Here is a 121896-nt window from a genome sequence, read left to right as displayed (position 1 = left end):
CAGTTTAGCCACTAATCATGTTTGTCACAGAGTGAAAATAAGCAACTGCAGCCTATCCTTGTGTCACACTCATTTGAAAGGTCAATTCAATCACCAGTCCATCTCCATTACCTGTAGGTTCTTGCTGAAAATCGGCAGTTTCCTCTGTATTAAGTCCTGGGCTTGGATGACAAAACCTGGCTCTAGTTTATAGGAAGAGAAAGCTTGGGGGTGTTTTTCATGACTCAGCTCTAGCACAGTGCACAAGTTTGCTAATTGCTTTTTGACTGAGGATTTTGCAAGTGGGCTTTAACTTTACAAAACCCATGAATGAGCCTAATGTAGATCATTTGTGCAACCGTACTTGTAAATCTTTATGAGTCTGCGTGCTAATCTTTACCCTCTCTGACTCTCCAGTCTATGTCCCTTCCTCCTACGCCACTCCTACACTTTGAACTTCAGCTAACAACTCTTGGCAGTCTCTGGTCCTTGCAGGTCTGACTTCTGCAGCCACCCATGCAACCCTTCTGCCTCCAGAGGGGACAAAACACAGCCTGTTTCAGAGCAAGGGATCTTATTTAATGCCATTAGATCCACACCTTGGGTATAGATTGTTCTTTGCAGGATAACTGTATTCCAAAGTGTTGGTGTTACAGCTGAAATGTTGTACAACACATGATATACATAGAGGCAGGCTCAGGCCAGAACCGATGCAGCAGTGCCATCCTGTACCTGGGTTGTGATTAATTCTGCCTTTCAGCACATGAAACATCAGCTATCAATCTCTCTCCCTTATTCTTTTACTTTAAAAACAACAGAGACACTACCTGAGATATATTATGGTGCCATAAAGGATGCCACTTATTTATTTAGAATAAATTAAATGGGGTTTAATGGAGCATGTGTTGGGCTCCAAGCCAGTGAACAGGTTCTGGTGTTCTGGGCTTCAGTGCAGATGCTCTATAATCAGAGTTTTCAGATGAAAATCCGTGTCTATTCATGGGCACTTTAAAGCTTATCTTGGCTATACCCCAGCTGCTTGAACTGCGGCCCTTTGCCTGACTCTCCCATCACTTAAGATGGGAGAAAACTGGGCTCCAGCACTAGATGAGCTTTTATTCCTGCTGCACTCCAGACACAGGGCTCTCAACATTTCATTTGCAGGCCTTGCCCATGGGAGCCAGAGCTGCCTTCTGAGAAAGTGTTTCCCACACACAGGCAGCAGGCACCACGGAGGCATTGATGGAAACATCAGAACAATGTTTGACATTGCCCCAAATCAGGGCACTGCAGCCATCACCCCTATGCTGGCCATCACAAGGGTTCCTGGGGCAGGTTTCACTCAGCACTGGGTATCCCTCCCATAAATATGGATTGGGATGTCTTAAGGGATTGAAACTTAAATATCGATTTCCTGTGTCCCTCCAAGTACTCACTGTGCTCTCCAGCAATCCCATCAGCAAGCGGATGGTGCAATGGTCAGATATGAAAAGAAGCATGTATCCAAATGGAGCCAGGCCACTGGGGAGTAAAGTCACGTAGCTATGGGAAAAACATGTGTCTGTGAAGACTTCCCTTGACTCTAGCACACACATTCTGCCCGTTGTAAACTGTCTTTTTATATAACTTGACCTAACAACATCTGCAAAATTCTTGCCTTTTTGAAACTGCTATGAATAGGTCACTGTTTATTTCTGATTAAGCCTGATTCATTTATCATTCTGGTCAGGCTTTCATTCCTCTAAATAGATTTAGTCTCAAGATTCTTAGTATTGAAAATACATGTTTCATAGTAATTCTGAGGTCAAGAAAACAGTCAGCCCAAGACCGTGTGCACATTTCTACAGCTTAAAGCTTATTTTTTGCTTGCTAAAGAAAAAAAAAATAGCAGTGTGCTTGCACTAAATCACAATTTTGAAAGGAAATTTAAGGCAATCATTTCTGTAGAGGCTTTAGCAGTTGGCTGAGTATTTACATGCAAACTGTGCCTAGAGACAGTTCAATAAACCCCCTGTTCAATTTGTCATATAATTCTAACAATGACATATTGTAGAAAATGTAGAACATTAAGGGATAGCAGTTAGTAGATATTTGTGTACCTAGTAAGCTCTCAATCTCACACACATAATTTTTCACATGTTCATACACAGAAGCCAATTTTAAAACAGAATTAAGGCTAAAATACCTTTTATCAGAACCTGCGGGCTAATTAAGGTCAAATTTGCAAGAGCCCAAGGCATCCCAAAGATAATGACATCCCTGCCTATATGATAAAAGTTGGCAGGGGATAGTGAGAAGAGATGTGTGTTGGGATGCTGGTGGTGAGGACATGTGGTCCTTGGCTGCCCCCCCCATGGGACAGCCAGGAGGACATGGGAACCCCGCAGTGGGTGGAGGTAAAGGTCAGACACAAATATGTAAGCTGGATTACTTGGCCATGTAGAAAACAACTTGTTTCTTTGCAAAGTTTCCACTCGAGGCTTTGACCTGGTGGTTTCTGTGTATTTCCCAAGTTAATTTTCCTTCCTGCTGCGGCACCAGGTAACCCCAAGGGATGCCCCAGGAGGGGAGCTGCAGGTTGAGCCTGCTGTGGGATGCACGCAGGGATGAGCTAGGAGGTGCTCCAAGGGCTCAAGGGACTCCATACCCAGTCCCAGCCTGTGGCCATTTCACAGGTTTCTACTCTAGCTGGTGTAAAGCCAAGTGAGCACATCACTTCTCCAACTGGTGTTGGACTAATTTTGGCCTGACGATGGAGGTGAAAACAGAGCTTCCTCTTCTCTGCACAGCTGCGCTCTGATCTGGTTATGATTTCATCTGTATTTCTAGAAATCCAGACGTTTCCAGAAATATCTGACTATGTCATAATCTAACTAATAACTAATCTCTTCATGGCTTTTCAGCATCTCCACCAGTTCCTACCGCTCAACCTGTTTGTTAAAATTAGCAAAACATTACATAAAGGCTAAGGCAGTTTTGACCCCTTGCAGTTCTGTCATGCTGGTGTTGTGTTAAGTGAGTTCAGCTGAAGGGTGTTTTAATGAACACAAACTAAACTAACCTTCCAAGAAAGGTCTGTGGGCAAGGGTGGGAAGTTGCAAGAAACATGAGGTAGCTGCTCGGAGAATGCAGACAGATGTCGGAGACATTTCTCTATTTGTAAACAAACAAACAGCCTGACAGTCAAACCGGGCCAGTCTGGTGGAAAATATCAAAGTCATGACCTCCATCCAATGACAGAAAACAGATTACACTCACTGGTACTCGCCGTTTTCCGCATCTTTGGGTACATAGTGCTGGTTTTATGAGGCTCTCCAGGGGAGATGAACTGAAGTGACCATGCTAGGTTCCAGTGGGGTTTTGCCATTTCACCATCACCATCTGAAAGGGGACAACCGAGTCTCCATTTGGTTTTGTTTTCTTCCTGGTAAACTCCTGGCTTTAGGTCTGCTCCGTAAGTTCCTTTTGTTTATTTTTTTTTTACTTCTCCCTGCCCTTTTCCTTTCCTCTCCTATTTTACCATTTCATAGAATCCCAGACTGGTTTGTGTTGGAAGGGATCATAGAATAGTTAGGGTTGGAAAGGACCTTAAGATCATCCAGTTCCAACCCCCCTGCCATGGGCAGAGACACCTTCCACTAGAGCAGCTTGCTCCAAGCCCTGTATCCAACCTGGCCTTGAACACTGCCAGGGATGGGGCAGCCACAGCTTCAATTTCTGTTTACTTTTCCTCTGGGCAACAGAGCTGGTGCAGGGCCTGGAGCACAGTGTGATGGGGAACGGCTGAGGGACTTGGGGGATGCAGTCTGGAGAAGAGAAGGCTCAGGGGGGAGCTTGCTGCTCCCTACAACTGCCTGAGAGGAGGATGGAGCCAGGAGAGTGCTGGGCTCTGCTCCCACATAACAAGAGAGAACAAGAGGAAACGGCCTCAAGCTGCACCAGGAAAGCTTTAGATGGAGCTGAGGAACAATTCCTTCCCCAAAGGGTGCTCAGGCATTGGCACAGGCTGCCCAGGGCAGGGCTGGAGTCACCGTCCCTGCAAGTGTTCACACACCGTGTACACAAGGCCCTCAGTGCCATGGGTTAGTGGTGGCCTTGGCAGTGCTGGGGTAAGGGTTGGACTTCATGATCTTAAAGGTCTTTTCAAACCTGGTTGATTCTATGGTTCTGTGTTCAGCTCTCTAAATCCCTTAAAGCTCTACATTTTCACTTTTTAAAACTAATCCTTAATCCAGCACTGTTATTTGCACATACATTTGTTTAAGCAGTTGAGCCTAATGTACCACTTCTCATTAGCTGAATCATATTCCCCAGATGCAAATAGGCCCATAGCCTATTGCAAACATGAAAAATATTATATATGTTTTAATATAGCCTTCCATGTGGTTGAATTAGCTTATTATACATAACTCAACCAGGTGCAGTTGCCTAGTCTTGCCTTTAGTTCTGCTGAGGAATAGCCTCATTGTGCTACAGCCCCGTCCTGGTCAGTGCCACATGGATTTGCCGACAAAGAAATAAACATTTATGATAACATACTTCCCATTTTGATTTCAGATGCCTTGCTCCCTTCCAAGTGATGGTGTTCAGAGGTGAGATTTGGAAGTGGGATATATAGAGATTTTGCAAACAGAAATCCTTTTTGCACATCTGATTTTTCGTGTGTCCGGTTTTATCGTGGTGACTTAACAAAGGTGGTGTATTTGTGAATAAGTGTGCAGCCAGGACACTTTTGTTTCCCTACTCTATGTGCCTAAAAGTGGTGACTTGAAATCATATCCTAGCTTTTTCACAGTCTCACCGTGATCCCAAACTCCCCTGCCTGCTGCCTTGCTGCTCAGATGACAGTGGAGGTGCTCCAGTGGGAAAGTCTTCATTGTCACCACTGGGGACTTTCAGTCCCATTTCTCCAGCTGCCCCAGTCACCTTCCTCTGGGATAACACCACCTTCCCTGCCAGTAATCCATCCCCTGCCCTCCTTGCAGTGACTCACTGCTGTCCACAGGAAGAAACTGAATCACAATCTCAGCAACTTCTGCTGACCCCGTTTACAGCCCACAACACAAACACGGGCGGCAGACCAAAGCGGAGGTGGAAAGCCGAGCTTTTCGTGAAGCAAGCACATTGTGGGACCCTGGAAAGAAAGATCTGTTTGCGCGGTGCTCGCTCTGGCATGCCTGTGCTTGCAGGCGCTGCATTCCCGAGGGAAGCTGGGTTCCTGCGGGGACAGGAGCCAGAGCCGGGACGGGAGCCGCGTGGGAAGCCGGCTGCTCCGTTCCTTTCTTTGATAAAGTGGTGGTTTGAGTCCACCTATGAAAGAACCCCTTCTGCGGGCTTTGTTTTGGCAAGGCTGCTCTGTAAAAGTAAATTCAGCTCCTTGCTTTGTAATCTGGGGTGATTTAAAATCTCTTTGTGCTTTCTGAAGTTGGAATAATTAAAATGATGCTGGCAAACAGGAGAGGCGATATGTAGCAAAAGCCAAGTTTCAGGCTAGAGGCAATCTGCATGTGCCTGGGATCTGCCTGATGAATAAAATGAAGCTAAAGGAGGACAAGTTAGTGGGGTTATAACAGGTAAGGAGGTTTAAACCCAAATGATTGCTTTGTATGAAGAAAAAAGAGGCACCATTTTTGCTTTTTTGGGCTAGGACCCATGCAGATAAGATAGAGCCCCTTGCTCTGCAGAGGGACAGAGCTGCTGATACCCTGCTGCATCTATAGGGATGGTACGGGAGCTATATGAACAGAGTGCTGAAGCACAGCTGGCTGAAGCCAGCTTGGTCACAGATGCCCCCATTACAGACACCTCCATTGCACACACCCCCGTTACAGGCACCCCAAGTACAGACAGCCCCGTTACAGGCACCCACAGTACAGACACCCCTATTACAAGAGGAGAGCTCAACAAAGGATGCGACTGCACTCATCCCTCAAGTTCAGACCTTGCTACAAAGACAAAGCCTTGGGGGAATTCAGAGGGTACTTTTTTTGTTGTTTACTTAGCTTGTGGGAGTTTAATGTTTAATCGCTGCAGAGGAGTGAGTGGGTTAGTCATGTAATTGTTAGCCATCATTTCTGCCTTTTTTCCTTCTGTCCTTTGTTCTTCCTTATCGCGGCTTTTGCATTTTGTGGACTAAACCGGCTTCCTATCACAGCCCGCTAGTCCTTGATTTCTTAGTAAACAGCATTTTTATGGCATTAACAGGAGTGTCTTCATTTAAAAAGCTTAAATGAAGGGCATAGGAGTCCTTAACCTCAAAGGCTCCCTAACCTCAAAGGAGGCGGATGCTTCCCCAGCAGACAGGCATGGGTCCAGGCTGTGAGTACCACTGCTCCTGCAGATCAAAGAGCCATAACATGATCCCAGGCTTCTCCCAGGAGAAGCAGTGTTGAAACTCCCCTGTCTCCATTGCTAATTTCTCAAATGAAAGAGGTGCAAAATGATAAATGACCGTATAACTCTAAACAAGGGATCCATTTGCTGAGTGAATGAAACACTTTTTTATCCACTAGCCTCAAAGTGTAAAACAAGTTCCAGGCTTGGAAGTTGGTAGATAAGCATGTCACTACTTGCAACCACATAAGGCAACCCCGCAGGGCTGTTCCCTATAGGGCAGATTTGTGTCCCAGTGTGGCTTGGGGCTGCTCCCCAGGTTCACCTCTGCTCTCTCCCAACATGTGCCATGAGAAACATAGACTCATAGAATCCCAGAGTGGTTTGTGTTGGAATGGACCTCAAAGCTCATCCAGTTCCAACCCCCTGCCATGAGCAGGGACACCTTTCACTAGACCAAGTGTCCTCAATTGCTCAAAATGCCACAGAGCAGACCAATGCACCTTGTGGAATTGCCAGGAGGGATCAGGAGAAACAAAACTCCAGTCCCCTTACCATGGAAATAGGGTCTCTAGCTTTGAAATATGAAGCTACCTGCCTAACTTAGATAAATTATGGCTGGATGATCACGGTAGTTTGACAGCAAAGGTAGCATTAGGCATGAGAACATCTGTCACCATCTGTCTGCTTTAGGATGACAGATTGCAGGGAGCAGAGACGCCGACGTTGCCACTGGCTGAGCAGAGCTGCAGATGACCTGGCAATGCTGCTGTTTACACAACCCCTTGAAGCTATTGCCACAACCTGTGGAGCTGGTTTTAGCAAGAGTGGAAAATCAGCGGAGAGAAAGGCAATGCTGAAAAGCCAGACAAGCTAGAGCAGTATCTGGAGCAGTGCTGAGTGTGTTGTCAGTTAAATCATTTTTAGCAGTGGTCCAAATTCATCCATGTTCAGCTCTGGGTGTATGTTGATGGCTACAGGGCTTGGAAAAAGGGCTCCAGAGCAAAACTATCTCCTAAAACATCCTTGGTGGCCAAGAAGAAGAGGCCACAATTACCCCTGTGCCCTGTGGTAGATACTCTGCCACGTGCACAGGGGCTAATATCTCAATGCAAAACCCCATTCCCCACCTTGGAACTGGCACTGGCTCTGGGTCCACCACATCAGCAGTTCAGGGTGGCTTCTGGATAGGTACTGTTGGCAACAGGATTTTATGGATAGTGTCATAACTGCATTGTTGCCATGAAGACATAATAAAAAAGCCTTATTCTTGCACTGAATTCAATGAAAGTGTAAATCCTAGAGAGAATGAAATAAAGATACAAGTAGTTTAAATTGCCAAGATTCCAGCTGGGCAGCTTTTGATGATATTTGCAATCAGTTCACATCAGTAACTCATTGCCTGCAATGTGCAAAGACTTTGTCTTCTTATATTAAAAATTAGAGCAGTTTGAAGTTAAATGCACTTAGATTCAGTTGAGTTTGGGACCAAATTTCTGGTTGTTTTAATCCCAAAGGTCAATTTTAATCTTTCCACCAATGTCAATAAAAAGTGACATTACTGAGGCAGCAGAGATTGCAGGAGGACACAACAGGAGGTATAAAAAGCAAATCATGCTGGGCAATACTGGGAGCTCCTCAGACGCAATGAGGTAGGAAAACTGGGATTGTTCTAGAAGGATGACAGGCATCACCCAAGTAAGTTAGAGGAGTGATTAGGGATGAAATGATCTCAGTTCTTCTGCTCAGAAACCAATCTAAGGTGTTACAAATTTTTTTTGCTGGAGATGTAAAACAGCAGTCAGGGAACAACCTGGGAAGGAGACACCAATGGGCTAAAAAGCCAGAATTTGGGAATGTCACCAGAACTTCATGATTTCACACATTTTCTAAATCTGAATATCAAAAGATTTTTGCATTATTTCCAGATACTCTGAAATGGCAACCAAAGTTTCTATTTTCTTTTTGAAACGTAGGCACAGAGTTGTTATGTTTGTTATCTGTGGTTGTATAATGTAATACAGTGGATTTTACAGAGATATCCTTATCTTTTAGCAGTACTTTAATAATTGCTTTTTTATTTTGTTTTATAAGCTTAAAAGTTACAATGTTAGCTGTTAACCAAGGGTCGCCGTACACTTCAATTCTTGTCCATTTTTTAACAGCCACCAATATCATTTACCAATATATATTATATAAATATATATATTTACCAATATATCATTTAGCAATGACATTTCACCAATATCATATTCCCAGCCCTACAAATTGCTCCTGGACTACAGAAAAGAAGAAAGTGCCTTGCTTTTCAGAGTAAAAGATGTTTCAAGCATGTATCCTTAAGGCTTACACAACTGGCACATCAATCTTGAACCAGGAAAAGCTGTGTTCTCCATGCTGAAGGCAATGCTGAGTTTTGCCCCCAAAGGAGAACAGCTCCTGCTATGCCTCAACATGTCCCTGGTCTAGTGGAAGGTGTCCCTGCCTGTGGCAGGGGGTTGGAACGGAATGCATTTTCAGGTCCTTTCCAACCCAAATCATTCCAGGATTCTATGATTACTGATTTTTAGATTGTTGCTACTTGGATCTCCACCTGCAGATCCTTGGTCTAAGCCTCTGCCATTTATGTGGGCATCCTGATGGGGACTGCTCCATGCTGAAGGAGCACATCCATAAGTGGATACTGACAAGAGGGGCACAAACAGTGGGACTTTCATTGCCTGACACATTGCCTCAACCTGCCACCAGGCATGGCCAGATGGAGAAGCCCAGAGTGCCATGACCAAGGAATTCCCCAGCATGGGAAGTATTAGCCACAGTTAAGTCAGAAGGGTGTGCCAAGGGCAGGGCATTGCAACGTACTTTGGGATCTTGCTATAACTGAATGAAATCTTTCTTACTTTCACCCATCCTTGACTGTGACTGTCACTCCGAGACTCAAAGCTGTTACGGTGAAGTATAATGTTATGGCTCCAGGTAAAAGTAGAACCATCTGCTTTGCTCTGCGGTATGCTATATAATATAAATGTAAATTATCTCTGTAATATAATGCATAGTGAAGAATTAATTTAATAGTGTATCTCATTACCTCTGTCTCATATTCAGCATGCTTCAATAGGGTCTCACTTCTTCTAATAATAAACCATGTTTACACTGTTGTATACCTTCACGCATAGATCTCAGATCCTTCACAAGAGGTGTATATTGCTAAGCCCAGGCACAGACAGAAGCAAAGCACCATCCTGAGCTAAGTGGCTGCAACCACTATGCAAGCTGAAAGCCCTCCAGGCAGTTTGCATATATTTCAGGGGAGAATACGCCCTTTTCTGAAGAAGATTAAGCTCTCCTCTTTTAAGCTTTGGAATGAAAGAGATAGTCCCCAACTGAACAAAACATTTCACACTCTTTATTGCAAAGACACTGTGCTTTAAAGACGATTCACAATTTTTTTACTGTGGAATGGTTTTGGGCTAATGCAGAATAAGGGGGGAAAGGGCTTTTTGCTTTTCAGTAATAAACTTTATATCGAAAAACGATGGAAGGAAAATAAAAATTCACTGTTTGATGGAAAATGAAGAATCATCATATGTATATTAGCCTAATGCTATGCACATAAGAATGAGGAAAACAACTGCAACATAAGAATATTAAACTCCTACTGCTAACGAACTCCAAGTGTTTAAATATGACTTTCAGGGCAGTGGAGTACTTAAAAGGCTGAGAAATTACTTCATCATTGTGTATCAGCACTTAAACACAGCAATTACATCAGGGTGCTTTTCTACCTCAGTATCACATTAATAACAAGATCCAGTGACTGACAGCTGAAGCTGAATGAATTCACCCTCCATGTGAGATTAAATTTCCAGGCACTGTCAACGTAATTACATCAGAAGAGATGAAGTTTTGGCTCTCACTTTGAGGCTGCATATTGCAAATATTCTTTTGAATTAAACTCTGTGCTTATACGTGCAGGGATTTTAATGCTTCTGCTCCTCTCCTCCCTCTGGGAGGTGTGAAGAGGTTTGTCTGTGTTGCCCTCAAGACGCCCATCACACACATGGTTTCACTCTAAGGCAATAACTGTAGGGAAACCTCCTTCTGCAGCGCTTTAGCTAATCACCTGCAGGGATGGAGAGGACGGAGTTTACCCATTAGCTACTGATGGCTCAGGGATCAGTGTTACCTTCTTACGCTTCAGAAACTGTCTGTAACTGGAGAGTGTACTCCCGAGGTGGAGAAGACAGCCTCATTTCTTAGAGTCTATCCTAGCGTCTACCTAGAGTCTATCTAGAGTCATGTGTTTGAAGTCACAGCAACCAGCAACCCAGGGGTGTGAAGGGAGGTTCTTTCCCAGGCCCTATTGACAGGAACCTCGAAGGTCTTTTGTGTACCTCTACGTTATGGCAAATAATTTATTAGTTAATATTACCTAATCAATCACTGCAGAAAACTCAGACATTCATCCTCTGGGATAAACTTTAATGACTGAATAGCTTTCCTTGGTTGCTAACGCCGAAGGTGTCAGCAGAGTAATGACCTTGCCTGCTCATAGCCTCTAAGAAAAGTAGTCCCATTGAGTCAGCAACGCCCCTCTTAAAATAGTGCACAGGAGGCATACTGCATGTGGATGGAATTTGCAATATTGAAACCATAAAAAAAAGAATATAGTGAAAGCATTTTCCTCTACACTTAGTAATTCACTGGCCAGGCTTTTTCCTGTTTTCCACTGTAACATAACTATTAGTTTTAACAAAACCGTTTTGTCTAAGGCAGAATTAATTTCTTTAGAGCAATGAAGTGAGGTTTTGTTCACAGCTCTTTATTTCTGCCTATGTATAAAGTTGCTGAACTTCCTCTGCTGGGTAAAATTACCCATCATGAAAATACAACTAGAAAAGTTAAGAACTGGGATATTTTGGAATTGTTGAGTATTTCTGCTTCGTTGACATAACATGCAAGATGTGATATTATATATGGGGTATATATGTGATATGCATGTTTACATCTGTGTATTTGCATATACGTATATATATACACATATTACATATTACATATATGCATATTACATATGTATACATATTTATATATATTACATATATATACGTATGTGTATATATATACATATTACTCCTTTGGGTATTACTTTTACACACATATGTTCTACTGGGAGTTTCCATACCTTGTGAAACAAACGCTTGTTCTTAAATGTGTGTATTGCCACAGGTCACCCACCAAATGTTATTTATTATAGCCTATATTTTGAGTAACTGGAATCCCAGCAGGAATCAATGTCCAAACTCACTTACCCATTTCAGTGATGAGAATAACAAGTAGCTCCTGAGTAAATGATCGGTACAGAAGGGGCCTGCCAATATTTTTTTGCCAGGCATGAAGACTGGTGTGAGAATACCTGCCAGCTTTTGAGAACTATGAATAGAGACAACTGGAGAGGAAATGAGTGCCTGTCTCAGAGTTCTGCTGGAATACCCTGGGCTCCGAGCCAAGCTCTAAATTGCAGGCAGTGGCACTGCATGGGGCAGAAGTGCAGACTTTCTGCCTGAAAGTTTTGAGACATTGCAGGGTAGGTAAAAAATAGATTTTGTCCTTTGTAATCTTTGCACACCTACTTCATACTGCAGAAGAATGGGAAAGCAGCCACATGATCTCATGCCTTCAGAGCTGAAGTGTACCTGTTTGTCACCACAATGTCTTTCAACTGCTACATTTGCACACTTCACAGAAAGGAATACTAAAAAATATAGAATTGCTTCAAAGTCCTGCTGAAAGTAAGCTTGGCTTTAAATCGAGGCATTAGGCATGATTATATTTATTTTTCTATGCACAAAGATTGATACCCAAAGGGTTTAGGGCTGAGATGTACCCTGTTGGGCTCACCCACACTCTCTGTGCAACTCATAGGGGAAAATCCATGTTGGTGGCAGCTGACTTCTCCATCTCACATTGGTTTGTGGTTGAGCTCTTAATCTTTTGGCTCACCACATGCATAGTTCATGAGTATATTTTTGCCAACAGTGCAGCTTACAGAATCTGGCTATTTTAAAGAGTTTGTATGTCATCTTCAGCAAATATAGTCCATTCTGTAGTTAATTGTCTCCTTGCTAAATTGCAAACATGGGAAGAATTAGGCCACCCCAAAAGGAAGGTCGTACTGGTCTTCCATGATGGAAACTATGGTAAACTACAATATGTCTGCTACCTGATTCCAGCGAAATAGGTCTAAGGGAGGTGTCCCTGCCCATGGCAGGAGGTTGGAACTAGATGATCTTAAGGTTCTTTTCAACACAAACCATTCTATGATTCTATGGATATATTCCCCCTTTTAAATTAAATCATCTCCTTTTTTCCTCCTTTCCTGAGCCCTATTATCATAGCTCATGGTTATTCAGACCTTGTCTGGGAGGCTGGAGAAAGTCAAGACATAGCAGTGGTTTTCATGTGCCACCTTCTGCACATGCATCGTGAAAAGGCTTTTGATTGCACGGCTTTTGGACTGCAAAAGGGGCATCTCCTTTCTGCAGGGGGCCCTTCCCCGTGCAGTGCAAGGGCAGGCCACATCCTGCAGGCGCTCAGTGAGCTGGTTCTGTCAGAAATGTCAGCTCGGGACCTAAGCGGGGGAAGGATGCGGTGCCGGCTACTGTTAATTGTGTTACATTAACTCCAGTACAACACTGTTAAGTGAAAATCATCATAGAAATGTATGAATAATTGTGAATGGAGAGCAGATTGAAAAGCTTCTGGCTCGCGCAGCTGCGGAGCGTGTGACCTCGCCAAGGTTTGAGAGGGAAAAGTTGCCATGGGAATGGTGAGGCATTGTTTGCGGCTGACTTTGGCTTTTATTGTTGTGCCCTGATTACAGCTTTTGTTTCGTTGTGAAGTACGGCTGTGAAACGCCAGCTTGAAACAAAGATGTATTGACAGGCAACAGCCGAGTTCAAATGATTTTTATATTTAGGGATATCATGAATCAAGGAACAGTCGGAAGGGACCTTAAAGCTAATCCAGTTCCAGCCCCCTGCCACGGGCAGGGACACCTTCCACTAGAGCAGCTTGCTCCAAGCCCCTGTGTCCAACCTGGCCTTGAACACTGCCAGGGATGGGGCAGCCACAGCTTCTCTGGGCACCCTCTGCCAGTGCCTCAGCACCCATATCACTGTTTTAAACTAGGAAAAAACCCCTCTATTTCAGAAACTACTAAGAATAAACTTAGTATACGCTTAGAAGAGAAGTTAAGTTCCCATTAAAACTGGTTAAATACCATTACTGCAAATTGCTGTTTGCCGCCAGGACCACAGTGACTGACGGCAAAAAGCTCTGAGGCAGCACTAGCCAAACCTTCTGTGAGGGGAGAAGTGTAGGGGAAGAGCCTCCACTAACCCCAGCTGCTAATTCCTTTCCTGCTGGTCCCTCTCCATTAAATTAAATATGAAAATCAAAGTAATTAGTTTCAAAGCTGCGAAAGGGAGCGTGAGAGGCCATCTGACTACAGCTCCCATCAGGCATTGCGCCCCCCGCACTACATTTCCCAGAAGACAACGCGGCGCAGCAGTGCCCGGGGGCGGGGCCTCGACGCATGCGCAAGGTGGGGTGAGGCGGGGCGGGGGCTTCGGCCGTGTCGCCGCGGTCAGTGGTGGCGGCGAAGTTTGTTCGGAGGGAGAAGGGGCGGGCGGAGAAAGGGTCGGGCAGGACCGAGCCGGGCTGGGAGCACGGCAGGAGGCGGCGGGTCCCTGAGGGCCCGGCTCTCCTCACGGGGGCTCCTGGACTGCCCTGGACTCCAGTAAGTGCCTGGGCCCGGGGCGGCAGCGCTGAGGCGGGGCCGGGGGGCTGAGGCGGCGGCTCGGGGGCTGGGGCGTCCCGGCCAGGCCCTGTGGTTTGATGCGCTTCCTTCCGCGGCTGCCTGGTGTTTGACCGGGCAGGGCACTGTCCCGTTCCCTCGACGCCTCTGCCTTTGTGTAGCTCGTCGGCCGTAACCGCTTCGTGCTTTTTCTTTCCCTCCTCCCGCTCCTTTTTCTTCCTTTTCGTTTTCCCTCTACGCCGCCTTGGCGTGGGGGCTTCACCTCGGGGCAGTGTATAGGAGGCCGTGGCATAATTGCCCTGGTAATGCAGTCCGGGCTCTGTCACATCGCCAGAGGTAAGAGGATGATCTCATTATCCCTAATAAATACATATAGTATTTTCTTCTCCTCTCTTCTTCTCAACTTCGGTCTTTGAGCATGATGGGAAGGAGCGATCTTATCTGGGCAGAGCCCTGCAGTGATGGTGCCTGGGAGGGTGTGGGCTCCCCGAGCACCCTGCTTGCCAGTCCGGGCCTCTCTCGGTTGTGCTCCCGTTTGGTGTTGAAATCTCAACCTGCGGCTTCAGGGAGAGCTGAGTGTGATTGAGACAGCTAACTCTGAGTGTTGCTACTGTTTCCTCACCTCTCAAAGGCTCTGGTTCTGACGAGGGCTGCTTTGCAAAGCTGTTGCCTGTGCTGTCGATGCAAGCCTGAGCCTCAGTTGTGTTTTAGCTTAGTTGTAACGTGCGCTGGTTGTTTGCTGAAACAAAGTGTCTTTAAATGGATAACTTGACTATAAATGAATGTTAAACTGTAACTGATGTTGTTATATTAGCAGTTTTTAGCACGTGTGAAATTCCAGATAGGTAGTTAACATACTATTAACCTAATACAGACTTATATGCTGTATTGTGCAGTTCCCTTAGGTGTAACTAATGCATAACCTTCATAAAAGGCATTGTATTATTGCATAAAGTGTTTTCAAAATAACATCAAGAGGACAGCAGTTTCTCTTTGAGGAATAGGCTCCTCTTTAGAGGCCTTTCTTAAATAAAGGTCTGGTTTTCACTAATCAGTGTACTATTTCAGTTTATAAACAAGCAAATAGAACAGTTTGTCTCTAAGTGGAGAAACAGTTATTAATTTGTTAGGCTGAGCATGATGAATTAGGCATGAGCAGAATAGCGCCGCTTATCTGAGTAAAGCTGAGAGGGAGAATGACTTCTTTCTGTTTTAGATCCTTAAAAGCTAGATCTCTCCATGCTTCACCTTTTTATAAAAGCACAGTACTTTTACAGAGACAACCCTGTATATAGTAAGCTGAATAGCATCAGCTCTTTCGTTGCCTTCTGGCAAATTGCTTACTTTACTAAAAGAGGCCATAATGTCTGTAAAGATACATTTTCTGTTCTCTTCCTATTCCCCAATTTCATATATGAGGTTGGAAGACAGAGCCATGGTTGTTCACACAGCTTGGCCCTAGGAGGTGCCAGGACTAGCTTTTCACTGTTGAATCCAGCAGAGTTTGGGTTTTTTCTTTGATTTGTCCCCTTCCTTCTTATATTTGGGCTGTGTTAATTATGATGCAGCACACAGTCCTTGCTGAAATGGAACTGTGCATGGCAACATTGGCTGGTTGCTCTATCATGAGTTATTCTCTCTTAATGAATTTACTATACTGTGTTTTTAAGGATGTAGTTTTTAAATACTTTTGTATTTTAAATGGTTTTGGTTTGAAAGTACTTACATGAAGTATGATGAAGTCTTGTATCAGTTTATTTCATAACTGGGTTACAGGTGCAACTCACAAGCAAATTCAGTAGTCCTTGAGAAGGTCCAAATCCAATTGTGCATAGGAAGACTTCTTTTAAGTTTTATCACTGGTTCTTATGAGGCTCCATGTTGGATACATTTACAGGACACTTGCTGTATTCTAGTAAGTCATAACAGTGGGTTTGGAACAATTGACTTGCCTTTTAGGTCCCTTCAGTCTCGTCTCCTATTTCTTGTTGTTATTTTTACTAGAAAGAGTAACACAAGTAGCAATACATAAAACTGTTGGGTATGTAAAGCAGAGAAGTGTAGCAGAGCTGTTTTCCTGTTTGTCAAAGGAGTAAGTGTTAAAAAGTGGGCTGAAATCTCTCATGGTAGAGAGAGATTCTCAGCCTGGTTGATATTTGAAGGAGAGCCTTTTCATTCAGGGATGAATTTAAGTGCTGATGCTACAGAAAGTGATAACTGAAGAGATAATACATGGGGGATTTGTGTATCACAGATTTCACTGAATACAAAACTGGGAGACAGCAGTAAAGCAGAACTTTGCATGACCCTCTTGTGTTATTTTTGCAGTTATTAAATATTGGTGATTTTATTTTGTTAGTGTAGAAAATTTAATTTTGAGTTAGTAAATTATTTTCCTAAGCTATTTCTTGTCTTATAACTATGGTTGACTTTATGTTCCACTGTTTAGCTGTGCATTTCAAGGACAGAAATAAAGATGCACTGTGGGTCACTGATATGTATATTGCAGTGTTTAAATGTTTCAGAGGAGCAGAGGTTTTCATATAAAGTAGAAAACAGACAAATAACCATCAGTGAATGAAGCATCTTAATGCTTCGCTCATACTCTTGCTGTGTTTATTCTTCCTCAGGAGTAGTAACTGAGTGACAGGAGACAGACGTGTGGGAAATAAGGAAGGCGCGTACATGAGGAAAAGATCTGAATGGAGGAAAAGGCCTTGGTTTTTCCAGGTAGCTGTGGCTGATTTCAGATGACAAGGGAGCTATAACAGCAGAAATAATAAAGGTTGACTGAATGTCAGAGAGTTAGTGTAGAAGAGAGGAAATGCAAAAGTCAGTTTTTATTGACTGTAACAGATTAGAAAGAACTTGAGGACATTACTGAAATGTGAACAGATCTCCACTTGTAATGCAGCCTCCACTGTGGTGTTGGACATGGCCCAAACTGCCAGGCCTGCAAAATTCTTAATCTATTTTAGTAGATTTAGAATTCCATCAATGTCTTTATTACTAAATATTTCTGGTTATTTAAGCTGACAGTTATAATAGTAAATGTAGTTCCTTCAGAATGCAGCAAGGCAGCAGAATTGGGAAGTGAGTGTGTATATTAAAGTGAGAAGTTTCCTTCCATGCTGTGGTGCATGCTTTCTCCTATCCAGCTGTACGTCAGTGTTTGTCTGAACAGCAGGATACACGAGCACGTATCTTTCTTGCAAGTTTTTTTTCCCCCATGATAATTATGAACAATAGAAACATTCTTAGAAAATACTTAATGGAGTTTGGAGCCAAATGAACCTTTGTGCAGTTGCAGTGCATAATTGTGTGAAAATACAGGATAAACTCAGTGCCAAACCATGGGAATGTAAGTAACTGGCTTTAGCATAGAACACTTAAGAAGTGGAGCAAGTGCTGTATATGTTGTCAGGAAACAAACAATGCAAGAAATACAACAGTCAGTATAAGTATTCTTTTGGTTTCGAGCCTAAATGAAACAAGACATGGCTGGAAGCATTGCTCTCAATGCTTTAGAACATTACATAAGAAACATAAATATAAAAATTCTAGAGTGCTTCTCTGCCACACAGAAATAATGTAGTTGCTTTAAAATAAGTTGCCTGCTGAAGAGGTCAGAGTATGGCTCAAGTTCAGGTTTTGAAGTTACACTTTACTGCAGAGGATGACTGAAATGGAATGAGAGATACATTTGAGCTGTGTCAAAATCTGTTTTACACTGATCTCTCAAATTAGGACTTTGAAAATGCATATATCTAAGGTCATCTTGATCCATGCTGTAGCCTAACTTTGAGAAACACTGATATGTATTCGTATATGGCTCAATTCTATAAATAACACTTTCCTCAGCACTAGGTAGAACAGCAGGGTTTTGTTGCTGTTGAGGAAGGAAGCTTGGTTCATTGTCTCTGCACTAAGCAGCATTTTCTCCCTCCAGGGACTTGCAGAAGCATCTAGAATGTGTAGGTGTTTCTTTAATCTTGGAGAAGGAACTTATTAAGCTTTCTGGTGCAGAACTGTATGAGCCACTTACTTTTAACAGATGTTATCTGCACGAGTAGGGAGTTGCAGGGCTGGTAGACATTTGTGGCATTCAACAGTTTAAACAGTTTTCAGGTTTGAACATATGCCTTAGCCTTAAAAATCTGAATAGTTTCAAGTATTTTATGTAGAAGAAAGGTGGTTCAATGGTGAGGTTGCTGCTCTGGGACTTGGGAAACAGGTTCAGCTTACTGTGTTGCCAAAAGCTTCCTGTGTGGCCTGGGACAAACTGCTTCTCTGTCCCTCTGTTCTCATACTGAAACTGCAGAGCAGTTCAGTATCTGCTCTTCATCGCACAAGTGTGACAAGGAATGTCAGTCAGGTTTTGATGTGTTCAAGTGCTGTAGTAACGTGGGGCATGCAGCTCCATTGTGGTAGGAGGGAGAGGCTGTTAGAGACTGCCCAAGGCAAAAGCCAGGGCTAACCTCATGGAGGAAGAGTAGTATCAGAAAAACAGGGAGGAGAAAAGAGTTTTGACTTGAAATTTCATGGATCACTTAAAATCAGAGATAGGAAATCCTTAAAACTTTTGGTGCACTGCATTGCTCTGTTTGTTTAACAGAGGATAAAAACAGGGTTTAAATACCTGGCAAATCTTCTCTATTATGATTCTGCCACACAGGAAACAATAGCAAAGCTGTCTGTTCCTCTTTTGGCTGTTCTCTTCTTGAGAAAGTGCTTTTAATTCCATTAAAAGCTAATTCCATACTAGCTAACCATTACATCAGTTTTGTTCATTTGTTCTTCTGGGATGATAGGCAGAATCTCTTCAATTCAGTCTGATTTGTTGACTTTTCATGTGAAAGAGATTGAGAAAAGGTAACATCTTTACTTCCCCACTCCCCCAAAGGGAAAAAGAATTTGCACCCACCTCTAAAGCGTGGTGTCTTTAGTAACTTGATAGAGTTAAAAGTATTTTGGGTTTAAAAATCCTTCTGCTGGAAATATTAAATGCTATTGTCATTGCTGTAAACCGAAAACTAAAACTGAGACTAGACAGCTGTTATCAAGCTTTGCAAATGTGTTTTCATTGTTGAGAATCAACAGTCCCAGAACAGTCTCTGTCTACTGACAGATAGGTAATAAATTCATTAGTTTAGTATGAAATTGTTTTGATGTGTGTGCTCTCCATGAGTGCTTTGGTACCCACCAGATTTACATCCCATGTCCAAGAAAATGTGTTTGAGCTTGTTCAGACTAGTGACTTAATTAAGTGTTCTGCTGTTAAGCACTAAAACAGTTACATGGCAGGTTTGTTCTAGGAGTGAGCAGCCCTCTTCAACTGCACTTCAAAAGATGTTGTTAAATATATTAGTTAACTCCTTAGAGAGGTGTATAACAGATGGGAACTTAGGCTATACTAATAATTCATCTGGTGAATTATTTCTACAGCCAGTATTTCTACTGCCTGGCTGCACTAGTGCTGCAAAGTGAGGGAGCAGTGCTGCGTGGAGACCTCAGAGCTGCTTCCAGTATCTGAAGGGGCCTATAAGGATGCTGGAGAGGGACTCTTCCTTAGAAACTGTAGTGATAGAACAAGGAGTGATGGGTTCAAACTGAAGCAGGGGAAGTTCAGGTTAGATATAAGGAAGAAGCTCTTTACTGTGAAGGTGTTGACGCACTGGCAAAGATTGCCCAAAGAAGTAAATCCTTTATTCCTGGCAGTGTTCAAGGCCAGGTTGGACAAAGCCTTGGGTGACATGATCTAGTTTGGGGTGTCCCTGCCCATGGCTGGGGAGTTGGAGCTGGATGATCTTAAGCTCCTTTCCAACCCAAGCCATTCTGTGATTCTGTGTTCTTGCTTCAGAAGTGTTCCTCCGTATTCAGGACTTAAGGATTTGGTCATGTTTATTTTTCCTCATTGACCTTTTTTCCTCCTTAAATTCACTTACACTGCCTTGCCCTAATGTTCAGGTTGAGGAGCAGGCTTTTTTAGGGGGTTCTATTTGTTCCTTTCTTGGGGGAAGGCTGCAGTACTGTATGTTGAAAGCCACTCTGTTGCATACTCCTGGTAAGTTCAGGATTTCCAGGCATGTTGTTACACATACACGGGACTTGTGATTCTTGTGGAGTATTTCCGCCTTGCTGTGTATAGGTCAGGCAGCAATCCTGCTGAGCGCCAGGAGCCTGATGACTTCCTGCTAGTATTGGGATTACTCTGTAGGTGGAGCATTGTTATTCTCCATAGTCATTGTAATTTATGTTGTGAGAAACACCAGTGTCCATGTAGGACAATAGCTGTGCCCTAAACTGGTATTTGTGTCATTGAACAAGTAAGAAGCAAGGTAAAGAAGAAGGTCAGCAACTAGATATGGGCTGTACCTGATGTGAGGACAATTCCCTGTGCTCACAGCTTGCTTCCAAGGAGGAAGGCTGCTGGAAGTTAATTGCATGAGAAGTTATAGTGAAGTATGTGCTTCAAGTGTGTGCTGGCACCATGTTTCAAAACCTATCACTGCAGATAAGCTTTTATGTTATGGAATTTCTCTCTGTGTCAGGTGAGACTTTTAATAAAAATTCCAGAGTGGGATTTCATTTTCTTAATTTAAGGAATATAAAAAGGCAGAGGGGGAAGGCAGTGACCTGACAACCTTGCCATTTTGATGTGAGCTCAATTTTCTTCTCCCACCATGCAGGAGCTGGCATGTATTTTGTAAATGAGTGTTGGTTCACTTACATGAGTCAGACAAAGAATTCGTCCTAAAGAACTTTCATTAAACTTGTGCTTACTGAAGAGCTCTGAGATTGGTCCTAGTCACTGTGAATCCTGGTATGGTTGATAAATAAGCTCTGTTCTGGAGGAGGTATCTGGTCTTTGGTGTATTGGGCATTCTGGCTGTTATAGTGGCTTATGCAATGAACTGAACATGGTCTGTGTTGTAAAGTCCCACGGTATTAAAATCAAAGTGAGGTGAAATCTTCACAGCAATAATTTTTTCTTCCCAAAGTGTTAATGTAAATGAACCATTGAATTGTTTTTCTCTACATTGAATTTGCTAAATTAGATCTGTAAAATCAAATTTGATACTCAGTTACTTTGTGTGCTTTGGTTTCATTTAATCCTTATACATTCTTTAAAAAGGTCAAACCAGGTATTCATCTGATAGTGTTCTTTTTGTTATTTGATACTTTAAATGAAGTGAAAAAAATCTGTTATTTACAGGCTTTGTTGGACTCCACAGGTTTTTTTTTAAGAGTGTTTAAAATACATGCTTGCTTGCTTTGTTCTGAGCTCACTGCAGACCAAGTTGTTAAATGTGTTCAGGTGCCCTCTAATATGCTGTACTACTAGTAGACATGTGATGTGAAATCATCCTTCACAGGTATTCAGCTTTTCAGAGCTGGCTTTAGAGTGTCTTAAATATGTATGAAGATAGGCTGAGAAAGTTGGGGCTGTTCAGCCTGGAGAAGAGAAGGCTGCGTGGAGACCTCAGAGCAGCCTTCCAGTATCTGAGGGAGGGCTACAAGGATGCTGGGGATGGACTCTTCATCAGGGACTGTAGTGACAGGACAAGGGGTAATGGATTAAAACGTAAACAGGGGAAGGTTAGATTGGATATAAGGAAGAAATTCTTTACTGTGAGGGTGGTGAGGCATTGGAATGGGTTGCCCAGGGAGGTTGTGAATGCTCCATCCTTGGGGGTGTTCAGGGCCAGGTTGGATAAGGCCTTGGGTGGCATGGTTTAGTGTGAGGTGTCCCTGCCCATAGCAGGGGGTTGGAACTGGATGATCTTAAGGTCCTTTCCAACCCTAACTATTCTATGATTCTATGTACAGCTCAATGGAATTAGTCTGAGTATGATATTCATAGAATCACAGAATGGTTTGGTTTGAAAGGGACCTTAAGAACATCTGGTTCCAAGCCCCTGCCACAGGCAGGGACTCCTTCCACTAGAGCAGGTTGCTCCAAGCCCCATGCAACCTGGTCTTTAGCACTGCCAGGTATGGGGCAGCCACAGCTTCTCTGGGCACCCTGTGCCAGCATCTCAGCTCCCTCACAGGGAAGAGCTTCTTCCTTATATTCTGGCATTTAAATTTGGAACTTGCCTTTGGATCTATGTGTAAAAGGTACTACTGCAACACTCATAAGTTTCCCTCTGTTTGGCTTCTACCCAATGTTTTCAGCAGAATATTTTGGTGCTACTAAGGCAGATGATTTTTATTTTCTAATTAGTGCTTTCAGTATGAATTGAACACACTCTTATGCACATGCTGCTATTTCTTTAACAATGTAAGAATACGCTGTGAAAACTGAAGATATTTCCAGCCTGTGAATTTCCTAACCAGCTGGCCTCTTCATTTTTTTGCATACTTCACAGGAAGAAGGTCTGTGTTTGTTTGTGCTGGTGAGTCTGTAGCCAGGATTTGGAGTAAGAATCAGTAACATTGCCTCAAAAAATGGCAAACTTATTCTTTAACCAGCCTCACCTTCTTTTTGTGTTGAACTTTCTCAAGTCAAACAAGCTTCATTGGGAGTTGTAGATTTATAGTGGTAATTTTGGGGCTTCAAATTCATTGCAGTGATTTTGAGACTGTTGACCTTTCACATTGGAAGACAAGTTTGGGTTGAATTTGGAAATAGCTGGCACTGTATGGAATCTGAGTTCTCAGAGTGGTTGGCCCAGATTAAGCAGTTACCAGCAACTGAAATAAAACAGGTTTTTTTACTAATGAGTAACTAGTAATAATACTAAGTAATCCTAGTAAGTAATGTGCTTGTTCCCTGCTTAATTTTTAATACGCTTTAGTTGTAATGAATGGAATAATTTCTATAGACTAATGCATGTAAGAATTTTCAAGAACAAGGATCTAATTTGTCGTATTTGGAGTTTCACATACTGCACTTCTTTAAAAGGCTCATAATAACATTAGAAATAATTGTAACTAATAACCAACTCTGAACCTGCTTTTTTATTAAGCATTAAGTCCGTAACTGAAATTAATAAGCTTTAAAAATTGGGTTTGAGGATTGTATAAGTCGAAGTGGATGAGCATAACTGCATTTTGTTTTCCTCATCTCTGGTCGTATCTTATTTTGAGTAACTTTGGATTACCTAAACTCAATATGAAGTGGTGAAAACTGTACTTCTGACTGTTGTAAAAACTTTGCCTTATTGAACATACTCTTTCATTGTCTTTTAACTTTGTTATTTTACTTTATTGCTTTCTAGGCTAGAGTCATCACTCATAAGTTATTAATAGATACATTTTCAAGAGTGTCTTTTATAATGGCCTCAGTGCACAGGAGCCTTCCTTTGATTTGCATTAGCTCAGTGCATTTAGAGGGACAGCTACAATACGTGGTTTATCTAGGAAAGAAAACTTTAATAGATAAGGTTTTTGTTATGGCTGTCTTAAGAGATCAGTGATAGAGAGGAATTTTGCAGCCTGTGCTGTGTATTTCCTTGTTTCACCATATCCCAGAGTGTTTGGCTGCTATTGCAAATACCTAAAAATGGAGGGAAATAGTTAAATTAAGAGCATGAAACGTCACTTACAGAAATTCCTGCAGATGTTTTTGAGGAAGTACCAGTCTGCTCCATTGTGAAGCCTACGGATCACTGTTTGAAATGGGCCAGTAGATGATGGATTTGGCAACTTCAGAATGTTTTCCTTTGAATTCCAATCTTCCCGTAAAACATACTGGTATTTTCACCTGGGCAAAGGTAACTTTAGTGAAGTTTAGTCTAAGGATGAAGGGGTTGTGCATGGATTTGATGTCATTTTCTGTGGTGAGTGATTGTGGCTCTCTGAGCAGTGTCTGGAGTTGGGAAACTGTGCAAAACCTTAACTGCCAGTGCATTAGGGAAGGAGATGGTGCTTTATGTTCATGCATTCTTTGTGCACGGTAACTTCATCTCAAGTCAGTTTGAGCCAAGTGTTTCTTATTGGCATATTATTATACCAAGGGTCTTGGGTTGTTGCGGGTTTTACTGGATTCAGTGTGTAGTGATGTATCAGCTGTATGGTTTGATGCATTTCTGTTGTAAAATGTGCTTTTTAATAAAAGTTGGTTAAATGTGCATGGTGAAAGCAGCTGGGATTAATGCTGTTGAATTTAGGTAGTAGATAATATGGAACATGGCTGCCCCATCCCTGGCAGTGTTCAAGGCCAGGCTGGATGGGGCTTGGAGCAACCCGGTCAAAAGGAAGGTGTCCCTGCCTGTGGCAGGGGGTTAGAACTGGATGAGCTTTAAGGTCCTTTCCAACACAAACCATTTATTGATTATATGAATAAAATTACAGTTTTTTGACTTGAAGAAGTACACTTTAAAAAGAGGGAATAGTTGGCTTACTATGGTTTAACAAGTCTTTCAGGAAAACAGCAGATCAGATGCACTTTGAGGACAAGATGATGTCTTACTCAGACTTAAGTGCAAGATAAAGGCTGCTAGTTTGTTAGATGATTCATCAGTGCAAATGATGATTCTTCTAGGTTGTGGCCTGGCTGGAGGTTGTGTCACATACTGGGACAGGGATGCATTGTTCGATATGCCCCATAGTTTGATCAGGGATAGGAGAGGATTGTGCTATTGGTACTTATTTCATGTTGTTTAATATTGAAGGTTTAACTTCTTATGCTTAGGAATTCTCTTCCAGGTGAATACTGGCCTTTTGCAGCTGCTTTTTTCCTTCTTCTTGACCACTTTGGGATCTAAATTTGGAGATTTCCAGTTCTCATTTGTGCATGTAGTTAAAACATTGCTAATAGTTTCATATGCTTCTAGAAAATCAAAGTCATATCTTCTCTGCTTAACAGAAGCACACAGTGTCTGTTGTGCCCTCCAGAATAAAAATGATTCAGTAAAGGATCTTCGGGTAATTTTTAAACAGTCAGACATAATGGGTCAGAGCAATCCCAGGCACAGCTACAGGTTGAGCAGAGAAGAGATTCAGAGCAGCCCTATGGAGAATGACTTGGGGGTGTTGGTTGATGAAAAAATGAACATGAGCCGGCTGCAGTGTGCGCTCGCAGCCCAGAAAGCAACCGTATCCTGGGCTGCATCAAGAGGAGCGTGACCAGCAGGTTGAAGGAGGTGATCCTGCCCCTCTACTCTGCTCTCGTGAGACCTCACTTGGAGCATTGTGTGCAGTTCTGGTGTCCTCAACATAAAAAGGACATGGAACTGTTGGAACAAGTCCAGAGGAGGCCACGAGGATGATCAGGGGACTGGAGCACCTCCCGTATGGAGAGAGGCTGAGAAAGTTGGGGCTGTTCAGCCTGGAGAAGAGAAGGCTGCGTGGAGACCCCATAGCAGCCTTCCAGTATCTGAAGGGGGCCTACAAGGATGCTGGGGAGGGACTCTTCATCAGGGACTGTAGTGATAGGACAAGGGGTAACGGTTTAAGACTTAAACAGGGGAAGTTTATATTGGATATAAGGAGGAAGTTCTTTACTGTAAGGGTGGTGAGGCACTGGAATGGGTTGCCCAGGGAGGTTGTGAATGCTCCATCCTTGGCAGTGTTCAAGGCCAGGTTGGATGAGGCCTTGGGTGGCATGATTTAGTGTGGGGTGTCCCATGGCAGGGGGGTTGGAACTGGATGATCTTAAGGTCCTTTCCAACCCTAACTATTCTATGATTCTAAATTATCTTTGGTTGTCATCAGAAATGCACCCAAATCACCTCTCCAGCTCCTGGATTAGTGTTTTTCTGTCATGTTTTGAGTATTTAGCAGATTGTGGCTTTAAGGGGTTTGTGAAAGATGAGCAGAGACATTGTCTTTCAGTTTAAATTATCTGTGCAGTGTTCTGCCTCTTCTCGAAGGGTTTCAAGGGGCTGAAAATAAAGGGGTTTTAACAACTGTCCTGGAAGATTTATATGACTTGTTTTCTGAGGCTGTTCTGAGCTGCTTGTCTCAGGGTTGGATTTTTTTCCTTCCTTCTTTGTTGTCCTGAACATATACAAGAAGAAAGCTTTCATTGCTGTGCTCTTCAGGGTATCAGCAGGACAGTCTGAACTCATCCCTTACCCTTGGGAGTCAGTAAATGGAGTAAATGGCCAGTAAATGAGATGACCAACTGGAGAGTAGCTGATTTACAGCAGGAAGCTGATAGTAATTGCTTAGGCAAAAGCCAAGAGCACTCAAGAATGAAGCTGTCCCTGGAAGTGCAGGAAGGCCTGGGGATTGCTGGGATGCTGCTTGACTTCCCTTTGCAGCCATGGAACTGGTATCAATAGCAAAGCTTAAAAAGGGGGTGGGGAGGAGGGATGGGCATGACTCATGGCATCATTTTATATTTATCAAGTCGTAGTTTTATGACTGCTGTTCATCATTTCAAAGAGATGACTAAGTAGGTAATGTATGTTTCTTAATCTTCTTAGCTCATAGAAAAGGAACCCCAAAGTCACCTCCTGTGGTAGGTTAAATCCAAAGTTCAGAATGCTCATACATTAATAAAGCAGGAAGTAGAAGTGTTACTCTAAAGAAAAAATAATGATGACAAAATTATACACAAAGCTTGAGAAAAGCAAGTGTAAAATAAAACTAAAAGGTATTAAGGAGCAGTGCTCATCTTTCTTTATTGATTAAGCTTTCAGGTGGGTAGTGCAAAGCCTATTGCATGGTCTTTTATTTGTATGAAGTTCTGCTTTCTTCAGCAAGCTGGTGGTCCATGGGTTATGCTTACTTGTGGGAATTCATAGAAGCATAGGATAGTTAGGGTTGGAAAGGACTTTAAGATCATCCGATTCCAACCCCCAGCCATGGGCAAGGACACCATGTCTCTCAAGGCTCTGTCCAACCTGGCCTTGAACTCTGCTAGGGATGGAGCATTTACCACTTCTCTGGGCAACCTGTGCCAGCAACTCACCACCCTCACAGGGAAGAACTTCTTCCTTATATCCAACCTAAATCACCCTTGTTTCAGTTTGAACCCATCACCCCTTGCCCTATCACTACAGTCCCAGATGGAGAGTCCCTCTCCAGCATCTTTGTTAGGCCCTAGGTGAGCCTTAGATGTCAAAGAAGAGATTGGGCTATAGAAATATGACCTTGCATGCCACTTAATAGCCTTGTATAGACTTTGAACTTGAAGATACAGAGGCTGTAATCAGTCTGTGAAGGAGGTGAACTCAAGAACAGGTGCTGGTGTGAAACTAAAAATAGAAGTTAATGTAGAAAGCTGAAGCAGTGTGTTATAAATGGTGAAAGCGAGATGCTTGTGTGCCTCTGCAGGTTCTGCTTGTGCAGTCATGCATTCACAGCGAGAGACAGGGAGAAGGTGAACTGTGGGTTTTTAGAGTGGTGCCCAGGAGGCTGGGCAGCGTTCAGTTTGGGATAGAAATGCTGAGGAATCTTTTCTCAGAGAAAAAGAAGGGGGAAATCGGAGAGAAGCTGGGCTGGTGAGGTACGTACCTACTTATATTAATACATTGCCAATGGAAAGAGGGAGGTAACGCTTAGAGCACAACCCTCCAAGAAGGGATTTTAAGGAGCTGAGAGTTTTCTGAGTTCTTACATGGCAGTGTCAATACACACAATATTTTAGCTTCTGGTGGATTATGGTAAGAACTAAGAAGGAATAAGCCACAGGGATATTTTTCGTGAAGTAGCGCTATGTCATTGACTCACATCTCCTCCCTCCCCTGCACCCTGCACCTTGGGGAGGGAAGGTGAATGAAATGAAATTGTATGTGATCTGTTACAGGTTCGATGCCTTCAGCTTTTCTTTCTAAGAAATCATGATATTTTTATAATATTTGATTTAAAAGTGGCCAGAAGAGTTACTGCACTGTTCTGTGCTGCAGAAAATAACTACTTGTGTGTGTGATAAGAGCTGTAAAACATCCACAGGCTTGGAGATTTCAGTTTTATAATCACCTGAAATAATAATTCCATTAAAAATAAATCTCTGTGTAAGACAGGATCTGTATCCTGAAGACCCTTTCAGGTGAGTTGTTAGGTTGGTTCTGTTCCAGCCACATTTCCAACCCTGAGGAATTAACGTTGGAGTTCTGCAATTCCTTTTGTGAATCTTTAGAAGTAACGTGGTAATTCCATCGTTGCTGCTTTTTTGGTCTCCCTGGAGTTGCCAGGAAGGGCATTTATTGTAGCGGTGGTTTTGTCATGGGTGTTCAGTTGCTTTAGGAACTGGAAGAAAGGCACAAATTGATTTGTTTTATGTGTGCAATACAGCTTGTGGTTGGTTAATGAATGCTGAATGGAATTGTTATTAATTTACAGTGGAATCTTGCCAAGGTGTGATGTGGTGGAAGCAGACTTTTAAAACTGGAAAACAATTGCAGGATTTTGTTTGATTTCAATTTCATAATGAAGCTAGAGGATTTTTTCTTATCTCTTATTCTTCATGAGCATCAGTCCAGTAGAGGTCAGTAATCCCATGGGGAATTTCAGACTAATCTGAAGAAAACAGCATTATACAACTGAATTTTTTCAATTCTTGATAGTTTATCCTGTATTTTCATCAGAGGACAGAGGAACTGCAAATAGTGTCATTTTGTAGGCTAGAAATGGTTTCTATTGAAATAGAAAACCTGTATGAATTTAGGGGTGTTTTTCGTATGAAAATTTATTTATTGACCAAGAAGAGAAAGTATCTTGATTTTTGTGTTTTGTCCTATTAACTATTGGAGTAGTTTAACTTTAGTTAAGTGCATGCTTAAAATGGAGCATTATGAGTATCCTCCTTTCATTTTCTTAAGAGGTTTTTTGAAACATAGGTTCTTCTATAGGGGAAAAATGCTTTGAAAATTCAGTTGGTTTTCTTCAAGAACTCTTAATTTGTGTCTTGTTTCAAACCCAGGTTTTCCTTATTTCATTTTCTTCACATCTGCAGACAACACAGCTTGAGCCTGCTCAAACAGGAAACCAGCCACCAATATTGGCTTTTTTTAGGCACAGTGCTTTTCTGGGCTTCAGAAGCTGTTGATATTAGGCTGAAATGGTGTCCAGGCAGGGCTGTGTATACCTGGTTGAGGGACTACCGGGCACAGCTTAGACAATACTGGTGGGTGACAATTTATATATTCATTTAAATGGAAACAATGTGGGATGCCAAGTTCTGCCAGCTTAGAGGTATCATTTAGAGAACATCTACCCTTAAGTTTGCCCCTACCTACAGATGTGCTTATGGTGAGATGTTGCTTCAGTGCTCAAGTATTTGGGTTTGCTGTTACTTATAACTTGGTTACAGAACTTGGCTTAGATCTGCAACATTTAAATTGTGAGGAACATAGCAGTAAAATTTAGATTAGCTTAGAAAATTTTGTTACTTTATTGAACAGCCCTATGCTTTTGCAGATTTAAACCTAAATGCAGACCTTAAATACGGAGATAAACCTTATGGAGACAGAAAGAAAAACAAAGCAGTGAGATACTTAATGGAGTGGTTATACACAACTAGTGTCCTTGTAGCTGTATAGAAAATGTCTTGCATCTCAATACAAAATGTGTTAACTTTGTTATACACAAGAATGCATTTAACTTCAGAATTTAATAGCTTATATTAAAACCCACTCAAACCACTAATGTTTTTAATAGTCTGTCATCACCATGATAGTATGATCTCTTCAACTACAAAATTGAGGTTGGTAGACCTGGTCCCTAATGCCAAACTTGATCCCCTGATGCATCGGAGGATTAGTTTGGTGTTGGGCACAAAAAACCTTAGTTAGTTTACAGATTGAGTTAAATGACTTAAAATTGTGCAGTATGGTATCAAATTCATAATAACAGATTTTCTCAAAGTGGTTGAAGCAAAATTTGACTGGTATTCTACTTAGTCACATAAAATGACAGCTGTAAAAACAAGCATATGTCTACATGTTTGTGTATTTGGTCCCCCAAAATAAATGTATGCTTATCTGTATACCTGATTCCCCCAATCACTTTAGAAACCATATATCATGTTTTACTGTAGTATATCAATAGCTACAGATGGTTATCAGGTGTCTGCCTCACGTGTGTGTGTGTATATAACTATATTTAAACCGAATAACTTTAAGGAAATAGTAAAGGTAGACAATTTTAAGGAATATTAAAAAGAAACTTCCATCTTACACAGGGAAAGCTGGAAGCTGTTATGAAAACTGTGAAGTTCTTAAACCTTCTATGGCTCATGTTTAATATTTTTTGACCTGTAGTATTTCTGAGTTATGTGCTATATTTGTGGGGTTTGTAACAAAATGGAAAGAAGACTGAATTGTTTCTTCCCTGCCCTGAGAAAGATTGGCACCGGCCTGATTTTTATCATATTTAAATGTTGAGTTATTGCCATTTTTAGCTGAGTATGCAAATTTCCCTTTGGTCTTACATGGCTCTGAAGGTAAAATGACTGTCCTGTAAAATAAAAGGAAGCAAGAAACCATGACGCAATAGCCAGCAGCAAGACAAAGCCATAAAAGGTGAAGCAGGCGAAATGGGAGAAGGTGGTCAGCAGGATAGATTTATAGCTCTTATTTGTTTAAAGCAAAGCAACAAAAAAGGCAAATCCCTCACCAAATCCCAAAATAAAACCAAAACCAAGCCTACAACCCTCAAACTTAGTACCACATGCATATGGAGGAGTTCAGTTTTGAGCTAGCAAGTGCCTTCACATCTTTGCAGCTGCATGTACAACTTCATTGTGATTATTATTTCATGTGTGAGGATGAAAACTTGGCTGTTCTTAGACATTGTTAGCCATGAAGTTCTCTTTGTAGGAGAGGAATAAAATGTGAGCAATGTTTCTAAAAGCCTTTTTGTTGAATTTGCCTAAGCAAAATATGAGAAATCAACGCTGGCAGTAGAGCTGCTGACAAAGATCTTTTCTTGACCATGAAAGGCAGTGTGGAAGAAGGAAGTGTAAACCTAGCATTAGCTCAACTTTGCAAGTTGTGGAGGAGAATCTTTGATTACTCTGTAGTGATCTTGTAGAAGCTAGTCTTGATGCCTATCAACTACTTACCACTTGTGTCTTTGCACTTACGGTGTTAGATATCCTAAGTATATGCTTCAAAGAAGTAGGAGAGACCTATCTAAAAACTCAGTGGTGATAGCCGGGGAGGGGGGGGAAACAGCTACGCTTCGCTTAGTCTTCTGTAGAAACTTCTTTAACTACGAGTTGAAACTGCTGAAAATGTCGTGGGTAGGCATAGAACAGGCTTAAAATTAGTAAGGAGGAACTTTGCTTGACTTCTATGCTTTTTGTTCTGCAGTGTGATGTCCAGGGTCAGAAATGCCTTATGTGGATCGTCAGAATCGCATCTGTGGATTCCTGGATATTGAAGAAAATGAGAATAGTGGGAAGTTTCTGCGGCGGTACTTCATTCTGGACACACGAGAAGACAGTCTGGTGTGGTACATGGATAACCCACAGGTGAGGTGTTCTTGGCAGGAATTTCTTGTCTCTCTCCCCATTTCCATGTTTTCAGATGAACAAATTTACTTAAGAAAAATGGGATTTAATATTGGCTTATGGACCTGGAAGAAAGGGAGGAAAATGTGACATAAATGAGATACTTGTAAATCAATATTTCTTGGATGTGCAGTCTTCTAAAGAAAAAATATAGTTCATATTTCTATGTAAAACGTTACCAATTGCACTTAATAGTAAAACATTAACAGAAACTTGAACATCAGTGAATTACCTCCCGCACAAAGACAGGCTGAGAAAATTGGGGCTGTTCAGCCTGGAGAAGAAAAGCTGCTTGGAGACCTCAGAGCAGCTTCAGTGCCTGAAAGGGGCCTACAAGGATGCTGGAGAGGGCCTCTTCATCAGGGACTGTAGTGATAGGACAAGGGGTGACGGGTTTAAACTTCAACAGGGGAAGTTCAGGTTAGATATATAGAAGTTCTTTCCCATGAGGGTGGTGAGACACTGGAATGGGTTACCCAGAGAAGTGGTAAATGCTCCATCCCTGGCAGTGTTCAAGGCCAGGTTGGACAGAGCCTTGGGCAACATGGTCTAGTGTGAGGCATTCCTGCCCATGGCAGCGGGCTGGAACTGGGTGATCTTAAGGTCCTTTTCAACCCAAACCATTCTATGATTCTATGAACATCAGTGAATTCCCAATATATGGAATCTAAGTATTGACAGGAGACTTAGGGATAAGACAGGAATCTGAATTTGATCCCATATAGAAATCGGTCATTAGTTTTCATAGAATCATAGAATAGTTAGGGTTGGAAAGGACCTTAAGATCATCCAGTTCCAACCCCCCTGTCATGGGCAGGGTCACCTCACACTAAACCATGGCACCCAAGGCCTCATCCAACCTGGCCCTGAACACCGCCAAGGATGGAGCATTCACAACCTCCCTGGGCAACCCATTCCAGTGCCTCACCACCCTCTCAGTAAAGAATTTCTTCCTTAGATCCAATCTAAACTTCCCCTGTTTCAGTTTGAACTCATTACCCCTTGTCCTGTCACTACAGTCCCTGATGAAGAGTCCCTCCCCAGCATCCTTGTAGGCCCCCTTCAGATACTGGAAGGCTGCTATGAGGTCTTCACGCAACCTTCTCTTCTCCAGGCTGAACAGCCCCAACTTTCTCAGCCTATCTTCATATGGGAGGTGCTCCAGTCCCCTGATCATGATGTACTATATATTAAGTGCCTTGAGTATTCGTTACAGGTTCTCTCAGGCACTAGTTAGTGCTGTATGATACAACCAGATCACATGCTTGTTTCTCTACACATATCTTGTAATTCACCTGTAACCTTTTGAGGAACTATGCAGTTTTCCTTATGTGGGTCAGTTGTGTGTTTAACATTACTTTACCTCAACAAAACCAGTCATTGAAAAGCAATTTCTAACGATGTTCCAGTTTCATTACAGCATGAATGATAGATGAATGATAGATGGAATGTATCCATCATGATGAAGAGCATTGTTTATGTAAAAGCTACATTTACAGTGTAAATGCATCAGTGTGTTTTCTAGCACAGAGGAGAACAGATAATAGCTTAAGGTTTGGGTACAGAGACAGTGAAAGCACAGGATCTGGGTCACTCTGCCAGGAGAATACTCGTGTACCATTCTGCCAGGAAGACCAGAGTTAAAACGCAGTAGAAATCTACTGTTCAAAGGAACCAACAGCAAAAAAAGACGTTTAAACAGTGTGCAGCCCCATGAATGTGACTTGTGACTGAAGCATTCAGCAGTTCTTACTGAGGAGAAAGAAGAAAGAATTTCTGGAAAGAAGAGATCAAACACTGAGATCAAACGTTTGATCTCAGCGAATGAGACGAAGCAATTCTTCAGTTTCTCCTGTGATCTAAGCAGGGCATGTGGGCAAAAACTTGAAATGCTGTAGAAATTGAAATTCTTCAGGGTTTTAACACTAATACTTGCATTGCACACCTCATAGAGGTTTTAATTTAGGCTTTCTTATGTATTTTGTATTGTTAGCATCCACATACAAATGAAAGGGTGCCTTGCAAGAGACACGTTGAAGCTGCTTGGTGTTCTTCCACTGTTCTAGTTTTGAAGGGCAGTGGGATTTTTATAGAGCAACTATGTTGGAGACAACTCTAAATCCCTGAAGTGATGAAACTCTTCATGTAAAATGAGTCTACAGTGTGTGCAGAATTTCACTGGGCTCTTTGTTGTTGATAAAAGTGCTCTATTTGTAGCTGTGAAAATAATGGTTTTAAGCCCACCTATAACCACACTACTGTCCTACTATAAAACTGGTAAATGCTGGGGTGTAAATACATTGGATAAAGTAAAAGTTTAATTAATTTCTTTGGGAAAAATGAAAGGAATTATTTTTATAAAATTTCAGTGTTACCAGTCTATGGTAAGCCTATAATAAGAACCTACTTCTTACTGTTGAAATATGCATGGAGTGTAAACCAATATGCCTTTGTCTTTCTGACTGTAGGTAGCATTAAGGCTCCTCTTTGGGATGTACATTAGAAACTGTGGAATAGGGAAGAGCACTTCAGCTGGGGAAAGGATCAGCAAGCAGATGCAGTATCATTCTTAGGGCTTCCAGGGAGGCCTGTAGGGGCAAGAATGATATTGCAGCATAAAGAGCCATGACAGGACAAGGGGAATGGCTTTAAAGTAACAGAAAGGAGATTTAGATTAGATAATAGGAGAAGTTCTTCCCTGTGAGAGTGCTGAGTTGCTGGCACAGGGTGCCCAGGGAAGCTGTGGCTGCCCCCATCCCTGGCAGTGTTCAAGGCCAGGTTGAACAGGGCTTGGAGCAAGCTGCTCTAGTGGAAGGTGCCCCTGCCTGTGGCAGGGGTTTGGAACTGGATGAGCCCTTCAACCCAAACCATTCTAGGATTCAATGAAAAAAGTAAATGGAAAACAACACTATTTAAAGGAATAAAGAAGACTGTTCTATCAGAATTAATGAAAGTGTTAACCATGTTTTGTGTTGCTCAGTTCTTTAACTCTTGTATTTCTAAGCTACTAGCTGATTGTGAACACTAATGTGAATGTTAAGACTAATAGTATGTTTAGCAAGGATGGAAAAACAACTGAGAGCTGCTTTTTTGTACATACATACATATATATATATATATACACTGAAGCTTAACTGCAGCTTTGGGAAATGTCATGGTCTTTCCCTGCAATGACTTTAGGATTAAATGAAAAGATGTGATTTTTCAGTCCATTTGGAAAATATGTGAGACAGCCTTTGAAGTATCTGACATAATAGATGAATGTCACTTCTTGTCCCTTCCGCCTGCCCTGGTCAAAATACATAAGACTCCACCATCTGTTAAGGAAAAAGTATCCTTTCCGGATTTCCTGGATGCAGACCTGCAAGAGTCCTTTTTCCTCCAGTAAAATACATAAACCTCTGAAACAATTACTATTTGTATTGTTTCTAGCAGTCTTTCTGTTTTTAGTTGATTAACAGATGTGTGTACAATAAACAAGTAGTTCAGATCCTGTTCCAAGCATACATTGTGTATTGTCTATAAAAACACATAGGATTTTCTTTTTGTTTGGGCAATTACTTGCTTTTTATGCATAAACACTGACTGTGAGATGAGAATAAACTAGTTTCACTTTGTAACATGATTTGTTGCAGAATCTTCCCTCTGGATCTCCACCTGTGGGAGTCATTAAACTTACCTATATTTCAAAGGTAAGCTAATACATAAGACACTTGGTGCTAAATTATTAGTGAGAACTACTGAAGTCTTCAACTTTAGACAGCTTCAAATGCCTTTTACATAGCGCATGGGAAGCCTTTTGCTTGTCTGGTGCTCCTGAATTCTAGAGTAGTGTTACAGACACTTCAATGGTACCAGGTTAAAATAAGAGCTGACTAATTACCCTGTTGTCTGTGTCTGTTTTGTGGTTCCAAATGGCAGCTCTTTGTGCTGCATGGTATTAATGTTTCTGAACTGTATGTTTCAGTTCTTTTATGAGTATTTGAATTCCAATTAGTCCTGGAGAGAAGACAGGCTCTTTATGAAGTGGAAGATTAAGTCTTTGGGTGTGATAATTTGCAAGTAATAATGTTCTTTAATAGAACAGCAAGGTTTCCAACTTAGTTCATTACACTTTATGTACACTCACGCAAATATGTCTGAAAGAAAACTAAGAAAGTCTCCATTATTAAATTTGTAGTGGGAACTGTATTAACAAATAAGTGGAGAGAAATAATTGACCTTCTCTTGGTTTTCTGCTCATTTCTCATCTTTCCTTTGCTTTTTGTGTTGTCGCACTGAATCTTCCCACCTTCCATTTTATTTCTTTTTCTTGTAAAAGAAATTATTCATGCTGCTTATGTTATGAGTACAGAAATGTCTGTGGAGACCTGTTTATGTTCTTCCTGGTTTCCTTCTTCTGGGCTTACTTTGCCCCAGACCTCACTGCTGTCCCCTTCAGAAATCTGTAACCTTGTGTCTCACTTTTAATGGGAGCAGGGGTGGTCAGCTGTGCTTGTGTGCACCTTTGCCACAGCTCAAATGTGCCTCCTGGGTGGATGCTCTAACTTCCCATAGTTCTTGTAGTTATGTTGTATGTGTTTTTTCCCATTTCTGGCCCAAAAAAGGAGTTTGATATGAGAGGCTGCTTTGCCTTTTCCCTCACCCGTGATAGAAGTGCTCTATAATGTAAAAATGTCAATGCCTCTCTCAAAATCGGAGTCCTGCTTCTCTTCTACCCCAACACTGCAACATTTTAGAGACTCCTGAAGTGGCTGCTATTCTTTTCATGTTAATGAACCAAAATACAACTGGTGTCCTTGACAGTATGAAATGTCCTTGAATCTTCAGTTCAGCTGAGATGTAAAACTTCAAAATACAAGTGTTAAAAGTAAAAGTGCTATGTTTCCAGATTTCAACATTTGGTAATGAATCCTTCAACTTAAGGAACAGGAACGTATGGCTTAAGCTGTGCCTTACCATAGGTTGCACATCTTGAACTGAATTTTATGTAGTATGTTTTGTTATGTCTGTGTATCTTTACATCTTGCAAACTTGCTATGCTGCTAATCTTCAAATGTAGCCACTTGAAAGAGGAAAATGTGATATCTGATGTACATTTTTTGTGCACAGTGGTATTTATAATCTGAATTTCCTTACTAGGTGAGCGATGCAACTAAGCTAAGGCCAAAGGCAGAGTTCTGTTTTGGTAAGTTCTTGCACACAGCATGTTCATCAAGTACGTTCTTCAAAACCAAATACAGTGTTCCGTAATTCACTAGATATAGCTGGTAGTGTATAGTTTTAAAATTACTTATATTCACTGCCTTTTCTTTACCATGAGGGAGATGCTGGCTTCTTCATAAGATGTTTTTGTGGCTTTTTGTGTTGCAGTTCAATGAGGAGTAGGTGAGAGCTGGTTTTCAGATGCTTGACATTTTTGAGGCATTAATAAGCTAATGGAAAATGCTGGGTGTTTTTAGAAGCATTACATGCCTGTCAGCTCTGAAGACAAGTAATTTAGCTATTTCAATCTGTATTACTCATAAAAGAGTTAATTCATCTAAAAATCCAGTCAGCCAATGCTCTTAAGTTAAATTTCAGCCTCTGTTGCTGCACTGAAGAAGAAGAATTTGCTTTTGGGGTACCTGCTAGGTTTCTTGATATTTAAACTTGTTTAAACTTGAGTAAAGCTTTAGATAATCATAAAACCCCCTTATACGTAATTTGTGCAGAATTTAATATAATTCCATGGGTTTTGACAAGCAATTGGCAGTCACAGAAGTATGTGTAGAGACTGGAATCAGCCTCTGCTCTGTTTATGAATAACCATTCTCTGTGGCTGCATTCATACAAGACTTCTAGATGAGGTATAGGTACTGTAAGTGCCTAAAGGTTTAAGGCAGTTACTTAAGGTCTCCTTTAACATGTGGAGTGTTGTACAGGCCCAGAGAAGGCAACTCCACCAGACTTATGCAGTCTCTGTGTTGAAGCCCACGAACCACTTAGTAAATCACGCCTGTGTGTAAGGCTTCAGGGATTGTAGACTAGCACCTAGCGTGTTAGTTCAGTGCCATCTACAGATTCCTCTGCACATGCATGTGGAGAGGTGTTTATCTTCATCAGGTGTAAAGTTGCTCTTGTTAGTGTTCCAGCTCTAAAAAGCCTTAATGATGCAAGATGCTAGCTGAAAGCTTTGAATAGTTCTGATTTATTAAAGTGGTTTTGATGCTTTTTAGAGGAAAAATTTACGTTTATTATCATTTTATTTAAATATTGGGAATTGTTTCAGTTAATTCATTATACAGCTCTGTGTTTTGAGTTTACGTTTGCATCTAATAATGTTTGGTTCATTCACTTGGGGGAGAAAGGTGATAGAAGAGTAAAACGCATGTTTCTGGCATGTGCTTCTTGTTAACGATGACCTGAAGAACTGTTATGTTATAGGTAGAGCAGTGAAATCTCTTCAGACCGTAAAGTTCTGGGAAGGTTTTAGTCACTTTTCACCCTAAAATTAATTTGTGAGAAAACTAACCATGATGTTTTTACTGGTACACAGAAATATGTTTATTCTTTTTGGATAAAGGTATGCTAGGTGTTGCCAGGTAGATAAATAAACTTACTAAGAGTACACTTTCTCTGGCAAGTTACTCAAGTAAAATAAACTTCTATGTTCTGGCTATTTTAAAGTTGTTTGGTCCTGAGCATCATATACTTAGTAATCAATACTGATTTTTCCACGCATTTAAAGAAAAGATAATAGTCAGTGATCATCGTAACATTGATTTTTGTTGCAAAGGAGAACAGATATTAGTCAGAGGATTAACAGGAGAAATTGTACAAGTCCTCAAGTATAAAACTTTGTTGCTTACAGAAATTGAGAAAAGGGAAATGGAGCTGTGAAAAGCTCTGATAAAATTCAAGGCTTTTTCTATGTAATAAAAAGACTTGAACAAATTCTGTATGATGCTTAGAAAATAGAAAAGAAAAATAGGGGTTCTTTTAGAATAAAGGAAACCTGTCAGGTGGATGGATGTATCTTAAAATGACTTTTTAGAAAGAAATACAACTGAATCTTTTATCTGAAATAAAATCTTTTATGAAGCTCTAAGTTTGCTCTTAAATGTCAGTGTTTGTTAACTTTTCATAATGGCTTTCAACAGTTATGAATGCAGGGATGAGAAAATACTTTCTACAAGCCAATGATCAGCAGGACCTAGTTGAATGGGTGAATGTTCTGAACAAAGCTACCAAAATCACAGTAAGTGCTTTAGCAATGCTTTCAGATGGTGACTGTTTCAAGATGTTTAAATGTGCTTTGCATTCATTTTTTTTATGCTACAGTAGTTTTTATGTCTACAAACAAGGCTTGGCTTGGCTTTCCAAGACTTGGAAGACTCTGCAGAACTCCCCCAAACTTGAGTTTATTTTACTTTTTGCCTTGGAAATTGGACAAAAATGTGATTATTGTTTTCATTACAGCATATGATGGTTCTAATAATGTAAAGTTAACTACACATTTAATATTAATTGAAATATCCAGAAGACACTTGCAGGCAGGGAGAAGATACACATGCATTTGCCTGCTGTCAAAAATGCTTCTTAAGGTATCACTAAAATACTGAGCAAACACATCATGCCACATTCCAAAGGCTCTTTCCTTATTTCAAGTAACATCCAGTCAAAGAAACATGAATGCATTCTTCTGATAAGTATTAAATTACTTTCCTGGTTTGCATCAGGACAGCTGGTGATCACATGATAGAAAACCCCACATATTACCTCAGTCTTTGCAGGAGGCAGAAGAAATGGTTCTGTTTCTGTCCAGTTTTGGGAAGTGATGACAACTGGTTTGAGAGCATTCCCTTACAAAGAAGGGATTCTGAGCATGGATGCACACATTCATGTTTGTTGTCGTCAACTTTCTCATTTTTAGGTTATCTAAAGATGCTTCCGTGAGTTGTTTGCATTGTTTTAATGCAGCCCTTTCTTTTGAGGTATAAAAATGTTACTACTATTAATAAATAAAAAGAACAGAATCTCAGAGCCTTCTCACTATTCATAAGGAGGACACACCACAACCAGGCTTGAGCTGTTGCCAACTCAAGAAACAGGATGAATAAAGAATTAATGGCATCACATTAGAATTTAGTGTGCAACCTACTTGTCATATGCTTAACTTGCATTCGAAATGGCTGGTGAAGTCATTAGTATTTTTTTGTCTTTGAAGGACCAAGATCATTCAGGTTTGAATTTTCACAAGAGCAGTGCTTGCTGTAGATTGTAATCCTACAAGATTTCTTGCATTTTTCAGTATTCTGAGTGCTGATAATTTCCAAACAACTATGAACCTCTGCAGTCTAGCACATTGTGTACCTGTCTGAGTGCTGTTTGAAAATGCATTCCTATCAGAAGGTGGTTGTGAGCTTGGTCTGTAACAGTTTAAGTAAGAGTTTGTGACAACTGAAGCACTTAAGCCATAAAGCTGCAGTTACAACCACCTCCTCTTGAAAGACTAAGGCCCATGATCTGTGTGCAGGAGTAGAAAGTCTTCTCTTTCAGCACCAAACTTGGCTATGAATGAGGTTCTCTTTTACCTGTGCTGGCACAGCTGGGTGTTGTGCAAGGCTATGGGGAGGGTGGAAGTGAGAATGAGCCCAATGCCACAGCTGAGTGAGCTGCTGAGTGCCACCTTCACTTGGCCAGGGGGAAGCTGTCCCAGACTGACATTGGTGCTCTCAGGACTGTTTGTACTTCTTTGCAGGTTGTTTTTCTGTAAAATAAGCAGTCCTGGGCATAGGAACTAGAATCACAGCAGACTATAAAGTAGCTTTGGTTTTGTCTAGATCAGTTCAATTTCAAGTTTTGAATGTGTCACACTCTTGGATGGTAATTCACTGTGTAAAGACAATTTGCATGTCCCTTCTTTCTGAAGGAATCTGATGTCCTGTGTAATATCCAGCAGGTTGCTGGCTAGGGTATTTTGGTGTGAGACTCTTGATCTCTTCTTGTTGAAGTCATTTTACTTGTTGAAGTCAAATTTACTATATTAACATTAGGGGTGAAAGGAGATGATAAATAAAAAGGTGACCAGTCAGTGCATTTCTTGGGTTGCAGATATTTACTTCTTGCATAAACCCAGAAATTTGAGTAAACATTTCAGATCAAAACCCTTATTGGGAAATTAAATTCCTGTGGTGTTTTGATTGCTTTAGTTCCACGTTTGAGAGAATTAAATCTAGTTAGGCTCATTTTGGACAGAATTTAGCAATATATGCAGGATTCATAGAGGTACACACAGTCTTCATGCCAAGTCTTGGAATATGGGCGCATATGTCGTACTGGTCAGGCATCCTATTTGACATAAGTCTCAATGCTGTAACTCCATATTTATGGCCTTACCATGCTGCCTCTGCAGGCACTGGGGCATCCCAGTCTAAAGCACTTGCTCCTAAAACTGAAAGGAAATGAAAAATAACCAGTTCTTCTACATATTAGCAGTGCTTCTTGAAGATCAACTATAGCACTTATGGCAAAGCTGGGAATAGATTTTTAGATGTCACGGCATCTGGTGAAATGTCCTTATTGCCATCAGATCTTCCAAGAACTAAAGCCATTGCAACAAGCGTTCATGTAAGCTGTTCCTAGCCTTTTACAATTAGAGAACATTTGTTAAATCCTCCTTAAAGGCAAACATCCTTGAATAATGATAAGAGCTTTCTTAAGTTTTCATATAACTTATGTTAATTATCATTTTGCACTTTCAGGTACCAAAGCAGCCTGATCCTCTGTGTCAGATGGATAATGCAAATCGTCAAGCTGAAAGCCCAGGTGGAAAGAAGCAAGTCTCATACAGGACAGAAATTGTTGGTGGTGTTCCTATCATTACACCTACCCAGGTAATACCCTTAAAACAAGTGGGCTGTAATTTGATAGGGGAAGCTTTGTTGTTTGACAGGCAAATAGGTTATGTATCACAATATAGCTTGCTCTGAGGACTTATATTTTGATGTGCATCTCTTACTGATACTCACTGGGGTTTTTTGAGGATTTTATTCCCTTTATAGAAGGTTTTATTCCCTTTATAGAAGGTTTTATTCCCTTTATAGAAGGTTTTATTCCCTTTATAGAAGGTTTTATTCCCTTTATACAAGAATTATACCAGACTACAAATAATTACTTGAGTATTGGGGGTTTTTTGCTCAGAGATCTTGGTTAGTATGCTGAAAACATCTTGTGTATGTAAAATGAACTGTTGGTGATAACAATGCCAAAGTTCTATCTTCTTTTAACTGCCAGGAGAAGTGTGCAAAAAAGGAGGTGATTATGTCAGTGGATTATGTCAGCTGCTTATATGTACACAATATTATTAGAGGTAATAAGAATGACAGCAGATTGAGCTGTTGTAGAAGGGCCTTATGAGATGGCATGCGTGGGCAAATAAGATAGGAAGTGAAATTCAGTGAAAATAAATATGATGTAATGGATTTTGGGGAAAACAATCCTAGTTGTTACAGAAAATACTGGATTGTGAAATAACCATTTCCACTTGAGAGGTAAGATTTGCAGTCACACTGAAAACATCATGTTAATGTTCAGTAACAGTAGAGGAAAAGCCACACAAATACTAGGAGTTGCTAGTTGCTAGAATAAGGAGCAAAACAGCAAATGTTTTGTTGCTGTATAAATCCTATCTTTGACCAGACACTGATTAATGTGACAGTTTTATTTTCACCTTAAAAACAAGAACTGGAAAGGTTCAGAGTAAAACTTGAAGGATAACTGGTCCATGTATAACTGTTCCAGTGTGAGAGCTATGAGCTTTTAAACAAAGCTAATGGTGTAACCAGGTGAAACAAAGGGAAGAGATTCTTCTTTCAGTCAGTAATAAAATGTAAGGTACTCCTTGCCAAAAATGGGATGGATGCCTGAGTATGAGACAGTGGACAAGCTCATGGAAGAAGACTCTATGCAGTGTTAAAGGTATAGACCTATATCTGTTTCTGGAAGTTCCCTGAGCTGAAAAGTTACAGATTGGATCAATATCATGTAAATTACATGTATACACCTGCACTGATTTTAAGTTGGTGAATTCTGATGTGTCTTATGGTCCTAGAAATAGCTTTTTCTCTGATGTAGCCACCTCTATTGTTTTGCTCTTAGTCATGTTGTGTGTTTGCACTAAATACATTGATATATCTTGGGTTTAGGTCTGTAATGTTCTTCATTTAGTATCTGTCAATATTGTTTGAGGATACCCAGCACTTTCTTGGTTTAGTTTCTAAATGGAGCTTGCCAAGTCTTCGGCAAGAGCCCTTGGGAGTCTCACTACTTGTCTTTAGATATCAGTTGAAGTATTTTGGCCTTTCAAACAAATTGGAAGTGGGATTTGTGAGCAAGGGCTATTGCAATTCTTCCCTATTACAACTAGTACAGTTATTCTTTGACCTTTAGAGAAAAAACTGAGAGTATTCTGAACTTTCCTGCTTTTTTCTAGAAAGAAGAAACCAGTGAGTGCAGTGAAGGGGGTGATAGTAATTACTTGAAACGGTCACAAAGTCACCTTCCTTATTTTTCTGCTAAGCATCCCCCAGATAATGCTATTATCAAAGCTGGTTACTGTGTAAAACAAGGAGCAGTGGTAAGTATTTGAGATCAGTGTGTTCCATTAATTGAGAGCAAAGGTCCTAAGGTGGTAATTTTACTTACCGAATAGATGATTTAAATAAAAAAGACATAATTGCTGGTAACTTTAGCACAACCAACAGTATTAAGAGAGAACTCATCCTCCAGTGGCATGTAATTCATTACTGTGTTACTTCTTGTCATAACATTCTTCAGTGTTATGTTGTTGGAGATGTTTGGAGAGGAAAAGTGTGTGCACAGAGGCTTTCATATCATGGTTAGTGCATGCAGCTAGGAATTACTCCGTCCTGCAGTTATACAGAGATCCATATTAGAACATCTAAATTAAGGCAGAAGTGCAATGTCTGCATGCTTTTTAAATCACTAAAATGCTTCAAAAAAGCTAATGTTGCAGCTCAGAGGAAGAATTATGCAACCTGCCAGACTGACTAACACAGGTGGAACTATTCACATGATGCCTTGCTAATAGAAGGAACAGATAGGTCAGATTAAGCAAGATGCTTCGTGACTTCTTAGGCTAATTTTACCTTGGATTATGAAGCTTCTTCTATAACATTCCTTATTTTTAAATTTAAAAAAATAAACTAGAAACTTTTAATGTCTTTCAACATTCCCAGTGGGTAGTTGTGCCGCTGAGTTGCCACAGTTTCAAAAGACATTGCTGAACAATTCTTACAACAGAAATAGCTTCCAGAATCTTTAATTTTAGCAGTTTAAAAAGAAAAAATGAAAAGGCAGAATCTTGCAGAATGGTTTTGGGGACATTATATTAGTAAACATCACACATACAAATAAATTAGACAGGGCTTGGGGCAACCTGCTCTAGTGGAAGGTGTCCCTGCCTGTGGCAGGGGATTGGAACTGGATGAGCTTTCAGGTCCCTTCCAACCCAAACCAGTCTGTGATATATTAAAAATAAACATTATGGATTAATAATTATAAATAGATAGGAATTATGCAATACCATATATTAGAAATATAAACTAGAATTATAAGTTCAAATTATATATTGATGCATAATATAGAAAATACAAATCTATTTACATGTCATAAAATATATACATGTTTATTCTTTCCTTTAACAGATGAAGAACTGGAAGAGAAGATACTTTCAGTTAGATGAAAACACAATAGGGTATTTTAAGTCTGAACTGGTAAGTTTTTCAATATGTGTTATAGTGATACTTGCAAGAATATCAAAAGAAATACATTTGTATTTGAAAACTGTGCTGTGCTGCTCCTGCAGCTCTGGACTGGAATAACCTTTCATGATTGGGAAGAGGAAAAAAATTGATAGGGTGGCTGTTAACTTGGACTTCAGTCTTCTGTTTGGGGAATCTTTTTGTAGGGCATTGATGAACAGGAATAGGCTGTATTCTGCAGTCACTCTGATTTTTGTATTAGTATCTTATGTCACTTTGTACTCACTGTGTTCCTGAAATAGCTGATCATTATGCAGAGAGACAAAATTGTCATCTTGCAGTTCTGAATTTCAAGTTAGAATTATGGGGTGGTTTATCATACAAATGATGGGATATTTTCCCTTCACTCATGTCAACATGGCAGCTAAGACAGGAAAAAACTCTGCTGTTCAGCAGCAGCACTTACAGAGTTTGCTTTGGTTTCATGATCTTTCTTCCCCACTCATCACCCTTCAACCTTTTGACCAGTTTTGATCAAATGTTAAGTGCCTTCAGGCTTCATTTAAACATTAAGTGGCTGATGCTGGAAGCAGTCTGTTTTCCCTGAAATGGAATCCCACACTTACTAAACATGGGAAAATCTGTAGCTAAGGAATGAATTCTTGAGCAGTAGAGTATTATGAATTATGGAAGTTTGAGTTTAGAGGCCAACTGCAAGACGCAAAATGTCAAGAACCCAAATTTTAGGCTGTTTCTGAAGAGAACTTTTGCTTTATTTTGACGAGAGAGTAAACAATAGCAGAAGTTTGGTCTTGCATCATTATCTTTTTGTCAGCATAAAGCAGTTCTGACTCATTGCCTATAATAAACCTTCTATTTTTATTTACAAATATATATATCTGAGCGCAGATTGCTCACAAGCAAACAGAACCTTCAGTGAAGAATTGTTCTGTGAGAGAATATACTAGAAAGATGGTAGCAATACACACACTTAGTGTTTCATAGAATCACAGACTGGTTTGGGTTAGAAGGGACATTAAAGCTCATCCAGTTCCAACTCCCTGCTAAGGGCAGGAACACCTTCCACTAGAGCAGCTTGCTCCAAGCCCCTGTGTCCAACCTGGCCTTGAACACTGCCAGGGATGGGGCAGCCACAGCTTCTCTGTGCACCCTGTGCCAGTGCCTCACCACCTTCATAGGGAAGAACCCAAACTGTCTGATTCTATTAAGACAGGAAAAATAGGTGCTCCCTACATCAGGTGTCTGTATTCCAGGGATGATCTTGCAGTTCGCAATTGATTTATTACTTTAAAAACTCTGTTGTAATGGATGAGTGCACCTAGGAAGGAGCAGGGAGGGGAGAGAGGGAAAGAGGGGCAAAATAACTGAAAACACTGAGTTTTAAGCTCCATGCATTTGATCTGCTATAAAGACAAGTGATCTAATGAAAACTGGCATTTGAGAATGGTTATATTTAGGTGACATTCACTGTTTGCTATAACAACATAAGTCTCTTAAACATATGTAATAGAAATTGTAGAGAAAGTCATTCAGAGCTGACAGCTTTTGTTTTGCCCATAAGCTGAAGCCAGCTGAAGTTGTTCATTGTAATGTTGCTTAAAGAAAACACAGTAGGAGGTAAAATAAGTTGGTTTTGTTTGTGTTTGACTGCAACAACCACAGGAAAATAATAGTATGTGTGACCTCATGTTGTCATGGCAAAAGTGAAAGTATTTCTGTTAGGATGTTCTCATTTTTTTCCCCTCTTTGACAGAATTGTAGCACTTATTTTTGTTGCAGTAACAGAATTTTCATATGCTTTAAGAATTCTTGCTCTGCTACAGGTTTTGGTATGACTGATTTCTGTGTGTTATTTCTAATTATACTGAGTATAGTATACAGTTAATTGTATTTAAAACCATGTCAGTACAATTAACAAAGTATCTCAAAACATTTCAGAGCAAATATATATAATGACAATTGTACTGAAATGAGCTGCTTGAGGCCAGATTCAGTTTTATGATCTGCTTAGGGGTGATTGTCTCCCTTACAGTGAGGTGAACGAATGATTTGGGGTTTTTTACTTCTTTGTTTGGCTTCCTCTTCATTGCAAGTGCCATTGTTAGTTTAACACTTAACAAAAGCAACTTTAATTTAGGTTGACACCATCTTTTGCACAAATTACTGCCTTGAAAGTCTCATTTATCTAACTCTGCTGCTGCCAGCTGGCTGACCTCTGGTTTTGACTGTCTTGTAGTTATTAGATATACTCTACTAAAATATCTTTGCCTTATTTTCAGGAAAAGGAACCTCTCAGGGTTATACCACTAAAGGAGGTCCATAAAGTTCAGGAATGCAAACAAAGGTGAGGAGAGAAGCACTGATGCCATTATATGGGATGCAGTATGCTGCCTTGTCACAGCCAGACTGCTAGTTGGAAACAACAGAGAACTTTGATTCCTTCAGTTGTTGTATGCCTGTGTGATACTTTATTTCTAGGACAGCAGACAGTTTTGTGCATCAGACTGGTTTTGGTGGTTCTCTGTTAATATGTGTTTCAAACTTGTAACATTCAATTGAGTATAGATGCATTGGACAAGGTTGGAACAAAGGAATTTCATACAGTCAGGAGTTGGAGATGCATAGGTGCTGTCAGCAATTTTAGGAGTCTCTATTCTGCTTATGTAATCTCTAAACCTTTAGAGGCCATTAACTTATCTAAATTTAGATAAGAACACTCTTCTGCTGTTTCCCTCCCACCAAATGGCAATATACAAAGAAATAAATTGCCTTTGTAGTAGTTATGATGGATAAGGATTTTGGTTTTTTTTACCAGGCTGCTGTTTAGGACTGATACTTTCTGAAGACATAAAATATATGTGAAACTTACGGAAATTTGAACAGTAAATATTTTTCAACATATCATGATATGGTTTAGAATGTTCCAATAAAAAAATGGATATAGTATCGCACATGCCACTGTAAATTAAAGAGTCTTAGGACTAAAGTGAGTAAGAAATGCTGGTTTGCTTTTTTTCAACTTGGTATTTACCAAAGAAACAACAGTAGAGGGGTAAGGAAATGCAAAGATCTTCAGACAACAAATGCTCTCTGCACATCCTAGAGTCTCTGTGAAATAAAGTGGGAAAGTTGAACTTGCTGTTGAACTATTTTTGTGCTTTGTTTGCAGTGATATAATGATGAGAGACAATCTCTTTGAAATTGTAACAACTTCTCGAACCTTTTATGTACAGGTAATGTCTGGTTTTTATACTTTGGGCAAAACAAAGACTACCATAATCAAAGCAGAGAGGTGCTGCTGGTTTGCTTTTAAAGGTGTGCTTGACTATGCTGTGATTTTCAGAAAGAATGTGATTTCTATTACATTTCAGAAAGATGCATATAAGAAATCTTCCACATAACAGCAAGTGTTGTGTTGGTAGTGTATGAAAATACTGAACAATAAATCCTAATGTGATTTTGTTGGCATTTGTCTTCAGATTCTATAGGATCAACTCAATATATTAAATCTTTTGTTTTGAAGTTCTGAATTTTTAGGTCTAGTAATAGGTTTCTCAGATTCAAGTTAGTTTCCACATTAAAATACCTATTAAAACGCAGCAACCTTTAGATATCCATACCTATTTAGTAATATGGATCCATGTGTACTTTATCCATTGCATCCTTACCATGTCATCACCATACAAATCAGAAAGACTTGCTTTTCCTAGCTACATGGGAATGTGATGCTCATAGTACTGGAAGTAATGTTGGAGTTTCCCCTGTAGGATCAGAAAGGTCTGTATAGCCTAATACAGGCAGCGGTGCCAGATGCTGAGTTACGAGCTGAATATAACTGACATGTTGCAGATGTTTAATGCTGCGTGGATGTGCTAGTTTAAGGAAGTTGAAGCCTAATTAGGAGATATCTGGGATAAAGGCAGATCAAAGGCTAAAGCTATGTGCACCCTTAGTATTCAGTGTTCATCTATGTTGGATTCTGAGTAAATGTACAGCTGACCCCCAACAGAGACTGGTTTTTATTTGACTGCAGCTCTTCAGTAAATACCTCACAGAAGTAAAGTGCAGCAGTGACTGAAGAGTACAGGTTATGTTGTTGGCCAAAAACTGCTTAAGAGGAGTCAGATCTGTAAGAATTTCTGTGGGTGCTTTAATTATTTGTTTGCTGGAAGTAAATATTTGAGTCGAGTATGCAAATAGTATAAAAATACTTCTTGCTTAATATTGTCTATCACTATATACATATAGTAAATTCAGAGTAAGATTTTAAGAAATCATGGTTAAAGCCACAGGGACTTCCATTTCTTAAATCACAGACTACTGAAGTAGGGTAGGGCTGTCATTTTAATGCAGGTGGTCAGGACACTGGGACATTTGCAAGTTGATCACGTTAAATACAATGCATGTTGTTTGATCCAGGCGGACAGTCCAGAAGACATGCACAGTTGGATAAAAGCAATTTCTGGGGCCATTGTAGCACAGCGGGGACCTGGAAGATCAGCGGCTTCCGTATGTTACTCTGAACCTCAGAGAAAATGTGATTAGTTGATGTTCCCTTGTGCACATGGAGTTCTAATTGGTTTTTCCCCCCCCCCCTCACCTGTTCTCTGTCCTGTCCTGTAGTAACGTGGCATCTTTGCATGAACTTTCATACAGACTGGCAATAGAATATGTTGTTTTTTCTAATTGGGCACTTATCTAAGTCTTACTTACATATATATATCTATAACTATGTGCATTGTATTGTCTTGAACATGTAGATAATGCAACTGCTAACCTAGAAAAAGTCTTCTGAGTTCAGTAGGATCCTTGTTGCTACTACTAGTTTGGAAGTAAAATTGAAATGTTCTAATTCCTGCGAGGTATTTCTGCTGATTGCTGAGTTTTGCAATCAACTGGCAAAATCCTGATTTGTTTTTAACAATTCTCACTACTAAATTGTCATTTTCTGTTGTTGATAGTCTACTGTATATGCAGATACAGAGTCAAATTTAAAGCAACTCCTCTAAGAGATCTCTGCTCGCATGAATTAGTTTCTATGGTTGGAAACATAGCATGGACACCACCGAGCTTTACTGAACTGAGACACTGTGATGAAGCTTAATATTTGTGAAGCCATGAGGATGCCAGCACTTCATGCATTTAAACTGCATGAGATGTTCAGTACGACGTATATGAGCTTGTGATAAGCAGCAACGGTTTCTGTGGTGTCACAGTGTCTCCAAGTATATGCAGATTTAACACATTGAGTACTTTACAGTTCAGATGTTGCAAGCTGTGGTTTTCACTTTCTGGCTATGGGATGTTTTGTAGTAAACTGAATATATCATTACCCCCATCATCTGAAATCTGAGAATTTAAATCTGGCTTTTGATTACACATTTGCGTTGAATCAGTGTTTCTTTTAGGTGTAAGCTCTCAATTAGTTTTTGCAGCCAGGAGCTGCTTCATGCTTTGATATACGGCTCCCCATCATAAGTTCTGTTTCTTTTTGGGGGAATGAAGATATGCAGATAACTGTTCTTTGTGTATGCTTTTTTTTTTTTTTTTTTTTTGTGGGGCTAACTGAGCAATCTAGCTATTACTGTCTGCATCACTTCTTTCTTTTTCCCTCTCTTCTCTTCTTTCCCCAAGTATAGGTTACTCTAATCTTAGCTTTGCACTGTGTTCCAGATGCGGCAGGCCAGAAGGCTGTCGAATCCTTGTATACAGAGGTATACATCAAGAACTGGTGAATGCAGCACGTATGTGGGCTCTCATGTAAACTTGCCTTCTTAACAGAGGGCTAGAGACTAATTTGCACTATAAAAAACCTAAAAGTATGGCTACCTGTTGTCATTCCCATTACTTAAAACTAACTAATAAATTATATCATTCACTTACAGGTTCGCACTGTTTTTTCTTGCTTTTAAAATAATTGGGAATTAAAACTGACAAAACCATGTCATTATACTTCAAAGCAAACTGTCTATTTAAACATAAGTTATGTGATGTTGTTGTAACAGGAAAGTATTAAACCTAATTTGCATGAGAGTTCATATTTCCATTTTACTTTCCATTTGTTTTATGAAACTGCGCAAAAGCAAAATGAGATTTAAGCTACCCACAAACTAATACAGATGCGTGCACAGAAAGACATGCACATTGTAACTCTAGCAATTGGAAGGATAATATTGTAGCCTGATTTGCATGGCTTCTAAGTCTCTGCATGAAATGATGCATTCCAGCATAGAAGCATTACAATGTGTAATCGATACACTGTTCAAAGCAGTCCATTCTAGGAGTAAGCCAGCAGCATAGTCTCTTAACTGTGAAATTACAGTCAGTGTGGGTAGTAAAATCTGAATATCCTTCAGCTCAATTTATAGACATCTTGTCCTCACATGCCTTACTTTTATGCTATTTGTTGAACTGAAGTCATTGAAAATAAGACTAGTAGATAAATCACTGAATGATGTTTTTCTTGAATTGGAGTATCAAGTCAGGTGTGAAATAAGGCAATGTAAATAATGCAAAAGCCTTCACTGAAACTCAGCACAAAACTGAAGTCCAAAACAAGTTGCACAGCTCCTTCACCCAGTGGTGAACTGTTGTTCGCTATAGTGAACCCAATAGTGAACTATTAGTTACTGGATTCTGCCAAGGGCTACTGTATTTCTTTTTATGAAATATGATTAAATTCATGACCTTATGTCATAGCATTCTAAAACTTGGGAGACTGCTGTGAAAGAATAAGTATTTCATTTAGGATGCATATTTGCATCTTGGATATACATCTGTGATGGGTTTTTTTGCTAATATAAGTGCTTGAAAAGTGACTTGACTTGCGCACACACACATGGGTCTGCAGCCCTAATGCTGGTGATGGCAGAAGTGGCAGCAGCTGCAGCCCCTATGGCATGTAAAATGAAGTATTCACTCACACATAGCACTTATTCACATCACTTAAAACTGTATCCAGCACTGCTTTAGATATCCTTAGGTATCTGGGACATCCTGACAGAACTGATAGATATGATGCAGAACCTAAGGAATGTTTTGTTCTGGAGCTGTAGCTCAGGCAGGATATCCTAAGGCATGTAAAATGGCACTCTGTGCCGATGCTGTAGACATCTAAATGCTTCCTAGGTAGTCTGGGAACTTGTTTCTATCAATAAGTAAATGGTGGATGATTATTTCCACAGTATCAGTCTAATAGTTATGTAAAGGCCAACAGAATGGCAGTTAATAATATTAAACACAAGAAAATAACTTGGCAATCAGAAGGAATAGCTTCAAAATCAGTTTCTTGTTCCATTAACTTTGGAAAGTGTTACACAGTCTTGATAGCACAAAGTAGTTACTATTTTCGTTTGATCCCTGGGGAGATTGGAACCCCATGATGAGGGAACAGTAAAATGTGCATCACTTCAGGATTCAGCATGGGAGTGCCTCATGTATATGGGTATGTTTGAATACATTTTTCTCTTGGAAAGGTGTCACTTTCAAATGTGTATCTTCAACATAGTAAAATGAGAAGCCTCGATTTGCTGGACTCTGTTATACAGTCTAAAGAGCTGCTGAACTTGATTTAAGAAATGTAATGTCTTCAAATGAAGAACCTGACATTGTGTCACATACTGCTGTAAGCTCACATTTAACAACACATGGCCTTGAGAAAGCACCTGCCTCCTGCTGCTGTGGCTGATGCTTCGCTTTGTGTATTTTCTGTCTTGATTTTATTGTTTTCTCTGAGATCAAACTCTGAAACTGCATCTTTCCAGTGTGATGTCAATGGCTTCATCTGACACCTGCCTTTCTTTTTCCAGGAGCATCCCGAGTCTTCTTCCGAACCCAACCATGCTCTCCGTTCTGCCACCTCAGTCCCAGCCTCCTCACATTCCGCAGCCGCTCACGGCAGCCCTCTGGTCCCAAACCCTCACACCAAATACCCTGCCTTGGAGAAGCGAGGATTTCACGAGTCTTTTACCAAGGCCAGGCCAGGGAGCTACAAGATCCAGGTTGTCACTCCAAGAGAATCAGCTTCCAAAGTGACTGAACGGGGCTTCTCGGAACCCCAAAGTAAAAATGGCACTCAGGAACAGGATCCTGGCCTTGTGGATCTGGATGATGCAAGCCTTCCAGTTAGTGATGTGTAGTGATGGAAGTGTTTGGAGAATGATCCATTTGTTTGGTCCTCTAAATTTCCTTGCTCGGACTTTGAACCAAAGAAAATTATAGGAAATGAGAACAAAAAAACCGGAACACTGATTTTTATATATATGGATGTGTGTGTGTTTGTGTGCACACATGTGTATATATAAGGTGTTAGTATATTGCCTTTCAGCTGAGGGTCAGAAATGGACCTTAGGTGTTTTCTCAAAGCCTGATAGTAAATCACTTACTAGGGAGGGGCCACTGCACAATTTAGGAGGAAAACTAAAGCAAAAGACAAAACCAAAATGTACTTCTGCAAGTAAGCAAGGTACCAGCAACTCTTCATTCCTAATCTGGCACACTTACTAAATTCACAACTAATGCTACGTTGTGGAGAACTTACTGCCAACAAATGTGATTATTTATTAGCAATTTGAACTACAGTAAGACTTTAGGCATAGATGAGGATTGTTTCTCTCCATGACTTTCAGATAGGAAATGCACGGCAAGTTTCTTCTGTTCTTTAGGATCAAGTGTCAACTGATTTGTTATCAGACCCAGAATTCTGAATTATGGAATTCTAATTATGGTGCTGTGAAATGTCCACTAAAATAATATTTTGAAGAGTCAGCCTATTTTTGATGTACTCCTGAAGGTGGGTTATAGCCTTTTGCACATTGGGTTTTCAATGGACTGCATGTCACGGTGTTTTGGAGATGGGGAGAAGAAAAATTTGGCTTTGGAATTTGAACACTTTTTAGGTCTTTTGAACTAAGCAGGGTTTCTATTGTGTTACATTAGGCTTTGCAGCAATTAATTTCTCTTAAATGTCTAAATGTATCGTTTGATAACTGTTTTGAGAATGGTTTTCTTATCAGTGCTTTGTGAACAGTTCTTGTCTCTGTACTGATCAGTGGAAGACCTCCTGGGTTATTTTGTCATTGTTGGTACTGAACTGTTCATAGTCATGCAATTGTGGCCTATAACTTTCGGTGCACTAAGAATCTTAAGTGCCTGTGTTTTTTCTCACATTGTTGAAACACTTTGGGATTAGTTATGTACACAAACCATTCCTAATGGTTTTGAACATTGGCTGGGAGTTGGTCTGAGTAGCATAGTCTGAAACAGCTATTTAAAACAGGAAATTTATGCTAGGGGTACCAGTGTTCTGGTATTGCACCTGCTAGCTGTGCAATATATGTTTTGTTTAAAAAGAGAGTATTTGTTCTTTGTGTACACTGTGTTATGGGGCTTCAGTGATGCAAATGGGAAGAACCTTTACATTTCAAGTATTGGATTAGATGGAGTGTGTCCTGTTCATCATTTTTGACAAAGAAATGTTTGCTTTAATCCCAACCCCACAAATATCTCATGCTGCTGCTTAGTGTGATTCAGATTGTCCAGCTTGGTGATACTTTGGGTTTTTTGGTCTCCTGGAACCTAAGATGCATATCATACAAGTCCATCTTCTCTCCAACTTCCAAACTGACTTCCTGCTTGAGAGATATGGATGGCTTTACCATGATAATTTGTTGATCCAAGGATAGACTAATTGGTGTCATAGAAGAATGAAATGTATCTTAACTCAAAACCTTAAATTCTATCAGCACCTTCATCTTTTTGTTTATCCATAAGCTAACTAACCACTGTCTTAAGGCAGTGGTCTTTGTAAATGACTGGTTTTTTTGACTCTTTAGATATATGTGAAAACTAGCACAGAATTGGAAGTTCCTGTAAATGTCTGTACTAGTATTGTAGGTTTTAACTTCTATACAGATAATAGCTCTTTAAAAGCTTATTTTTTCACAAGTACATTCTGTGTGGAAGACACTTTGCATTGAAATATTTTTTACTGTAGTCTTAACATCTGAAATCACCCGCTCTGGTACAGCTTTCACACTGCATGTTCATTCTATTATATTTTGGTATTGGCAATTTTACACATTGGGTGGAGGTAAAGCAACTCCATTATGGGACTTACAAAAAGAGGGGGGCAAAAAAAAAAGAAGAGGAAAAAAGAACTACTGTTGTAGTTTAGTAGCATAGGGAAATATTTGTGGTTGGTAATTGTCAGGGTCTCCTATTTATCAGTACTTTTATAAATCTATGAAAATTGTTAAATTATTTTAGAAACAGTGCTGTAAATATGTCACATTGAAATTGTCAATAAATCAGTTTGGGTAACTTAACATCTGGCTCAGTTTCCTTGTTAAATATCAGAACAATGTATTTCTTTGTAGCATATAAAAGCTCAAATTGTTCTTTATCCAGCTATAACGTCTTAATTCCTCAAATCTGATCAGGTTGTGTAGCCTAAAAAAGAAATTGAACAGAATGAGCTGTTTTTCTTAGAGTCACAGAATCATAGAATAGTTAGGGTTGGAAAGGACCTTAAGATCATCCAGTTCCAACCCCCTGCCATGGGCAGGGACACCTCACACTAAACCATGGCACCCAAGGCCTCATCCAACCTGGCCTTGAACACCGCCAAGGATGGAGCATTCACAGCTCCCCTGGGCAAACCACTCCGGTGCCTCACCACCCTTACAGTAAAGAACTTCTTTCTTATATCCAATCTAAATCTTATACTAATCCACATCTAATCTTAATGCTGTTCTTGGTCTCTTCTGTGGAAGTTTTACATGTTATGCAAGGGAAATCAATCAGGTTTCTTTTGTATCAGTGGAAGGGAAGAGATGAGGCATAGTAATGTCAAGTTAACCATTCGGAAACTATCAGGCACCATCTGAAAGGGGGGAAAACCCAGAACGCCTCAGGAGCACAAAATGTAACGTGCTTTTCTGGCTTTATAGTGTTGAATGAGAAAGGTTCTCTCTCCAAAATGCATTCCTGAAATAACACCACCTGGATAACATCTGGAAGCACCTCACTGTATGGTAGACAGTGTGATACCATCGTACTTGAGTGACTGCACTTCCCAAGTCTTTTCCCTGTTGTAAAGTAGCACACTCACTCTATCTGTCCCAACAGTACACAAGCTTCAGCTAAAGAACAGGAACTGAGGTAAGATACAGGCTGAACGCAGTAACTCCAATTCCAGCTCCACTGCGACATCTTCTGACTATGAATGACTCCAGGTACGTGCACATCTGCAGCTGCACTAGTATCAATGTGCATGCTCTTGCCCCCAGCGTTTTGCTCCGTGACACCGATCTTCTAGAGGAGTTGCTGCCCTGAGTGTCTTGAAGCTCCCATTTTCACCGATCGAGCTGGTGTGGAATGTGGATTTAATTGTACCTTCAGTAGCCCATCTTCATTTAAATTAGGTGTTTTCAGCTTTAGCATAACATCGTCAAGTTCCAAAAGCAGCTTGATGGCAGTGGTGTGGAGTTGATGTTCCAGTAGGGTGCTTGGTACACCAAGTTAGCTACTAATCCATGTACAGCAATACAATTAATAGTTCCTAGTATTAAATAACCAGAATAAGCTACAATCAGTGGCTGCAACTCAAACGCAGTTAAAGAGGCTGCAAACACTGGTTCTAGTTTGTTATCTTACCACATGCACCTCTGCTGCTTCGCTTTCAGCTTTTTTGGTCCTCCTCATTATTTTCATCAAAACCTTTGTTACTTTTCACAGCCTGTTGAGACCCGAGCTGTGGTCACTGGAACGACTTGGATGCTCTGTCTTACTACGTGCTGTCTCGCATGTCTGCATTCCCTGTGTCCTTGTTGCCCCTTTACTGAAGAGGGAATTGAGTTCTTCTTTCTGGTCATAGATTTAAACCCACTGTGTTGCAATAAGAAATTCAGAGAAACTGTGACTGCTAAATCTACAATCCACGTGCCTGAAGGTAACTGCCAAAGGGCAATGGTCCAGAATATCGTTTTATTAAGCTGGAATATACCGTAACCTCATGGAATAACAGGATGTCAGCACCACCTAGAGGTCATGCTCTAACTTTAAACATTACTCAACTCGGGCATTCAATTCTAAAGTGTGCTTCTGAGTCTTAAAAATCCATCTTGAAACTCCCGTTAAGTCATTGGACCACTCCAAGTTGTTTTGTTGTGGTTTTGGTGGTGGTTTTCTTCTAAACTCTTGCTCCTTGTAAGCTTTGAATAGCAATGGCAGCAAATTGAAGACATCAAAACATCCCTTTCTCCTGCTGTTTTTGTTTACAACACCACTTTATTCCTGAGGAAGCTGTGATGTTACAGTGAGAAAGTGAATAATCTGTTAACTTGTCCAGTGAATAATGAAAGTCAGGGGGTTCTCATGATATGACTTGACTGGAAAGCAATTGCAAACAATAAGAAGCTAGTAAAAAATAGTTGGAACAGAAGGAATTTAAGAACTGCCACTACATAGAATGGTTTGTGTTGGAAGGGACCTTAAAGCTCATCCAGTTCCAACCCCTGCCACGGGCAGGGACACCTTCCACTGGAGCAGCTTGCTCCAAGCCCCTGTGTCCAACCTGGCCTTGAACACTGCCAGGGATGGGGCAGCCACAGCTTCTCTGGGCACCCTGTGCCAGCGCCTCAGCACCCTCACAGGGAAGAGCTTCTGCCTAAGAGCTCATCTCAGTCTCCCCTCTGGCAGGTTCAAGCCATTCCCCTTGGCCTGTCCCTACAGGCCCTTGTCCCAAGCCCCTCTCCAGGTTTCCTGCAGCCCCTTTAGGCACTGGAGCTGCTCTCAGGTCTCCCCTTCAGGAGCCTTCTCTTCTCCAGGCTGACCCAGCCCAGCTCTCTCAGCCTGGCTCCAGAGCAGAGCTGCTCCAGCCCTCACAGCATCTCCATGGCCTCCTCTGCCCTCGCTCCAGCAGCTCCACGTCCCTCTTGTGCTGCTGCCCCAGAGCTGGATCAGGGCTGCAGGGGGGTCTCCCTTTCACCCAGCAGAGGGGCAGGATCCCCTCCCTGAGCTGCTGCTCACGCTCGGGAGGTGCAGCCCAGCACACGGGGGGGTTCTCGGCTCAAGCACACTCTGAAGCTGGGTCATGGGGAGCTTCTCATTGATCAGCACCCCCAAGTCCTTCTCAGGGCTGCTCCATCCTCACTTTGTCCAGTCTGCCCTGGCCCAGATGCAGGACCTTGTTGAACTGCATGAGCATGTGTTGGCCCAGTTCTAGGTTCCTCTGGATGACATCTCATGTTCCCCTGTGATAAACCAGTACAAGAGAAGCCTCATGCAAACAGCTAGGTAGTAATTCAGTCTTATGCGAATAGCCTTTTTTGAATGAGAAGCAGGTATCTGTCTGGTAGATGATTGTACCAAATGTGCAGGCTCAAAACATTAATTAAGGCTTGGAAGAGATGCGTAAAGCAGTAACTTGCTGCACTACGAGGCCTTGAGCTGAGCTTGTTGACTTTCAATCACTGCAGTTTAAAGTTTCCAGAATGCAGCTGGGAAACTGGTTATCCACAGGGATGCAGCTGGTCAGAAGGACCTTTACACCGTCTCATGCAAGTACAGTCTCTTCAACTACCAAACTGGGAAGGACGCATCTCTGCTCTTTTAGTAGGCAAAGTAATGCAACATGAAGATAGAAACTAGGAGCTAAACCAGAGTAATCAGAGCTCCAGACTGAAGGCCAGGGACATAAACAGTTTGAAACTTCATTCTTTACTAACACAGCTGCCATTTTAATCATCTTACTTTTTGACTTTGAGGTTTTGCCATTGTTATATAGGTTAAGATGCTGAAAGTCTATACAGACCTAAGTGAAAAGTGCATACAGCAATGCAGTGTGTGTCTCCTATCACAAAAGAGGCTCTATTAGTAGAAAATATTGATGTCTAAAAACCAGTTTGTCTTAGGCTCTATACGAAATCTGTATTACAACAGATGGAGAAATCAGTGAGCACACCAAAAGTGTGCACTCTGAAGGTGTGCGACAGAACTTTACTGGTTTTATAAAGATTGGGGCTGTTCAGCCTGGAGAAGAGAAGCTGCATGGAGACCTCATAGCAGCCTTCCAGTATCTGAAGGGGGCCTACAAGGATGCTGGGGAGGGACTCTTCATCAGGGACTGTAGTGACAGGACAAGGGGTAACGGGTTCAAACTGAAGCAGGGGAAGTTTAGATTGGATCTAAGGAAGAAATTCTTTACTGTGAGGGTGGTGAGGCACTGGAATGGGTTGCCCAGGGAAGCTGTGAATGCTCCATCCTTGGTGGTGTTCAAGGCCAGGTTGGATGAGGCCTTGGGTGACCTGGTTTAGTGTGGGGTGTCCCAGCCCATGGCAGGGGGGTTGGAACTGGATGATCTTAAGGTCCTTTCCAACCATAACTATTCTATGATTCTATGATTCCACATTAATTTGAGGGGAGGAAAGGGGAAGAAATTAAAGAAGAGGAGGTTTGACTGAGCATTTTTAGTCTAAAAGTTAAGAGAAATAAAACAAATTTGAAGCCCTCTGTGCTATTTATAGTTTAACCTTTCATCAGTTTCATTTAATGTCTTAATATTTTTAGAGCACAACTTCTGTAACTATTTGATGCTCCAAGTCAGTAAGCTGCTGAAGAACTCCTGAGACGATACTTCCATGGAAGCAATGAAGGCTGCTCGCTGGAACAAGGAAGTGTTAATCCTGCTCCGTAACTGAATCGTGTCCATCAGTGCTGTGGTGCTTCACTGCAGATTTCCTGTGCAGCCTTTCCAAGAACCAGAACCTGGTACTCGTTTGTTACGGCAGCGTGTAATGGGGTAGTAGTGTGGAATATCGCTCCTCAAAGTGCCACCTTTGGCACTGTAATTAGGGATTTGCATTTAAAATTACTGTCAGCACTGTAATTTTCCATATAGCTCTGCATAGTGAATGCAGCTTTTAGGAATTTCAACCACTCTGCTGCACGACATTCCTGTTGTCCCCATTCTCTTAATGATAACTGAGCAGGACACCAGAGAAATGCCTGCTTTCAATAGGTGAGTGTCAGCTGCAGGTTTCCATAGCAGTGCACTTGTTTCCTGTAAAGGGCCACGAGGATGATGAGGGGACTGGAGCACCTCCCGTATGAAGAGAGGCTGAGAAAGTTGGGGCTGTTCAGCCTGGAGAAGAGAAGCTGCGTGGAGACCTCAGAGCAGCTTCCAGTATCTGAAGGCGGGCTACAAGGATGCTGGGGATGGATTCTTCATTAGGGACTGTAGTGACAGGACAAGGGGTAACGGGTTCAAACTGAAACAGGGGAAGTTTAATTGGATCTAAGGAAGAAATTCTTTAGTGAGAGGGTGGTGAGGCACTGGAATGGGTTGCCCAGGGAGGTTGTGAATGCTCCATCCCTAGCAGTGTTCAAGGCCAGGTTGGACAGAGCCTTGGGTGCCATGGTTTAGTGTGAGGTGTCCCTGCCCATGGCAGGGGGGCTGGAACTGGATGATCTTAAGGTCCTTTCCAACCCTAACTATTCTATGAAATTCACATTAGGTTCATTATGAAGTTTCCACGCTTGCTTTACAGTCCCTGCCCATAGTGCAATACTCCTGGTTGTAGGGTTGCCCTTTGACACCAAGGAAAAGCCAAAACTTAACCATTTCAGATCACCAGCTTCTCAGGCCAGGTTGCTTGGTTTCATGTGAGGATCCACAAAAGACACTTCTGATCTTTGATTTATTCCGTACACTATGCCAACAGCTGCACTTGTCAAGCACTGGGGCTGAATTCCCATCTGGAAAAGAGTATGTTCTTTAAATCCCCTGGTTTGCTGCCATTCCTGTTCAAAGTAATAGCATTTCTTTGGTATGTTGCAATGAATCCACACTGGGTTTAAGAAGTAAGGTTGGGGGTTGTGCTGTTTAATGGGTTGTGTTTGGTTGGTATTTAACAGGATAGAGAAGTCTACAAAGTGGAGAAGTCCTGGTTTTTGGAGGGTGGAGGTAGGATGTTAAATCCTGACTAGAAACTGGAAGAAAGCCATCAGCGAATGAAGCTAAATGATAAAAAAGGTGTAATAAACCTAGAAACGCTTTCTGTTAAGTCCAAGCTGCTTACTTTGCTCAGAACATCGGCCTTCTACCACCCCAGACTTCCCCCATCCTCTCTTTTCTGGCCAACATCCTCCTGGTCCCAGACTATAATGTTAACCCATTTCTCTCCTGCCAAGTGTTATCTTTTATCATCCTTTTCTTGCTTCTTCCTTTGCACCCTTTTCAGGTGTGCCCAGGAAGCCACTGGAGGTAGCAGCTCCTATCAAGAGGCATTCTGCTGCTGGCCTAAACCAGATCCCAAAGGCTGCACGTGATACATTTCAGGTAACGTGGCAGCCAGGAAAGCTCACTTCTGTAGCACACCATCATATTGCAGGAGGGATGGACCTGCTCAAGATTGTTCAGAAGAGGCCATGGAGATGCTGCGAGGGCTGGAGCAGCTCTGCTCCGGAGCCAGGCTGAGAGAGCTGGGCTGGGTCAGCCTGGAGAAGAGAAGGCTCCTGAAGGGGAGACCTGAGAGCAGCTCCAGTGCCTAAAGGGGCTGCAGGAAACCTGGAGAGGGGCTTGGGACAAGGGCCTGTAGGGACAGGACAAGGGGAATGGCTTTAACCTGCCAGAGGGGAGACTGAGATGAGCTCTTAGGCAGAAGCTCTTCCCTGTGAGGGTGCTGAGGCGCTGGCCCAGGGTGCCCAGAGAAGCTGTGGCTGCCCCATCCCTGGCAGTGTTCAAGGCCAGGTTGGACACAGGGGCTTGGGGCAAGCTGCTCCAGTGGAAGGTGTCCCTGCCCGTGGCAGGGGTTGGAACTGGATGAGCTTTGAGGTCCCTTCCAACACAAACCAGTCTGTGAACATTAGGGCAAATTCTGGAGCCTTGGTGGCAGCATCCAAATGTTCCTACCTTTACCAGTGTCTGTGATCTGTTGATGGAGCCTCCCATCATCCAGTTCTGTTTGAGGAGTAGGAGGTGAAATATTTCCCTAGCAAGTCCTTCAAGTGCAAGTATTTTTCAGAGCACATTTTTGGCCTCTCTGAGTATTGATAAATGCCCATGGGCTTGGATAGCTCTTCTGTGAGAAAACATTGCGATGGGAGAGATATAATAACTTGTGTGTTAATAGTGCCTTTCAGGTGTAATGCATTTCTGCACAGATAAGACTTTGGGATGTATTTTATTCCCTGTGCAGTGTTTAACTATCAACAAATGTACATCCCTTTTCTGTGTTATTTATTTAAGAAGAAATATTGGCTGGTGCATTATAGGTCTTTAGCAGCCGGTAAAGGAGCTTGAAGCAGGGTGAATTATACACAAAAAAGAACCCTGCATCATGGAAAAGACACATAAACACAAACACAATGGGTGTTTCAAACCTTCTGTGAGAACACTCCACCTTTGAAGTAGTCCTTGAAGTAGTTCAATATTTAGCATAAGATGTGTAGACTTTATGAGCTGAACAGCTGAGTTCAGTGTAAGTTAACACCTTATACTTCCCTTTCTCTAGGCAAGGAGGCATTCACCTGACTCAGGTTTTGAACCAGGGTATTGACTTACTGAATTACAACTGTTCCAAGTGGTTTCCCTCAACAGGGCTTTTGTTAACGCGTTTTGAGCCTCATTCATGCCTTGCCTTTGCTCCTCGGAGTGACTGGTATCAAAGGATGCCAAGCTGAAAAAGACACAGCCATCCATAGAGAGAGGATGATGGAACAAGGAGCTTTCCCACCACATGGAATTTGTTCCTACCTATGAGGATAAGGTTCCAGTCACTTCAGACAGCAAGTTCCCTGCCAAAGGTAACACGATAGAGAAGCTGAGAGCCTTTCTGGTAGGGTAGGATCAAACCCCACAATAATTCATCAGCCTCTGGATATTTTGCTCCTGTTTCCAAACAGGAGTTTTTAAGATCTTTTCCAAACCTATGATTATTTATTTTACTGAAAACTGCTCATCTTTCCTTAAAGATTTGCCTTTATTTAAAAGTAAAGGAGGGGAAAAAACCAAAAGACTCCAAACAAACCCTGAAGCTTACTAAAAATAGCAAATAAGTAATGGATAAACAATCATTTGGAACTGCTTTACCATATATCCATCCATATTATATATGTATGTTTAGATATATTGTTATGTATCCATATTTTTATATATATATATATATATGTTTAGATACATACTGTTATGTATCCATACTATATATATGTTTATATATAGTTATCTATTGTTATTGTATATATGTTTAGATATAAATTATATACTGTTACATATCCATACTATATATATATTTATCTCTATATATTATATATCTATATGCTGTTTATATAAACATATGTATAACATGGATACATAACAGTATAAAATATATATCTAAATATATATAATATATAAACATATGCATAATATGGATACATAATATAAAACATGTAAGTTGATACATATACTGATGTTATCCATATTATATATGTATGTTTAGATATATACTGTTATGTGTCTATATTATATAGGGACATATTATATTATATTATATTATCATATTATATAGCGACTGTAGTGACAAGACAAGGGGTAACGGGTTCAAACTTAAACAGGGGAAGTTTCGATTGGATATAAGGAAGAAATTCTTTACTGAGAGGGTGGTGAGGCACTGGAATGGGTTGCCGAGGGAGGTTGTGAATGCTCCATCCCTGGCAATGTTCAAGGCCGGGTTGGACAGAGCCTTGGGTGCCATGGTTTAGTGAGAGGTGTCCCTGCCCATGGCAGGGGGGTTGGAACTGGATGATCTTAAGGTCCTTTCCAACCCTAACTATTCTATGATTCTATGTTTTTAGATATAATTATATATATCCATATATATGTTTTTATATATGTATACACATTAAAAAATACTTAAACTTGTAAACATTTTCAACCTTTTTCTTAGACTTTTTAACATGCATTATTTTAATACTAAGGCAGATTTACTGTGAATTGCTCCTGATTACTACTTTGGTCACTTCTGATGTCAAGCAATTCTCCTGACATCTTTCTTGTGCAGCACTGAAGTTATCAGAAAACAGCAGATGTGAGGGATTCATGGTGGCGCTTTCATTGGGAATAGTGGTATCTACATGGTTTCCCACCTTCAGGTCCAAACCAAGCAGTTTTGCACATTAATGATTTTGTGGTCCCAGTTTGATAAGATTTTATAATCCCTGCAGAATTAGGTTTGAATTCAGACACACAGGGAGCTGCTTCCACCTGCTCGGGTGGCTCCTTATTAAAGGTTATTCCACTTTTTGTAGCAGAAAAGACTTTGTATTCATCTGTGTTAGTGTAGTTGTTGGCATCCTCCATTTCTTAGTGGCAGCTCATAGAATTCCAGACTGGTTTGTGTTGGAAGGGAGCTTAAAGCTCCTCCAGTTCCAACCCCCTGCCATGGGCAGGGACACCTTCTGCTAGAGCAGGTTGCTCCAAGCCCTGTCCAGCCTAGCCTTGAACACTGCCAGGAATGGAGCGATCTAACAGTTAACAGCCTTTCCTCTCACTTAATGGTTTGTAAGTTCACCAGGTCCCTGGTAGAGATTCACTTAAATAATCACAGATTGCTGGTTGGTTCATTAATTTAATCAGCTTGTAATTAAAACATTGGCTGCCCTCGATTTCCACTATTAGTTCTTGTTGCACTTCTCCCTGTTAGCTTTGGAAATGATGTTTTTTTTTCCCTCGGAAAGTATTTGTGTGTAATTAAACCGCTTTTCAAACCACCCCGCATGTGCTGGATGAGCACAGGGCGCAGAGGCCTCTGTCCGGCTCTGGCAGTTGCGCAGATAAATCGGCTCAGTTCTCCTTGGGCATGGCTGAAGGCTGTTTTCTCTTCTCCTTTCGGCTGATTAACCTCCTGCTAATTGCTGGTACCCACCTCACCCTGCGGCTCCGAGCATCTCGGGTGCAGGGAAGGGGGGCAGGAGACACCTCCCAGTGTCTTCGGGTCCCTGAGGCGGGTTCCCAAGGGGAATTTCTCGGCAGCACTTTGTATTCCCGGCAGGGCATTTGCAGGCGTGTATCGCTTTACCGTTTCTACCGGCGGACGGGCTGACAGCGTCATCTCCCCGTCCATCTGCTTCTTATCGCCAACAGAAATGTTATCAGCGCGTACTTTAGATTGCCTTTCCCGTAATTCCTGAAGTGGGGAAGAGCGTTCAACACCCCCCTTTATCCCCTCGCGTTGGCAAGGGTATGTTACCAGCCTTCCTGCCACCCTTAAATCGGGTTTGTGGTGCTAAACAACCAAGTTTAACAGTTGTTTTGGTGCTAAACAGGCACTTCAACAGCTCCGCGCAGCGACGGGCCGGGTCCCTTTGACCTTAAAAGACAAGGCGGCGGGAGGAGATGGCGGGTTATAGGCAGGGCTGGAGCCGGTAACGGGGAGTAGGGGGGTGTTATGGCATGGACGGGGGGTTGTTTCGGCCCGGGGGGGCCGTACCCACCGCCGCCGCTCCGCCCCACCGGCCGCGCCGCCCCTCTCGCCGCCGCTTAAAGCCGCCGTCCCGCGGCGCCGCGCTCACCGCCCCTCGCCGCCCGCCGCCGTCCCGCCGCGATGCCGCTGCGGGGCTGGAGCCTGCTGCCGCCGGTGCTGCTGCTGCCGCTGCTGCTGCTGGCGGGGCCGCTGCCCCCCGCCGCCGCCGCGCCGTCGGGCGCCTGCCCGGAGCGCTGCGACCGGTCGCGCTGCCCGCCGCTGCCCGCCTCCTGCCCCGGCGGAGCGGTGCTGGACGGCTGCGGCTGCTGCCGCGTGTGCGGGGCGGAGGAGGGCGAGCCCTGCGGCGGCGGTGGCGGCGGCCCGCCCTGCGGTGAGGGGCTGCAGTGCGTGGTGCCGCCCGGCGCCGGTGTCCCCGCCTCGGCCACCGTGCGCAAGCGGGCGGCGGCCGGGCGCTGCCTGTGCTCCAGCACCGAGCCCGTCTGCGGTAGCGATGCTGTTACCTACGCCAGCCAGTGCCAGCTGCGGGCCGCCAGCCGCCGCGCAGAGAGCCTTCGGCAGCCGCCCATCATCGCCATCCAGCGCGGAGCATGCGGGCAGGGTAAGGGCAGAGCGGGGATGGGGAGAGCGGAGACTGCAGGGACGGGACACTGCGATGGGGCTTCGGCCCCATCGTCCTCTGTTCTCTCTGCCCGGACTGGGGCTCCTGGCTGGACCAGGGAGGAGAGGGGCCAAGGAAAGGGCTGGCTCCAGCCTGGTGCTCCGCTTCAGTGAGAAAGTAGAGCGGGAATGCAGCGCTGGGCTTCGTCTGCCAAGTGTCAGGGAAAAAGGAAAACAGCCCTATATCCAACTCTAAAACTAAACATCACCGCCCTCCCGCGTCCCTCCGCCTGCAGAAGGGATGCTGCGGGCTGGAATATGAGGGAAGCTGGTTGCAAACCCGCAGAAGCCGGTGCGGGACTACAAGAAATGTGGGAGAAATCCCTGATTGCGGTCCCGCCTGGGCGCTGTGTCCCGGAGAAATGCCCTGGGAAGTAAAGCCGGGAACGCTACAGCTCTGAAAAGCGGATCAATGATCAGATGTCGGCAGAGCAGGATCTCCTTGTTCGTTTTAGCAGATGCTCTTGGTTATTATTACTAATGAGGTAGCTAAAGAGGGGGATGCTTGTAGCTGAACAGCGTGCTATGCTGACCCTAGGGTGGGCTTTTAGTTTTGTCTTTGGAGGATTGAGAAGTAACAACACACCTGGTAGGATTTATCCTACAGCATTCCTATTATTTAGTTGTTATCTTAGTCGAATTGGATGTAACTTGAGTACCTGGAGCCGCGGGTTGTCTGTAAACTGCATCAGGACGCGTTGCTGGGTTATGAAACTGGCTGTGCAGATGCAGTTGATGGAGTCTCCCAGTGAAGTGTTCAGGCTTGTAGGGATAAGGAGTGCAGGATGTGACACGTGAAGGCAAAACCTTCCTGTAGGATAAACAGGGGATGATCTTTACAAGATGCAATCCATAATACAGGCTGGCTTAAACCGTGTAAGCTCTGGCTGCACACTGCTTCCAAGCCACTCAGTTCAGGGGGTAATATGTGAAAATTAGCATGAATTCCACCTTTATTTCTGGACTTACTTCTAGTGAGTCAATGCTGTTCCACTGAGGGTTGATTCTTTGGGGTAGGTTGTAACATTTCTGCATTTCTTTCTTTAAAAACAAGGCCTTCCCTAGACTTAGCCATCATCTCCTCAGCAGACTATTCTGATGTATAGTGACTATACATTCAGCTTGCAGATCCTCCACTACAGATCAAACTTAGAGCTCTGGTATTGATACAATTGCTTTCTTGTACCACTGGTTTCCCCCTCGGTTTCAAAGCTGCGTTGTGCTCCATGGAACAGTGCTGGCATTTACTGACACTGGAGACAATTCAAGCTTTCACGCTACAGTTTCCTGATCTTCAGTAATATAATGCCTTGTGAGTTTTATTCTCAATTCATGAAACCAGTGTTGTTTTCTTGGTCTGTTCTGCTGAATGCTTGCAGAATTCAGGCTGTGTTGGAGCTGGAGGTAACACGGGCCTCTGGTGCGCTGTATGGACAATGCGCAGGCTGCATATAGACCTTGTATAGGAAAATAGCCTGGAGAAGAGAAGGCTCCTGAAGGGGAGACCTTAGAGCAGCTCCAGTGCCTAAAGGGGCTCCAGGAAACCTGGAGAGGGGCTTTGGACAAGGGCCTGTAGGGACAGGCCAAGGGGAATGGCTTGAACCTGCCAGAGGGGAGACTGAGATGAGCTCTTAGGCAGAAGCTCTTCCCTGTGAGGGTGCTGAGGCGCTGGCCCAGGGTGCCCAGAGAAGCTGTGGCTGCCCCATCCCTGGCAGTGTTCAAGGCCAGGTTGGACACAAGGGCTTGGAGCAAGCTGCTCTAGTGGAAGGTGTCCCTGCCCGTGGCAGGGGTTGGAACTGGATGAGCTTTAGGATCCCTTCCAACACAAACCAGGCTGGGATTCTATGAAAAATCCACCGCAGTAGATAGACACCATGTGTACATTCAGACAATGGTTCTGTCCCGTTGCACCTCTGTCTGGAGTGATGCTCATTTTCTATATCACTAGAGACAAAAGGAAGCTGACCAGCAGCAAGTGTTTATTCCTAGGCCACAGCAAACGTTCCTGCAAGCAAATCTTTTTTCATATATAAAGAACTTAGAGCAAAAAGAAACGGAGAGGAGGCTGTAAAGTGCTGCTCTGGGGGGTGGACAGAACCACTGTTTGAAAAGCCATTGCCCTGTATGTGGCTCCTTAGAGCTGTTAATTTTGAATGTCATTTTGAGTTCGCTTTCAGGAGTGCTTTTGCTACCTAGAGGTGGAGTTATCTTTGGTAAAGTATTTCTATGCTTCCATAGGAATATATCTATATAAATAACTTGGTGAATACACTGCAGTGGCCCAGGGAGATGAGGGAATGTAGAGAAAGTGTTTGGAAAGCACTTTTGTTGTTAAGTTTCACATCACTTTAGAAGTTGGTGAAGTTCAATATTCTGTAGATGGCATAAAATAAAGTAAAACATTTTGTCTTTCTCAGTTTTCATCTGCTAAAGTCCACTGCTGGTGCTCATTTGGTACTTTGGGGTTTCTCAGTGCATCTGTTCAAATGCCAGTCAAGTTTATGAGAGGATGCAGGAGAGGCAGGAAAAGGCTGCTTTGGGTCTGTGTGTGTAAGAGGGCTGTGTTCCTATGCAAAAATCATAGAATCACTGGCTTGGGTGCAAGGGACCTTGAAGCTCATCCAGCTCCAAACCCTGCCACGGGCAGGGACACCTTCCACTGGAGCAGCTTGCTCCAAGCCCCTGTGTCCAACCTGGCCTTGAACACTGCCAGGGATGGGGCAGCCACAGCTTCTCTGGGCACCCTGTGCCAGCGCCTCAGCACCCTCATACTAAGGAATGGCAATCATGAGTCTTAAAATGACCCAAGACAAATTTCACAAGCCTCAGCCCTAAACACTGCTGAAAGGGTGGGTGCAGTCGGGTGGCACCGAGGTGCTGAGCAGGTCTCCTGCACTGTGGTGATGTGCTCTGGGGTGCAGGATCAGCCTGAAGCTCACTCTGAGAGCCAGACAAAGCACAGAAAGGGCAAACCAAGCTTCATATGCAGAAGCTCCATCCATGCATGTGAATGCTCCATCCCTGGTGGTGTTCAAGGCTGGGTTAGACAGAGCCTTGGGTGACATGGTTTAGTGTGAGGTGTCCCTGCCCATGGCAGGGGGTTGGAACTAGATGATCTTAAGGTCCTTTCCAACCCTAACTATTCTATGATTCTATGATTCTAAGCTCCTGTAGCAGCAAGGAGAGAGGGGAAAGCATCAGTTAAATCAGGATATGCTTCAATTAAATTAGTATGGAATGGGAGGAGGGCTGAAGCGTGTTCACCTCTGCTGCAGTCAGATGAGGCAAGTGATGGGCAGGGTGGCCAATAGACCACTTTCATTAGTGCTGTAGCTTTCGCCGTTCTCCTTCGCTTTCCATGAAGGACATGAGAAATGTTGGTAGGAGGCATTCAGATCTGCAGCACGGTGTGTGTTGGTACATGGAAAGAAGGTGAATGTCCTCTGAGCATAAACCACATCTGTGTAAAGCCCATCCCACACGCAGGAATGAGGTCAGTGCAACGAGACCTCAATATTCGGTGTGCTGGGGCTCAGCGTGCTGGGAGGATGTTTTCTTTTTCTTCTGCAAATATGGTTTTGTTGCTCTTAATTCTCTCCTGCTGACCAAAAGGGATGAAGGCTTGGGATGTTCAACACACAACTTAAACCAGTGCTCCTTCCCCTCCTCATCTCTCCCAGCAAACGCTGGCAGGCGTTTTAGGACAGCGTGCCCTTCTCTGCATGCTGTGCTCTTCACACTGTAAAACACAAACTGACCTGGATCTGTCCCTTGACCAGACTGAGGAGGAGGAAGTTCCTCGTGGTTACTCTCAGTTCCTAACTTTCTTCTGCCCTTTTTTTGAACCAGATTTTTATGGTTTCATATTTTTATTGGGTTTCCTATGTCTGATGTGGTCTCTCAGCATGCTAGCATCTGCCACAGGCGCTTCATACTTCCCTGCTGCAGGCGTGCTCACACCATGATGTCCTATCTGCTTTAGATGAAGCACTTCATTACTGCTTGCTTTGGGGGAAGATGGAGGTGAGTTTAGGGGTAACTCAGTTCTAGAAAGGTGTGTATCGCTAACAGACACAAACCTTACTATTTCCCTTCACATGACATTACGATTTCATAGTTCCAGAGATAGGAGGGAGGAGAAAACCGCCATCATTCAAACTCAGTTTCTTGCGAAGTGGCTGCCTTTGTATTTTCAAATGCACCCAAACTCCATCCAAGTGACTGCGTGTCATTATTTGATAGAAGAGAAGGACCTCCACGGTCAATAAATCACTTGTCGTTAATGGAGCCCTTTAAAACCACAGTAAGAATGCAACCCGTGCAGCAGAGGATGGGAAAGAGCAGTAGATGGACCTGCCTGAATTCCTTGGCTGGCACGCAGGCAGGGCCAAGGGGCTGGCAGTGCTAACTAAGCCTTGCAGGAATGAATAATCAGGGCAGGAAGAGAAACTCAGCTGAGAAACCTGGGAAGGCCAGGAACAAAGCCAGGTATTTATCAGGAGGAAAGCTGATATTGTTGTTATGAGCTCGGCCCTCAGCTGCTTCCCAAATGATAACAGGCCTATGATGGTTAGTGCGGCGGTGGAAATATGGTGGGAGACCACTGCAGGTGGCTTGGCACGTTTGGAGTCTACTAGAAACAACCTGGGAGGACCGGGTGGTGAGGAACCGATGCACAAATGAGTGTTTCGAGTTTTCTTTAGCTGCCTTCACCTCCCTCGGTCGCTGTGTTTGGGTGGTCTGAAAGTCATTCCCTTTGGATTTTCCTCAGTCTCTTTTGGAGCAGCAGGAGGAGGGGAGGGAAGGAAGAGACAGCTGAAGGCAATGGAAATAAATAGCAACATATTTCCAGAAGAGAACCAATTCCCAAGTGTGGGATTAAAAAGCTTTTCCAAAGCCAAGTATTCAGCTTGGAGAGGAGGGAGCTGTAAGAAGTGGTTTGTCTGAAGCAGCTCACCTTTTCCCCTCTCCACATCTAGGTTTCCTTCCCGGGGAGCTAGCAGTCATTCCGTAGTCTTTAGACTTCAAACAGTCGGGCCAGTAAATACAGATTTGGAACAAGGAAAGAGTCAATCCTTTCATCTTCTGGGCTTTGAAATTTAAAGGGTACCTGTGGACTGGACAAGGGATACTTAAAGCCGTGAGTAAGCAGCAGGAGCCTTATTAAGCAGAGTTCGGATGTGATGGAGCAGTTAAAGGAAAGGTTTTGCCATCCAAGAAATGGGAGAAGCTGGAAAATATTTTTCAAGCGTGGATTTGTGTGTGCTTGGAGCAGAGGAAAGCAGCTTTGGGAATAGAAATGGGGTGCTGGGGAGCTTAACTTTTGTTGCAAATAGGGTCATTCCTCACTTCCATAAACTGCTGGGGCCCCTAGGATCCCGGGCTGGACTTGGCAGTAAGTCAGCCCCACAGCATTTGTAACTGGGCCCAAGTGAGTATCTAGTAGTATTTTGGAGGCTGTGTTCAGGACATAGGAAGAAAGATAGACTTTATTTTGCCTTCTGGATACAGGTCCTTGTGATTCCCAGATGGCTTCAGAGAGAAGAATACAACTGAAAAATAAATCTCAACTTCCCTATATTGAAAGGCAGTAAAAGAATTCATTGGTCTTGTACTAACTGATGATGTTGACCTCCTGTCTGTAGGTACAGGAGACTTGTATCTTGTGAGACAGGACACAGGCAACTGGTTATTTTATTTCAAGGTTTAGTGAATCGAGAAGATCTTGGCTGCCACATTTTAGTGACTGGAGATGAGTTGGGCAACTTAACAGGTTGGAATTTCTGGGTTAATATCAGGTACGCTGGTGCCCTGATAAGACGAAGCACGAGGCTGGAAGCCAGCTGGGTTGCGCAATGCGTTGTGAGTGATCTGCCAGGAGCTTGTTGCTGGAGACAAGAATGTGTGCATGCGCATGAACACGCACTGCAACAGAATATGTACATGTGTGTGATGTGTGAGTAGATCCGTTAGCTTTTATTGCACAGTAACTGCAGCCTGGCACCAGGGCAGTAGCTGATCCTGTGGTGCAAACAGTGGTGAGTGAATGGCACCAGTGGTAGGGCAGTGGCATTGCTATGCTACAGGCACCCCCTTAAAACTTGCTGTTCCTAGTTAACCAAAGTGTGTTCTTACATCTGTCATTTTCCCCCATCAAATTCTATCAGGGTTTCTCAGTTGTTCCATTTCCCAGCCTGTGTTTGATGAGGTGGGAAAGAGGGACAAGCAGTGCATGGCTCCTATATCCAGTTTTGCTGATGAAGCTGTGGCTGCCCCATCCCTGGCAGTGTTCACGGCTAGGCTGGATGGGACTTGGAGCAGCCTGCTCTAGTGGAAGGTGTCCCTGCCTGTGGCAGGGGTTGCAACTTTAAGGTCTTTTCCACTACAAACCATTCTATGGCTCTATGAAATACCAGTGAGGCAGAGCTGCAGTGATTATAATTCAAAACCACTTTGTGTTTCTGATAGCAATTGGATTTGCATGTATTTTTATTGACAAACAAGTGATGGATATAATAATGCATATTACATGTAGTAACCATGCATGAAAGTTATCCAGTGGCCTAAAATCTGGGGTAGTTTCTCCAGCAGAGCATTAGCAGCTCATAATATTTTATCCAGAGGCTGATGTTGTTACCCCACGTTACAGATAGTGAATCTAGGGCAGAGGAAGATAAAGAGCTTTGCTCAAGGTCAGCCAGTTAAGCCAGTAGCAGAGCTGAGAGCAAACTGAGCTTTGGAGGCCCTGCTCGTTTCTCTGCCCCTTGCCAGCATTGCTGCTCCATTTTCCATGACTTTTCTTTTCCATTACTCCATTTCTTAAACTTGCAGACTGCAGTTTTGGCTCTGTCTGCAAACAGCATCGATGATCTGTCAATCCGCATCTGCGGAAAGTCATTCTGGAGAGGGAAAGAAGTGGGAGGACCTGAGCACTGATGAGGAAGAGAAACCCAAACAACTCTCTCCCCTCCCACTATCCCTCCCCCAAAATAAACACAACCCCCCCAGTAATCTCATACTTCAACCTTTGTGGTGGTAAAGGGATGATTCATACCTTTTTCCAGGGCAACGTATGTGCTGTTTGGCATTGTCTGCCCATTCTGCACCAGAGGTCTGCATGTAGACCTCTATCTATAGAGGTAAAGCTTGGCTAAGCCTTGTTTTCATTTGTATCCAGCCAGTAAAAGTGGGCAAGCAGAAACCACTTACAAATAAAAGACAACAAATATTCAGATCTGTAAAATAAAGCAGAATAGATGTGTGGAAAAAAAAGCCACTACGTAAAGAGTTAATGTTTATAGGGAGCTGTGAATATAGCAATTAGAAATCTAAATAGCATAGAAATATGCATATTTGAGAGGGTGGAATAGAAACCTGCTCTTCTTATAACCTTTCAGGAGAAACTATACATGCAGGAGAGCAGGGCACTGTGGGGGCTGTGTCAGCAGTGGCAGTGCCACCTCCTTTCTGTAGCTCTCAAAACAGGATGACAGGAGTGCTGTCTGCATTCCTTCAGGTTCGTTTCCTAAGCACTCATTGATTTCTAATGTCTATGTTAAATCTGGACTGTCTTAAGAGTGGTTCTTTAAGACAGATGTGGAAAATACCTCCAGATGCAAAGGGATTTGTTCAGTATGTAGATATTGTGGGGTTTGTGATGTAGTTGCACTGGGTTTATGTATTGTACAATTGCAAAGCCCCAGAGTAGGAGGGGTGTGTACATTTTACTACTGGTTTGAGGTTTTTAGATAGACTTGATCCTTCTGTGTATTATCTCTGGTCACTGCCACAGCAGTGGTGAAATCAATGCCTTCTCCAGCTGCAGAGGAGCAGCATCTTCAGAGGCTTTTTTTAGCCTTGCATCCGAAGAGGTTTTTTTTTAGGCTTCTTTTTAGAGAAAAAGAATGTTTAAAAAGCATGAAAACAAGAACTTGTTTTTATTCCCTGGTGCCTTCACAGCGGGGTTCCTGGAAGTTGAAACTAAATCTCTGTTAATCAGGGATTTCTTCTACAGATGCAGTGGGAAAGTTTCTCACATACTTAAAATGAGACCTTAATGGTTTTATAATGTTGAGAGGAGTCTTCAAGATCAGGCAGCTGCTGGATGCATGTAGGATATAGGAATCACCACGTTGTTGTTACTTAATAGGCATTTCGAGGTTGTTTTGCTGGTTCTCTGCCTGTGATGTGTGGAGCTGGGAGGTAGAGCAGGGGTGATGACCCGACTTGGAAGGGACGTAAACTGAGCAGGGCTGGAAAAAGGAGAGGAGAAATTATTCCTGACTCATCTGTTGTATTTTCAGCCTTCAGCAGAGCAGAGAATACGACGTCTGCTCTAACGGCTTTAACCTGTTGACGGAAATCCTCTTTTCATCTGTCTGCAGGAAATCAGGCAGACTCTTTTCCACAGCTACCTGACTTATATTTCTTAGTGTTTCCAGTTTAGACAGGACTACTGGTAATGATGTTTTGGAGCTCAGCACTCTTTACCCGTGTCCCGAATTGCTCTTCACCCTTTTCTCTTGGTACCCGAGCATCCTCCTGCACCCTGCCTTCCCTCCTCACCCTCCAGACAGACCAGTCTGCTGGCGAGGCCGCCCATAGCCATGCATCTATGTCACAGGGCTGCTGGCTCGCAATTAATTTGTCATCTCCTCCAATGAGCCCGGGCTCAGCATTGTATTAATATGGCAATGGTGCTGCGGGAACAGCGTGTTCCACCTCGCAGGGCTGCGTTCCTCCGGCCCGGGGCTCCAGGGCTGGCTGTTTATGCACGGGTTAGTTTCCTCCCACCTCACCGCTGGTGTTTACAGAAGGAATCGCAGTTTCCTGTTGTGTTAGATGGAGCTGTCGCTCCACTCTGGAATCCTGCCCTCCCTGCTTACGCTTGAATTGCTTTTGAGCCTCATCAGCTTGCAAATCTATTGCTTTTGCTTGCTACTGCTACAATGGTGAGACTTTATTTGCGAGGGCAGCCGGTGCACTTGGTTTGTAGAAGCATTTCTGGCATTTCTGAGAGGCTTTATGTACATATTTTCTCCCTGTGAGGTTCTGCAGGGGTTGCTAAAGCCTGAGACTATTCCTGTGAGATAGAATAGGGGTTGTGCCCATTTTAAAGGGAAATCTAAGTATTCTAATTTCCTTGCACAAGTTGCATAGAGGTTGAGTAACACAGTTTACACCAAGGTGCGCGTGTCCTAAGTGTTCCTCCTTCTGCAGAATGATTTGACGTCTATCTAGCAAATCAGTGGTTGAGTTGCAACAGAAGACACTGTGTATCTGATTCATTTACTACTTGCTCTGCCTTACAGACAAGAAGTAGGGAAAGTTCCTGTTCAGCTGAAAATTAAAGTTTCAATGTGAGGTTATATGGGAATGTGCTGCAAGAAAGCTGCAGGCACACTGCCCTGACCAATTTCAGTGGCAAGAAAGCCTTGAATTACATTGGGTCTGGATACCAAAGAGGTCTGTTTCATACTGAGAACAAAGCTGGACCAAAGAGACTGCACCAAAGTTCTCTGACAGCTCTGTGCTTTACAATTTACTTATCTTCAAATCCTTCTTTTTGGTTGTTTTAGTGTTTTATAAATGCAGAAGAGCTGTGTATGTGTTGTGCTCTTCATGTAGCCTGGTCGTTCTTGTCACGATTGTCTGCTTGTGCCTATTCATACATTTGCATCTTCCATAACTTACCCTCTTAAACGCTGATCAGGGTAAGCATTAATTTGGGGCTAGGATGGGGATAGGGTGCACACTGAGACCAAGTGATCCTGTGCATCACAGCAGCCTCTATACCACCAGCAAGAACATCCTACTGCTCCTGGGCTTTGCCTACACTTTCACACTGTTTTCCCTCAAAATGAGTAAAATCAGCTTTTGTTCTTGAGAATATCAACTAAAACGTGCAATTTATTCTCCTTCATTTTCACGCTCAAACATACTATGTGAGCGACCACACTGGTCTGAAAACTGTTTTGTGTCGCCATCAGTTCGAGAGCTGTTCTGTTCTACCAGCTCCATGCAGATTCCCTGTTCTGTTTAGCTTGGCAGCTTTTTTTTTCTGTTTATTTAATATCAGTGATTAAAATTAATGGTTTCAGGCTTTGGGATTAGCAGGGAAAATACCGATTTCAAAGCCTGTTGCTTGCAAGATCTTTTGTTGAATGTGACCTGGTTAAAAGCTGTCAAGAAAGAGCTGAGCATCCAAATATGATGATGATGAAAATGGACTTTACTTTCCCTTTCCAAGTTTGCCGTAGTGCCAGAAAGTGATTTTACTTTAAATCCTCACTTTAATCTGGCAGTGATTCTCGCTGCAGGAAGTATTTTAAGTGAATACCAGGTTTGGGCACTTTACTATTGTGAAGATTAAAATGCTTGGAATCTCCCCTTTATTTAATGCTAAGAAAATATTTTTGCTTTTGGGAATGTCACAGTAACATGGATTTTCTCCTAAGAAATCTGTGAGTTTCTCCTTGGATTATACAGGGAAAAAAATAACTGATTTAATACTGCAATTATTAGCAAGGTGCTGTGGTATAGACCTCTCAAAAGTCTCTCCATCACCCTAGAAGTTGCTCTACGATACGTAGAAGGTTGTTTCTTATTTTCTTGGTGTTTTCATTGCGTAATATCCTTTTTTTTGGTGTATTACACAATTTCTCCTTGAATAGGAAGGGGAATAGTTAGGCTTGCAGCTTAATTCTTTAAAACCAGTAGGTTCTGGAAATGTTCTGTGATGCCCATACATCACTTTTTCCTTGTGTCTCTCCAGGGGAGCTTGCTGATACCACCATTTTCAGGGTGAGCTAAGCACATTTGCTGGAGTTTTTGTTTCCATAGCAGCGTCAGAGGTTTAATGTTTTCCTATAGGACATGAATGGGAGTTTGTACAAACCCCAGCAGTTGGAGTTTTATTTGGGAAGGTGGAAGTTCTCCAAGTAAAACTTTGCAGTCTTGCGGTTTGTGTTCGTAGTCACTGCTTCTGTCAGCCCAGAGGTTTCGTGAGTGCTTAAACCCTCCTGGCTTCAGTCTGCAGAGAATCCCAAGCCCCAGATGTTCCTTCAGACCTGGGGATGTGTACATGAGTATAACGTTAGGCAAACAGCGAGTACAGGAGGAAGTATTCATCTGTTTTTGACAAGGGCCTGTAGGGACAAGACAACGGGGAATGGCTTTAAACTGACAGAGGGGAGACTGAGCTTAGACATTAGGAAGAAATTCCTCATTATGAGGATGGTGAGGCGCTGGCCCAGGGTGCCCAGAGAAGCTGTGGCTGCCCCATCCCTGGCAGTGTTCAAGGGCAGGTTGGACACAGGGGCTTGGAGCAAGCTGCTCTAGTGGAAGGTGTCCCTGCTCGTGGCAGGGGTTGGAGCTGCATGAGCTTTAAGGTCCCTTCCAACACAAACCAGTCTGGGATTCTATGATTTTCAGGAACCTGAGTAGCTTAGTTAGCCCATCTTCAGCAGGTTGTGGTGCCTCTGCTTGTACTCTGCGTTACTGGGCAAGGATTTCATAGACACACTTCTGATCATTAGAGAGTTAATGGGAAGAGATAGATTAACCATATATCCCTGGCCTCAAGCCCTGTTTTCCTCCACTGATGTTACCAGACCATGGGAGTCCTTCTCCTGGAAGGACAGGGCCATTGCACTTTTCATAATGATGAACTTGGAGAAGGTGTTGCACCCTCACTGCAATTTGCATGATAGCATCCCCTTTAGTAGTTATAAGGTTACAAATACTGATAGTTGCAGCTGCCTGTGATTAATGTTTTATGGGAGTTGAGGGGTTTTTATATTTAATCTTAATGGGAATGAAAGTTTCTTGCTGCCTGGAAAGAAATGGAAGGCTTGATTCCAGACTGAATCCGAGCTTTTTGACTTAGGACACGATGATATCTGCTGTGATCACACCAAGCGAGGGAGAGACTTGCTGGTGATAGCTGGGGTGTGCCTGTTCCCCCTCTCTGTATCTAAGATAAAAAGTCCCATTGAATAAGATAATTGTGTTGGTTTTAGCTTCAGACACTGGAAAAGCGACATGGGAATGTTGGGAATGTCTTAGTGTTGGGTGCAGTTGGGAAAGAGAGGAGCATGGGCAGCGACCCAAGCTGGTCCTGATGGATGGGAGCAGAACAACTTTGAAAGGGGGAAAACACATGAAAACTAGATGGGAAAAAATCCATTTGTGACTGAGAAGCTCATGAGAGGTGGATCTACACTGACAGAAGACCTTCCAGAGCAGCAAATACAGTTCTCACAACAGAAGGGGCGAGGTTACTTCTATGAGATTTCTATCTCCAAAGCATCTTTCCAGTCTCGCTCAAAATATTACCAAAAGCATCATGTCTGAGCGCTAAGCATTAAAGCATCACTTTGAGTAATGACCTAATCAGAACCCAGATCTTAATTTGCTTTTTGGCTCATCTTTCTGAAACCAAATTATTTGAGCTGTTTACAGCTGGCTGTGTTTTTTACCACGGCTCGGTATTCCTGTCTTGCTTCCTAGCAGTTTGTTTACTGATATTAGCCCTATTCATGCCAGTTGGCAGAGATTTTCCTTTTCATTCAAGGTCTGACAGCCAGCACACCTTTGAAGTCCTTGAGGAATTAGTTGCCTTGGGAATTTTTCATGCTGTAACCTATTTATGGGTTTTTTTTTAAGTCTGTTTTTGGTCATTAACTGAATTCACAACAATCATCTTTATAATGTCATTAATAAAGGTTTCTTAACCGTGCTCATGGGTATTTAGAGCATTGTGCAGTAGTTCAATAAAAAGCAGTACAAAACACAATCACAGCATATAAATAGAAATAGGAGCAGTCTGTAAAGATGTGAACATCAGAGCTGGAAGGTATTTAGAAACTAGAGCTTTGTTCAAGCCCACTTCTCAATGATTTAAATACAAACAAACAAAAACTGCCATAAAAACTCCAGCCTTAAACACAAACCCCCCCAAAAATAATGAAAAGGCTTTGCTAGGAACTCAGCTCCAGAAGGGTGGAAAGGAAAAGGGCCAGAAAACTGGGGAGACTTTATTCTCCTTAATTCAACACTGATTATACCAAAGAAGCAGTTTGGAACTGAGAAAACTGCATTTGGGGGATCAATTTCTGTATGGAATTAAAGAGCTGGCCACATGCTTGTGGAGTACCTGTTAGAATGGATGTTGTTAGATGTACGTATGAGAATGTACTGGCAGTGAGGATTAAATAGTCAAACCCATATCAGCAATCAAACCTTAAAGCTATAGCTTTTCTGTTGCTTAATAGTCAGGCACTGTCCACTAAATCACTGCAGTCCCCAGCTCTTTAAACCTGAAAACTTGGAGGGTGTTACATGGTATTCATTCCACTCCTCAAATTGTATTGTCCTAAAGACCCTGAACTATCAGTATGGCTGGAAAACACGTGGTTTAGGAAAGCAGCAGTTCTGAATTTCCCTGCTGTCTTCTACAGTGGCTGGTGATGGCTGGAAACTACCTTATGGTGATTGAGGAATGAACATCTGCTCAGATCTGGTTTGTATTATTGGTGGGTTTATGGCATTTTAGGCTTCCATGTGCCTACTGGTGGTTCAAATCTAAGACAGTGGTTGCTTGTAGTAAAGTGCTCCTCTCAGCTCCCAAATTCATTGCTCAGTAATCCCAAAGAGCAAGTAGCTAAGGTGAGCATTATGTATATATGTAATGGGAAAATGGCATGCCTGCCCTCATGACCATTTTGGTCTTGAGTCTTTTTTGCCCCATGATACTTAGTGATAGAAGAACTTCTCAGCATATCAATACCTTTACGATAGCCTTCAGATTTAATGTTGTTGCGTGAGGGTAAAGACCAGTTGCTAGAATGTTTTGCGTGTTAGCCTTCATCAATGAATTCTTCTGAATGGTACTTTGACTTTTGTTTATTTGCTGAAAAAAAAAGGTATGTTTTCCATTTAAATGGGCAGTTGTTCAAGAGCTGTTGCAAAATGGTGTTACACAATGCAAGAATTCCTAATACATAAGCAACAGGCAGGCGTGGCGAGCTGTTGTAAGCTTTTTAGGTCAGTATGCCATGAATCAGGATTTATTATCTAACTCTTTCAGAGTACGAAATTTTGACCTTTTCACTGTGTGGCTTAGTTTGGGACTGCACAAGGAGAAGGGGGTTATACATAAAGCGTGGTTGCCTCTGAAATCTTGGTGTTTGGAGCTTCCATTTCCAAGTGAAGGCAGCTCTCAGAGCTGAAGTGTTAGTAGTCTCACCACGTACAGCTTAGGCATCCTTTCTCTTCTTGAATAGCTACATGTAAAAAAAGGTTGAAGGCATTAAAAAAAGCTGGGTGTTTTCTGTGCAGTTCCCTCACCCATGGGAGCTCTCTTTTCCAAGGTCAGGATGTGACCTTTGGATGCCTACAGCTGAGGAGAAAACTAAGGTGATATCATTTCATAAGAGGAGATCAAAAAGCGTATTGATGGATACAGTAGTGCCCTGTGGCGTTTTATCCCAGCATTGTGTTAATCCAATCTGATAATCTGTCAAAGCTCCTATTCAATGCAAGTGATTAATTCCAAACTGCAGTTCTCATTCTGCTACCAGTTTTCCAAAACACTCATGTCAGAGCTGTCAGCTTCATGGGGATGATGCAGGTACATTTGATACTGAATGTTGCTAATAAAGGAAACATAAATCCTTTGGTAAATCGATGTTTTTCAATCAGCAAGTCCTTATGCCTTTCTGGGATAAAAGGGCAACAGCTTGTGTGTCAGTCAGAGAGAGCACAGAATGCTTTTGAAGAAGACAGTAGGTGAGGACGCAAGTTCCTTGATTGATGTTCCTGCTTTATAAAGCAGATTAACTGAATAACAGATTATGTGGTTGCGGCTGTGGCTGCTGTTCATGACTGATTGCATTTGAAAGCCCTTGAGATGCTTCATAGGGTATAAACAGGGAAAAAACGTTCTTTGGGCGATCAGGCAGTGTTTGGGTTCAGCATCCACCCCTCTCATGAGGGCAATGCTAAGCCACCTGAAACCTGTTTTTCACCAGAATCAAACCAGTGTCTGGTTAGTGTTACAAGCAGCAATGTTTTGTTCCCAGATCAGTCCTCTGAATCTCCTGCCGTGGGTTTTTGCCTCTAGTATGTACTTGAAAATGTGCGGTTTTCCACTCTGGTTTTCAGCTAATGAAGGTCATTCAAGTATTGGGATGACTTTATAGGATAGTCCTGTGTACCTACAATACTGCAGATAAACCGTCCTGTTACACCATCACTTAGAGCCGTCCACAAGCTGCTTACTGCTTTAATCTCTGGGTGGATTTAGAAGCCAAATGGCCAGGGTGGATGGGAGCAGCACAGCACATTCATACTCATCTGAAAGTCAATTACAGATTTGGCTGGTGCTTTTATAAGGCGAGATGGATGCATCAGATAAAATGGTGAAAACAAAGGGTGTTCCTTGCCTCTAGGGAAATACAGAATAACTCTTTGGGGTGTTCCAATTGCTTAGTTGCTCCCCATTTACAAACAAAATTGGTTTGCCCCCAAACTGCTTGAGAAGGTGAAGCTGTGTCAGAGTTGCAAGTTTTTTTCCCAGAGATTTAATGGATTTTTAGGCATCTGATGATGCAGATGGGTTTTCTGTTGGCCACAATAGGAGTTTGGTATCCCCTTGCATTTGAAAAATCCCCCTGACCTCTCTCGAATACTCAGTGACCATGAGCTTTTGTGTTACAGCACTGCCCAGGAATGCAGAGCTTCGTGGTCCCATTGTTTTTGTGTGCCTATCTGATTTGTAGCCTTGAGGGTGGTTCAGTAACTTCAAAGTAGGTGGGATCCGCTCCTCTATGGAGTTGGTGGACCACAGGTGGTTATCAGTGGAAAAGATGCCTTGGGTATGGCTGTGTAGAGCATGTGTAATGTGCATGTATGTTTGGGTGCCAGGCAGAGGCTGGTGGTTCAAGCCATGGGGGGACACCAGTGGAAAAGGCAGCGCAAATCTCATAGCCAGGTTGCACTTGCGCCATAGGAGCTGCTGTAGGTTTACATGGGGTTAGAACTTTGTTGTCCTCGGCATTCAGAAGCCAGTAAGAATGAGTATCCTGGCAGGGGAACAGAGCCCATTTGTTTAGCTTGTATGGTCTTCTCAGATTAAGCAGCCCATCCAGAAAAGAGGTGAGAGCAGAAATGGAGGCATCCGAGTACAAACTCCCTTTCACAAAGGAACAGCAGCATGGACATGGACTAAACTCTGCGCTCCTCCAGTGCCCACTATCCAAGGCCAGGTTGGACAGAGCCTTGGGTGACATGGTTTAGTGTGAGGTGTCCCTGCCTATGGCAGGGGGTTGGAACTGAATGAGCTTTAAGGTCCCTTCAAACATAAACTAGTGTGGGATTCTATGATGCACAGGAGCCACCAGCAGTGCAGTGTGCTGAACCGGGGTCTGCAGCTACAGCCTCATGGCCCGGTTATGTGCACATGAAGCAAGAAGCTTTCATGGATCCCTTTGTCCTAATGATAAAGCACGCAGCCTCTTCTTGTGCAAAGAGGCAGAAGGGAAATCTACAGGCAAGGGTTATACTGCAGATGACTTTTAAGGAGGAAAAAGATACCCACTTGGAGCTTTTTTTAATTCAGGTGTTTTGCAATGACCCTTCCCTTGTCGCTTGGAGAGCTCATGACATGTCTTCTGTTTCTATTTCAGGCCAAGAACACCCTAATAGCCTGCGGCACAAATACAACTTTATTGCAGATGTGGTGGAGAAGATAGCTCCTGCTGTGGTTCACATTGAATTGTTTCGCAAGTAAACAAGATGCCCCGTTCTGATTTTTGTGTTCTTGAAAACAACTGCCAGTGTGCCAGAAATGTTGATTGATGCTGTGTAATAGCAAAGAGGGCTTTTGGGATGATAAATATTTGTCATGCTTAAGAATTAAAGATAACTTAAAGAGTCCTGGCAGTAAAAAAATCAGTTCAACTAATGCATGCACATTGTCTTCTTAATGATAGCAAGTAACAGCAGATACCCTAAGGCATTAAAAACCACCAAACTCTTTTGGGCTGTGTGTTGTTTAGAGTGATTTGTGATCTTTCAGCTTTTTGCAGCGGTAAACATTTGTTTCCCATGGCTTTTAGACTTCCTTATTCGAAGAGGGAGATTCCTGTTGCCAGTGGTTCAGGGTTCATCGTCTCAGAAGACGGGCTGATAGTGACAAACGCCCATGTCGTCACCAACAAAAACCGGGTGAAGGTGGAGCTGAAGAACGGTGAAACGTATGAAGCTAAAATTAAAGATGTTGATGAAAAAGCTGACATTGCACTAATTAAAATAGATTCTCAGGTGAGTTGTTAAAGCGAGACTCATTGCATTCCTCTTCATTTATAACCTCCATTCCAAAACTGTTGCTATTTTTCGTGTTCGAAGGAAAGGCTGGTAGTTCAGTGGTCTGGGTTATAGAGGATATCTGAGCTAGGTGGAGACATGTTTTTAAACACCACCTTTGTGGTTGACAGTGGTTAATTTTATCAGCTCTCAGTGTAGTGTAAGCAAGTACGTAGCACTTCTGTATGTATCCTCAAAATAAAAACCAACAATATAATTTGCTGGCTGCTTTATACACACATATTTGCTAATATAACTCTCCTCTTGAGAAGGAATGGGGGTGTTCCCTTGTTTTTGATAGAGGGACGTGTCTTGTGCTTCTATACTGAAGTCACAAATTGCTTTTAGAGGATGCATTTGTCCCTCTGAAGGGCTGTACCACACTGATGTAGATACTAAAATGGAAAATGTCTTAGGGAGAGTCTTGAACATGCAAATTGAAGCCATTGGAAAGATGCTCTTAGACTGTATGTGGTTTTCTGAACAAATGGAAATGCAACTTCCCATCTGTTGTCTACCCCATCTCAAGCACACAGTTGTCAGCATTATTCTGCCTGCTGCAACAGCAGAAGAGCTGTCATGCAGTTCTGCACATTCGACAGCATACTGCAAGTGGAATACTGTGTCGAAATACTGCGTGATGCAGATGCAATTAGACGCATGTGATTGCTTGGGGTGCTGCTCATATTGGTTTCCCTTGTTTGGACTGTTAGTTAGTTTAACGGGCAAGAACGTTTCATTTGAAACACATGACTCAGAAATGTGTAGATCTTGCAGTGTTGTTTTAGTTCAGGCCTATTCCCCAGCGAGGTCAAAAGTGTTTGTGCCAGAGTTCATGACTAAATCAGACATCTAACGCAGAACTCTTGGATGACCCAAGATACGAAGTGCTCCTGCTGCTCCCTTGCCACCTTTGTCATTTATAAGCTCTTTATTTTGTCTTGTTTAAAAGCTTCTTAACAGCAACATGGCAGAAAACCTTCACAGTACCCAGAATGGTTTTTGCCATGTTGTGTTTTCCTGTTTTCCTGAGGTGTAAACTATTTACGCTTCTATCAATCACTTATTTTCTCATTTTTATAGTAAAATAAGCAAAAGTAGATGTGCAGTAACAAAGGGATGAAAACTGGCAGCATTGGCAGGGGTTGAAGGGCAGCTGGAAAAGTGACTCTAAAATTGGAAGCACAACATGGTAGGGAAAATAGAAATGGTGGTGAGAAGGAGAAGACTTCAAGCAATAGGAGGGTGAGTTTCAGAGAAGAGAGAAGCTGGTGAGTCAAAGAGAGGAGAGGTTGAGCTGATGTGACAGATTATTTTGAAGCCTTATGAAGAGAGCAGACAGAAAGTTTTATGTTATTTGATACCCTAAAGAAATGGCTCCAAAATTTCCCTGGTAAGCTGCTTACGGGAAGGGAGAACCTGGAAAACTGGCAGCAGCTTGGAAAGAAGGGAATACAGCCAGAGGAGCTGCCTGTAGTGGAAACCACTGTTAAACAGGGCTGGAATTGGTGATTCTTGTTATGACTTGCAAGATGGCAGATGCTCTGCTTTTTAAAGTGCCTGCTGTGTAATTAAACGGTAGTCATCTTCTCCCATCGGTTGAATTTTGAATGCAGTTGTGACCCTGTTTTGCGAGCAGCACATCAGCATTGCAACCTAATACATTTATATATATTTGCAAGGTCTTTAAGGCAGGAAACGTTTTCTATCTTAGAGATATCTAGAGTCAAATCTACTACAGTTTTCTTTAAGGCGAGGGATTGACCCGTTCGTATTCAATTGTCTATGAGAAAAAGGGCTGGTTTTAATGAAACTTCGGGAAGTGTCTCAGTGCCTGGAGGCTGAGCTCCCAGTCTTCCTCTCCTAATGTCAGCTTAGTGCATCTCTCTGGGTACAGGCGATGAAGTATCATGTCTCTGCTCTAAATTAGGTAGAATATGGATATAAACTTGGGTCTGACATACCCTTGTTAAGTGTCTTGTCAGTTGTAGAACCTTGTGTGTTCTTCCCCCGGGGCCCTTGCCTCTTGCATTTCAGGATAATTCTGAGAAGACATGGGGAAAACTTCTTATATTTCTTGTTTTTTTCCTGGGATGGGAGACCAGTTTTCCAGCTGGCTTTGGTGACATGGCATTGGGAAATCCCAATCCAAGGTGAGGCCTGAAGCACCTCTATGTACAGGATGGATGATGCTTTCTTTGCACTTGGAGAATTAGAAACACAACATTTTTTAATTAAAGGATTAGAAACACAACCTTTTAAGTGTTCACAAAAAGGTTAAAGTGGAAACACATCTCAGAAGCTGATTTTCAGACTGAACTTTCGTGGGATATTTGATTATATCTGTCTATATCTATATTTGTCTATATATAACATTCAAGTTCAGTGTCTGAGCTTTCGTTTTGTACTGAAAAGCCTTCCTGTCATACAGATTGATAAAGTGGCTTTTAACATCACATAGGTAATAATTGGTTGAAGTTGAAATGTATTTGATGACTGAAGAAGTCAATGTGATGGTACAAATAACCCTTTAAATGTCTGGATATGACATGAGAACCATCCCTAAGAATTTTTCTGAAGTTAGAGATGAAGTTCTTCCTTTTGCATGAATTATTTAAAGGTGACATCAAAGATGCAGGATGTTGGGGAGGGGGGTTGTGTTTTTGTGTGGCATGCCAAGGCAGGATCTGAAGGATGAAGAATGCCTTTGTGGTTAGGAACAGAACTGGGCTTGAAGCATGAGTTTAAGCTGTGAGCTGGTATTCCTAAAACTGTTAAGGTTTTGCAGCAGCCTGCATGTTGTTTTTCTTTAAGGTGTGAACAACTGGCCAAAGGCATTACTAGAACTAATTTGGCTTTGCTGAGTGCAGTAGGATATGAAAGAGGATGGTAAAATCTGGGCACCAGTGAGGATGAACTGTTTCCCTGTTCATGATAAAGATGAAATTCTTTACCATGAAAAAACATTTTGCTGTCAATGAGGAACAGAAATTTTGGGGTTGTTATTCTAATCCTAAAACATGTTAATTTTTACAGTCTATAAAAGAAGGCAGCTGTATTTCTTGTGTCTATCATGGCACACAGCAGTTTGTGAAAGTGGGAAGTAAGATTGGAGTCAAATGCGGTAAATGCGAATGCAATATAACCATCCTTCCAACTGCTTTGAGGAGACAGCAGTACTAGAAAGAAACAGTGCAGCTGCAGACAGCTTGGATATAAACATGTAAAACTTATAAATCTTGCTAGGAAAACTGGGGCTTTGGCAGCATAGGCAGAGGCTGGTGAAATAACCCATCCTGTGCGACACACGTGATGCTGCAGTGAGTGTGAAACCCATCAGGAACATTGCACAACACTCCCAAGAAGCAGATGCTCTTGAGCTGGCAGAGCTGGATTGTGAAATTCGTCTCAGCACAAATGACTACCTTGTTAAATGAGGATGTGTGATACAGCTGCTGAGAACTGTGGACACCAGGAGGAGGAAAGGAAATTTTAGGCTGGTTTAATGGACAATGTCAGGATTAACAGAGGGCAGAATTAAGAGAGAGCCCTGTGCCCTCACCCAGGTCAAAGCTGGAAGCCAAAATTAGTGGGAGGTAAAGATGGCTTTTGCCTGGAGACCCTGTTCACCCCTGGAAATTGGACTCTGCCTGCAGAATTGGTCTCTGTGGCAGGTGCCTATGGTTTGGCAGTGACAGTGCAGAAGTGGGGAGCACCATGAATGGCTTTATATTGGGGTGTACCTTCTTCCTATGTGCTTAAAAACAGCCATGAGACAGTCCCTACCCACTGCTATAGCACGTATATCGGGGGAGACATGCCAGGGTCTGAAGATTTTTGTTCCTCCATGTGACCAGTCACTGCCTTCTGTATCCCAGGCAGGATTTGGCCTCTACATGGTACAGCAGTAGTGGGTTTATGAACAATCTCTGACTTGTGGTAGTATCTCAGCCCTTTTGCTTAAGGTTTTTCCTCCATCTTACTAACAACCACTTAGTTTGACGCTTAAATCAACAAGACTCTCTGCCCTCGTTCCTTCAGTGGTTTCATGAGGCAATGCAGCGTCTGTATCTTTGTGGTCTGAGGGGATTTGCTTTCTGTGTGTGTACAAACTGGAGGAAGCAGCAAAGCAAACTTCCTTGTTTGTGTATCACTGTATTTAATAGCCCACACTTTGAAAGAACAAACTCCTTGAGCACCAGATGTCCGTGGCTTTTCTAAAACGCTATTTCACTTTGAAATCTGTCACTGGATGTTACATTGCTTCCTCTCGAGAGCCTGAGGAAGCCCACATATTGCTTCCAGAAGTCTTCAAGACCCGTAGAAGTGAAATAGCTCATAAAAAGCTTGGATGTTAACTCATCAGTTTAAGCAGTGGTTTCCTGCCATCTTCAGCTCCTAGTAGCCCTCGCTGCAGGGACGATGCGCTGGTCCAGCTCCCCATGCAGCAAAATGCTCACTTATCTCTGGGCTGGATCTGCCAGCACCAGGGTGCTTTGTTCCATTTTATATAGGGGAGAGCAGCAATATCTTGGCAGGTAGCTGAAATCCTGGTGACACAGCAAACACGCTTCATCCTTCTTCCTATTTTTTCTGCAAGCTTCCCATGCTCCATATTTAGATAAGGAGACTCAGTTTTGTTTTTCTAACTATAGATGAAATACTTTTGGAGTCTTGTAATGCATTCAGCTCAGGCTTTTCATTTTCTTTGGCCTTTTGTCAAGCAGTTTCGAGGTTGTGGGTGATACTCCCCATTTTTATATATGCTCATGGGCCTGTGTTTTGATTTTGCCGTAACATTCCGAACATTGGATCGTTTCATTAATGAGGACAGAAATGCAGTTCCCAGAGAAGGCCCGTGTTTTGCCAGAGTTACTTACAGCTGCATTAGTATACTCTACAGGCATCTGTTTCTCTTCTACCTAAAAATAGAAAGCATGAGGGAGCTCTGTTGCTGTGTAACACAAATCGAACTCAGGACATTTGTCTCCTCTTCATCGCCTTCTTGAACTGCAAATGGTTTCCTGCAGATCCGTGCTCTTCCTTCCACAAACGAAGGAGATTACAGTGCAGAGAAGGGATTTATTCACGTTCAGTGCCAACATGGAGACAGAGTCACTTATTCCATGGATATAGAAGTTCCAAGTGAAACAGCCCCTGATTATGGCCGTCTGTCTCTTGGGTTTTATTTCTCCGTGGCACTGACCCTGCCTGGTGGTAGTCATGCGCTGCCTCTTCTTTTAGTTTCAGAGCTCATTTGTCCCTGCTCTGCTTCTTTTACCTGACTCAACCTGTGTTGCTAATATACGTCAGGTGAACATCTGGCTCCTGGGTGATGATGCTGTTGTTCTATCCTTGTCCTAATCTCCCGTGCCACAGTAGCTGTGTCTTATTGTTGAATGGAGCCGTTTCTTGTGGTGCTGTGCAGCTCTCCATTTTCGTGGGAGTGATGTTTACCCAGGGCTTGAGTCAAATCCATATATAAAAATGTCTGAAGGCCTTTGGGATGAGAAAGGCTTAAAATATTAACACTAATTAATGGCTCCTTCTCCGGCTGGGTGTAAACAGTGAGTCATGTGCCACTTATGGTTTTGCATGTTTAGTCCTATTTCTGTGTCCCTGCAGAATGCCTGCTTGCAGATTTGTTTTATTGAGTAAACACAGATCCCAGCAGAGCCCCGAGGCTGCATCAAATGAAAAACGGAGGGATAGGAAGGATGTTATGTGTTGCCCAAGGTCATGCAGTGAGTCACTGGGAAAGCTGGGTTGAGGTGCTGGGTGTTTCTGGCTGCCTGTTTGCTGTGCTGCAAGGCACGCTCGTTTGCCTGGGATTTTAATTAACTGCTGTGGCAAATCTATAGTTAACCCAAGAGAATCACGAGTTGTAATGGTAGCTGTGTCATCCTGATGACCTGTGAGAATTGAAGAGTGCCCGTTTATTAAGTGTGGTTATTAAGAGCCCTAAATCCCAAGCACTTAAACTTGGTTTACAAGGGTTGCCTTAACATCCTCGACAAGAGCTTGCCAGTGGAAGGGTGTGAGGGCATAGAGTGGGCATCTGATGTGATTCTGGTTACAACACTGCTCTAAATGCTTGCCTCGCATTTCCAGCACTCCTCCTGTGGCCTGCAGGACATACATCCCACTTAATCCCTTGGTGCCCAGGGATTTTGGTTGCGTTTGTACTGCTTTCACTACAAAACCACCTCTACGATGTAAATAAAGGGGGGGTTTGATAGTGGAAAGTTTAAATCTGAGCGTGGCAATGTTATTTCTAAGCTTTTTTTGAGAGAAAACCCCCAAATTTAAAGCTACTACAATGCATATTTTCATCATAACCAATTCTTCATGGCATTTACTTGCAGAGGCACTAATAAAAGTTTATTTACATGCAGCACTGTTAGCATGCTCTGCACCACACAGCGAAATCAGAAGGAATAGAGAGCACATTTTCCATAGCTATGTTTCATAATATGTACAGAACAAGGCAATGTTTGCAGTTGATGTTTTGTTCCTAGCGAAGGAAAGGTTAGCCAGCCTCTTTCCAGAAGGCACATTGAATCACACGGATGACCCACAGCCAATCCATGCAGCGCTACACTTTGAAGCCTAGCTAGTATAGGCACAGGCTTGAAAATGCAGCACAATCAAAAGTAATTGTGTTAGTCAGAGATTGTTCATGTATTTTCTTTCTGCTGCCAGATGCAATTTTGGCTTCGTGACTGTTTTTATAGCTCAAGAACGGTGTAAAAAGTCTTTAACTTTGTACATAACCAGTCTTCTTTTTTCTGTTAATGAAAAAAGAAAGGATTTCTGATTTCTTTTGCTTGCTCATGTTTCATTTGCTGATAAATGTCCTCTTTCTCTATAAAGTATCTGTTTTCAGTGCACTGAGCTACAAGCAAAAGCCGCTTTTGTAGTGTGTGTTGGAGGTTTTTTTTATAAGGAACATCAGTGCCAGAAAGAGATGCTGCTCTCTACCAACAACATCTTGAAAACACGTGCTACGTAAGCCTAAGAGCATCTGGTGAGAGAAGGAAGGGCCAGGGTGCTCCCTCAATCCAAACAATACCCATATGGGGCTGTTTGTGTTGCATATACTGCGTGCTTCCCAGCACAGCTAATCGGAGCTGCCTGTTTCGCGCTGTACTGAAGAGGTCCCTTGGAGTCAGGGCTGTGGTCTGACATGATGAACCGCTCAAAAGTGATGCCTTGGGATGTTGCTGCTGCAAATACGATTGGGAAAGCGGGTAATGCTGCTGAATCCTTCCCAGAGTTAAACCATAGCCTTTTGGGTTTATTTAAGGCTACAGCACCAATAGGGGCCATTGGTAATTATTATTTAATAGCAGGGCATTCTGGTTGTGAAAACTTTCCTCTGAAAGAGGATTAGAAAGGGAAATGTTTTTCTCTTTACTCTGCTGCATGTTCTGTTGCTCCTTCAACTGATTCTGTTTAACAAGCACTTGGCTTAATTATTTTCTTGCTGTCTGGAGACTGAAAGATAAGTTTCCATAGAGCATCTTGGTCCTGTCTGGGGTTTGGCAATGAGTTTTATTGGAACAATCTGTTCATCTGAGTAAAATTTTGCTAGTGCAATTGTGGCAAAATTGGATAAAGGATACACAGCAGGCTTGTTAAATATTAAAAGCATAACTTCTGTATCTGCAGCAGCATGTGGTGATGACCGATGCCATTAGTTTTTACTTTCTACTTTACAGATATTGTGTATTTATCTCCTAGGATATTGGAAATAGAGTTGTAGGTGAAAAATACAAAATGATGGGCATTTGGGTTCGTTTATACTAGTGGATTTTTGTCCCTAAGGGTTATTTGTCAATACAGGCTTTCAAAAATGCTGGTGACAAAAGCCAACTAAAGAGCTACCACTTGGTTTCCTATTTAAGCACATAATATTCTCCCTTTTTGCCCAAATTTAGTAACGACTCAGCTTCTATTAACTTCTGAAATTAAATCATAATTTGGCAATCTGTGCAAATAATCAGGGCATACTACATACTGCCTTGTTTCTTTGCTGTGTGAGCACGCAGTATATAGCTTTATGATCCATCAAGTATAGGTACGTAATTCTGTGTGCTTTGCAACAGGTGTGGGATGAAAAAAGCACCTTTACAAGTTTTCCAAGAGGAATGAATTACAAAGCATTAAGCCAATTTGTACCTCCACTTTAGGTACAGAGCTCAAGAATACCTCAAAGGTACTCTAGTTTTTAATATAGTAACTCCTTGAAAATTGGCTTAAGTTAATCTCTAAGTATGGACTCCACTGCATCTAGAATCACTGCTCTATTGTGAAAGCTTACACTAAAGCCTTTTTCCTTTTGTGGCCAGGTTTCTTGAGCAAAGGAAGGGATTTTTTAAGTGGGGTGTGTGTGAAGGAAAGCTCAATTAAGGTTAGGTTTGCTAAGCAAAGCATGCATGCCTTCAGACTTCTGTCTTGATTTTGTGTTCAGTAACCTAATCCTCCAAATCCTTAAGCTGAAACCTGAATTTATACATGTAGAGGTCCATTGATGCTAATAGAAATAGTCTAGTGACATGATTAAGTATAGAATCACAGTGGTTTGTGTTGGAAGGGACCTTAAAGCTCATCCAGTTCCAACCCCTGCCACGGGCAGGGACACCTTCCACTAGAGCAGGTTGCTCCAAGCCCCTGTGTCCAACCTGACCTTGAACACTGCCAGGGATGGGACAGCCACAGCTTCTCTGGGCACCCTGTGCCAGCGCCTCAGCACCCTCATAGTAAATATGTAGTTAAATACCTGGGGAGGGTCAGGATCATTGACAGATTAAAAAATGTGTCACATCACTAAAAGAGTAAAGACTTTAAAAATGCAAAGGAAAGGAGGAATGCTGCTCAATGTGTTTTACAGACAAGATAAAGAAAGGCAAAGTATTTATTTCAAATATGATCTGTTTCAGAACACCCTTCTCTATTTACTTGGTGAGTAGGAGGCCTTAAGAGCTTCCCAGCTGTTTTCTGATTGCTGCAGAGGGAGTTATTGGTCCAGCTGGAATCATCTGTTAACCAGCCAGTTCAGTTCCTGTGCAGATACAGCACATCTTGTCGCAACCACAAGCGGTTCCCTTGATCCATTGCATTGAGTGAGGGTGTGTGGATCCAACCTTCCCTTCCTTCTTGATGCTGGATTTTAAGAATGCTTTGCGCCATAATGGGAATGTCTTCAATAACATGATATTTCATGTGATTACAGATAAGATCTTGAAAGTAAAGTATAATGGTATTCCTTACTGTCAGAATAGAAAAATCCCATGAAGTCTTTAAGTTAGTGTATGTAGGAGGCAATATAATTATTTAGAAGAGATACTGTATTGAAAACAAAGTAAGATGAAACATTAGCCGTTGTCTTCTGAGAATATAAAATGCTTTTAGCTACACATATGCATGTTTGATACACTTTGCCTGTTGCTTTCATGACTCCGTAGTGCTCGCTCTCAATATATTTTATTTCAGCAGCTGTTGGCTAATTATTTTAAGAAGCTGTTGGAAACAACTCATTCGTAGTGTCCTCAAATGTTTGCTTTGTACAGCAGGGAGGAACTATTCCTTTGGTGTGTTGATTGGTTTTGTTTTAATGGGTACCTGTTGTGGAAAAACTACTCCTACAGCGCAAAGAGCCCACTCGTTGGAGGAGAAACTCGTTGAGATGTTTCTGTCCCAAGCCACATGAAATATTCAAAGAAGACAGAACAAGCAAAGTTCCCAAGAGATAAAAGCCTCTCTCTTTTTCTCTGCTCCATTAATGCATTCATGCTTCTGTAGTTTGTTCGCACCATGTAGTAGTGTCTTAACATATGAATTTTTCTTGTTTCTTCTTTTTCTACTCATATTTTAATTTTATGTTTGTTTGTAGGGTAAATTGCCAGTTCTTCTGCTCGGCCAGTCTGCAGACTTGAGGCCAGGAGAATTTGTGGTGGCGATTGGAAGTCCGTTTTCCCTGCAAAACACAGTGACGACAGGGATCGTCAGTACTACTCAACGTGGAGGGAAGGAGCTGGGGCTCCGCAACTCCGATATGGACTACATTCAGACAGATGCCATTATCAATGTACGTCCTGCTTTGAGCCTCATCCCCTCCAGCTCTTATATTTCTTGAGTAGTTTGAAAATCTCAGCAGTGATACAGCTCTTGAGAGCAGTGAGGGTAGTCCGGCCTTCCTTTCATCCTTGTAAATACGGACATCTGCGCTCCAGCAGCACTTGATTGTTGTTTGAAAATCCCCAAGGAACCACACCAAGTACAATATCTGCCTTCACTTCAGAATTCTTACAAGGGAGGAGGCAATTTTCTCTGGCAAATAAGTGTCTTTTCAAAATCCATCGTGTTTGCTAAAACAGAAGCCAGGCTTAGTTTAAGGATTCAAGTTTGTTTCTGCATTCAGGCAAAACAATGGGTTTTGTACTTCTGCTGTTGGCCTTTTAAGAAATCTTCTCAAACAGCTCCCAGAGCTGTCTTAAAATCTTCTGAAGTTGCTAGTGTGGTTCTGTTAAAACAAAAGAAAAACCTTGGCTTTCTTAACTTTGGCAGGAGAAGAAGGACTAAGCATTTGCAAAGCTCAGCTAAAAGGGGTGATGTTAAGTGTAGTTAGTGGGTTTGGATGTTAGACTGTTCTATTGCACAGATTTAATAGACAATGAAAAAAAAGCTACAGAAGTATTTCAGAAATCTCTTTAATGTTTTGTTTGACATAAATGAAGAGGTAGATACTAAAACACGTTCTTGCCATGTGTTTATTTTCAGTATGGGAACTCCGGAGGACCCCTAGTAAATCTGGTAAGAGTTTCTTTCCATTTGCTGAGTATCAAGCTTATTACTTTTTAGTTTAAAAACAAAACAAAGAGCCCCACTCAAACCAACAAACAAACAAGGCCCCACACCAGAATCGTGATTCAGAGCTTTATATCTGGCTGACTACAAAAAATTCACGTGGCTCTTACTAATCACTGCTCTGTGTTTATGTTGGCGAGTCCTGAGATGCGCTTGGATTTCAATATTTAAGGTCTTTACAGTTTGCATAGTTTTGAGCAAGTGTAATGCCCAATTTTTTTTTTGCCACATGCCTTGCAAAAAGTTAGAAGCATGTTTTAAAGTGGAGGCGTTTGCCCTCACTGTGTGCCATGCACCTGACAGTACTGGGGGTTTTTTGTTTTGCAACTCAGCATAATGGTTCAAAACCCCCTTCATTCTAAATCACATGGAGGGGGTTGTATTTATCAGGATATTAGGGTTTATTTACTGCTATTGTACAACATAGTCAGCATTGACCTCCAGCAACTGTGGATAAGCCCAAGAGAGAACAACTGAAGCCAGTTACAAAACCTAACTGCTGTGTGAAGTCTCTCAGATGGAGCACATGGGGTCAAAGGGAGGCGAGGCAGTGGTCCTCGTTGAGGGACAGCACAAACTGGAAGAAGGAGGTAGCCATAGTTTCTGCCTTGGAGATTTGGCATCTTTTTTTCACCCAACTCAAAGTACAGTTTCAGCACTATAACCTCTTAAAGAACTGCGGTTGGATAGTTTTTAACTGGGGTACACGAGGGAGGGAAGCTGCTGAGATTTCAAAAGAGTTTGAATCAGCAGCTGACAGCAGAATGTTTGATCTGAAACTCTCTCTTGGAGACACAATACCGGGAAAAGCTTTTGATTTTGGTGAACTGTCATTTATATTATTATGCAATATCTGCTCAGAACTGGTTGGTGCTGTGCTTCGTAAGGTGCCTGCTGAAATACAGACCAAAATTGGCTGAGAATATGCTGCTTGTCTGCTGGAAGCAGGAGAGCTGCCCAGTTCTGGTCTCTCTTCTGCTAGAAGATTAATAGCCACATCAGTTTTCAAAATTGTGGAATAGTTTTTTATCAATACACTCAAAAAAGTAGATTTAAAGAAGTCATTTAGCAACTTGAAAACCCGCTACAGAGTGTGGTGTGTGTCTGTGGTTGTTTGGAAGAAAACATCCATTTCTCTTTGAGATGTTTCACATTTGCTAATAACAATTTCTTCGCTCTCCAGGATGGTGAAGTCATTGGAATTAACACATTAAAAGTTACAGCAGGGATCTCGTTTGCTATCCCATCGGATAAAATCAAAAAGTTCCTAACTGAATCCCATGACAGGCAAGCTAAAGGTACCGTACTTCACCATTTTGAAAGGGCTGTGAAGTACATTTCTGAATGTACTTCAAAAGAGCTGATTTCTGAAGAAATCAGAAAGTTTATGGCCTTTGAGGCTCTTTTAGTAAGAGTAGTTGACCAAAACCTATTTTTCCTTTCTGTAGGAAAAGCTATAACCAAAAAGAAATACATTGGCATACGAATGATGTCTCTAACTCCTAGGTAAGTAAAGGTGGTGGTTCCTCACCTTCCCAAAGTGCATGCATTTGGATCAAGCTTTTGGATGTGCAGAAACAAGGAGGTTTGAACCAGCAGCGTGTGCCTCTGTATGTGCTGGTGACAACTCACAGCCAGTTTTTGCTCTTTTTCATCTGCTACGTGGTTGAACTCTCCTGTAGACTCCTGTACTGAGCCAGCTTTTAAGCAACACCTTGGCTTTTTCTTTTCCTTAATGCTTCAGAAGAGACTAGGTGGTGATTGTTGATGTGTCCTGGGGCTCTCTTACTGTTGTATGTTTTCAAGGATCACAGCAGCTATGTGCATATTTCCAGTACTATAAAATTATGCTCATTAAATTATTCACTTAATACAAAATGAAGCTTTTGTGTGGACTTTCTTACTCATACCCAAACCAGAAAAGTCTCATGAGTGTTACTACATCCTGTAGAAATAACCAGAAGTTTTCCCATGTGCAGGATCACAGGTATAGCAAAGCATTGAAACCTGAAGGGATTTTTTAGGTGTTCAGGATCTGGTAATTCTAAAGACCAAGTTTTGAAATGTTTTAGTTATGATCCTCTGTATGTATTGAAACGATTTCCTTTATTAGAAATAAGCTGTATGCGTACACCAAAAGTGTAATAATTCTTTGAAACACTTGTAAGGGTTAAAACAAATTGGGAAGTGTCACATCAACATGTGTAAAATACCTCAGCTAGTGAACGTTAAGTGACTTAACTAAGTAAAAATGCCTGCTTATTTTTTTTTCCCATCTTGTCAAAATGTTTTTGTTGCTGTTTCTTCATTTTCCAGCAAAGCTAGGGAGCTGAAGGATCGCCATAAAGACTTTCCTGATGTTGTCTCTGGGGCCTATGTTATTGAAGTAATTCCAGAAACACCAGCTGAAGCGTAAGTTGAAGTCCTTTTTTTCTCAAAACCACTGCCACTGACTTTAAGGGGGTCATGATAGGGAATGTTCTCTGCTTAACTGGCTATCTTCATCACGCTAAATTAACACAGTTGCGACCATCTGATTGCTATTAGGTTGTCTGTTGGAAATCAGTTTGTGGTTTTAGGCTGGTCCCTGATGGGCAATATTGGGAGCATATCAGGGTATTGCAGCGGAGCCCTGTCAGCGTTCCCAACCGAAAGGGCAAGGATTCAGTGGGCGTGGAAATTCCGTTCTCATTTTTTCTCAGTGACTGCATCCAAGACATCTGTTGTACCGGTGCCAGTGCTGAATAAAGACGTTTGCTTGTGCATGCTCCCCACGGCCCTGCTGGTCCCTCGTGCAGGAGGGTGAGGCAGAAGCTTTGTGACTACCTAGTGAAGATGTGTCTAACTCAGCCCAAGCACTTCAGTGCTGGACAAACCCAGCACCTCTCCTGGCTTTCCCCCATCAGGGGTGAAATCCTCTCTTAGTCAGGAGATGCTCTTCAATGTGAGAGGTTTGTCAGGAGCCACGTTACTGGGAAGAGCTTTTGGGTTTGGGCAACTGATCTTTTTCTATGTGTTACTCAGTATTTGCGCAGAAACTCACATGCTGCTTGGTGCCACACTTCATGAGATGCCTGGCTGAAGTACAGGAGACCTTCTAACAGTCTTCTAATACCTAAAGGAAGCTGACAAGAAATCTGGAGAGGGACTTTTTATAAGAGCAGGCAGTGACAGGACAAGGGGTGATGGGTTCAAACTTTAACAGGGAGATTTAGGTTAGATACAAAGAAGCAGCTCTTCTCTATGAGGGTGCTGAGGCGCTGGCACAGGGTGCCCAGAGAAGCTGTGGCTGCCCCATCCCTGGCAGTGTTCAAGGCCAGGTTGGACACAGGGGCTTGGAGCAAGCTGCTCTAGTAGAAGGTGTCCCTGCTCATGGCACGGGGTTGGAACTGGATGAGCTTTAAGGTCCCTTACAACCCAAACCATTCTAGGATTCTATGTGGTCTGTGGTCACCAGCACTGGTGAGTCTGGCTCCTGCCGGAGACACTTTCAGAGTTTGTTTGATATGAAACTGCTGAATAATCCCAGGTAGGAAATGGGAATTCATTCATTTTCTGAAACTGCAGATCATTTAAGACAAAAGTAAATCTTTATGGCACACAGGCATATGTAGCACCAAAGGCATGTAGGCAGAAAGCTACTTGGAGCAGACATATGTTATCTCTTAGGGAGACTACGAGGAGTAGATGATCTGAAGGTCCTTTCCAATCCTAACTATTCTACGATTCTATGGTTGGATGCTGTCTCCTCGTTGCAGTTTAGATGTCACTGTAAGATAATATAGCTTTAGCTAACTTGGTCTCTGAATTATTGCTGTGCTTTGTAGATGATTCCTCTTGTCAGCACTGTTCATGCAGAATACTGGTGTATGTCTGTAATGTGACATTAAACTGAAGTTAGTGTAGGAATAATGTGGCTGCTCCAGTGTGGGACTGAACTGACTGCCTTGGCACGAAGGTCCAATCTGAAGGTGCAGAAAAATTGTTAGAGGAATGCAGATAACAGCAGAGAATGGGAGAAGGATATTAGAGAGGTAGAAGAAATGTGAGGCTGTGTAGCCTCATAACTTGGAAGCAAACTCAAATCAGGATGCAATTAAAATGCAGCCCATGTTTGCTCTGTCTCCCCCACTCCTAGTCCATTTGCCAATGGGTTTGCCCATGGGTTTGCCATTTCCCCTCCAATGCATATTGTGTAGACATGCTGGTAGGGGAACAGAATAGTTCTCCAGTGCATTGTCCTGGGGATGAATTGGATGTAGAGACTGCATGAGAGACTGAGATAATCTGGAATGGTTTCTCCAATTAACACATTTTAAGCCATGTCTTCAGGAGGCAACCAGATTTGTTGCAAACATTGGCCAAAGCATCCTCCTTGCAGGAGACACTCATGTAAGGCGTCTTCTGTGGGCGGAAGAGGCTGATGACTGCTCTGTGGTTTTGTGAAGAAGGATTATGTTGAAAGGTTGAATCATGTCTGATCTGGTTACTTGGTTAATATTTCCACAACTTGGAGCCAGATCGTTGTGCAAGATCGGGCAAGACACTGTGGTTGATGGTATTCCTCACCAGCCTGATTCTTGGTCCCAGCAGCAATCTCAGCCAGCTCAGGGAGAGACACAGCCCTGGGCAGAGGAGCCTTGCAGTGCTGGCTCCAGTTCTGGCCTATCTGATGTCCCCAGTATAGAAGGGCATGGAGCTGTTGGATTCAGAGGAGGGCTAGGAGGATGATCAGGGGCTGAAGCATCGCCCTTCTGAAGACAGGCTGAGAAATTGGGGCTGCTCAGCCTGGAGAAGAGAGGCTGTGTGGAGACCTCAGAGCAGCTTCCAGTGTTTAAAGGGGCCCACAAAGATGCGGAGAGGGACTCTTCATCGGGGACTGTAGTCATAGGACAAGAGGTAATGGGTTCAAACTTGAACAAGGGGGATTTAGGTTAGGTCTTAGGCAGAAGTTCTTCCCTGTGAGAGTGCCCAGAGAAGCTGTAGTCACAGCTTCTGCCCCATCCCTGGCAGTATTCAAGGGCCAGGTTGGATGGGGCTTGGAGCAACCTACTCTAGTGGAAGGTGTCCCTGCCAGTGGCAGATATTGGAACTGGATGAGCTTTAAGGTCCCTTCCAACCCAAACCATTCTGTGATTATATGTCTTGCTTTGAGTCGGAGAAGGTTTTGGTTTTCATATGGTGCTGAGATCAGGAGACAGGATTCTGAGGGCTACGGACAGGCAAGAGGAAGGACACACATGCTTTTTTGTGACTGGGTTAGATTGCTGTGTGTGTTATTCTGCTCAGATTTAAAACACAAAGGTCGGGTGATTTGCCAGTAGGTTAGGTATGGAGAACAGCATGGATCTGGGACTGAAATTCTTCATGTGTTAACACACGGTGCCATTCAGATTATATACATGAATAAGCTTGGAAAATTTCCCCTCTAACATGAGAGCCTGTTAAAAACAATTGTTTTACAAGAGAAATATGCTTCTATCTGCTGTACCAAATCATCATCTAGCATCCTTATTGCAGAATTATTGCACTATTTGCAATAGTGAATTCCCTTAAAGACAGTGAAATATGGGATTCACCAAACTTGTACCTCCATCTGGTTTCTGCATTGTGTTGTAATCACCACCACTTCATAAATTCCAATTGCTTTTTGCATGCCCTCTGCGTCCCTGTGCCTTTGGGTGGGAAATAGGAAAAATCCAGCAATCTTGGGTTTTAAGCACTGTTGTAAAGACAATGAGATGGCAATTAGAATAACACACTGCTGCTTTGTGTTTTCAGTGGTGGCCTGAAGGACAACGATGTGATTATAAGCATCAATGGACAGTCGATAAGTTCAGCCAGTGATGTCAGTGACATCATTAAAAAGGACAGTACACTGAACATGGTTGTACGCAGGGGCAACGAAGATGTTATGTTAACAGTAGTTCCCGAAGAAATTGATCCCTAACCAGAAACATGAGCTGGATTTCATGTTTTCTTTTAACAGCATTGGACTGCTTATATTCTCTCTGTGCTGGTACAGGAAACGTTAGACTTCTGACCAACATTCTGCTTCTTCAGTGGATTAGTATTGGCCAACAGAGTAACTTCTAATAGGTTTAAGGTGCAAAATCAATGTAATTTCACATACTCCAGACGATAATGTTTTCCTTCTGTATTATGTATGCAATGTATTCTTTGCTGGCTGTTACATTCCCCGCTTAACAGATCGACGTTTGCTTCCCTGTGTTGAATAGATTACCCTTCCTTCTGCTCAGATTTAAACAAAACCCACGCACACAATGTGTGGTGTGGTATTCAGGTATTTATAGGTTAGCTGTGTTTTAACTGGAAATGCCATTCTAAAGGAGTAGTTGGTTGAAAAGAAAACACAATTGGGGAAAAAAAGAGAAGTTTGGTTTATAAACAAGAAGAAATCCCAACTGAAATAACCTTTTGAGGATCCCATGCAGGACTTTAATACTATGATATTTTCTTAGTGTTATTAAAAGAATTCAACAGAACCTTTTGTGAGTGATTCGTTTTCCTTCTCATTGGGAGTGTTTTTCTTTGAACAGCACATCTGCCTGGAAAAGAATGTCCTGATAGTCTCCTTTTTATCATCATAAACCAAAAACCACTTTTCACTATGTGCTTGTATTTGTGCTCTTGTGCATCTGCTTTACCTACCATGGCTGGCTCGAATTTGTCATGTTAGCTATTGCTGATTGCCTGTCTTCCAGATGCTAATACATTTTCCTTCTTATTTTCATTACTAGCTCACCAATGCCTACAATCTGTTTCTCCTCAATAGAAATCATCATACTGTAGATCACAAATCCGGTACCACTCTAGTTCAGGTATTAGGATGTTTGTAACTGTTGTAGATCTGGCCTTAAGCTCTTTCAAACAGGCTGTTTAATACACAATCTTGAGTGCTGATGTGTGTATGGTGGGACCTGGTTTTGGCCAAGATATTGAGCATTTCTCTAACAGAGAGGCTAATCTTTATATGTGTATTTATGGATGCCCTTGAAGCTTGGCTAGTGAATGGGATTGTCTTACTGTGAAGGAGAACAATCAACTAAAATTAATTACAGTGTAATTACTTGTTTGGTAAACAATAGGCTGCACAGCCTTTCCTTTCCTCTGTTGAAATATCTATCTCAGAGAATAAATCCAAGGGCTATAGACAAGTTCTGGTGACTGTCATTCCTAAATGTGCTGCTCTTCTGGAAACAGCTTCTTAGTAAAACTCTTCCAGTGGGTAGCTGGCAGCTTATGGCTTACAATGAAAGGGCTGCATTCCACACAACTGCAGCAAGAATTCCTCTAGACCTGGATCCCTGACAGTGATCCTTCTCCCTTCAGCTGTATTTCAGTTCTGTTTCAGCCAGCTTACCCCAATCTGGGGAGCTCTGTATCCCCAGGCACCAGCGCCTGCCCTTACTCGCCTGGATCACTGCACTCTTACCCAGCCATACACTGTATTGACACTTGACATGACTGAACACCTCATTCCTGATTTACTTGTTCCGTTGCTGTGGTAAATCACACACGTCTGGGAATCTGCCAGGGTGACACAGTGCCAGGCACTGGAGGTCTACAATACTGTTGAGCATGAAAGATGCAAAGTAGAAATGATGTTGCCGAGGTGCTTTGTAGTGTATTTACACTGCAAGTTCATCTTGCTGATGTTGATGCATGTTTGAGCTTCCTGTTGAAGCAGTATTATGTTCTGCAGCCCATCCATGCCCTGTGTTGTCCACACTGAAGTGACATACAGCTCTCAGCAAAAGTGAATTGAAATCGCCTTCTCTGCTACTGCCCCTAACCCAGCTAGCAAAAATCAAGCATTCCCAAACGCAGGAAATTGTGTTTAAAACAGAAGTTATTCTTCATCTGCCTTTTTATTTCAAAACAAGTGGTTGCATGATTTGCAGAGAGAGTTGATGCTCTTTGTTTCTATTATTTGTTGTTGTGGTCTCTTAATATGCAAACCCATTAACTTTTCTTGTTTGTTTCTAGCTAGCTACTTTGGGCTTACTGATGACGTCCTTGCAATGACAGCTAGCACAGCACATCTTTATGCCTCTGATTTATGTAGAAGCTACTGTGAAGCATAAATACCTCAGGACAATAGCTCAGGATTTGCGTGTGCAGTAGGAACATGACTTCTGTAAATGTTTTTTCTGCACCATTGGGATTAGTGAAATATGTGACCAGATTTCTAGCCCGTAGCTCCATCTAGTGGGATGTGAGATGCTCTCTTATTGCAGCCAGTCATTTTCCACCATCTGTTTAAAAGTGGTTTTCTGATTTATCTTTTTTTTATTTATAATGAATTTCTTTGCATCAGATATCCATAACCCCATGTATATCCTAAAGAATGTTTAGCATTAACTCTTCTAATATCCAGCCATATTTATAGCTACCCGTGTTGGAGCTAGATGATCGTAAGGTCCTTTGCAACCCTATTATATGAGTCTGGGTTGCAGTCAAAACTGTCTCTGAATGTTTTTTTAAGCATTTAAAACAAGAGTAGTGATAAGCAGAGAGACAGAAGCAAAGTTGGTCATTAATATAATTAATTTGAATTTGTATTTTTAATGTATTGTCGGGTTACAGATCTGGACTGGGGTTTATTCTTTGCTACTTCAATGCACAGTTCTTTCCAAAGTGCAATTGAAAATACTTTGTACAGAAAAGCTTTGGCACAATGCATATAAATATCAGTTTCCTGGAAATTTCAGCAAGTGTTGGATGTTAAATCAGGGAAACCGGACATTCTGGCTTGATTGCCAGTGTTTTGGAATGTCTGAAATGGAAACTGGAGTCACTGCGTGTGTGATGCCGAGTAGATGGCTACATGTGGCTACACTCAGAGGTAGTGTTGCAAAGCCAGTTCACTTATTCCATGAGGGAAATGTCTCAAGCTATAAAACAAATGATCATGACTAACAATTGTCTGGTCTCTGTGGCTTATGTGCCAAGCAGTAAGGTCCTGTGGTTTCAATAGCAGAGGACTTTTTTCTTTCCTTCTCTCCCCATAACCATTTTGTATTTATGTTAAAGAAGCTGAGGATGTTTTTAGAACGACTTCTGTCCAAATTACAGTGAGACACACATTGAGTAGGGCATTAGGTTATGTACATGTTCTTATTGTATGTCAGAAGAATACTGTGGAGGTGATTAAATCTGCAGTTGCAAATGTCCAGGGGAAATAGTGGTGATCAAGAAGTTAGTAGCCACCAACCCAGAGCAGTGAATGGTGAGTGCCACTGAGTATGTATTTGCATGCAATGGTAGGTCGTCACTGCCATCCTTAGAGTGAGAATAAATACATAAATATTCATTTGAAGTTCTGGGAATCTCCTTGATTGAGTTATTGTTGAGATAATTCCTGCTGTCCTTAGATTCCCGTATTATTTCCCACCGTCTCTTCCAACCAGAAAGCACGGGTTCTGAGCAATCTGGTCTAGTGGAAGGTGTCACTGCTCATTGCAGGAGGCCTGGACTAGATGACTTTGAAGGTCCCTTCCACCCCAAACTATTCTATGATCATATGGTCTTTTACTCAGTTTTCTCCCCCTTCCTTTGCTCTAAGCCCTTCCCTGTTAATGCCTGTCAGTGAAAGGAGACCAAAATTACACACAGAGCTGACGTTAAGTCAGACTTTGAAGTTCAGTGTCAGCGAGCTGTTGTGAGGCTTTCTTCACGCCAAGAGGCAGAATCATCTCAGAGATAGGAAGGAGCCAGGCAAAGAACAGGTGAAGCTGAAGCTCTGCCTCATCTTGCTCTACCCTTGCCTTTAGGATGCAAACCTGAGCTTGGCAACCTCCTATCCAGCATCTGATGAAGTTACCTGGAGGTAATGGGATTAGTAGAATCACTCATAACATGAAGGCCATTCTCATTCTTGACTGTATAGAAATGCATAGCAGAAAGCTTTGATCATATCTACATTCTTACTGTGTGTACTCCCTACATCTATACCTCCTGTGCTGTGTGTTCGGCTGTGATGCTCAGATGTCTGATGCACACACTATCTATTTTGTTCCACTCAACCCCCAAACTCCATCCCTTCTGCAAGAGTCAGGGCTGGACCCACTGGCCTCCAGGGTTTCAGCCAGTTTAGCCTCTTTGTCCTGTTGCACTGTGAATATGCAGTAACTTCATTTAAGTGTTTTTTATTGCATGAAGTTACTGCTAAAAGCACTGCATATGTAATCTTGACTAATTGGATGGAGAAAGTGAGGAAAGAGGCTCCAAGAGCAGCTCATCAATTTAATCTATCTGCATCTTCAGAAAGTTTTCCTCCGATTTCAGTGGGTTTGTTCAGTAGTCATGGTACTGCAGTACTTGTAGCCATAAACTCCCTAAGGAAGTGGACAATAATTAGGAATTGATTAGAGAGAAAATGAGTCAGAGCTAAAGATAGGAGTCAAATGTACTGCATTTGGTGAAGAATTAACATTAGTACCTTGGAAATACTGCATAACATGATGGACAGGAAAATGAACTCTTTTCTTTCTATCCATTTCCTTTTTGTTCTGTGCTTATGCAGTGAGCACAGTGATTTTCAGGAAGTTTGCACTGTGAATGTCTGAGGGAAGTGGACTGTGCTATAGCTGTGCACTGCTGCTAGAACATGATCTCTCAGGGGTGCGAGAAGAAATAGATTTTCTATTCAAAGGCTCATGTACAAATACATGGAACTACTTTCCCTGAATAACTACAGCAGTTGATCCATCTTACTAACACAGCCAGACTGCTCTCCCTTCTTTTCCTCCATTCCATTCCTGTCAACATTTTAATTCACATTCACTGTTTTTTCTTCTTAGAGTTATACGTTTAACTGCTATTAAACCAAACAGGCTGATCATAGCACTGAATCTGTTCCTGCACTTTGCACTGCTATGCGCTCACATGCTTTCATTTGAAGCACCACAGCACACAGATTTGAAGCACCATTACTTTGGACTAATTCATCCCATCATCTTTTGAACTCCAAGGCAACCTAACCTTGCCAACTCACAACTTTTACAGGTGATGACTCTCTTGCAGCACTTTATCTGCATCATCCTGCTTGCTGCTCTTGAGCTCCTAGGGCAGGTATGGGGTTGCCACATTTCATAGACTTAAAAGATACCAAACTGGTTTGGGTTGGCAGGAACCTTAAAGCTCATCCAGTTCCAACCCCTGCCACGGGCAGGGACACCTTCCACTAGAGCAGGTTGCTCCAAGCCCTGTGTCCAACCTGGCCTTGAACACTGCCAGGGATGGGGCAGCCACAGCTTCTCTGGGCACCCTGGGCCAGCGCCTCAGCACCCTCACAGGGAAGAGCTTCTGCCTAAGAGTTCATCTCAATCTCTCCTCTGGCAGGTTAAAGCCATTCCCACCTGTCTTATTTCTTTGGTCTGTTCAGTAGTTATGGCTGCTTCCAGTGAAAGCACAGCCTTCCTTCCCCCTTCAAAATGGAGCTGATGGTGCACATTACCCCTCTGCAGAGGAACTTACAGCTGTGAGGTGTTACTGACTGACAAAGCTGTGATTTAGGCTGTGTCTGCCCGCCTTTCCCAAAGCCCCTGAAAGCTGAGAGAGGAGCAGCAGCCCATGGGGCTGAAATCGGAATTTCCAAGAACCCAGGCCAGAGTCAGGTCAAGATCAACCAGACCAAGGTCAGGTAAGTCCACGAGGGGGCGAATTGAAACTAAAAGCTCAACACCACCCTCTCTGGAACCTGCACACACCGTGTCTGGAGACTTAACCACTAGAGCCATTACCTGCTGGTGCTGTGTATGGCAGCGGCGAGTGGGGTAACCTGGTGGGGAAGAGGGGGATGGAGGGGGAAAAGCAGGTGTCCATGGAAGCGTGAACTTAGTGACTGCTCAGAAAGAAGAGCTGAAAGTTGTCCTCGTAGCAGAGTTGATCCCAATTTTCTGAGAAACTGGGCAGACCTGGCAAGGAAAGAGGAGATTTCTTTTGTCTGCATCTGGGCTAATTTCATGTGTCTGGCAAGGAAGCAGAGTTGACAGTCTGGACTGGAAAACTGGAAAGTTTCAGGATGCTGTGGCAGGTTTAAAATCCACTACAGCTCTCCTCTTCAGGAAAAAAACCCAAACCTGCAAGTCAACCAGAAACAGGCAAATAAAACACTAAAGAATCTCTCATTGTCACTCTGGTGCAAAACAAACCTGTAATAAAACACACTTCTAACTGGAGAATAAGAGTACATTTCCTCACATCTGAATCAGAAAGCATGGCCAGAGATAGTATCTTGCTTGAGAAGAAGGGTGCTACAGATGCCAAGGGAGGCTGAGAGCCGAAGCACATTCGAATTGCTGGGTGCAGCTGTGGCAGCACAATCACAGCATTGCTCCTTCCGCTGTTGAGATGGGGCTTGTGAAAGTCAGGTGCAGGGGTAGCAGGCATCTGTGGCTGAGGGAGTGCACCCCTCATCATTAACATCATCTCATCAGTAAAACATGGTCAGAGAATGTTACGTTTACTGCTTAATTCTACATAACTCCCATATTAATTACATAAAATATTAGTAAGATATATATTAAAAAAAATGGTAATATAATATTATTACAATAAACATACTACCCATATTACTGAAATAACATGTTTTCTACTAGGATAGTTTACTTTATTGGAAGTCTGTCTTAGGTACTTCTACAGGCTGCCTGTGCCGATTGAACTGGTCTTTTGTAGCTCTGACTCTTTTCTCAGCTGTTTCACTCACAAACATGTAAAATCTCATATTAGGAAACCTTTATACACAACAGGCTTTCCACTGCAGATGTACCATGCAGTTGCTGGCCATCAGATGAACTGAAGATTGAACAAGGCAATATGTACTTTTTCATCTTTACCACACAAGTGCGAGACTTGCTTAAACAGAAAACAAAGTGGTAGAAGCTTTGTTGCTAAAATGGAAAGGATTTATTTTATTTATCTCAATCTAGATGTCATGATATCCAGATGTTACTGTAGGGAAATATTTATGTAACTTCCATGTAACAGTCAAATAACTAATAATTATTTTATGTAGTTGTAAATCCTGTTATTTAGAATCAACCATTAATTTTTATGTCCAAATATGATAATTTCCTGTGCAAACCCATTTGGTCAAAATTGCATCCACATGTTAATATTATGTTAACTATGTTGCTACTACTAAAACTTGACACTTGCGCTCATTACAGGAAAACAATTCCAGCACCCTATCAAACATTTACACTTAACAAAATGATGAACCTGTTGAACAAGAATGAAGTCTTTTGGATGAGACTTCTGGATATCAGGACGCCTACGTTAAAATTTGGCTTATGGAAATTCGTTTCTTAGGCCTCTTTTCTTTGCCTGCATTTCTCCCAGGCAACAAGAACTCAGAAAGGCTAATAGAGTCTTTCTAAGATGAGCTGATGTCCAAGTCAAGCATATATAGTTCTTCTATGGAAGTGGGCATTGCTCACAAAGGCACCAAGATGTACAGTGTGGGTTGGGCTTTGCAAGAGTCAGACTGACTTCATTTTACAAAACCACATCATATAATGACTTTTCTTTTTTCCTTTTTATGTTGTTTGAGCCATTCTATGGGAGATCTTCAATGGGAACTTGGAGAAGGTGCCCCATTGTTGCGGATGTCACTGGAAGTGAAGTAGTTCAGCATGATGCTGGCCAGATGGCTGGTTCAATGAGTGGGGAGGCACCACCCTTGAGCTCTCCTGGGACTCAGTCCTATTGGAAGGGTCAGGCAGGGCTTGGTGTTGGTAAGGAACACCGTTTCCTGATAGGATTTTGCCTCTTAAGTTTTGCTTGGTGCCCTGTTATTGTGATATGTGATATTGTTATATGCTGTCTGCATGGTTTCTATAGAATGGTGTAGTTCTATAGAATGGTACAGTATAGTTGTAGTTCTCACAGCTGTTGTCCTGCAGGGAACCTGGTTGGGAGCTGCTTTAGGGCATTTTCTGTTTCTGAATCAGACCCTTGCCAAAGCAAGGGAAATTGTGCTTTCAGGAGGGTCTGCTTCAGCAAAGAAATACAGTCAATTTATTTAAAACAATGGCCACAGAAAACTGTTTCCAGACACTGCAGTGACTCTCAAGAATGAGGAAGTGGCACAGAAACCTAAGGCAAAGTGCCTTAATCTGATCCCAAATCTCCTATGGAAGGTCAGTGCAGGAGCAAGTAGGGCTGGGACTGTCTCCATGCAGAACATTGGTGTTGGGCTGAAGCTGCTGCCAGTGGCTGGAACCTGCATTTAGGTGTTTCTGGTCCTGACTTTGGTAAGCACTTGGGCCTCTCTGAGTGAAGGGCTTCCAGGGTACAGCCTTAAATGTCTGAATTTCTGGCATTTGGGGTTGGAAGTCAGTATTGACTCAGAATATTGCCCTGAGCTAGGCTGGAGGGCACTTGGCAAATATTATGTGATATTTTGGCAAGCACATTGCAATAACAAAGAAGGGCAAGGACGGTGAGAAAATGGCACAGGGTGCCCAGAGAAGCTGTGGCTGCCCCATCCCTGGCAGTGTTCAAGGCCAGGTTGGACACAGGGGCTTGGAGCAAGCTGCTCTACTGGAAGGTGTCCCTGCCCGTGGCGGGGGGTTGGAACTGGATGAACTTTAAGGTCCCTTCTAACCCAAACCAGTCTGGGATTCTATGAATTCAGTCTGTTTGTGCTGTGTGGGAACTGCAAGCCATCCTGTTCCCACTATGTGGGTGATTAAAGAAGAAGATGAAGAATTGCTGATAGTGCACCTGGGTCTTGAATAAGCCAGGGAGTATTTGGGTGCAAGGTTGGGCTGCAAAGCAGCCTGGGGAGTGATTGTTTATAGAATGGAATTTATAGTGTGTGAAAACAGTCGCTAAGAATGATGTAGTTGCTGTTTGGCTTCATGGCTCGGACCCGTACCTGTATGCTATATATTGCCATGCTTGAGTGAATAAAGTAGAACTAGTTGTGAAAGCAGTGTGTGTGTGTGTTTAGCCTCTTTCTTTACAGACGCCGCAGTGCTGGTCAAACAGTTGTTCATCTCATGAAGCATATTTTTGTGGTTTCTTTTTATTCCTTTAAATGTCTTCATGGACACAGTCTCCCTCGTTTTTAATAGAAATGTCCTCGGCTTTGCCTTTTCCTCTGGCTATGGGCTTATTTAATTTGCCAGGATGGCAGAAGTGTTTGATGCAATTACAACTCATATTGGGAAAAGGAGGCACAACTGCAAAATGACCAGCCCAGATAAATTCATGGAACTCTAAATTCAAAACTACGTGGAATGGATTGTTTAGGAAGTTGGCCAAACCATATAGGCAAAAGTATGCGTTAATAATACAGAGTGCTGTTAGTTTCTCACCCACTGCATAAACAATGTGGGAAGAGTGTCAATATTTGTTTAAAAGCAGTGTTAAACTTTATTTAATGACAAAACTCTTCGTCATTTTCAGGGGTGAAGCAATTCATGACAGGTTGTGAACTTTAGCACCAACTTTGGGTTTGGAGTTCTTGGTTGGAAGAAAACCTAAGTTTTCAAGCTGTGATATCTGTCAAATGCTTCTGGTTATCCTGAAGTTTATGGTAACATTTTAACTTCTCAGTGAAATTTTATGGGATTGTGGTTTAATGGCTCATTCTACTAATTATTGTCCTTTCTGTGTTCAGCAAACAATAAGATTGTTTCAGATCCACCCTCTTTCTGCAAGCCACTGCTTGCGCTTTTCAACTTAGGCTGTTTTGTTGGGTATTAGATCAAGTCTGTTCAACAGGCATAAGGCAAAATTCAAGGGAGAATTTGGATGGATGGATGGATGCTGAACTCTTCCTACCTCTTGCTGGCATCAGTTGCCACCAACCTTCGACACACTTAAATTTGGTTACTGGGACTCAAACATTTAGCACATGCCCAGAAGGTCTGAAATAGTGAGTAACATCAGTGAGTGACTTCTCTGCGGCTATTACATTGCAATCAAGTAAGGTCTTCAATCAGTTCTGTTCTAGCCATGCATGGGCTCTCAAAAGTCTATAGTGAACAGAGCCAGAGGTGTATAACAAGAAAAGCAGGGGGGGAAGTGAAGAAAAGCTTGCACAAGTGGTGCTGAGAGAACATGTGAAGTATGAGCTGAAGGGCTGTATGAGCTGAACAAAACAGCCAGAGAGGACAGGGACTAAAGAGGGCAAGTAAGTCTTCTACAAGGAAAGTCAATTTGACAGTTTTCTCTTGTTCACATATAATCAGATTCACCACTGTACTTGTACACGTTTGTTCCTTGATAGCCACTGAGAAATGACCATTACTGGAAGCAAGTGCAGCAGAAGGATGCTGGGAGGTCTCTACAAGGAAGGAAGCCAGAATTCCCATGACCAAGCTGCATGGCTGTTGCCAGTTGCTGACTGAATCATTTAAACATCACTGTTCCAAGCAAACAGAGCTTAGGAAGACTTTTACAATGAGGGTGGTAAAACATTGGCACAGGCTGCCCAGAGAGGTGGTGGATGCCCCATTCCTAGAGACATTTAAGGCCAGGCTGGATGTGGTTCTAAAGATGACAGAGCAGCAGTGACAAACTGCTACAGCCTGACCAGAGTGCCCCATTTGCCTTATTCCCCCTGTGCTGCTCAGGGAGGGGGAGCTAACAAGAGCTGGGAGTGAAGGAATGAAGTTAAGCCTGGGAAAACAGGGAGAGTGTTATTTTAATTTATCTTTGTTTCTCACTGTCCAAATTTATTTTAATTGGCAATAAATCAGATTCTTTTTCTCCAAGTTGAATCTGTTTTCCCTGTTTGACAAGAAGTGATTTCCCTGTCCTTATCTTGACCCATGAGCTTTTTCACCTTATATTCTCCCCCTGCTCTGTTGAGGAGGAGGAATGAGAAAGGGGCTGGGTGGGTGTCTTGCAGCCACCAAGGCCAATCCACCACACTTTTCTTTCTATCCAAGGTCAGAGATGGGTCCCATGCAGTGATTGCCAGCCCTCAAATGGTATAGCCATGCTGTGGTGCTTGCAGTTGCAACCTCTTGGTGGACTTGGGTGGACCAGTGACCCTAATCTTTGGATCTGTCACACATATTCTTTTCCATTCAAATATTAAGTGCTTTATTTGAGTTTTCAACGTTTTTTAATCTGGTTTTGCTTTTCTTTTGTCCCTCCAGGTATGTAACAGCTGCCCCAAACTGTTTACCAAGCCACATCCACCAAAAAACCACTTCCTCTATCTGCTAGCAAGACCATGAGAAAACAAGACTGCCCATGTTTACAGAGTCAATGAACTGTTTGCATGTATAACAAACTAATCTTTCTTTTTCCCCATTCCCACTGTGGTGTTTGTGCTTCCTTTCTCCTTTTGATCTTCTTTTGACTCCCCTCTGCTATTGAGTTTGGGTGCTGGCTGTTCTGGGCCAGGACAGTTGCGCTGCGTGATCCATGAGACGCAAGAAACCTGTCTCCAAGTTCCTGAGAAGCAATAATCAGTAATGAATCCAAATCCATCTAAAACTAGCAGCAGGAACAACCAGTATGTCAAATTGTTGTCTACTGGAATTTTTTTGCACAGTTTCCATAGGAAAACAATGCAGAATTCTTAGAATAACGAAACCACTTGGCCAAACTTTGAAGATAACCCTGCTTTAAATTGGGTGTTGGACCAGATGGCCTCCAGAGGCCCCTTCCAAGCTAAATATTTCTGCAAATCTGCAGGTTTATATCCTGTTCAAATGTTGCTAAGTTTAGCAGTGCTGTGCAAATGCGGGTTCTTGCATCCACCAAACCCCAACCATGACCTGAGATAGTTCCTCTTTGTAAAAATCCACTGTAGGGTCCCATTATTTATCTGTTATCTTAAATATGTTGTAAATACAAGTGGAAGGAGGAAGACTGTATCTAGGGGCCTGTAAAGTTCTGAAGAGCTTCAGAAATGAGGAATTTCCCTTATTTTCTATTCTTCCCCCTATGGCCAAGCTTGCATTCCTAGTTCTCTGAGAAGGCTTGTGCAGTTTAACAATGATCAGTGTATGACCACTGACTCTTCGCTTGAGTTTGCGACAAAAGCCAAATGATTACTTTGGTGGTTTGGGAGTTACAGTAGATGACTTGTAGAGCTTAAACATACTGTCAGTCTTGTTATCCTGGTGAAGAGGTAGCATGTTGAAGGATGCACAGAGAACCGAAAAAGATGGCTGTACTTACATTCTACTGCATGTTTTTGCAACATCTATTAGGGCAGAGGTACTCGTAAAGCAGACTAGGGGAATTCAAGGCAACTCAGCAGGACAGGCCAAGGGGAATGGCTTTAACCTGCCAGAGGGGAGACTGAGATGAGCTCTTAGGCAGAAGCTGTTCCCTGTGAGGGTGCTGAGGCGCTGGCACAGGGTGCCCAGAGAAGCTGTGGCTGCCCCATCCCTGGCAGTGTTCAAGGCCAGGTTGGATGCAGCTTGGAGCAAGCTGCTCTAGTGGAAGGTGTCCCTGCTCGTGGCAGGGGTTGGAACTGGATGAGCTTTGAGGTCCCTTCCAACACAAGCAATTCTGTGATTCTGTGATTCTATGACAGGAAGTGACTTGTGATATTTTTCTCAGCCCCTGAAATGGCACCTTCACAACAAGGACTGGGGACATGACAGTTATCTCTAAGTAATGCCCTCCCAGCAGCTGGTGGCTGTGTCTCCTTGAGGGACTCCAGGCCAGTCAGAACGGTCTCCGTAAGCTCCTCGATTGTTTCCCACCATGTTCTTACCTGTCCACATGTGCAGTTGCAGAAAGGAAGGCTCTGCTACACAGACTGCATGTCTGAGCAACTTTGGCTCAGATACCTCTCAAACCCAAGAAAGGGACATGTTATATTAGTGATAGCATCAGAACTTCATGGCTGAAAGAGGGACAGGATGGAAAACCAGCAGCAACCACTTTGATCTTTACCTTCCTTGAGGAAAGATGTCAGATGGTGTCTTCTTGTAGAACCAGGAAGCTATAAATGTTGGGTAATAAATCAAACACAGTCATGGAATTTAGGGAAGTAAGAGCAGTGAGGGAATGTGCTTGGTATTGACTTACTGAAGGGGCAGATTGAGCTGCTGAGCTACACCCTTCAACGTCTCTGCCTATAAATTCTTGTGCCCTTCTGTATCAGCAGCTCCAAGAAGATGGCTGCCATCATGATCTTCTCTTGGATGGTAATGCTAAGCCTTCAAATTCAGGTGGATGCAGGTAAAGAGTCTCACTTCTGATCACCTTCATGGCTATATTTCACGTCAAGCTAATATTGAGATTTAAGGGTAAAAGAGGATTTAGCAACACGGCTTAGCTCTTTCAGAAACCATGAACCAGTCAAACCCATGAGCTAAGCAAATCAATCATTATAGCCATTAATTCAAAATCTTTTCTTGAAACTACTTCATGCATTTAAATTATTGTTCTCACCATTTTTTTCTGAAGCGCCTGGTAAAGGGAACTCAAATCAATGTAGTGTAAAGCCAATGATCTAACATTCTGATTCTTTGTGTTGGGATAATGAATGTAAAGACTAATCTATATTTTCTGGATGAAATACATGTTTATGTTAAAGTGTGAAGTGCTCTTTGAACCATGTGTTTTGTATTTAATTATGTTGTTAGGACTAACACATTGGTGCTTAACAAAAGAGTGCCTTAGATAAAACAAAGTATGGCACATATCCCTGTTCCCTTTATTATTGTAATTATTAGAATGTAATAGGAATTACTGCAATTTTGTATTATTCTATTTTCCCATAGTTTAATTCCTAAGCAGGAAATGGATAAAGATAGGAAGTATTTGCCATTGCTGCTGTCTTTCCATCCCTTCCTATTTCAGATGTGAAGTTCTGAAATGAACTTCACTTGGACTAATGAACCAAATCAAATGACTGAAAGAAATAACTATTCAGGGCTATTTCCAAGCTCAGGGTTTTGATGGTCTTGTTATTTACTCCCCCCATAAACATTTCAATACAATTAGTGATATTGAAAACTATGGTGGAATGTTAATATTGAGCTGGAAAACACTGTTTAATCCTTTCATTTCCATCCAATTAATCTGGATATAAAGCCTACATGCTCCCTGCCAAAGTACACCTGCGTCCTTTCGAAATACAGTGTTCAATATCCTGCTTCAACAAGGACATTGAATTGTCTGAATGTAGCTGAGCTGGAATGAGACAACTCTTTAAAACCATTTGCATAATCCTGTGATGACATTTGGAGAGTTATCAGTCCTGGTGCAGAAGGCTAATGGTGGTCTACACACGGTCCTTCTGCCAGGGTTTGAATAACCCCACAAAGCCTTATCTCAGAAAACCTAAATCTCTAGAGCTTGGATGAGATCACCTTTCTTGGTCTGCCAGAGCCCTGTCCCATGGGACACCTTCAATCTGTTGGTGCCACCTGGAGGGCTCTCCATCAAGTGTCCTGTGCAGGACCCTGAGCAGGGACCTTTGCCCCGGCGTTTGTGTCGCCAGCTGTGTTCAGCAGCAAGGTATGGAAGAAATCAGTGGTGTTGGAAGGTGACAGTAACAAGAGTTGCCTACATGTGGTGGGAATGCAAGCAAAACCTGTCACAGGTAGCTTTAGGAGACCCCCTTTTTGTCTGCAGCTGTGCAGAATGAAGGAAGACAATGGGATGTGCAGATCCTGTCACTGGCTTTGCTCTGACCATCTCCCCAGATAGGTTTCTGTCATCTTCATTTCTGTTAAGAGCTTTGGGTAACTTTGTTGTTCTTCCTATGGAGAAAGGGAGGAGGAGACAGCTGTTCACAGCCTACTCTCATGAAAGAAGTAAAGCCATCAATTTCTGATCAGATCAGGTAACACCATCAAGATACACTGCTCGAAGCAAACAGAGACTCTTCCCACTTCAAGGGCACATGAACCTCTTTGGGCCAGCTGCAGGTTTTGGTGGGTTCACAAAAAGATTTGATGATTAATGGAGGAGAAAAGCTGCTGAGGTTTCCTAAACTAGAAAGAAACCTGGATCTGAAGTTTGTCAGCTGCAAATTGCTATAGGCTGAGATGGTGTTTGAGGAAGTTTCCAATCATATTTGCCTTACTGACTTCCCCATATGGTATCATGTATGGTTTTTATTCCTCTCCACCAGAAACCACGAGCACAGCACCCCCAACGACACTTGAGACCACTACTTGTAAGTAGAATTTATCATCTTTTTAATTTATATGATAGTGATAGCTTTATATTGTTACTATTATATTCATTCTTGGGAAGAAATCTGTATGATTAAAAAGCGCATGTTTTTCTTTATGCTGGGACTGGGGATGTGTGAGTACAAAATTGTTTGGGAGCTGGGATTTCAGGGTTGGCTTTGCCTGCATCCTTGCTAGAAAGCAAATGATCTTCTGTTGCTTATGGCCTTCACTGGGGACTTGACTCACTGGGGAAAGGGTAAAATGCACTGATGGTTCCCAAAGGATTTGTCTTAATTTGCTTTTCTCCATGTGTTTTTCCTCTGCTTCTTCTCCTCTACAGATACAGTCATAGTTGATGGTGAGTCTGCCAGGGCCTTCATCATGGCCCCAGGCATGGGGATATAAACCCCTATTGCTGCCCCAACCTCCCTGTCACCCACTGTGACACCCTGAGAAGGTGCTGCTGGCTCTGAGCTGTGCTGTTGGGTGCTGGGGGACAGCCATGCCCACGGAGGATGTGGGAGCCTCCTGTCCAACCCATATCATTGCCTGGAACCAGAGCACTGCTGTCCTGACCAAGGGTTTTTTGTCTCTCAAAGAGCTGTTCCTGCAGCTGACCGATGGGCCCAACAGATGTGCAGGCAACGTGGAAGTCTTCTATCTTGGAGGCTGGGTTAAAGTGTGTGGGTACCTGTGGGACATGCAAGACGCCGAGGTGGTGTGCAGGCAGCTTGGCTGTGGCTCACCTCTTAGTGTGATGGACTATTTCCCTTCCTACTCGTACTGGTACATGCTGACGGAGGTGGATTGTGAAGGCTCTGAAGATTATTTGTGGTACTGCCCTTTCAGGGAAGCCTACTCTGACTGTTATCACGGGGCAGCTTCTGTCATATGCTCAGGTGGGTTTATGCTTTTTAGTGGCTGAAGAAAACCCATCTGGAGTTCATGTGAGGTTGGGCGAAGTCTGGCCAGATCTTACTCCATGCTCTGCAGGGTGACAGTGGGTCATGGATCCGTGTCCCTACACAGGGGCATGCATTTTAGGCAGAGCACCATGCCTGTGCTTGCAGACTGTGCTTGGCAGATCTGGGATTCAGGTAACAGCTCACACTTAGAGCAGGATGTGAGGGGTGGGGTGGTTTTGAGCCAGACCACTCTCCCCACTAGTCCCTCTGTAGCTCTCCATGAGCAAATAGCCTGTGCCATAGCAGGGTCTGTTGTGATAAGATGAGGGGTGATGGGTTTAAACTAAAAGAGGGAGATTCAGGCTGGATGTGAGGAAAAAATTCTTGCAATGAGAGCAGTAAAACACTGGCACAGGTTGCCCAGAGAGGTGCTGGATGCTCCATCCCTGGAGACATTCAAGGCCAGGCTGGATGTGGTTCTGGGCAACTTGACCTAGTTGAAGATGTCCCTGATCTTTGCAGGGGGTTGGAACTGGATGAGCTTTGCAGGTCCCTTCCAACCCAAGCTATCGCATGATTCTATGTGCTCTGAGGGGATCCAAAGGGTCTGAGTGCCTCACACCCTCTGGTTTTGTCTTTCCAGACTCAGGACAAACAGCGTCTCCACCAACAGGTAACGAGAGATTTCTGTCTACACACGTCTTCTCCTTTGGGTACTCTGCCTTCGGGATGCTCTGTCTCTGTCACAGCACAAGACTCAAATCTGGGCTGCACTTGCAGACCTTGGGTAAAGTCCATGATGCTCACAGAGACGTGGGATCACTTTGTTGTTTCTGAATGGCACTGGATGGAAGTTACTACATGCTGTCCCTGGAGTTTGCGTGGTGGTTTGTATCCCAGTGCCTTGTGACCATCAGCTACTGCATGAGTTAGACTTCCTGTTTAGATTGTTGCTGTTCTCTGCTAGCCTTGTCATTCTTTTCAGCCTCATCCTTTCAACAGGTTTAACTTTCTGCCCAACCTGCAAATGTCTGTGCTGATTACAAGCTGTTCTTGCTGGAGCTTGGGCATGGGAGTCTCTGTCGCTGTGTTTTGGAGTTGTCTTCCTTTTCTTTAAATGGGATTTCGTGGTGAGTATCTATTTTCCTCTAGCAGCAACAGCTACAATGAGCCTGGTAACAATGACCACAAGTTGTAAGTTGGATTTCCCCCCACTTTACAAGATATGTTTAATGCAGGCATAGAACGTGGCTTTCTAACTTTACCACCCTTCTGTTCTTGGGATGTCCTTTGTAGGAACCTGTTGAGAACTATTTGTATGTAAACTGCGGGGCTTGGGTTTCATTGTCCTGGGGTTCCCTTTGGAGAGGGGTGATTCCCAGCAGGATGTTCTTTTGGGGCAAAATGCTGCTCACTCCCCTGCTGACATCCCCCTGCAGCACTGGGTAACTCCAGCTCAACTCCCCATGTGTTGTGGACCACATTTAGATCTGCAGGGGTTAAGGGGTCTGCTTATCTCCTGCCTCAGGTGTCCCATTGGTTGGCCAGGCCCAACTGATGGGGGTTACTGGCCATGATGAGCACAAGCTGTGCTCTGGGCTGGGGGGACACAGGGATGAAGCTTTGGGGTGCAGCTGGGAGAGATGGTCTCTTTGCAAAGGACCATGTCCTTCTCTGATGGCTTCTGGAGATGGGATTTCAAGAGATCTCTGCCCACCCCTGGGCTCTGCTCCTTTCCACAGGGCCCGGCTCCTGCGGCGGCTTCCTTCAGGAATCGTTTGGCTTAATCCAGAGCCCGAACTACCCTGACTCCTACCCCAACAGTGCCCACTGCATGTGGCACATACAGCTGTGGGAGCTGGATCACAGAGTCCAGCTCCAGTTTGGGGATGTTGAGTGAGTCCGATGGGATGCTGGGTGTGGACTCAGGGGTGGCTCCATCCCTATCGTAGTTCCTTGGTTGCATCTGCCCAAGGACAAGGCTGGGAATGGGGCTGGGTTGCTTTAGCACAGCCTATGCTGCAGGCAGACCCTCCTCTCCCTCCGCAGGCTGGAAGGCAGCAGCTGCCAGTACGATGCCATTGAGGTGTATGATGGTGTGTCTCCTGAGGACCCCCTCCTTGGGATGGTTTGCAGGAACAACCATCAAATCTTCACATCATCCGGGCATCAGATGACTGTCCTGTTCCACAGTGACAACAGTGTAACCCAGAGAGGTTTCCAAGCCTTCTACTACTCATTTCCCACTTCCAGCAGCACCACAGGTAAGACCAGAGCTGTCCTTTACCCTTTGCCAGGGAAGAAGCACAAAATCTTCCTTAAGGGTCTTCTGATGGCTCCTGACACCTATGGGCATCCAGACTCTCTTAGCCCCACTGACAGGCGTTTTGGCTTGGAGGAATTTACTTGGACAGGACTGACACCATAGTGCTGCCAGAACGCTGTTTCTTTGCTTGATGGGCAGGGACAAGGCTTTCTCCACCTCCAAAAGTGCTAATACTGAATCATCATCGATTTTTCTGGCTTTCTCTGGTCCAGAGAAGAGCAATGGAGCTGGAGCACAGTGTGATGGGGAATGGCTGAGGGACCTGGGGGGTTCAGTCTGGAGAAGAGAAGGCTCAGGGGGAACCTTATCTCTCCCTACAACTGCCTGACAGGAGGATAGAGCCAGGAGGAGGCTGGGCTGTGCTCCCAAGTAGCAAGAGACAGGACAATAGGAAACGGCCTCAAGCTGCACCAGGGAAGGTTTAGATGGAGATGAGGAACAATTCCTTCCCCAAAGGGTGCTCAGGCATTGGAACAGGCTTCCCAGAGCAGGGCTGGAGTCACCATCCCTGGAAGTGTTCACACGCTGTGTAGACAAGGCCTCAGTGCCATGGGTTAGTGGTGGCCTTGGCAGTGCTGGGGAACAGTTGGATTGGACGAGCTTAAAGGTATTCTCCAACCTGGCTGATTTTGTGATTCCATGATTTCCTTCAGGCAGAGGAGTTGTTTGTGGCACACTCATTGCTGCAGAGGCCAATGTTCCTGCTCATGGCTACTACTTGTTTTCCCAAAATAAAGAGGGCTGACACTATCACACACAGTGCAGTGAACTCCTTTTGGCAGCTGAGGGCTTGTTGAGGAGTGTGTGTGGCTACGGTGTCCGTAGCTCCAGCTCAGCTCTTGCTGTGTCATTGATCTCAGGCAGGGTTGGAGAGCTGGAGAGAGTCTGGTTATCTCCTGCCCCTCCTCAAGGTCATAGCATCGTGGTTGAGGTTGGTCTTGCTCTGTCCCACCAGGTTATGGTGCTGACTGTGGGACTTGGGTTTATGTATCCCAGGGTTAACTTTGGGGAGGGCTGACTCTTCACCTTAGGTAAAATGCTGCTCACTCATTTGCTACTTTCTTCTTGCAGTGCCAAGTACCTCCAGCTCAACTCTCTCCATGTCATCAACTACAGGTAGGTCTGGATGGGTTGAGGCAGTTGGTTATCTCTTGCTCTGGCTCAGTCACGGAATCACAGGATAGTTGAGGTTGGAAGGTACTTCTGGGAGCCATCTAGATCAATCCTCTTGCTTAAGCCAGGTCACCTAGATCTGCCTGCCCATGACCATACCCAGATGACTTTTGGCTGTCTCCAAGGATGGAGAATCCACCACCTCTATGGGCAACCTGTCACCATCACAGCAAAACAATGTTTCCTGATCTTCAGGGAGAACATATGTGGAGCATTTGAGATGGGGTCTCCTGATGGGAAGACTTGTGTTTGGTTTGGGACTGTGTGTGTCCAAGTGCAGACAGAGGTTCTGGTTGTAGTCAATGAAAGGAATATTACTGTTCATAATTTGAGGGTCTATTCCTCTTCATTTAATACCTGAAGTATAATGCCTGAAGTAATCCCAAAATAGCAGTGCAGGTGATTTCACACTCAGTGTAGTCATTTCTTTGCAGTCAAGCAGTAATTTCACAAGTGCTTAGGAAGCATCGGTTTTGACCACTTCATAAATATTGTTATTCCACTAATTCCTATTTCAACTGTTTGTTCAAGTACATCATTTGAGCATAGTGCATATTTTGAAAGGTTAATTCTTCACATAGTAGATGTTAGATCAGGGTGGGAAGGAGTATTTAGTGTCTGCCAGAAGCTGAAAATAAAAGCAGAAAATCTCCTAGACCTCAGTAGGTCTCTTGTTCATTCCTTAGGTTAAAAGAACTAAATGTGTATTATTTTTAATTTGGGATATAAGTCAAAAGATGATTCACACATTTTTCTCTTCTTGGAGAAGTTTGAGCTTCTACTGAAAAGTATCCTTGAAATCCATTATTTTGTTTTATTTCTAAACGTCCTTAGATCTTAATTCCCTGTTATTTGATTAGGCTGCAACCTGTCTATAGATAAATTTCATACAATTTTCTGTCTGTGACATGATGCCTTCATGTTTGTGAACTAGATATTTGTCAGTATTCCTGTCAGCAAACAAAATAATTTGATCTTTTCTGTCCTCCCCTTTGCTCATTAGCAATTGTAATAGAGGTGAACCAGGCTCAGCTGTGACTTTGTAAAGGAATAGCTGACCTCTAGAGGTGCAACCTCCATAACTGTGCAGTTCCATGACAACAACTCATATTCTGCTAGTGCAGACACTGAAGATCAGCATTATAAAAGCTATTCAGTGTGTTTAGCATTTCCTGATCTGCACTCAGATAATATATGAACCTCATACGAAGACCACTGAGCTGGTAGAAGTCACTGCCTCTAAATTTTAGACTTACAGATTCTACATAGACACATTCCAAAAGCAACCTTAAATAAAGTACACATATATTTTTCTCCTGACTTTTTTTCCCTGCAGAATATAATTCTTGTGGAGGCTTGCTTTCCTCTCCATCTGGTACATTACAGAGTCCATTTTACCCCAGAAATTATCCCAACAACGCCAACTGTGTTTGGGTAATAGAAGCAAAGAACAATTTCCGTGTCACACTCTCATTTAGAAATGTCCAGTAAGTAAAAATCTATTATTTGGGAAGATGAATATATGGGATTGACACCTTGGATTTACTAAGCACATGCTTGATTTAGAGGGGGTTTTTTCAAAGCTTTTAGTACATCTGAGATAAAAAATTTATTCATTCACAGACAGAAACTGAGGGCTGTAGAATCATAGAATCATAGAATAGTTAGGGTTGGAAAGTAATTTCTATTCCAAAGATTTGATAGTCATAGTAGATAGTAAAATGTACTCTTTTGCTACGAACTCTTGAGTTTAAAAGATTTAAAAAATATAATAATAAAAAAGAATTATATAACTAAATACCCACGTTTCCTCCTCAGGATGGAAGGGGGCAGATGCCTGTCTGACTACGTGGAAGTCTATGATGGGCCTCTCCATACTTCTCCTCTCCTTGCGAAATTTTGTTCTGGGTCTTTTCGCACATACACATCTTCCTCGAACCTCCTGACTGTCCGATTTCACAGTAACTCTCGATACACATACAGAGGGTTTCAGGCTGACTATTATTCCACTCCAGCAGATCAGAGCACTAGTAAGTTCATGTTTAAAGCAGAAACCTCCTTCTCAACTCTGCTAATTCACCGAGCGTTAACCTTGTGCGACTTCAATAAATCACACATTTCGTATTACTTTAAATAGAACTGGAACATTTCATAGCGATGCAAACGTATGATTTGGATTCTGAGCTCCTTCTGCAATATCAGCTGCTTCTGCAAAAGATATTGTTTATTTAGCCTTTACTGGTCTCTTCAATGAGCTTGTAACATATTTTCCTTGCTATCTCCTAGCACTGCTGTGTTTGCCATACTACATGCGTGTAGCTGTGAGCAGATACTACCTTCAGTCACACGGCTACTCCGCTTGGAATCTCACCTTGAAGGACCCTTATTGCAAACCCAACATCACATCAAACTCTGTTATATTCGATATACCATACACTCGCTGTGGCACAGTGAGAGAGGTGAGGCTTTAAATGTTCCAACAAAGTGTGCAAATATGATGAGTGTAAAAATTCAAACCAAAGAATATACTCTGAAAACTGGCACAAATTGGAGCTCTGTTGGGGTATGTGGGGACTGGAAGTGTCCTGGTGATTATGGGTTGCCTTTCTTGAGGGATAAGGTTTATTATATGCCTGTTGCTGCTGCCAGAGCATTCACTTGTAGCCTGTTA

The 121896-nt window shown here is 42.6% G+C and overlaps 2 protein-coding genes across 7 annotated transcripts; both read left to right on the top strand.

Annotated features, from left to right (window-relative positions):
• The first annotated feature begins 13993 nt into the window (after positions 1–13993).
• PLEKHA1 (pleckstrin homology domain containing A1) lies at positions 13994–54607 on the top strand. Of its 6 annotated transcripts, none has more exons than XM_080621884.1 (13): positions 13994–14110; positions 31339–31499; positions 35174–35230; positions 36681–36726; positions 38681–38778; positions 41285–41416; positions 43015–43158; positions 44249–44317; positions 46606–46670; positions 47496–47559; positions 48746–48835; positions 50000–50040; positions 52135–54607. In XM_080621884.1, exons 2-13 carry the CDS (start codon positions 31359–31361, stop codon positions 52358–52360), a joined length of 1173 nt encoding a protein of 390 aa, XP_080478010.1. In that variant the 5' UTR covers positions 13994–14110; positions 31339–31358; the 3' UTR covers positions 52361–54607. The 6 variants fall into 6 exon arrangements, with proteins under 6 accessions (XP_080478010.1, XP_080478009.1, XP_080478013.1 ...); XM_080621883.1 differs by having other exon boundaries at positions 50000–50070; XM_080621887.1 differs by having other exon boundaries at positions 49966–50040.
• Positions 54608–64908: 10301 nt separating this feature from the next.
• On the top strand, positions 64909–99631 carry HTRA1 (HtrA serine peptidase 1; the record flags this gene model as incomplete). Its single annotated transcript, XM_080621123.1, has 9 exons — positions 64909–65386; positions 82134–82233; positions 82566–82770; positions 92708–92902; positions 93595–93627; positions 94865–94979; positions 95130–95187; positions 95998–96093; positions 99463–99631. 9 exons carry the CDS (start codon positions 64909–64911, stop codon positions 99629–99631), a joined length of 1449 nt encoding a protein of 482 aa, XP_080477249.1.
• Between the last annotated feature and the right edge of the window lie 22265 nt (positions 99632–121896).

This window comes from Psittacula echo (genome assembly GCF_963264785.1).
Source record: "Psittacula echo genome assembly, chromosome: 6".
Classification (NCBI taxonomy): Eukaryota; Metazoa; Chordata; class Aves; order Psittaciformes; family Psittacidae; genus Psittacula; species Psittacula echo.
The sequence above is the reverse complement of the archived record's forward strand: the minus strand, read 5'-3'. Positions and strand labels throughout refer to the sequence as shown.

Bases quoted from the DNA above. Each gene is read 5' to 3' on its own strand.
- PLEKHA1 (XM_080621887.1), top strand. From the start codon at position 31,359: ATGCCTTATGTGGATCGTCAGAATCGCATCTGTGGATTCCTGGATATT. The intron at 35,231-36,680 runs GTAAGCTAATAC...TTTCCTTACTAG, and splicing joins AACTTACCTATATTTCAAAG to GTGAGCGATGCAACTAAGCT. The intron at 44,318-46,605 runs GTAAGTTTTTCA...CCTTATTTTCAG, and splicing joins GGTATTTTAAGTCTGAACTG to GAAAAGGAACCTCTCAGGGT.